The sequence below is a fragment of the Girardinichthys multiradiatus genome, chromosome 10 (genome assembly GCF_021462225.1).
Source record: "Girardinichthys multiradiatus isolate DD_20200921_A chromosome 10, DD_fGirMul_XY1, whole genome shotgun sequence".
NCBI lineage: Eukaryota > Metazoa > Chordata > Actinopteri > Cyprinodontiformes > Goodeidae > Girardinichthys > Girardinichthys multiradiatus.
The window spans coordinates 4675901-4781688 of record NC_061803.1 but is presented as its reverse complement, the minus strand read 5'-3'; the positions used below and the strand labels follow the sequence as shown (position 1 = coordinate 4781688).

At 40.1% G+C, this 105788-nt stretch overlaps 7 protein-coding genes across 13 annotated transcripts; 3 read left to right on the top strand and 4 right to left on the bottom strand.

The window, feature by feature from the left end:
- Nucleotides 1-1895: 1895 nt before the first annotated feature.
- Nucleotides 1896-8140, top strand: tbx6 (T-box transcription factor 6). Its single transcript, XM_047377516.1, has 7 exons — nucleotides 1896-2134; nucleotides 2530-2797; nucleotides 2881-3117; nucleotides 3294-3364; nucleotides 3449-3507; nucleotides 3595-3853; nucleotides 6060-8140. Exons 1-7 carry the CDS (start codon nucleotides 1938-1940, stop codon nucleotides 7111-7113), a joined length of 2145 nt encoding a protein of 714 aa, XP_047233472.1. The 5' UTR covers nucleotides 1896-1937; the 3' UTR covers nucleotides 7114-8140.
- A 2584-nt stretch (nucleotides 8141-10724) lies between these two features.
- Nucleotides 10725-18799, top strand: prodh2 (proline dehydrogenase 2). The gene is made up of 11 exons (XM_047376323.1): nucleotides 10725-10976; nucleotides 11306-11679; nucleotides 11810-12000; nucleotides 13318-13444; nucleotides 13817-13888; nucleotides 13979-14059; nucleotides 15877-16020; nucleotides 16125-16291; nucleotides 16797-16907; nucleotides 16986-17074; nucleotides 17392-18799. The coding sequence occupies exons 2-11, from the start codon at nucleotides 11452-11454 to the stop codon at nucleotides 17571-17573; spliced, it is 1392 nt and encodes a 463-aa protein (XP_047232279.1). The 5' UTR covers nucleotides 10725-10976; nucleotides 11306-11451; the 3' UTR covers nucleotides 17574-18799.
- A 1508-nt stretch (nucleotides 18800-20307) lies between these two features.
- Nucleotides 20308-29747, bottom strand: eif3c (eukaryotic translation initiation factor 3, subunit C). 2 transcript variants are annotated; one of them, XM_047376041.1, is made up of 23 exons: nucleotides 29591-29747; nucleotides 27574-27691; nucleotides 27421-27486; nucleotides 27143-27332; nucleotides 26935-27060; nucleotides 26805-26856; nucleotides 26340-26461; nucleotides 26101-26237; nucleotides 25816-25966; nucleotides 25590-25693; nucleotides 24879-25020; nucleotides 24568-24693; nucleotides 24362-24458; nucleotides 24087-24274; nucleotides 23773-23997; nucleotides 23483-23674; nucleotides 22555-22726; nucleotides 22294-22453; nucleotides 22109-22174; nucleotides 21386-21473; nucleotides 21096-21261; nucleotides 20787-20828; nucleotides 20308-20645 (listed from the first exon to the last, which is right to left on the bottom strand). In XM_047376041.1, the coding sequence occupies exons 2-23, from the start codon at nucleotides 27669-27671 to the stop codon at nucleotides 20566-20568; spliced, it is 2790 nt and encodes a 929-aa protein (XP_047231997.1). In that variant the 5' UTR covers nucleotides 27672-27691; nucleotides 29591-29747; the 3' UTR covers nucleotides 20308-20565. The 2 variants fall into 2 exon arrangements, with proteins under 2 accessions (XP_047231997.1, XP_047231998.1); XM_047376042.1 differs by having other exon boundaries at nucleotides 24362-24455.
- Nucleotides 29748-31255: 1508 nt separating this feature from the next.
- Nucleotides 31256-41892, bottom strand: LOC124875691. Of its 2 annotated transcripts, none has more exons than XM_047377996.1 (9): nucleotides 41728-41892; nucleotides 37541-40272; nucleotides 37384-37423; nucleotides 36371-36484; nucleotides 35676-35765; nucleotides 34437-34559; nucleotides 34231-34344; nucleotides 31900-31971; nucleotides 31256-31764 (listed from the first exon to the last, which is right to left on the bottom strand). In XM_047377996.1, the coding sequence occupies exons 2-9, from the start codon at nucleotides 40133-40135 to the stop codon at nucleotides 31730-31732; spliced, it is 3183 nt and encodes a 1060-aa protein (XP_047233952.1). In that variant the 5' UTR covers nucleotides 40136-40272; nucleotides 41728-41892; the 3' UTR covers nucleotides 31256-31729. The 2 variants fall into 2 exon arrangements, with proteins under 2 accessions (XP_047233952.1, XP_047233951.1); XM_047377995.1 differs by having other exon boundaries at nucleotides 36344-36484; nucleotides 41728-41891.
- Nucleotides 41893-43050: 1158 nt separating this feature from the next.
- On the bottom strand, nucleotides 43051-52866 carry si:ch211-136m16.8. The gene is made up of 6 exons (XM_047376255.1): nucleotides 51523-52866; nucleotides 43999-47901; nucleotides 43720-43915; nucleotides 43532-43611; nucleotides 43358-43455; nucleotides 43051-43253 (listed from the first exon to the last, which is right to left on the bottom strand). Exons 1-6 carry the CDS (start codon nucleotides 51580-51582, stop codon nucleotides 43193-43195), a joined length of 4398 nt encoding a protein of 1465 aa, XP_047232211.1. The 5' UTR covers nucleotides 51583-52866; the 3' UTR covers nucleotides 43051-43192.
- Nucleotides 52867-54843: 1977 nt separating this feature from the next.
- On the bottom strand, nucleotides 54844-71198 carry si:ch211-180a12.2. 5 transcript variants are annotated; one of them, XM_047376992.1, is made up of 14 exons: nucleotides 70968-71193; nucleotides 69269-69489; nucleotides 67486-67800; nucleotides 67089-67382; nucleotides 66688-66993; nucleotides 65462-65572; nucleotides 60368-60529; nucleotides 59772-60086; nucleotides 59639-59689; nucleotides 58016-58270; nucleotides 57578-57925; nucleotides 57212-57487; nucleotides 55548-55826; nucleotides 54844-55090 (listed from the first exon to the last, which is right to left on the bottom strand). In XM_047376992.1, exons 3-14 carry the CDS (start codon nucleotides 67721-67723, stop codon nucleotides 55059-55061), a joined length of 2667 nt encoding a protein of 888 aa, XP_047232948.1. In that variant the 5' UTR covers nucleotides 67724-67800; nucleotides 69269-69489; nucleotides 70968-71193; the 3' UTR covers nucleotides 54844-55058. The 5 variants fall into 5 exon arrangements, with proteins under 5 accessions (XP_047232948.1, XP_047232946.1, XP_047232947.1 ...); XM_047376990.1 differs by lacking the exon at nucleotides 69269-69489 and having other exon boundaries at nucleotides 70968-71194; XM_047376991.1 differs by lacking the exon at nucleotides 69269-69489 and having other exon boundaries at nucleotides 59772-60002; nucleotides 70968-71191.
- Nucleotides 71199-74334: 3136 nt separating this feature from the next.
- zgc:123217 (uncharacterized protein LOC641414 homolog) lies at nucleotides 74335-85552 on the top strand. Its single transcript, XM_047376995.1, has 6 exons — nucleotides 74335-74465; nucleotides 74866-74880; nucleotides 74984-75146; nucleotides 82473-82741; nucleotides 82836-82981; nucleotides 84282-85552. The coding sequence occupies exons 1-6, from the start codon at nucleotides 74411-74413 to the stop codon at nucleotides 84591-84593; spliced, it is 960 nt and encodes a 319-aa protein (XP_047232951.1). The 5' UTR covers nucleotides 74335-74410; the 3' UTR covers nucleotides 84594-85552.
- Nucleotides 85553-105788: the final 20236 nt, after the last annotated feature.

Below are 105788 nucleotides of genomic sequence, written 5' to 3'. Positions count from 1 at the left end.
CCTTAAATTAACAGATAGATGGTTCAAATCTGGAAAGAGTTGATTGTTGCTTCAGCATAATGGTCCCAAAATCAGATCTGAAGGAAGAGTGACAATAAGCTTCTGGAACAGCGGAACCATCTGCCATATTGGCAAGGTAAGTTCCTGCATTTTCATTGGTTGGGGGTGGCAGAAGAAGGTGCTTGCCCAGGGCACCATTAACTTCTACTGTTCGTGCCCATGGGGTTGTAAGTAAAACTCCTTTCTGGAACTGAATGTGCATGCATAGGAGCTTTGCATCTTATCCTGCAGAAGGGCTGGTGCCTATCTCCAACGGTCATTGGGCAAGAGACGTGGTACACCCTGAACAGTTCGCCAGTCCATCACATGACAACACAGAGACAAACAGGACAAACAACCATGCACACTTTCACCTAAGGGCAATTAAACTAATAGATCATGTTCTTGGACTGTTAGAGGAAGCTGAAGTACCTGGAGGGAACCCATGCATGCAACAATAAAACATACAAACTCCATGCAGAAAGAAACCCTGGCCAGGATTTGAACCCCGGACCTTCTTGCTGCAAGCTAAGGGCCCTAGCAACTGTTATGATGTACAGCCCTTTAAATCAACATCTCTAAAATCTGTACTTTAGTATTTCTAAAAGGTCATTTTTTAATATTTTGTGTATTGCAACTTGGAATAAATAGAAGGAACAAAATTATGTACGCAAATCAATAATTCACAGATTTCAGTAGAAAACTTTACAAATGTGTGAAAATCCATAAAACAACAAGTAAAATGATCACGAGTGGGTTATGTTTGCACACCTTGTCCCATCTGGATTCTGGTGCCTCTAAAAGGTGATCTCATCTGAGTTGGATCATGCTCCACTTTAAGTAAAAGGCATTTATTTATACCAAGCTTTCAAAAATCCTTCTAAAAGTGCTGACTTTATCATTCAGCAACCTTCTCGATGTGGGTAAAAATGTCAGAGTGGTCATAAAGTTAATCCTTTTTTTCAAATCACATTAGTTTGACCAATTAACACTTAAGAAAACCCAGATTTTTCCAGTCATATCCACGATGGCCCGTAATGTTTGTGTTTGTTGAGCAGAGGTAGAAGTTTAGAGGACAGGGAGGAGGATCTGGGAGGCAAATGAGGAGCAAAGTGAAAATAGGACCATTTGGCCCAAGGTGTGAAGTCCCACACACCTATTTAACAGAGCCGGCCGAGGCTGGGGGCTCTTACAGCACAAGACGGCGAGAGGAACACAGACTGAGGACAAGCACGAAGCACAATTAACAAAAGAGCAACTTTTGGCCTTTGACACATTGTACAGAGAAGGAGGCAAAGCAAGGAGAAGAAATAAACACTGGTTTGCAGCAGATGAGGACAGTGCTGAATGCTGAATGTGGAGATGTACCCTGGTTTGACTGTGGGACCTCAAAGGATGGGAGACTGCTTTTACAGAGGTGAGAAGGTCCTCACACATTTAAAAGCCATTTAAAAATAGGACAATGCATGATCTGAAGGCAGTTTTTGAGCTAAAGTCAGTGATTGTTTCTGTTACATAATGCTGCTCATTGCATATCTCCAAGACATTCACCATTTTATTCTAAAATAACATGAATAGATTTATATCAGTGCATAAAATGTCAAGTTAATCTATGTGTTTTGGATTAGTAATCCATGTTTTCCTGGGGTTTAAATATGATGTGACCCATTTCTCTTAGCATCTCTACAAAAGCAGAAAGATAAAAGAACATCCTATTGATGCAAGGCAGATATATGGAGGTTCATAAAACTGCCCATATCTACATTTAGAGTAATAATTTAAAAGTTTAGAAGAACTGAGAACGTGACAAACACAGCTAGACGACCAGCATTTGCTTTCTTTTTTTTTTTGCTTTATTTGAAAATATTTAAAGCCCTGATTGGTCTGTTTCCACAGACATGGAGGCCCCTGTACGGATCCCACGGTTTCCCTCTGCTTGTGATGTGGCCCCCAGGCTTCTGGGCCCCTCTCCTGGCACTGGTGATCCTTCCTCCAAACCCCAAAAAGATGAGGTGAAGATGGAGCTGGAGAACTCGTCATTATGGAAGCAGTTCAGCTCAGTTGGCACCGAGATGATCATCACCAAGAAGGGCAGGTCAGGCACTTCTGCACAGAGCAGAAGTATTCATACCTCCTGAACTCTTTCACATTTTCTCACATTAAAACCACAAACTCTAATGTGTTTTATTGGAATGTTACGTGACGAACCTGTTTCTGATCTGTTTGTTCTATAATGTTCTCAAACAAACATCTGAGGCCTTCACAGAACTGCATTTACACTGAGATTACATTACAAACAACTCTATTAAATAGAGTTTGTTGCACTGGATTTGATTTTGTGGGATCATACTTTTATATTGAAATATATTAAAGGTTGTGGTTTTAACATCAATAAAGAGGTATGAACCTCCGCCTGTGTTTCATCTTATACCCAAACTGCCTGAAGCTCTAAAAGATGCCAAACATTTTCTGAATTTCTCCTCCTCCCAGGCGGATGTTCCCAGGGCTCAGACTGAAACTCTCGGGTTTAAACCCATCTCTCCGCTACATCCTCCTCCTCGACATCGTGCCGGCCGACAACTCCCGCTACCGCTTCCAAGGGGGCGGCTGGCAAGCTGTCGGAGGGGCAGAGGCAAGATTACCCGACCGGGTCTTCATCCACCCGGACTCACCTGCCACAGGCGCACACTGGCAGAGCCGCACGATCTCCTTCCACTACGCCAAGCTTACCAACAACACCCTGGACACACAGGGGCATGTGAGTGCATGCAGCAGCAGTTTATGCAACATTCATTAGCAGCTTTTGACATTTTAAGTGAATCGTTCTGGTTCTGCTTCAAGATAATCCTGCACTCGCTGCATCGCTACCAGCCCAGAGTCCATGTGATTGAAGCCAGAGATATGTTGAGATGGGGCGGAGGACAGCACAACTTTGTTTTCCCCGAGACCCAGTTTATCACAGTCACAGCTTACCAGAACAACAAGGTATGGCTTAATTTGACCCAAAACAATCTTCGACTTTCTATCAAACGTCTGACAGCCATTGTTTGCACTAGATTTTATTCAAGGGTATCGGGGTAAATAGGGCTGAACATAAACACATATTTTCCTTCTATCGTTTTTTGTTGGTCTGTCAGGAAGTCTCAGGAAAATCCAGTAAAGTTTGTAGTTTTAATGAAAATGCAAGGAACTGCAAAATATGTGTTATAAAGTAGGAGTAAAAATAGTAATCAGTCTTTGCTGTTTGTTTTTAGATCACAGAGCTGAAGATTAACTCCAACCCCTTTGCTAAAGGCTTTCGAGAGGATGGCATGAACAGCAAAAAGTAATTAACTAAACTAGCTATCTAAACTACTTTAAATATAAGCTTCATGGTAAATGATATAAACGTCACTTCTTTCTTCTGCAGACAAAGAGATGCAAGACAGAAACGCAAGATAGCCACCCTGACTGAAACCTTGGATATTGGTGAGAGAAATGACAAGAAGTATACTTTTAATTTAGTTTTCCATATGGTTTAAATGATTTTTATATCCACTCCTCTTTCTACTTCAGTGAACTGTGATCCATGTGAAGCCTCCGAGCCCACAGCCGCCAGCTCAGACCTGCAGGCTCTCACTCTCACCTCCCTGCCTCCACTGCCCGACTCTTCCTGCGGGTTCAGACCTGAGGAGGCATCCTATCCAGTCCCAGAACACTCACTAGACCTCAGCCTGACGTTCATGACCTCCCAGATGTCTGATATCAGCGTCACAATGGCGAACGGGATGCAGGAAAAACAGGAAAATGAAGCGGCACTCAGCATGATTGAAGGGTGAGGAAATACACTGATGAAAGAATGCTGCTGGTTGTAGTTTCTTATATCTTTGGAACAATATCTGCAAAAGCATGCAGACATTGAGGTATGTGTTTAATGTCTGAAGCCTTTTATATGTTTTAAAAGTGTTTTGAACCTTTAGCAGACAAACAAACCAAGCTACTAGTTCCCTAAAGTCCACACACTGACTGCTGTAGTAAAGTCTTGTTTAAGAAAACTGGAGAATGTTTGGCTCTGGTTTCTATTGTGGCCATATCAAAACCTTCGCCCAGTTCTGAGCTGTGAGGAACTTTGTGCCAATTTTATTTTTCTCATGCATCTGCAGAACCCTTGCTGCTCTGCTAATGCTTCCAGATATTAGTTTCTGGTTGCACCTTTGTTCAAATTGTTTTACCAAAGTAGGCTTCATGTTTACCTCTATGCTTTGAGAAGATCAACTTACTTTCACTCTCTAGCTTATTCAGTGATAGTAAAATACGTCTCTGGTATGGACACCCAAACCTTTAAATAACAATACATTTTCTAAGCCAGGAAGAGGATACGAGGAAATGTTTTATCTGATTTTTAAAACAAACATCCAGTAGTATTTTCGAAGTGAGGTTCTGTTGAAAGGCTTTAAGCAGATAATATCTTACCTGCAGCAGATAACTCTCCTAGTGTCTTTAATTAGTATAAATCCTGATTAGTTGGTGCTGAAGGCTAAAGCTAACGGCTAACGTCTTAAAACAATGCCAATTTTAAAAAATGTCGTAGTGGTTTACGTGATTGCTGTTTAACGAACCTTTGAACCATCATCGTGTTTGTATTGGATGATTTTTTTACCCAGAAGCCAGTGATTCTATACAGGAGAAATGGATATAGGAGGCACCGCACCACCACTGGTCTTCCTGTATGAAACACGTACTGTAATCAGAACATGTAAAGTCTGACATAAAAGCAAACTGGTGTAAAAAGCAAAAATATTTGGTTTATGTGGATGTTTGTTTACCTGATGTTTTTACTGCCTTGTTTTGAGGTTAGGCAGTTACTCTGTTCAGAAATGCTATGTTCTGCACTCATTCTGTGTTTCACACAGGAAGATCATTGGAGACGCACCACCTCCAATCTAAATTTTCCAGTCAATACAATTCAATGCAAATGTGACGACAGATTGAAGATTCACAAAACAGTGTCTACATAATGACGTTTTTGAGATTAACGTTGTTTTAAGACGGTAGAGATGTGAATTGGTTTTAGCCTTCTATGATTGGCTGTTACCCTCAGCTTCAACAGACCAGCTAATCTGGATTTACTCTGATTAAAGACGCCAGCAGAGTTATCTACTGTGGCTCAAATACTTACTGCCTCTTGACTGAACTATCCCTTTAAATCATCTAAATCTCTATTTAGACAATATATCTGCATTACAATTTTAATACTGAATGTGAGTATATTATATTTTTTGGCAATAGATTTTTCAACATTGAATAAATATCAAGGTTTTATTTGTGTAATTGATTGTTTACTTCTTATGATAATCTTCTGTCTCCATGCCAAACCCAGCAGATTAACCATTGGGCGAGCTTCAGGTGCAATGTTACATATTTATTTGTATCCTGTGAACCACTGTAAAACAAGTGGTTATTGTTTAAATTCTGTTTGGCTTTAAAAGCTACTAATTTTTTCATTTGACCTAAGCAGATTGCACTGTGCTCCATATCTCTTCATTTTATTGAAGCTAAATAGATGATTTTTACCTAATGCTATGTTCCTATACACCCAAAATCACCCAGTTCAGATTTGTTATTAGTTTTTAGGGAACGTTAAACTAAAATAACAGGAATGCCAGGAATGTGGGAAAAACAGTTCTCAAAATCCTCGATCAACTAGAAAACGTTCCCTTTGAAGGGATTCGATTATTTAAATGGCGCCAAGTTCTTACTAATCTTTCCCTGCAGAAACAGGTTCAGTTCATGTACATTCATCCAACTTCAGTTCACTTATTTCATTACAATCTAATCTAATCATATAGCTCCATTCAAATCCACTTACACATTTATTTTAATACAGAACAATCAGTTCATGTAATCCCAGGAGGTAGAAAGTTGAGATACTTTCCAAAAAAATAACAAAACAAGACTTTTTTTCTTAAATAAAAGCTTTTACTTCAATAATTCTCGTAAAGTGGATGATAAACAAGAACAATGAACTAAAACGTTTATTTTCTCTTCCACAGCTCAGATGCTATGGTTGAACCAACCTATGAGCCCAACTTCTCTACTGCTCAGTCCTCCTCTTTCTCCTCCAGAACATCCCATCCTCAACCATCCTTCCGTCCTGTGGAATACCCTTCCCCCATGCTCCCTGCCACCCCTTCACTGCAGCAGACCTCCTTCAACTTCCCCACGCCACCACCTTCAGACTCCTCCTCCCCCTCTTCTGGCACCTTCCACACGGTCCCAGGGATGGTCAGCCCCCACACTCCAGCTGCTTTTGGTGCCACATCTAACACGTGTCCGTCAGATCTGCAGGACCAAACATCTCCTCACTCTCAGGGGCAGCAGGGGGACCCTGATACTGATGGAAGTACTGGGCCTATGGTTCAGACCTCAGGAGCTTTTACTTATCCAAATGTCCTTCCTATGAACACAGATACTGAATACAAGCCTTTAGCTGCTAGTCTGCCCTGCTCCCTCCCTTCTAATTGTGCCGGCACCTCGTTTGCTTTGCCATCCCTTCCCCAACAAATGCAAACTGTCTCATTTCCAACTTTGACGCCTAGCCCTACTCTGAGCTTCCCCAACCTGAGCCACCAAACTGCAGCCCCTTTCCTTCCTCCTTCCTCTTTCCCCCACTCTTCATCCTCCCTTCCTCACCATTCGTTCCCGCCCTCCTCTTGCCTGGCTGTGTCCTCCTCATTCCAGCAGCCCCTCACGTCTGCAGCCCTTCCTCAGACCCAACCCCACCCCTCATCTTCCTCCTACACCTGCTCATACCCCTCAGCTGGGGTGAGTACCATCCCTCAGTTCACTCCTGCTCCCCCCTATCGCCCGGAGATGGTACTGCACCGCCAGGCTCTTCTTCCTCAGCTGGATGCATCACTGTCTTCCTCCACACCTCCACAAGCCCTTTACCCCGCCTTCCCATCATACCCTCTCCGCCTGCACCAGGACCCTCACTCCTCCCTCCCTGCACCCTTCAGGCACCTTTACAGACAGCACCAGCAGAGCTATCCTCACTCCCAGGGGTCCTACATTAGTGCGAGAGCAGTGTTTTAAATATATGTTACTGAATGTTTGATTTCAAGGCGCTTTCAGGGAAATTAGCAATATTTAGAATTAGGAGCAGTAGTAAACCTTTTGTGAATGACCATAAATAGTGGGGAAAATAATGATGATTTGTACATACTTTGAAGATTTATGTTTTAAGTATTCATTGCAGTGTGAGAAATAAAAGTTTCCCGCTGAAGGAATTTTGTGCTTTTTTTCTCTTTCTCCTAAAATAATAAGCGACACTACGTATGAAATAGAAAATCTAACCATCTCTTCACTTTCATTAGTTAATGATGGTTATATATGGACTGAGAGAGGAACACATTAGGAACCCAACCATGACTAAACAGTGAACTGCTGATCAAATGTCATCAAATAATATATTATTAGTTAAGGATTAATTAATGGGCTGTTCAATAGAAGATGAGTGGGAACAAATAGTGAATTACCTGCTGTCTCACCATTACTTAGTAATTTTCTTCATAACAATTTCCACAACTGATTAATCTGTTATTAATTACACATAAATTATGGATAAATATAAATAGGTGAGAAAGAACTTAAAGTCATTAATTTATGATAACTGATCATGCTTACATAATTAGTTATGGTGGTTAGATTTGGATTGATTGAGGAACAAATAAGGAACTGTTTGCAAAGCAGTCACACCTGTAGGGTGAACCACTGATCAAATGTTAGCAAATTACTAATTATTAGAAAATGGTTTATTATTGCACTCTGAAAAAAGACATGAATAAGGAATAGCTCAGGAACGGTTTGCTAACTAACCATTATTTAACTTCATATCAAATTTAATGCCTAATTATTAATTAATTAGTTGTGACATATTAGTTTTCAGGCCATCACAGAGCTCAAATAGGACTGAACTGGAAATGAAATAATGATAACTTCTTGATCCAGTTATAAAAAATAAACACTGGTTATTAAAAGATCAGATTATTATGAGGTATGAGAGAAAAGTTGAAAAAAAACTCTACTCATGGTTTTCAGGTTTTCTAAGTTTGGTCTAAAAATAAAAACACAGCAGACCTTGGCTAACACCACTTAAGGTATTCAAACATTAAAAAGTGAAATAAACAAGAACAAAATAAATACATTTAATTAAAATAATAACTTTTACATTGTAAATTGAGAGCTTCGCTTTTCGGCTCAGCTCTCTCTTCACCACCGGTCGGCCTACGTTCCTACCCTCAACCTATGGTCATGAACTTTGGGTCATGACTGAAAGAACGAGATCACGGATACAAGCGGCTGAAATGAGCTTCCTCTGTAGGGTGGCCGGGCACTCCCTTAGAGATAGGGTGAGGGGCTCGGAGTAGAGCCGCTGCTCCTCCACATCGAGAGGAGCCAGTTGAGGTGGCTCGGGCATCTCTACCCTCCTGGACGCCTTCCTCGGGAGGTGTTCCAGGCACGTCCCACTAGGAGGAGGTCCAGGGGACGGCCCAGGACACGCTGGAGGGACTATGTCTCTCGGCTGGCCTGGGAACGCCTTGGGCTCCCCTTGGAGGAGCTGGAGGAGGTGTCTGGGGAGAGGGACGTCTGGGTGTCTCTGCTGAGTCTGCTGCCCCCGCGACCCGGTCCCGGATAAGTGCAAGACGACGAGTACGAGTACGAGTACTTTTACATTGTCTAAATATATTTGTATCTACCATTTATTTGACAGTCCTTGGAACCCCTGGTAAAGATCTTCATAAAGTCTAAAACAATGAATTCATCTTTTATTGCTGTAGCACAACCTCCCTGTACAAATCCAGTCCTTTTTGAGAACATTAAAAATAATCTCAGGTATAGAAATGTTTTTCTCTTCCTATTTTATCCCTTTCAAGTACAAACAGATAAAAACAGGTGCAAGACAACAATTAATCTACTGAATTTGGACATATTTTGAAACGACTGAAACGGTTACAAATAAGGCTGCAGGACGACCAACATTTCTCTTGTCACTACAGACACACAGGAAGATGGTGTCCAGAGATCAGTTCAGATTTTTATTACCTGGATATCCTCTCAAGATCTCTCCCAGCAGGAGTCCTCGCTTTTTGTGCAACTGCCCTGAATGACTCAATCTCCTGTAAATTAATTCTGCAGAGTGACAAATTAAAAGATCATCTAATAAAAAACAGCTCAAGTAGGGGGGAAAATTAAATAGTTGGACGAACTAAACTGAGAAGGGCTTAAAAGGAGGCCCATCTTTCTGCAGCAACGTTCCACCAACCACAACCCTGATCTGGTTATCCTGACCAAACCCTGTTAATGTTAATTGAATGAGATCTATATAATGTAAAATATGTTGCTCCTGCACCTTAAATGGATTAATGTCTTCATTTGCTGGTTTTCAGTGAGTCTTAATTATTTAGAACAACTGTGCAGGAGTAAATTGTTTATTAAATCTTTTAAAAATACTAACAAGCATATTTGTGGGTCAAAACGTTAATAATAAAACAAGACATGGAAACTGTGTCTCTGATCCCATGAGAGGTTGAGGAAACCTCACATGAAAACCACCTGGCTGCACACGAACACTCCAGGATCAGATTGGTTGTTGCTCTGCTGTCCTGCACCTCCCCTGTGTAGACCTATGAGGTGAAGAATAAACAGACCGGGTCAAAAACGAAGAGAAGCAGAAACAAACCAGAAAGGTCCGGCTCAGCTGTGCGTGACGTGTTCCACGTTCCCTGAAAGATCCCAGCTCAGCTCTGATAGCTGTCAGGTGGTCATGAAGGCAAAAGCATTTTTAGCTTTGCTTCAGCTGCGAGGAAGATCTACAAATTATGAGAGGTGCTATATTTTACCTCCTTGGTGAGAATTTCCAACACAGCAAAGATGAAATGGAAATGCCACCCTGGGCGAGCCCCGAACCACTCATGTCCCCTGCTGAACCTTTTTTTTTTTATCTTCAAACAGCTATGTTTTAAAGAATCTCTAATAATAAAGTCTAGGTTTAAATAGTCTATATATTGCAGTTTCATGTCTGTCTTAGTCTATGGTTGTCCTCATGCAAAAAAGGTTTTTGTTATTCCACAAAAAAAAACTATTAATTAATCTCAAACTGTTCCAATCCTTCAGAGATCAAGTTCAGGATTAACTTCTCTATTATTATTAGAATAAGAGATAATTAAATATAGCCAAAAATCCTTAAAATAAGTGAAATAGCCCTTTAATTTGGAAATCGAAGTAATAGAAGTCATTCTGGGCACCACTAATGGAAAACCTTTTCATTTATTTTCTTTTGGGCACTTATAGAGCCCCCATACAGAGGCCCCCCCGGGCAATAGTCATTTTACCCATTACAAAAATCACAACTGAGGGTAAATGTTTTTCAAGTGTGCAGTGTTTATATATGAACTATATATTTGTGGTTATAATAAATACATATACAATAAAAGCCTAAAGTATCAATCAGGATCCAAAAATTTAGAAAAAAGGCAAATTCAAACAAAGTGCTTTTCAAAAATCTGACTTCTATGACAAATATTTTTCGAATCAGGTTTTAAAGATATAAAATACATTTAGAAAAAGTTCCAAGTTTTTTATTGTAAAGGAACAAGCACTTACCTACACATTACTTTGTATTTAAAGCAGAAGTATTAAAATCTCCTGGTGTGGAAGACTTCTGCAGCTTGATCTCTACAATACAATGAAACTCACTTCACATGTATGCACATCTTAGCATCTCTTGAATGCAAACCAAGTGAAGATCTATGAGGCGATGCTAAGGGTCAGCATGATGTTTACTTAAATTTTCCAACAGTCACTCATTAACCCATAAGTCGTGCAGTTGGACCCTCAAACTACAGCTACCTGCTTTCATCACTGAGATGTTCTGGGTGGCATTTATGGGACGGAGGGTAAGAGTTTATTTTTCTTTTCTCCGTGAGTTTTTATTTTTCTTGCACTTGTAGTTATATTTCCCTGTCAAAACTGTTTCACGGATGATTTTTGTTGCTCTTTTACAAAAATAGGAGAGCAGCAAAAACCTAGTGGGTCAAAATTTGGTACCGATCCAATAATCTCCTATACATTTCCAAAATTAGGGTTGTTTTGCTGACATTTTATCTGTGAGGCTCTCTTGCTCTCTCATATGGATGATACTATCAATACTGTATAATTTGTAAACTTTTATAAATGATTTATTGTGCAATAAAAACTCCTGCAGATGTTTTTCTTGTCCATATAGGCTTTCAGCTTGGAAGGAGAACAACTGTCTGACCCTGTGGATCCTTGTAATTAATATTCAGCACTTCAATGTGTATCTACACAATCCAAAGACATTAAACATTTCTATAAACTGGTTCCCAGCATAACCTGACAAACCTAAACACGATGCTGTGGTCTCACCTCCGTCCGTCCCTCACTCACCTCTTGTCTCTGAGGCTTCTGGGTACTGCCTCCTCCAGGATGGTGGTGGTCAAGCAGCCGGAGCTTCTCTCAGCGAGCCTGACCTTTGATGATCCCAGTGCCTTCAGGGTGAAGAGTCTAGGAGAGCTTCTCCGTGCTCTTGGTGTCTTCCAGCTGTGCTCCTTCCCTCTGCTGGTCAACAACTGTGGAAAGGTGGGACTAAAGTTTATGATGCATACTCTAAAACTGGCCAGAAGCTCAATCTTTGATGTCTTTTTGTGTATCGACTCAGCTCCATAGCTGCTTATCACTTCTTTAACCCGCTTCTTCTTGTCCATTTCAGCTGATGACAGGAACACGCACCCTTCTGGGGAGAAGGGGGTTCTCTTTGCTGCTGCGGCCCACCGTGTACGCCCAGTTTGTGGCTGGAGAAAACGAGAGGGAGATCTCCCAATCTATGGGGAAGATGAGCTTACTGGGACTGAGGCCCATGTTGGCGGTTCCCATTGAGGAAGACCTTGGAGAGAGCACCGGGTGCGGCTTTAATTCCTGCGGTGCTTTTTCACATTTTGTCACATTACAATCACAAATTTCAATATATATTTCACTGTGATTTACTTTATAAACCAAAATAAAGTGGTGCATGATTGTAGAGTGGAAAGAAAAGGATAATGGTTTTCCTGTTTTCCTCTGAAGCCCACCCACAGCATGATGCTGCCACCACCATGCTTTTCTCAGGAGAGGTAGTGTGTTGCAGTATCCATGTTACATAAAAAGATTAATTTTGATTTCTTTAGACAAAATACCTTCAGCTTTATAAACATATGCTCCTTTGGTTTGGTTTATCACATAAAATCTCAGTTAAATACAGTGAAGGTAGCAGTATTGTGGTTTGCAAAATTCTCCCAATTCTGAAGCATTGATGAACACAATATAAAAGGCTGCTATAAAAACACATGCAACTTTATCTCCAACAGTCCCTAAAAAGCATCTGCAACTGAAAACAATATTTTGAACCCTTAGCCTCACCTTTAGCACATTAAAACCCTGTCATATGATTTCTCTAATTCTGCTGCGAAAATCTTCCATTTGATTTTGAACGCCAAGTTGTTTTTCTACCAAACGTTTGGAACATGTCTAAAAAACATGATTAAATGATAAAACTATAATTAATCTGTGCGTAAGATGCAATGAGATGTAAACTTCATGTACTGTTACACCAACACAGAAATGAACAGTCTCTACTATTTTGTGAAGAGACAGAATATGATAAAATATCCAAAAAATTAACACTTACAGGTTAAACACTGTATTTCATTGAGCAAAATTTGAAACCCCCCCCCCCCCCCCCCCCCTCCAACAGATCAATTAATTAAGCTGCTCTTCCATTTTAACCTCTCCACCTGGCCTGTCAAATTATATCAGGGACAACATAATATTTTCAGTATGTTTATTTGATTTTTTATAGATTATTTTAGTTTTTTCCTCTTAACTGACACGTCTTCAATCAAATCCCTCTCTCAGAGGTGTTTGTTTGTGTGGGTTATGGGCCTAAAAAGGCTGTGGCACCTTGGGCATTGCCAAACCTGTCAGAGGGCCTGTTGACTTCCATTTATTTTAGAAACTACATTAATGCAAACCCTAAAACTTACCCTAACCATTACCACTATATTTCTAAACCCAACCTTAAGCAGAACTTAATTCACCTCTAAACCTAACCCCTAAAAAAGGGTGTCTGCCAGCTTATGACCAGACTTTGGTCCTCATAAGGACCATCGATCTTTAGAAGGTTGGTGAATATGCCACAAAAGGACCTTAATACGTAACATAAATAAGCTTTATCCCCACCAGAGAAAAGAGATACGATGACAACATGGAGGCCATGCTAGAATGTGTGCGGATGTCCCACAGCAACGCTTGGAGCAAAGACCCGATGATGCAGTTGAAGATCACAGCTCTGCTCAGCCCGGAGCTGTGTGTAAGGATCCTTTCTCCAAAGCCAAAAAATATTATTTAAAACATTTACTTTTTCTTTCTTTCTTTCTTTGCATCAAAATGACATTTAACATAGTATTTTGGTTTTTAAGATGTATGTGCTTACTTTATTTTAGCACCAGCACAATGATAGCCTTGAATGCCTTTACGCATGGGGAGGGGAAAAAAGATAAGGATGCACATTTCAGTGTTTGCATTGTCAACAGATGTTCTGTTTCTGCCAACTCAACACTAATTGCGGGCCACCTGCCCTCTGTTTCCCCCAGTCTCTCTCTCTCTTCCTCTGTAATGTTCGATCCATTGCTGAAAATGTGTTTTACCTCTTTCTGATGAGTATAAACTGCTTGTGTCAAAGGTCAAACTGACAACCCTGATTACACGACAACCATACGATTTGAGCCTGCTTGTCCGTGCAATGGATGGAGAAGTAAGCCATCTGCTTATATACAGATAATACAGAGTATTTTATTATTTTTACCGTATGACTGGCATTTTAAATGACTTATGCTGTTTGTAGGCAATAACCTTGCCTGGATTAGAGGAAACAGAAACGGCTCATTTCCTGTGTGGTCTGCAGAGATTGAACAAAATAGCAGAGGTAACCCTTCCAAGTGTTGTCCATTTGTAATGGCTATATTTACAGAAAGCGAGTACAGTTAGTGACAGTTTTATGCAAGGCAAGGGCAATACGGCACACTGCCCAGGGTGGCACTGCCTAGGGGGCACCACAAGCATCAGTTATCTCAGGAGTTTTCTGTTGCATAAATATATTGCTGTACATCATGGCTGGCTAATTATGCTAAAGTTGATATCTAATTTGCTGCTTCCAGTATGAATTATACGTTTTTATAAGTTGGCTCTGCTTTTTATCATCTTTAGGTTAAAATCCAAAATACCAAAATACCCTGACCAAATGGTTTTCTGTTTCTGAAAGACTATGGCTGTGGAATCTGTCTCGGTGGCCATTTCTGCCCGGTCTTTTATTTTTGAATCATGAATGTTGACCTTAGTTGAGCCAAGTGAGGCCTGCAGTACTTTAGATGTGATTCTGGGTTCTTTTGTGACCTCCTGGATGACCTGTCAATGCACTCTTGGATTAATTTGGTTTGACCGGCCACTCCTGGAAAGGTTTTTACTGTTCAACATTTTCTCAATTTATAAATAATGACTCTCACGTTGCTTCTCTAAAGCTCTGATGCCTAAAAAATGTCTTTGCAACCCCTTTCAGACTGATAGATGTAATTAACTTTAATTTATTTAGATCAGAGCATGATGTGTTGCTTTCTGAGATCTTTTCATCTACTTCATGTTGTCAGACAGGTTCGGTTCAAGTGGTTTATTGATTGTAGAAATCTGGCAGTAGTCAAGCCTGGATGGGCTTTGTAAAATTTGAATAAATCTAGTTAATCAAATTTAATTAATAATTTCACAACAGGGGTCATAATATTTTCACAAAGGGCCAGGTTGGTTTGGATTGTTGATAATTGAATTTATCTTTTTTAGAACATCATTTTATATTTATTCAGGTTTTTTGTCTGATGTCAAAAATGTCAAATGTCTCAAACATTTAAATGTGAAAAGAAGCAATAACTGAAAAAATCTGCAATCGGGGAAACAGATTATTTACCACAGTCTGAGATGTATGACCTTTTTCACTTAGAAAAATGTCAAAAAACAGCTTTTTATGTATTTTTTTGACATTAGGAACACCAGAGTGAGGGCTGTGTAAATAGGACAGTAAAAAGCACATGTAAATATAATAAATATATGCTTATTAATAGTTTTTTTAAAATCACAATTCAATTCATTGTCATTCTAATTCAAGTCAATAGTATACATTAAGAAAATAAAATCAAGAAATTGTTTCAAAGATGAAAAATAATATAATTCATTAGAAAAATGTAAAACGTAAAACTCCTTGTCCTTTGAAGTGTATTATTGTGAAAAGGTGTCAAAAATCTAGCTGTAGGAGTTCACATTAAATCAAATTTAATCTAATTCATTTAACAAATATTTCAGTCGAAGTCATTTTTATGCTAAAATTAATGCAGCTCTATTCAAGCCATCAAGGTACATTTTAGCCATTTTCCCTTCCCTAACGACTCAATTGACACTAACGAGTGTGAATGGGGAGCAGGTGTGTAATTTGATGACACATTTTAACTTAGGGGTGTATTTACTTTTGTTGCCAGTGGTTTAAACAATAATGGCTGTGTGTATAATTATTTTATTATGTTTATTTACTTGTTAGTTGTCAATGATTCGTCTATATTCACATTCTATTTTTCCACAGATTTAGTTGACTGTATAATGAAATAAATAACATTTATGTGAAATACTCCACATTAAAAGTTACATTGTGAGCGTATTTTAATATGGGGCAGATTTACAGTAAAATGTTGATTATTTTTTCAGGCGAGTGTTAACAAAGTGAGAGTGCTGGTTGATGCAGAGTACACCTACATGAACCCTGCTCTCACTCTGGTCACGATGGCGCTGATGAAGAAGTTTAACAAAGATGGTGCCTGGATCTGGAACACATATCAGTGTTATCTAAAGGCAGCTGTCGTTATCTATGGTTCCAACACTTCTACAATTATCTGGACATTTCTACTGTTTGCACACAGTGACGATAATTGACAGGTATCTCATCTGTCCATCAGGAGGCCATGTCTCTGCTGTTGGAAGCTCTGAATGTGTCACAGGCTGAAGGCTTCTGTCTGGGAGTCAAGCTGGTACGAGGTGCCTACATGGACAAAGAACGAAAGCTGTCTGAGAAGGAGGGTCGGGTTGACCCCATTCACCCGAGCTGGGAGGAGACCAACAAGAGGTTGGAAGCACAGCAAATAACAACACAGCTACACAATATATTACATTATAATTGTCATCTCAGTATCAATATGTGACATGCATTAACAGCCTGCATGCAAACAACATTTGACCAGCAGGATGGACCAGACTGGCCTTGAGGCACAACATGATGTAGACTCAGTTGACTGAAAAAATGAGTGAATAAGCTCTTGAAATTAAAATATGTAAAAGAAACTCTAGCACAGTGGGAAGAGTGGAGCCCTGACAACTCAATCCAGCTTCCTCCTGTCACATGTTGATGTGTCTCTGGGCAAGGCACCAATCTGCGTATCAGTGTAGGAATGTCTGCGTGTTAATGGGTGCGAATATGTGAATGTGGCTCTAGTGAAAAGCACTTTAAGTGGTCGAAATGGCTAGAAAAGTGCTAAATAAATTCAGTCCATTTACCATGTACGCTTCATTAATCAAAAGGCTTTTTCAGCAGAGTGCAAACCATTACATTTCATGTATTATTGTGACAACAGTTATAACAGCTGCCTGGATGTGATGCTGGACGCCATATCACAGAAACCTGAACGCAACAGGATCATCGTGGCCACTCACAATGAAGAATCTGTGAGACGAGCTGCTAAAAGGTGAGAAAAGTTGAGTGTTTAATGTCCTTTAATATAAAGATATAAAGTATCTGCAAATATTGGGTATTTGTTCTCCAGGGTGGAGGAGATGGGAATAGACAAAGATGGAGGCTCAGTGTGTTTCGGCCAGCTGCTGGGGATGTGTGATCACGTCTCCCTCACACTGGGTGAGATGAACTCTCATATTTCCTGCAAGAAGCCCCGTGTTGTTTAGACATGGCAGAGGGGCATTACAGCAGTGATCCCTAACCCTGGTTCTCAGGGTTCTGCATGGCTCAGATGTGTCCTGTTCCAGCACACCTGATTCAGATGATTGCACTACCTCCTCAGCATGCACCTAAACATGCAGGACAGTCAGTCCTGAGGACCAGGGTTGGGGAGCCTCTTCGCAAAAGCAGATCAATGGTCTTGTTTAACCTTTATATGCAGTTACAATATCTAATGTCAATCACGTTTTGACAATTTTTTCTTCTCCTTCGCCCAGCAAATGAGGGTTATCCTGTTTACAAGTCGGTGCCGTACGGCTCGGTGGACGACACACTTCCCTACTTGGTGCGCCGGGCCCAGGAGAACCGCACCGTCTTACAGGGCATTCGTAAAGAAAGAGACCTGCTGAGGCAGGAGCTGAGATACAGAATAAGGCTGGGACTGAGGGGTGGCAGCTAATAGCAGATAGTCAGAATGGAGACTGAAGACATGGAAGATCAGAACAAGTGAGCTGGTAAACACTGCAGCTGGACCGCCCAACACTCGGAAACTAGCAACACGATCAAAGACGTGTAACCAGTATTTGTCTGGATAAAGAATCACTTTAACGTCTTAAAAACTATTCAAGACCTTCTAAGTAATGTACGCCTTTTGCCTTAAATATCGTAGGAAAATATCTGCGCTCAGCTCGAGGTTTTTTATTAAAACATGTTTTATTTGTGGTGTCACTTTAAAACTTTTGACATATAAGAGTAGGTAGTATGAGGTTAAGGTAGTATCATAGGGTGCTTGATTAAAATATGAGACCATATGTAAAAATTACGAAAGCTGAAGCAGAACTAGACCCTGCAACATCACATGACCCAAAACACACCATTAAATCCACCAATGACTGGCTGAGAAGTAATAATTGGAAAGTCCTGGAATGGCTTAGTCAAAGCCCAGATCTTGATCTGTTGAGATGCTGTGAAGGTGACTTGAAATGGACTGAACATGCAAAAAATCTCTCAAACATCTAACAGCTGCAAGTGAGGAGTGGGTTCAGGTTTCCTCAGACTGATGTGACAGACGGTAGATGAATACAGGAGGCGCCTCAATGCTGTTCGGTAGTAGGGTGTCCTAACTTCTCCCTATGTTAGTAGAAATATTTCTGATGATCCTTTGAATAATAGGTTAAAAAAATGATTGTTATTGTTTACATGTAATTAAGTTACCTTCTAAAAATAAACCAGAGATGAATAAAACTCCCGACCTCATGATGTAAATAACACTTTTGAAACAACTAAATGTTGATTGGGGGTGTCCTAATTTTTTACATGACTGTGCTTTGTACAGTCAGTAGCACAAAGTCTTAAATATCAACAAAGTGACTCATCTGTAAAAGTCAGTGCAACATATGTACTAGCAACAGCATTTGTAACAGAAGTGGCTGAAGTTGTTGTCGTGTTTAAATCCTCACGAGGCTGTGATAATTATGGAGTGGAGATTAAATCCACATATGTTAAAGATTCTTTACCAGTTCTTTGAAGTCTGTTGTTTTCATCACAACAATGAAAGATGGCGAGCCTTTTTGTCTTGTAACCAAAGACCAGCTAGTTTCTTACCAATAATGTCAAAGGAATAGGAAAAACCTGCTTTTCAGAAGAGTGAACATCTTAAAATAAACACATTTTTGCTGAACCAAAGCTGTTTGTTTTTTAGAGCCAACAATGCTGCAGAAACAGCTACATCATTTCTTAGAAAATGAAAGGTTTACTTGATAATGGTGGAACTATCAGGGAAGCATTTAATGCAATTAATCAAAACATTCTCCTGGACTTCAATTTTTTGTAGACTTTGTCTAAATGTTTTACATTTTTATAACTGGGGTCCCACAGGGCTGTGTACTAGGTCCAATGTATGAGTATGTACATGAATGACTTAACCTTGTCATATGGTATTTTAATGTATGGAGATGATCGTTATGATCGTTTATTCTTACCTATGGTAAAAACAGAAGTTGTTGTAGGCAGGTTGACATGTAATGGCAGCAGTTACTAGCTTAGCAGATGTTCACAGCTGAGTATCTGAAAAAACAAAACGTTCTTCCCTGAAGAGATAGCACTGATCAGTTTTATTTCACGACCAAAAGCGACTGAAATTGTAAACATGTAGGGTTTTATTTAGATTCGAATGTTAATGTCAGGTCTTAAAGTGTGCCTGGAGGTTTAACTTTAGATTGATCACAGATTTATCTCAAAGCCAGGAGGCTAATATCTAATTGTATTGTTTGATAAGCTGGTCTAACACAAACCATACAACTTTTAAATCATTATAGAAACCAGCTCAACATTTCAGATAAATCCTTTTGTTTCCATTTCCACATTTAAAAAAGGAACATACTCAACTTAGTTGAGAAAATTTTAAAAGCTACTAATGGTTGCTTCTTCCTGTCAGAGGAGACTGTATAATCCCACTTGGAAAAACATTTGGTCAGTTTTTCTTTTCAAAGCATCACACCAGCAGAAATACTGACCACCATCTTTCAGGCGCTTTTCATCCTTTACATTAAAACACAACATATAATCATTTTATGATTAGATTTTTCTGCAGATCATGTATTTGGCTAAGTGTAATGTTTATATCTTTCCACATTTAAATGTTTAGTTTACGCGCTGGATGCCTCTTTTAAAACTCTGATGCATTATACTTATTCATGTGCGCTGTCCCATTTATAATAAAGATCTTTAAGGGGAAAAAGAACAAGCAGCGCTGATGCAGGTCGGCGCTCCTCAGTCACAATGTAGTCAGAACCGCAGGGGAAACCGACCCCACCCCAATATGGACAAAACTTCTTCATTGTGATGAGTTCAACACAGCTCCTAAACATCTGACTTTCTCCTAACCCAACCAATCAGCATACAAGATAAATCTTTGCCTTATGAGTTAAAAATTTAGCTGGAGAACTTTAGCCCCAGGTGGTCATATTGTTTTGCATCAAAGCCAGAGTTTTTGGTTCCATCATTAATCTTCGGGAACTTTTGGATTGCATTTTGGAGATGGCTTGAAATAATGTGAAATATTTATTCCAAAGTTTAATCTCTGGTTAGTTCATGCCATGCTTCCAGTTTCTATAAAAATAAAAACAATAATATGTCGTTGAACATTTCCATATTTTAGCGGCAAGATTCAACAAATAAACTCAAGGCAAAAATGTTTTCTTCTGTTTATTATTATTTCAGTTTTCTTAAGTAAATAATAGTTAACATGTTCTTGCTGAAGAGGTGAAAGTCTCCAGGGTTTGGTACTGAATGTAGAAACCTTTCATAGCCGTGATGAAGGAGGTTTCAGCAGACGCGGGATCAGCTGAAAGCATTTCTTCGGTGGACAGCGGGACGCGGCTGACCTCAGGTTGCTGTCGGCGTTATGGAAGGAAAACAACTCCAAGCAGAAAGAGTGAAAAACACTAAGTTCAGTAGTTGCTTTGGTTTTGATTTCTGTAGCCTCCTCGCTGGTAGCCCCCCTGCTTCTGCTGGTAACCACCTTTCTGATCTGTTGCCATGTACAAAAAAAGATCAAAATTAGCATTTAACCAAATATTAGCATGTTAGACTTCTAAACAGCTGACAGGCAAACTGTAATTTCATATTTAAGAGGAAGCGGACAAAATAAAAAGTGATTTGTTTAACATACCTCTCTGGTATGGCTGCTTCTGCTGATATCCACCCTTCTGATCTGTAAATCCAAAAGAAGCAACTTTAGCAACTTTTTTCTGCCATATTAAACCTTTCCTGGACCCTCCTGATAAAATAAGATCTAAAGTTAGAAGGTTCTCAGCGGGAGAACAACTTCTAGTTATAAATACTTCAAAACCTTTCATTAGAGATGGACATATTGGACACTGCAGGACAATTCTTTCTTATCAGCAGGTATCAGAGTCCTTCCAGTTTCAAAAACAAACGGCAACAAATAAAAATCGTCTTGGACGTGGTCCCGGCCCACCTCTGTTGAAGTAGCCCCCGTAGACGCCCTGTTTCAGGTCGAAGATGCGCTCGTTGTTCTCCACCAAGCTGCCCAGTTTCTCTGCCAGCTGCAGAGCCATGTTCTGCAGGGAGGTGGGCTCGGTGCGGTGCATCACCACGGTCTGTGTGGGCTGGTCGAGTGATGCCTGTTGGGAACGGTGCGAACGTGCATTTAATAATGACACAACGTGAAAAATATACATCTAAATTAAAAGGTAAGCATTTATTGTACAAATATTTCTTTATGTTTATAGAAAGTCTAAAGCTTACCATCAGTTCCTCGTTGATGATCATCTTGCTGATAATACTATGAACTGTTGGGATCTCCAGCTCAAACATCTCAGACAGCGTCTCCATGCTGTAGGTCACAGACAAACAATTAGGTTAGTTCCTCCAGATAAAAATAAGCATTTTAAAATGAAAATATATGTATATTTTTTTTTACAAATCTTAACTAAAAGGTACTACTATACCACGAACATTGTTTTATGGAGACAACCAATCAAGCTGCTTTCCCAGAGAATGATTTACCAGACTAAAAACATTTAATATTAACTCACCAGTGAGTCTGAATTAACTAACCAGCTAAAATCAGCGTGACGTTTATATTTTGTGCAACAAGTTCTTAAAAACCACAGCTGCTAATTGTGTATTTTCTATAGGTCCAGGTATCAAAATAATTATTGCTACAGATATAAGTGTAATAATATGTAGGAATAACTGTTAAATAAAAGCAGTTAGATCATCTTAGGTTTTTATTTTTTGTGTAAATGAACTGCAGTTCTGCAGAAGTGCAAGCGGTCCACAGTTTTTAAAGTTAGCAAAAATGCTAATCCGCTAAATGAAACATTTGTTCCGAAGTTGGCTGGTAGCAGAACAGTGACCGCCACTCACCACTCTCAGGTTGGTTTACTAAATTTAAATGTAACCAAATAATTATTGATATAATACTATGTAATACTAGTGCTGTTAAAACACATGGTGTGTGTTCACCTGATGGAGTCGTAGACACTGCTGTAGGTGAACAGATACGTCCTCAGGGACTCCTCCTGGATCTTTCTGGAAAAGGGAACAAGGTCGTGGCAAAACGTTTTAAGACAAATGTTGAAACCACAGATCAAAACAGACATTTAGTGAACACGTCACTCCTTACTCCGGCAGGTGAGGGTAAAGGTTACCTGACGAGCATCTTGCGTACTCGCTGGGTCTCAGGAAACAGGTCCCACACTTTACTGTTCATCTTCTCGTTGATGATGAATGAGTGGCAGGTGCGCCAGTCGCCCATCTTCATGGCCTTGCTGGCTGCTACCACGTGTTCCCTCATGCTCTCTGGGGGTCCTGGCAGTTAAAAAAAAAAAAAAAAAAAAAGAGAACATGCATCTCTGTCTCCACGGTGAGATAAATCTCTGGCTCTGAGAGTTTACAGGATTGTGTTGTACCCAGCAGCGGCTGTCTCTCTCCCACTCGGAGCTGGTGATGGAACTGCTTGCTGATCATCCTGCGGCGGGCGTCGAACTCGTGGGCAGCCATGTAGGGGATTTCCAGCAGCATGGCTGAAACCAGGTAGACGCACTCCAGCAGCTCCAGGTTGATGTGCATGTGGAATGGAACCTACAACCAAACCATGCCATCTTGGAGTCACATTTCATGTAACCAAAGAGCAAGTCTGTTATTCTATAACTTCCTCCATATTTAACGGTTCAAAATTACATACTTTCCAAGAAACTCGATTCAACATGCTTTACATCTGTTTTCATCCATCTCTGGACATTTGTCAACAAAACATTTTTATTTTGTAAGTGTTTTTGAACACAAGGGGCCTTTATTGAACTGCAATTCGACAGGAAAGAGGGTGGACACAGAAGGGGAAGACGAGCAGCAAACGACCGCAACAACAATACTAATATCGGCCCAAACCTTCTTATCGGTGCATCCTTACAGATTCGTTCCATTTCAAAACCTATAAAAACACTCGGACTATTCAAATCTGCTTTGTAAAAGACATGACTTGTAATGAACGTTTTGATGTGTCTTATTAAAAATAAAATGGTGGAACAGTGGCAGAGCAGGCACATCATGTACGGAGGGTCCAGTCGATTCCCAAACCCGGGCCCGTTTACTCCACGTCTTCCCCTCCTCTCTATTCCCTTCTTCCTGTTAATCTACTAATAAATAAAGGCCACTTGTGCCACAAAATCTAGAAAAACAGACAAAAGATTTTATTTAAACATAATTAAATGATCACAGGTGAAAGCAATCACATGTTTGGATTTGGACTTGTTCTAAAAAGAAAAGCTAAAAACTCAGTTTCAGTTTGTGACAAACATATTACACTGGATTAGTTTTTATTGTCACATGAAGACTCACTTGTCTTCTCTTTTCGATCTTCTCCTGCTCAGCATTCCTCTCCTGCATGTTCCTCATCAGCAGACCCTGACCCAGGAGCTCCTTGGCGCGGCCTGATGACTGGATATCTAACAGAGCATTGTGGGCGTCTTTAATCATGCCCTGTCTGAAAGCACAGATGCCAAGCTGGACCATGGTTCTGTTGTACAGGATCTTTAGGAGAAAAGGAAGAAAAAGCAAAATTCTAATTATTTCCGTTCATATTTGAAGTTCAAGAATGTTTATTTTAGTTTAGTCCTAAGCTGATCAACCTGCACGGGTGGGTCAGCGTGCTGGATGTTGTCCTGCAGGTGGCTCATGAGCATCAGGTCTCGGGCCTGGTACCAGCGAGAGTGGAGAGCGTGATGGTAGATGTGGCACAGGATGGCACAGGTACGGATGCGGTCGGTGCGATCCTTGGCATAGATGAACTTGCAGAGACGGTCCATGATTACAGCACTGTCGTCCCCCTCGCTCTCCTCCTGGTCCTGCTCTGACTACATAAGGGACAATTCAGGCAAAGATGTTTATTCATTCAAGTTATTCTGGTCACAAGACGTTCCTTTCACACATGAGCTTCTCTCACCTTAGTTTCTCCCTGGAGGCCTAAGCTGCGACGATGGGCTTTGTAGTCAAACTTGTAGTAGGTGTGCATGATCCTCCGCAGGTAGACACGGCAGACCTCCTCGGTGGAGCCTTTGTTCTCCAAGTAGGTGAGCAGCCGATCGATGATGCCACAAACCCGGCCTTCGTCTTTAAGGTTATCGACATACTCTGCAGCGAGAAACAGGCATTTATAAGGAACCCTTGGTTTTACTTTGTCGTAGTGATTCTTTAGAAGCACAGCAGCCGGTTTTGTACCTTGTGAATGAGGGTCGGTGTTCTGCATGATCTTGGTAAACTCTTCATCCATCCTCTCTATCAGCGTCAGGACGCACCCGCGCACCCTGAAAGGCTGCTAAACGTACACGGAAAGCAATTTGGTTTTTATGCATCCCTCTCGCTGACTCTACATGCACAAACAGTCACGCTGCAACAACATATATACTAAATATTAAACAGGTCACCTGGTCTGAGAGGTTTAGACTCTCACTGTCCTCAGCAATGTTCTCCCCAATGAAGATGTTGTTGTTCTCGAACAGAATGTCCAGCAGCTCATCAATACAATCCAGGCACTTCTTCCACATGTCGGCCTAAAGATCAACACCAAAACACATTTTCATCCTCAACCTTACAAGAACCTGAAATGAATCTATCTAATTTAAAGCAATGACCTCACAGCTTATTTTAAACTGAATTCATGTTTTTTTAGCTTCTATATAAAACGGCATTCCCGTTTATTATTTAGTAACGTGAAATAGAAAGCAGCGACTCTCACCTTCATGAAGGCTGCCAGGTTGGGGTTGTAATCATACAGAGAGGCGATTATGTTGAACTTGATCTTGACCAGGATACCTTGGCCCAGGTTATTCTCAGCAGCAATGGCTGCCAGAGCATGAAGCAGCTCAATCTGAGCAGCCCTGTCCAAGGAAATCATTTGAGTTGAGCTCCACTGTTACTGTATTTGTTAGTGCACTTCACAATACAGAGAAAAGTAAAGTAAACAAGAAAAAACTTTGGTTAAACAATAAGATTTCTAGCACAAACTCCTAAATACATCCATGAAGTGTGGAATGGCCTCATACGTAATTTTTTTTGTTACTTGAGGCAACATCATGCGTCCGTTTTTATCGTAACCTGTGGGGTCTCACAGCTTTTGAGAATCAGCTGAAAATGTGAAAGTCCTGCCGCGTAAACCAGGCATACCTAGATAATATACTCCCTCTGTTGCCACAAGGGGGAGCTGAAAGCAAAGCTGCACAATTTAAAATCTATTTGAACCGAAGAACAGAAAATACAAAATGTGGAGGAGTTTAAAATATAAAGACTGATACATAGTGGTCAATAGGAAGTATGTAGCCCTCTCCCCACTCTGAATGTTCAGGGTAAACATAGAAATACATCCCTGGTAGATAGTGTGGAAACAAAGGGGAGGGTACAGTAATGTTTCCTGCTTCATAGAAATGGTTTGTACTGGAGCTGCTCTTACCTGTCTGTGCCCTTTTTGCCTCTTGCTTGGAGGATCTCATTGAGCTTCTTCACCACCACAGGCACGTTGATCTCAGTGCCTTTGGCGAACATCTTGGGCTTCTCCTGGTGGACAGGCAACACCAGAACGCAGCATTAGACCTCGGTTATTTCCATCTTGCTCTTCCTGTGGTTTAGGGGCACACCTCTGTCTTGTTTATGAATTAAATGAACACATGTTGCTTTACCTTGACCAGAGGGACGCCTCCTTTAACCTTTACCCAGCGTCCTTCGCCATCTTCGTCTCCCTCGCCCTCCTGCAGCTCCCCAGCTCGCTCTTTTTTTTGCTTCTTCTTCTTCTCGATCTTCTTAATGCTGGCTTTGTCGATCCCAGCCACCCTGAGGACAGCAATCGTTCATGTAAATGACTATTTGGCCTTTTTTTAATCCAGCTTCCTGGGCTGCAGAGATTCATATTTGCTCCAGAACTACAGAAAGCTGCTGTGAGGTGGACCTACAGATAGTAGACTTACTTCTTGAGGAAGACTGTGGCCAGAGACTTGCCCTTCCCATCCTCATCATCTGAGCTCTCACTGCCGCTCTCCTCAGTGTCTCCACCCCAGTCCTCATCATCATCATCATCATCTTCTTCGCTAGAAGAGGACTCGTCCTGTTGGACAACGCCCCTTTGCATGTTAGCTCAAGCCTCCCAATCACTGTCAGAACCACGCCATCTGATCACAGAGTAATAAACACTCTCCAGGCCTCTTACCCCAGAACCCTTGGCAGTCTTGAGGAACTTGCTTGCTTCTGAAGCACCTTCAGGCTTTTTCTTCAGGAAGGACTTGGCTGAACCCTCCTCTCCTGCATCATCTTCGCTTTCATAAGAGGAACCTTGTGAAGCAAAAACAGCACAGAGTTTCTGAGATGATCTTTGCACTTTCTGAGGATTAAAATGTTAAATCTCACAGAGTGATCTCACAAAACAGGATATTTCCAAATCGGTTTATTATAAACTGAAATGTTGCTCGACAGTAAACAGTAAAACGCAGAAATCTAACTTTCTAGAGAGAAAGTTAGATTTCTACAGACTTATCCTCTTGTTTTACCTTAAATGTATGTCGTTTAGACTTTTATCACATATATAATATAATGAATAATCAACAGCTTGTCCACAGTCTTGAAGCTTCTTGACAACTTGAGAGAAACGTAACCTTTCAAGAACAGAAAAGCTTACCAGAGTCCTCTTGCTCCTTCTCCTCCTCTTCATCTGCAGACTCCTGTGGGTTCTGAAAAGTGAAAACACTTGCTCTTTACTTCTGTTCCAGTCTTTCTTAACTTACCTACTGATCTCATTTCTAACTTGCCTCCTTGTAAGAAGCTATTTCCGTTTCAAAATCTCTGTTGTACTTGCGGATCTTCTGACGCAGGGTGCTCAGAGCCTTTGCATTGTTTTTGTTCATCTTCTTCTTGCCCTCTTTATCCTCCCAAAGCTTTAAGAAAGAAAAAAAACACAGCTTATGAAATATTAGAAGAGGTGCAGTAAAAAGTGCAGTAAAAAGCCTGACCCCAAACCTGGTTGAGATAGTCCTCCAAGTCAGCCAGAAGACGGATGTAGAACTGAGGGACCCCTTCTTTGTCCACTATGTTCTTGCTTTTCAGGAAGGCTCGACATAACTGTTCGAACTCCTCCAGACATTTGGACATGTCACGGATCTTCATGGCATTACGAATTGTCTTGATAAGGTTGGTCAACTCTTCAAACCTAAATTTTTATGGAAATGATTTTTAATGACAAACTTGACGGTCAGTCGCTGCAATTCTGAGGCTGTTTAAAACCCCTAAACACTCACCTTTTGTCTTTGGCGCTACGCACCACTCTCTTAGTATCCTCCTCATCATCACTCAGAAGCAACGACCTGTAAAATAAAGAATATTCTCTCAGACCTTAACACAACTAATAATTCAGGCTGTGGTGATGATGACAATCTGGCAGATGGACTGACTGCTTCAAGGTTGTCCCGGGTGCTTTAGGGGTGATCTCATCAGCGGATGAGGACTCCTCTGACTCGCTGTCAGACCCGGTGGCAAAGAAACGAGACATCACTGATGGGGGCTGTCAATCTGAAATGATACAAATTACACATCTGAGCGGTCAGCTGACATACTGCCCAGTCAATATTTCCCATTAATAATACTAAGCACTAGGTCTATGCCGTGTCATAAAGTCCAGGATCACATTTCACGTCACCTAGAGGGCACATAATTCCTGTTGACGTTAAAGTCCAAATCAGTTGATGAACTTTTTCCGGTGGTTCGGTTTCTTTTTAAATAGAAAACTCCAAGCGAACAAAAACCTGTCACTACAAACCATGTGAGTATGTTCTGTTCGGTCCGGGAGAACCAAATGTGAATACAGGAAGCAGATGCTGTGCTCTGAGTTGGTAGAAAACAAGGAGAATGTAATCATATCATTAGTGTGTTTCTTGGTGCTATTTAAGTCAAAATTATCTGAGAAGTATACTGAATGATTTTTAGAAGATGTCTTACATGATGCAGAGGGCTTTATGATTTACAAAAAAACCACACCGCTCCTTTACAAGTTTGTCTACTTTACTGCATCCCACAATGCAACACATACCTGGCTACAGGAAGGTGTTTGGCTCAGGTTTGCAGCAAACACCTTGCAGCTGTGTCGGATCACATTCACACCATAAATGAATCGTTCTAGAGCTCGTTTGGAAACATACCGAAACCTTTTGGAGGAGATGGTCTCGGTACGGTTGTTTTGTTCTGCACCCAGGTGTGATTGCTGTGTTCACATCTACTCAAACGGACCGCACCAAAAGGGGGAAATCAAAAAGTTCGTTTTTAAAGGGACTAAACACATCAGAGTGTTTCATAGCAGCTATGGTTTAACAGCAAAGTATAGTAACTCCAAACAATATGAAAGCCAGGATTTTTAAGAACAAAATCAAAACCAAAGACTACATCACATCAGTAACACTTTACGACATATGTAGATTCACTCCAAACCTTTGGATTGTAAGGAATGTGGGAAGAAGAAGGAGGGCGAGCTTGGTTCAGCTGCAGAGTATCATTTGAATCTGTAAATAATCCTAAAACGTCGAGACAGTCTTAATTTGTTCCTTGGAGAATAAATGCTTTAAAACACTAACAATACAAGTTAAAATTCTTAAGAAATGGTTCTGATGAGACCATAACTTCCTCAACCTCCATAGACTACTGTAAGGAGAAGTCAGGCAATCATTTCATTAATAGTTCAATTGATATTTTAACTAAGTTTAGATGATATTAATATATTTGAATGTAAACACTTCAAAATACTAATATTCAACTAGAGTGGCTGGGTTTGAATGTTGTGTTCGCAAACAAAAATAGAAATCAGTCCTGTTCAATAATTTAACCAACAATATAAACTGTACAGGAGTTCAAACTGGGCGTTAAAAACGTGCCATGAATATTTAACAGCTAAAAAGATGTCTAAATTTCCCCCCATTGTTTAGGGTTCATGCCAAAAGTTCAACCTCCCTATCAATTTTTTTTTTTGACACTTTTGTTATAAAGGCTCCATTACCGTAAACACACGATTTAGATGCTAAATCGTTCATTTTAGTAATGAAGCGGGTTCCCAGACAACATCGGCAAGGCAGCACCAACGTTAGCAACCTGCGCCAACATGCTAACTGTCTCTCGGCTGATGTAACGTACTCTTTCACATATGGAGTAAAAACAGCTATTTTATCCTAACCTACGTTGAAATTCTACGTATGTGGTTTATTTTATCCCAAGGAACCTCTAGCCGACGAACACCACACCTAATTACCCAGCAAAGAGCATTGTTTCGGAAATTGAAGCTCACCGTTAATGTGGCACGACCATCAAGCTAATGCTAGCATGAATTACGGAGAGAGCATCGGGCCTGCTGAGTTTCCAGTGAGTTAACAGCCTGCTTTAAACGGGTAAACAAACCACTTTTATTGCATTCATCACCGAACTTACCTATGTCGTTGTGGAAATGCTAGTGTCGTGAGTTTGTTCTCGCTGAATGGTTAAAAAATCCAGTTTTGCTGAAGAGAGGCCACGGAAAACGCGTGCGGGAACCGCGCCGGGTGCTTGCGTCAGGGAAAGGGAAGCGTACTGTAGATCAACACCGCATAGGGATGGGGCACCAGCAGATCTACATTCTCACTGACAGGGGGCTTCTGGGTTATGCTGCCACCAAGCGGTAGAAGTCTTTATTGGTTTGTCCGAAATAAGTCCGAAAGATAAACACGGTCAGCAAATTATCACTACATTCATTTTGATCTTGTCTTTTCGCGTCTTCCTTGAAATGGTTGCAACAAATGATCGATAAGTACAACTTTTAGTTGTGCGCTCTACAAATCTGGATTTATAGAGTGGGAAGAAAACCAAAATAATTCATGTTTGCAGTTTTTTACAAGCCATCTTAGGGACACAGCAACACGTTGAAGGAGCTCTGGTCAGATAAGACCAAAACTGAACTTTTACATGCAAAATGCTATGTTTGGAGAAAAACTAGCATCTCTACAATGAAACCTGGAGGTTGTAGCTTTATACTGTGGGGAAGCTTTTTAGCAGTGACAGAAAAACTGTTCAGAGTAACTTGAAGATTGAGAAGCCAAATACAGGAAATACCTGAAACAAATCTACAACAAAAGATTTGAGACTGGTTCAGTTTCAGCAGGAAAATGACTAAACATAAATATAATGTTGGAGCTACAATGAAATTCATTAGACAAAAACACATTCTTGTGTTAGAATGGCCCAAAGTCCAGATCTTTAGCCATGGTGCAAAAAAAATGGATAAAGATTTCAGTCTGTAGATGTGGATAAAACACTTGGAGCTGTATTTGCAGCCAAAGATGGTTCTACAAAGTATTGATGCAGGATCTGAATGGAAACACACTACACTTTTCAGATTGTTGTGAGAAAATTACTGAAACTCCTGTAAGTTTCTATTCTGCTTCACAGCTTTGCACTTCATCAAAGCTTGTGGTTGTGGCATGACAAAATGTAAGAAGTTCAAGGAGTATTTCTGTTTTTGTTTGGCCTTGAACCTTCATTTACCATCTTCTTCCCCCTTTCTGCCATCTCTTCTTCACTTGTGTCTGGTACTGCCTGATGGTTTAGACAGTTGAGCTCAATTCAGTGTATTTAGTGCCAATTCATAAAAAATGTAATTTTAAAGCACTTTACAAGACAAATACCAAATCCAACCACATTAAAACAATCCTATAGACAGATATAACGTAACATCCAATCATAGTTTGTATACAACAATTAAACTCAGTTGATCATATAATGCCAATTGGTAAAAAGTTTGTATTTTAGTAAAATTCAACTGATTGCATATTGAGCTGTTTTTGCAGATACTCTCACATGACCACAGTAAGAAAGAACAAGGTCCAGCAGAAAATGGATCAGTAGGAGTTCTGCTGGGTTTTAAAAATACAATTAAGATACCCAGGGTCTACCAACTGTGCTCCCTACTCTCCCCTCAGACACATTCTCCCCTTTAACTTAAATTTCACCAGCTTGGACAAAGGACCCAACAGGAGATTATGACTGAAAAAAAAAAAAAAATGTATACCTTTTCATTCAACTTGAAATAAAATGTGACAAATATATACACCTCTTTCAGTATTTCAGTGTTGGCAATACATGCAGCTCCATGGAAGATTTTATTTTGAGTTTTCAAAACATATAAAGATTAACAGCACAATATTACAGATAAATACCCAGTTTGAAAGGTCAAAGTTGCTGATTGACACACTACACTTACAAGAAAAGTTCAAATGTTGGCAGTCCTTTAAAAGCAAACAGATTAAAAGCCAAAAAGCATTGTGTCCTTCAGTTAATCATGAAACTTTAATCTTGTCATGCATTTCAGCTGTTTTACCTGTAGACGAGAGTCCATGCTACACTGAAAAGCTGAAAACATTCAGCACAGATGTGCCGTTAAAGACAAACATGCTATGGAGTAAACCTGCATTACACTCATGTTCCAAAAATAAAATATCTTTACTGTAGGTTTTTTAAAGTAAAATTATAACACTCTCCGTAATTTGTTCTTTAAGTATTTACACAACATTTAGTATCTTAAAATTATGGGAGTCTTCAGCAGTCCACTGGAGTTTTATACTTAAGAAGCTCTGGAGAAAGAAAAAACAGGAAGAGATCTTTGTGTCAATAATAAAACATAAAAAAACCTATAATTTATGACTCCGATGATTAAAATCTCACATAAGGCAAAAAATACAATGCAGAATAAAATAACCACACGATACCTTCCTTCAGCCTCTGTATTTCTTCTGATTGCAGTCTGATTTTCTCCCCAAGCACACTACATTTGGCGCAACCTGCAATCAAGTTAAAAGGAACGAAGGAAAAATGTGTTTCTGGCAGAACTTTAGGCCATGTACTGATTTATTTGGGAACATAAGAGTTCTCTGTGCTTTACTATTTTTATATTTCAAAATAAACAAAGTGTGAATTTATGGCAGATCTTTGTACAGTTAACAGACTTTAAATATGAAACTAAAAGAAAGAAGGAAAAGACACAAGCAAGGAAGGAAGCACAGAAGAAGCAAGGAAAGAAGGACAAAATGTTGGAAAGGACACAAGTATGTAAGATATGAAGAATACATGAAAAAACAAGGAAGGAAATACGAAGCACACCATGAAGGAAGTGATGCAGGGCAGCAGGAAGGAAAGTAGAAAAAAAAGGAACAAAAGGACAAAACATTCAGATAAAGGAATAGGAAAGTCTGAAAATACAAATTTGTTCAGAATTTTATTTTGTTTTTCTTTTCCTTTCCAAAACTACAAATACCCTGGCAGCGTGGTCAATACTCCAGACTGAATAGTTTCTTATACTATTTGGGTGATGTATCTCCCCCCTCAGCTCTCAAATAGATATTTGTATTATAATATAGTTATTAATCCTATATGAAAAGGTTTCTAGAAGCACTGTATGGAGGAAAGTGTATAAAATATCCTGGCTTTCTATACTAACTGCCTAGAAGTGGCAGTGGAAATCTCATCATCGTAATTAAAAAGAAATCCATTCATCCACACTTGCCTGTGCTTCAAAATGTTAGGACAGGTCCCTTATTGAAGTTTTTGCAGAGTGGGACAGCTTTGTTTGGGTGATGCTGAGTTCAGAGGCTTTGGTCTTTAACATTACACACTTCTCTGATGGATCTACAAGTTTAACAGCTTCACCCAGCAGCAAGTTTCTAGATAAACAGCTTAAAAGCAGAGAGAAAGAGCATACATGTAGCAGCAGCACATCACAGCCAGGGTTACGCAGTATTAGGGCCGCCCCCCAAAAACCTCAGAAATTTCTAGAATTATTTCACATATTTACAAGAACAAAAACATGGTCATTCTCTGATGGCGAAAGTCATACATTCGCAAGAAAAAAAAGGAGAACTTTAAATGATTAAAGGCGAAAATTTATATTAAAATTAGGATATTCTCTGACACTGTCATCTAAGAAATTTGTAAGAAATAAAACTCAGGTTTACTGAGATTATAAAGTCAAACATCTGTGACTAAAAATGTCAGAAGTCCTCTTAGGTGTGCAAGTGTAAGCGTTGAATCCAGGCTCTTTTCCGGAATGACCTCTCCTGGGTGCAGGCTCGATGCAGCCATGTTGCATCGCCGTCTCAGGTGAGTATTCCTGACCCGTGCAAGGCGTTCATGGCGAGTGTGAACCCGGGAGAGGTCGTTCTGACACAGGAAGAGCTCAGATTCACTGCTTACACTTTGGAAAATATCCAGATATGCATCCCCTGATTTTACCACTTCGATCTTAGAGGATTTCTGGCTATTTTTGTCGCAAATGTTTGACTTTACAATCTCAGTAAACCTCTGAGTTATTTTGTCATGCAAATTTCTAACTTCACAATGTCAGAATGTCTTGGTTTTAATATCGTAAATTTATACGTCTTTAATCATGGACAACAGGATATCCAATTTTTTTTTATAGTAAGTACCGTATGTGATAATCAGAAATTTCTGAGTTTTTTGGCTGAAATGTACTCCTCCATGGCCACATTTTTCTTTGATCTACAATGGCCATAGGACTCCGTTGTAGAACTCCAGTAGCAATATGGCAGGCGTGAGAGCCCTGCAGAGGATAGTGAGGGGAGCTGAGAAGGTCATTGGAATGTCCCTACCCTCTGTCTCAGTCCTGCTGCTGCAACATTGTCAGAGACTTTTCTAACTGCTGCAACTGGACAAAGGGCCCTGCGACCTCAAAAGTAAAACCGCACAGCTACACAGCTTTCTGTCGAGCTGTTAAAATGCATCAAGCATGATATATTATTGCACTTCTTTAATCTTCCTGGTGTTTTTATCCATTTCATTTCTTTCACCAATCCATAGAATTATTTGAGAAAAATATCTTGTGTTTTGTTCAGCATTTGCTTCCCCATGGAATGGCAATAAAGTGATTTAATATTTGATATTAAAGACCTGATCTACAGAAATCTACAGAAGAGGCAATGACAACAAAACAGAAATGTTTACAGTAGAGGTGTGGATGGAGGAACTGGTTTTAGTTATTCTCATGAGGTCTATGCAGCGGCCTGAAGTATAGCTGGCCATCTTACCGTGGATTTGGGGTTTAGCTAGATGAGCTCTCTGGTTTGCTCCAGGAGGTCTCAGGCTTCTCCCTCTGCTGCTCGCGTCACAAGATGTTACGGTTTTAGCCGTGCTTGCTGGCACTGCAGCATCAGAAAGTTAGTGCAGAGAAACACATCAAAAAAGACTAAATCTACGTGATGCATCAGAACCACGTGACACAGTTGTTACAGACCAGTTTTGGAGGTTCTATCAGGTGCAGCTCTTTGGCTGGTTATTGGCTGTTTGGACATTTTGACCCCGGTTGCAGAATCACAGGCAGATGCTGGAGCTTCAGTGTTGCTGGATGGAAGTGTATCTAAAAGGATTAGAGATAACAGGGGGATGAAGCTTTAACTTATAAGTCTCAGTTGTTTAGAGGATGTAAAACATGCTGCTGAATTCTGTTTATAGGATTTTCACAGAACTTTTGTTGACTACTAGCTAGCCAGTTTTTTCTCTAAGCTACAGTATCTTATCACTAGGTAAAGACTGGTTGGCTGCATCAAGGTGTTAGAAAACGTAATGTTTTAAAACACCAACGATTTTGACCCATTTACCAGCTATAAGCAGCAGAATCCAGGGTTTCTACAAATAAACTAGTTGGGCTTTATCTGTTTTGTTCTACAAATTATAAAACATTGTTGAATATTTCACTGTTTTTTGTCATTTGAACAAATATGGATCAGTTCTGAACTAAAATATTTAGACACATCTGGATGGGATTATCCTGGATGCAATACAGATCATTTTAATCCCAGTTTTCAGAAAAAAAAACAAACGTACAAAAGGTAAAAAAATTAGGAATCCTAAATGTTTGTTTGTCATCCAAACCAAACTCAGTTAAAGAACCTTGTGTCTAGTTTAAACCTCAACAGTAAATGATTTAACAGACAAAAGGAAGCAGTACAACAGCCCTTTGTACATTTTTCGACGAGTTTCTTTGTGTTATTATCTCAAAGATCAATATTAATCATCCAAGTCAGGAATGGGGAAACTTAAAATGATCAAATTTTTTATATAAATTCAATGCAAAAAGTGCTTCTTTTATTCAGATTTTTAGCTTTCAGATAATGGAATAAAATAAATTGGGTTTATTTCCATATTTAGAGTTGGAAAATGATCAAACTACACATTTAAAGATTCTGTAGACCCTGAGAATGACAAAAAGGAATAAGGTTGTCTGGAATAAGCACATTAAATCTACTGAATTAGGTTAATATTCTATATTTCTGCTTAAGAATCAGAATAAATAAATGTCATAAATATCATTATTATAGCTGCAGTAATGAACTTGTCAGAAGATCTTTGCTGTTCTGTTTAAAATGACACATTTTTTATTTATGCCCTCAAACTGTAGCATTTCTACTCAAGGTTGTCATACCAGCCCCTTCATAAATATTAGAACATGCTGTTGCTTCACTTCCATATTTACCAGTCCTCTTCCTCTTCGACACAGGCAAAGCTTCTCCCTTAGTTAGAGGATGCTTTTTTCCTTGAGCATGCTTTGTGACGGCGCTGGGAGCTAGACGAAGAACACAGAACAGACTGTAATTAGTGAGGAAGAACGCGGGTAAATTCATCAGTCATTTCTAAGGACAGCCGCTTCTCAATGATTATTATATTCAGAGGATAGAGATTTTAAAACAGTTAACATGTAAATAAAGCCCATTTTAGCATGCTTAGGCTGACAGTTGGTTATAATCAAACTATTTTTGGTTAAATGTGAGATTTTAATGAAACAAGGAGCAAAAACTTTGATGAAAACCTCAGGTTTTAGTTTAGATGTATTTAACACTAGTTGACCTGGAGATTACTAGTCTGATCAAGTCAGAAAAACATCGTCCAGTTTTGATAAGTAGCTAATCCACTGGTGCATCTCATTGAAATTGACCTAGCAGCAGGGTTTTAGTGTAAAAAATCCACACAACTGTACTCTGCGAGCTGGTTGTGTCAGAGGAAGCAATCTTTGAAATATCAGAAGGTCATTAGAGAGTCTGGCTGTTCCCCTTCCCTTTTTTGGTTGCTATCAAACTTTAGTGTGTTTGTTTGGTTTCTAAGCAGAACACAGGAAGCATGCAGCCTGACTACGTTTGACCAAACCTGTAGCTCCGCTGAGTTTTTCCGTACTTGAAGAGGCAGCTGTATTGATCCGTGGTCTTAGACCCAGTGAAGCTCCGGGGAGGCCAACAGGAAGACCACTCGGCTGAGGTCTCTGCAAGCCAGAGATGGGCAGCTTGGAGGCTGAAAGCGTCACAGGGAAACATTGAACTGAAAAGTGTTTATTGAACGTTTCCACATTTTGTCACATTACAACAAACATCAGCGTAATTTATTGGGAGGTTATAGACCAACGTAACGTAATGTATGACTGTTAAGCAGCAGCATAAGAATGCATGGTTTTTACAAATAAAAAATCCTAAAAAGGGCAGTGTGCATTTGTATTCACTCCCCTTTACTCTGGTAGCCATAAATAAAAGGCAGAGCAACTACTGCCTTCAGAGCTTACATAATTAGTGAATGGTCCACCTGCGTCTACTTTACTCTCAGCATGAATCCAACAGGGTTAGATGCTAAAACAATATCCCAAGCTTTAAAACATCTCCCAGTGCTCCGTTCAATCCGGCATCTGAACATGGAGAGAGGATGGACCAACTGGAGGCCTACCTAGACCTAAACTGGCCAAGCAGACCATCAATCAGCCAAGGAACCAAGGTAGCTCTGGAGGAGTTGCAGAGATCCACAGCATAAGTGGGAGAATCTTAATAATGCCTGTTAGGCCACATGTACCACATGTCTGTCTTATTAACCCTACTAGACTGTCTTTATCATTGTTGTTGACATTTTCTGTATCTCCATAAATTATTTAAATTGTTTTACTGCCCAGCTCTACTCCCAACACACTTTTCCCGCTTTTTATTCGTGAAACATTTGGAAAAACATAAATCATTTCCTGTACATTTCACAATTACGCCATATTTTGTGATGGTCTTTCACATAAATACTATTATAGCATTAGACTGCACATAACCGGAAATAAAAATAGAAAAAACTTCCCGCAGGGAAACTAAATGAATAGTTTTGTTGAATAAAAGTTTTAATCTGTGGAAGATTTTCTGAAAACAAGAACCATCCCAGCTCACCTAAAGATCGCAGATTGTAACAGCTTGATGTTGAGGCTTTCTAAAAACACAAGAACACAGGATGTTACCATCCAGATGTATATACAACAGACAAATCCATAAAAACAACTCAGTTTATGTGATTACATTTGACCAAATCACCCTCCCATGTTCTTACCGCCTGTTGCTCCTCTGAAGCAGCAGCACTTCTCACTGGTTCTCCTTCGGTTCTGTGACTTCTCACAGGCAGGCCCGTCGCCACTGCTGCTGGATTGCCCTTCAGCAGATGGGAGGCGGCGGTTTTAGAAGGAAGGTAAATGTATTTAGCAGCAGACTGCTTGAAGAAAGTTTTACGATCACAGATGATGTTTGATGGCATTGTGTGAGATGGCCTATTAGGAGGTTCTCCATACAGTTTTTTCTGCACCGTCAGGACTTTGCCCGCCTCTTGCTTGTTTTCAAAGTTGAAGACTTTACCGCTTGGCATGGGCGTAGACGTGGTCAAGCACTCGGCTCTTAAATCTAAAGTCTCATCTAAATCAAATGAGCGAGCTTTGATGGTTATTGTATCGGAGCTTTGATGGTTGGAGAGGTCAGAAAGGCTGTCAGTCACAGGCAGTCCTGCTTGTAAAAGATCTTTGCTTTCACATCCACCGCTTCCATTAGCTGGCTCTACAGCAGGATTGCCTTCAAATGTCCTGTTTGGGCTTCCATCCTTCTTTGCATCTGGCTCTGCACTCTCATTTTTTTGGACCTTTGATGAGTGGTCTTTAGAACAGTCCTCTTTAAGTGTAGTGGTTGAATTTGATGCTGTGGGAGCAGAGGCATTACCCAAGGTGCTTTGGTGACTGTCACTTAAGATCATTTCTGACAAAGTTATTGTGCTGTTTTGCTGTGAGGCAGGTTTACAATCAAACGTATCGTTCCCATGACCAAGGGAAGCAGGAGTTCTCTCAAAGGAACCGATTTGGGTTTTGGATTGTTGAAGAGGATCCTTGTCAAAAGTGGCATTCTGCCCTTTGGAGCATGTCCTTTCCTTTTCACCTGAGCAGCTTTGATTTATGACAGAACTTTGCTGATCGCTGCTCTCTCCTACATCTTTTGGGTTGCTTTCATTAGCTGTTGGAAGATCCAGAGTCTCATTATTATGGCAGGAAACTGGGCCGGGGATGTTAATGTCAGAGGGAACACTCGCAACAGAGGGCTGCTCGACAGTAAACGTGCCGTTTGTAGACACGTCTGATTTTAGGCTTTGTTGTGACTCCTCGCTGGTTGACTTGGTGTCACAGCTGGTCGGCAGCTCTTCAGTCTTTGCTTCTACAGAATCAGGCTTTTCTTTGGGTTCAGGCTGCAACTCAGGGAAGGATTTGTCCGTGTCAGAGGAAGACAAGTGTGCAGTCTGAGCAGAAACGTCGCTACAGGGGTTTATTTCACGTGTAATATTAATAGCTTGGGAACAGAGTGCGTCCTCATCTGAATCCTGACATTGCTCCACTTTTTGTCCACCGGTCTCTGATTCTGGGCTTTGTTGTGACCCCTTGTTGGATACCTTTGTGTCACAGCTGGCCTGCAGCCCATCCATGTCAGCGTCTACAGAATCAGGCTTTTCTCTGGGTTCGGGATAAAACTCAGGGATGGACCTGTCTATGCTGGAGGAAGAGATGCCGGCACCCTGAGCACAGGTGTCACCAGATGAGTTTAGGTCATGAGTAACATTTATAACTCGGGTGCCATTGTCTGAATTTTGAGATTTCTCCACTTTTTGATCACTCGTCTCTGATGTACACCTGCTGTTTTCCAAAGTGCTACCCATGGTAACATCTTGGGTTACGTCTAAGGATGCTTTGATTAAGCTTTGCCTTGCACACTGGACAGAATCCACACTTGTGCTGGACACTTCGTCATTTGTGACTGTGGCTGCCATAATTTGCTCGCTATGGTCAGAAGCAGCTCGGCTGGCTTTCATATGACCGGCAGGTGCAACAACTGGTGTGATGTCCATAGAGGACTTTTGGCTAACTGGAGAGAGCCCCGAGTCTTGTGAAATATCTAGGAGAGTAATTTCTTGAAAGTAATTATCAATAATCTCTCGGGATGAAAGAGCACTCTCAAAGGATTCAGCTGCCGTGAAACGAGGGTCTGTGGCCGGCGGTGGCAATTCAGGAGAGCTTTTTTTGTGATCTCCAGCACTTGTCTGGATGTGTGTCTTTTTACCATACAGCTGAGGTGTTGCAGGTGGGCATTCAGGAAGGACAGAATCATTCGTGGTCAGCTGCATCATTGAATCTGCAGTAAGTTCAGAAAGAGTCATTTCCGGAAAGCATTCATCATTGATCATAGAGAAATCCTCACCACCAATAAGTTTCCTTGATTCTCCCGTTGATTTTTGACACTTTGCAGCAGGAAAACTAAAAGGAACTGTGAAATTTGGACTATTCTGATGTTTAAAAGGCTCTGGAGACGAAATTCTATTCCCAATATTTAGGTATTGTAAGATTGGGCTTAGAGCAGACTGGACACCAGACAACCGTGTCTTTGCCTGGCCCTCACTGTTTTTCTTTGGAGCAGGAGTGGAAAAGACATGGACGTCAAAAACATTCACATTATATTCTCCTAACTCTGAGGTGAAAATCTCTGATTCATTCAGTGCTGCATTTTCTAGCTTTGAAGAGTCAACTACATTAGGACCTCTAGGTGGAATATTTTCACAGCATTCATCTGTCTGTGGATCCTCTTGGATGTATGAAGCCTGAGTTGTTGTGTTATTGGCCATGAGAGAATGACTCTTGTTTTGCTTTGATGAAAACTAAAAACAGGACTCTTCTTCTTCTTCTTAAATAACAGGATCTGATACTAGAAACGCCTTAAGAACATCTTCAAAGTTTTCTCAAGACTTTTAAAGCAGGCAGTCTGGGGATAAGAAGAAAATCAATAAAAAAAACAAGTTTTTAGTTCACAATTCCCAAATAACATTTAATCACACAATTCCACACCTTTAATGAATAAAAGAAATTACTGATTCTTCTGTTTGTTAAGCTGCTTTAATTTCTTATCCTCTGTTTCATCTGAATTAAGACCAGTCAGTATTTATATATTTACAATAAAAGGTCATGGCAAGCAGGTCTCAGCTGAACGGTCAGCAAAAAAAGCTGCTTAGAAGATGTGCTTGATAGGCTAGAATATTTCAGGCGCCATGCATTCAAATTCAGCTTGCTAATGAAATATTTGGCCACACGTATGGACTTCCATTGTCCTTTTATGCCAGTACATGAGAGAGCTTAGTAGGCAAAATCATAAGTCCAGGGAGGGTTGTGATAAAAGAGAAGAGAGCAAAATATGGAACAGTCGCAATCAATTTTAACATCTCAGTATTACAACATCATGGTTCCCTAACATTGTGAGAACATTTAGTCAGTTTTAGCCAAGTGAGAAATGACTTCTGACCAGCAACAACTTTCAGAGCAAGACGCTCCGTAGTCAACATTTAGTACTTTAGGTGTCTTTGTTCTTCAGAGGTGGTGCTCCTGGTGGAGCAGAGCTATAAACGCCATGGATGCAAGTCACATGCAATGCCTCCAGCAACTTAGGCCTACTAGAACATGCTTGCCCCCCCCCCCCCCCCCCCCCAAAAAAAAAATAACAATCAAACTTCAGATCCCACATAAAAAAATTGGCAGACTTAAAAAATGTACTTATCTCAGCCCAATAATATAAAAATAAGGGCTGTGGAAAATCTGCCATGAGATGCCCTGGTTTTTAAATATCAGTGTCAGCCATGGAAAAACACAAAGTTTAACCCCCTCCAAGGGTCATATTATGCTGGGGGTGTGGTATGAACACCAAACTTTAAACTTTGTGGGCCAACCAGTTGACCAGCATAGCTACAGACATGGGTCCGTTCTCATTGCATGTGGTCTCAAATAAAACGTTTTGTTTAATTGATTTTATTTAATGTCCTGTAGGACTAGTCTGTAAACAGGCTTTTGTTTTCTTTTTCCCACATATTTAACTAGATCTGGTGAAAAATGAGATTCCAAACGCTTTCTAAAAAAACAAGGACAATGAAATATTTAGCTTTTGATCATTTAAAGTTACACGAGATGGTGTGGCAGAAAGAGTACAATCCCGAAAACCAGTAGCCTTCATGAGATTTACAGCACCATCAAAATAACACGACGCTTTTAAACCGATGACCAGACTGAACTGTGAACTCTATAAAAGTATGACAGTACGATAAAAAAAAGTACAATATTAGCTTCAATGCAGCGAAAACGCTGAAAAGTAACTAAACGTATACAGTTACGCAGTTGCTAATGCTTGGTTACTGCGACTAGATGAACGAAAAATGTGCTTAAGAGAGCTTACCTTGGAGAAGTAAGGTCTAATTTATGTTTCAGGAAGTATTTTAACAAACCCTCTTTAGTTTTAGGGCAATAACGGAAACATTAGACCACTTTGTTGTCAGAAAGAATGACACAATCTATTAAATCAACACAAGCGTTGCAGCGCCAGCCTAATTTAAAACTGTCCGTTTCATCATTGGATAATACCGACCAATCACAGCCCGAGGCTTCTTCTTCGTGAGTTTATTATTCGACAGAGCACTTTATCGCCATCTACCAACGGAATAGTTTTATAAAGAGGAGATTGACATGAACGTTTCCAAAGCCAAAATTAATAAATATATAAAAGAGCAGATACAGAACAAGCACCCCTATTTTACGTCAACGCTGCCGCCATATTGTGAGTGGCATGTTTGGTTAAAACATAATTAAGTACACTTGCTAAGCCTTGAACCCTAACCCCCTAAGTAGTAAGCAGTGTCAAGACCTTCAGCAATGATCATACATCCTCAAAATATTAACACAAGTAACCCATACAATAATTTAAATTATTAGATACAGCTTTTAATTTCCTTGAACAATTTTGCTTCAGAGATTAATAAAAATAACTATCTTTCTTTGTTATGCCTTGTTCCATACAAGCCTGAGCCACCCCTTACTGTTACTAATATTATTGCTACTAGTACAGATAATAATAATAACAATTATTATTGCAAATCTTATACTTACAACAACCAGAGTACTAACCTTAAGACCAAAATTTAGGGGCGTTACATTTGCCTCTTGTAAATACATTAATATATGTTACTAAAACTAAATTATATGAAGTGGTTCAGTATGTTTTTCAGAAGTAAATTAAGGCAACTTCAAGTGCTTTTTCTTATTTTGATCTGCATATTTTGTTAATTTGCTTCCTCTGTGATCACCATTTGTACTATAATGAATTTATATTCTTAATTCATTGAAAGAAATTATATTTTATTATTTCTTTTATTTGAAAAACAATGTTTTTCAAAGTTATTTGTATTGATTCCCAACTCAAATCTTCTCCCGACATGGCGGACACTTGTCGAATTGTTCCATTATCTACCAATGGCTAACCCTCTCTTAATAAAGATGCGTATTCCATCAGCAGAGTCAGCACTTCCACAGAATAACAAGGTGTGTCAGATTCTGTGACCTGTGAACTTGCATTTAATGTTTTTTTTATAGGTGCAAAAATTCACTCTCCCATTCCTAATTCAGTTTTTTAGACTCGTGAGAGTCTAAAAAACTAGGACAGTCTAAACAACAAAAGTAGCGAAGAGCAGAAAATGACAGTTTGCATGAAAGAAACTACACCTCCTTGTTCAGTTATGCTTTATTATAAAAGCTAAATACCAGAAAAATTGATAGGATAAAAATCTCATCACTGCTTTTAGTTTGACAAAAGACAAAAACAGAGCAATAATTATATTAAGGGATTCACAGAAAGCATTCATATTTTTTCACTCTTTGGGAGTTTTCTTCAGCTTGGTCCTGAGTTCAGACATAAGTGGATTTCCAAATCTGTGGAGACAAGAAAGAATAGAATATGAAACGTTCCTGATGTTTTAAGGTTGCTGAAAACAAGTGTTGGATTTTGTTGGAAAATTTTGTCGCTTTTGTTTTACCCTGGTTGTCCCGGGGGCATCCATTTAGGTCTCTGTGGTGCTTCATCCTTTTTGCCAGCCTCACTTTTCCCATCCTCTTCCTTTTTCTCCTGAGCCTCCTTTTGATTTAGTGTAAAACTGGATTTAACTTAACCAACATAAAGATAAATAGTAATGTATGGATTAATCCAATACCTGTGATTGTGTTTCCGGGTTATCTTCATCTTTTATGGGTCGTTGTGTCTTCTTTAACACAGGAAAACCAGCTCCAAGCCCTGAATCCAAACATTTATATACACATATATATATATATATAAATATATTTAAATGATTCAAAAATGACTGAAAAAGGGTACTGATGTGCTGCAGAGAAACAGACCTACCAGGGAGTTTGATCCCCATCCCCAAGCCGCCTAAAGGCACACCTAAAGGAACTTTTCCAGGCACATGTGATGGAGGAGTTGGATCCACAGACGGCTTATTAATTAAGGAGCGGGGGTCTGCGGGTGGTCTAGCACGAGGGTTCTTCACAGCAATGCGAGACCTTTGCATTGCAAAATCAAACATGGGGCCATCGACCTGCAAGAACAAAATCATTTTACTCTGTACTTCATCTACACTTCAGAAAACTGTGATGTTTTTGGTTTGATCTGAAACAATACCTCACTCTGATCTTCTTCCAACTCAGTCCTGCTTGGGGCTGGAAATGATTTGGTGAGTTCTTCTGAGGATCTTTGCTCTGGTGCAATCAGGGAGAATTTCTGCTTCTCACATTCAGTCTGAGGTTCTCCTCCAGAAGGTGATTCACTTCCCTCCTCTGAAAAAGCCTCTAAGTCCTCCTTGTGTTGTCCTGATTCAGAAGGTTGGATCTGATCTGAGAAGTCGGACACTGCTGCTTTGAGAAGCTCATCATGAGCTTCTGTTGTCAGTGACGTAACATCTGCTTTTTCACACAATGTGTCTGTCTCAGCTTCTTCTTCTGGTTTTTCTTCATCTGGCTCTTCTTGAGATGTTCCACCTGTTTGTCTTGATTCTGGTGATGAAGCCACTGAATCAGGGCAGGACCTAATTTCACTGGATGCTCCATCCTCTCTCAGGTAAGACTGAACAGTTTCAACTGTTTCCTCAAACAATGCAGATTTAGAGTTAGGTGTTGAAAATTCACAGATATCTTCTGAATTCGATCCAGCACTAAGTATGCCATTTATTTCAGCGAGTAATCCAGGGTCTGCTGATTTAAGTAGCGGAGTCTCACTGAAAGGTTGGTCCAAATACTCCAGGGTTGTTAAGGAAGTTTCTGTCTCACTTGCTGATGCAGGTTCTTCTGAATTTGCCTCCATTAGTTCCTCTTTCTTCTTCTCTGATGATGTCTTGCCTGATTCTTCATTTGGTTGGTCCTTTTGCAGCAATGGCTCAGATAGGTCTTCTTCTCTAATCCTATCAGTGTCCTTTGACATAGCTGTCTCTATCCACAAATCAAGGATTTCTTCATCAATCACATCCTGATGTTCTCCTGCTGGATCTTCTGAGTATCTCTCTGCTGGTTGGGGCTCATGTTTTGTTTCCTCCACTGAGATCACAGAAAGACCTTCAAGTGTGGTCATATTTGATTCATCAGCTGTTTCTGTGTCCGCTGTTATCTCTGCCTCAGTCATCTGAGGTGCTCTGAGTGGAGCCTGATTGTTTGTCTCAAGATGTTGAGATAATTCAGATTGTCCTGTCAGATCAGCTGCCGTTCCCACTAGCTGGAGAGGTGTAATCTCATTTAAATCCAGAATTTCATGGTCCAGTTCCCCTTCATGAGTGCACCCTTGTTCTTCAGTGTCAAACCCCATCTCTAGAAGTTCAGCAGCACTTTCATCAAATAATTCAGGTTTGATATCTTCTGAGTGTTTTAAGTTTCCACAATCATCCTGTAAACTAAACATTTCTACAAGTTCTGGACCAAGGCTCATCTCTATGATCCTTTCTTCTTCACCCTTGAGGGATTCATCTGCAAAATCAACGCCCTCATCAGCTGCAGGAACTTCTCGTCTTTCACAGCCATCTTCGGCAGCTTCTTCAGACAGCCTGGTCATTTTGAATTCAACTGTTTCATCCCCATCCTGCAGCTCAGTTTCATCTGCTGAGTATGTCTCAAATTCGTCGTCCGGTTTTTTAATCTCCGTCTTCATTGAGGTATCAAGTAATTCAACCTCTTCTACCTCAGAAAAATTTTCTAACTCCAGATTTATGTTGTCACTTTTTGGCTTCTCTGGATCTTCTACAAATTGCAGTGCTCCAGTCTGTTGCTCCACAACCAAATCCAACTCGTCCTTGTTTTCCTCTGCGCTGCCTTGTCCTGTCAGGAAATATTCACCTCCTCCAGTGCCGCTGCTTTTAAAGCCCTCCACCTCTTCTGGTAAGTGAATGGTCTGAATTTCCTCTGAATTTCCCTCCTCTAAGAACCTTTGTAAGGTATTTTCATCTGACTCAAGTTCATTGTTGTGCTCAGGAACTGTCTCTGGAATTACCTTGTACACTTCAGTGCTGAGCTCGTGAGACAGGGCAGTCTGGCCTTCGATTAACCCCAGTGGAATATTGTTAAAGTCTCTGTTTATTTCCTGTGCAGACTCGCCTTCAGCTTTTACAGTAACTGGAGCGGTCGAACAAACTCTTTTCATGCAGCTCTCTTTGTCTGTGACTTCATTGAAAAGTCTCTCCTCCTCTGCCACCTCATAATCATCATCTGCTGACATTTCTTCCATGCTCACCTCTTTTTCTGTGGCAGTTTGCACATTCTCTTCTTTAAATGTAAACTCGGTTGTATCTGGCTCTGTTTTTTGCACATCCTTGTCGTTGTTTGTGACACTTTCAGTTGAAACATTTTCCTCTTGCCAAACATCTTCAATTGTCCTGCTCTGGTCCTGTTCTGACTCTTCTTCCATTGTCTGATAGTTTGAAGGTGTATTTAGATCTTCTTCAACGACCTTCATCTGGACGTTCTCATTAGTTAGCTCATCTTCTAACAACTCTTTGGAGACAGGGAGCTGAGTTTCTACATCTTTTGTTTCCTCATTTGAAGAGTTTTCATTGTCAGGGCTCAACTGTGATGCATCTTCACAGATGTTTGCATCGTCCAGCATCAATGCAACAGCTTCACCTTCACTTTGCTCTCCTGTCTTCCCGATAATGTCCACCACTTCACTAATGGTGAACTGTTTTATCTTACTTTCTTCCTCAGAGTCTTCTTCATTTTCTTCTCCAGTGTCTTCCTGGATTTCATTGCTGTCTTCATCCAAGTCTTCATTGGCTACATCAACTTTTGGAAAATCATCTATGCTCACTATGCTCACAGGCTCTTCCCCAGCACCAGCTTCTCCACCTCTTTTCTCCATCTCTTCACATATTGCCTCATTTTCTGAATTTTTTGATCCAGCATTACCTTGGTCTTCTACATTTTCAACCCCTTCTCTTCCTACACAGGTGTGCAACCTTTGAATTTCAGTTTTCTCAAGTCCAAGTTGATGTTCTGTCATGTCTTCAGTGATTAGGTGCTCTGCAAGGTCGCTTCCTGTTAAGCCAAACTGTTCCTCTCCTGTGCCATGATGCTCCTCGCTGCTTATAACACTTTGGGTTAAAACATCTTCCTCTTGGGTGGCATCTTTGACTACTCTGCTGCTCTTTTCCTGCTCTGGCTTTTCATGTGTCGCAGACCCTCTAGGTTCTTCCTCCTCAATGACAGCAACCTGGACCCTCTCATCCTCGGCCACACCTGACAGCTCTTTGCACACAAGGGGCTGAGTTTCTACTTGCTGTGTTCTTTCCTCTGAGTTTTCATTCGCAGAGCTCAGCTGTGAGGCATCTTCACAGATGTTTGCATCTCCCAGCATCACTGCTTTCATGTTTCTTTGTTCTTTCGTCTCTGTATCACTTTCCTCCTCCTCTTTTGGGATGCACTCTTTTATCTTGCTCTCTTCCTCCAAGCCTTCTTTGTTTTCCTCTCCATTATCTTCCTGAGTTGGCGTTGAGGTTTTTTCCACTTTTTGATGATCATCTAGTCTCCATGTGCTCACATACCCCTCTTCTTTAACACTTGAATCCATTTCATCAATCGCTCGCTCCTTTAACTGCATATGTCCTGATCCGCCAGTTGTACGTTGTGAGTCGTTTTCAGGCATCTCACCTTCCTCATATGTGTCACGCTTTTTGATCTCAGTTTTCTCTTGCCTGTCTTGAGCTGGCTTTGCATCTTCTGTGACCAGCTGCCCTGCATGGTCATTTCCTGCAAGACCGAACTGTTCCTCTGTCATGTCCTCTTTGCTCTCACGGTCTTCTCTAGGCTTCACATCAAAATCTGCGGTGCAACGCTCCCAGGCAACAACCGGTGAGGACGAGCTAAGAAGAGAAACAGTCGGAAGAGACAGTTCCTCGCTAGCTTCTTCTCCACAAATATCGATTCCCGTTTGGCCACAGTCAGGAGGCTCGCTGTCGACTCTGGATTCATGTAAGGAGTTTGGGTCATTGTTGGCTGTTTCAACTGGTTGTGGCCTCAGGAATCTGCTCACAGCTTCAGTTATGTAACACTGGGGAAGAGATGGGGAGAGTGTTATTTGTCTGAATGAGTCTGTTGTGCATGATTTGATGAAGTTAAATCATGAGCTGTCATAGTTAAACAGAGATAAAAGGGCACTTGGTTCCACTTGTGTAATTTTAGTATTACAGTGCACAAGGATGTTTACACAATACTGTTCCTGCAGCTTTACAGGCAGATTATTAAAGGCCCTTTCCTGTTTTAGAACCACAATACCTCCAACAATACCTGAAGAGGCCTTCTCTGATTACTGATTTAATAACTCTGGGAAAAACTCATCTTACTCACGTGAGATTAAGGATGTGTTGTAAAAATATATGCATACTGTCATGATGGGATTGCAAAACACAATATTTACAGTACTGTGCGAAAGTCAATCCTCATTCTTTCAAAATTTGCTCCCAAACAAGGCAGATTCCTTTCTTTCTTTCTTTGAAGTTGTCTTGAGGTATATTTCTCCAGACTTTCTAAAGATCTTTCTAAGCTTTTCTTTGGACCATGGCAGATTTTTTTTGTGCAGATTTTCAGGCCAGTATCTTAATGTGTTGTCTGTTAGGCCACTTTACTCTGACCTACGAATCAATTAGGCATAGTAAGACTCCTAAACCCAGAGGATGAACCACTGTAAAGTCCACAATAAACCACTTAAAGAATCAGGTTTAAATTGGATCTTTAGGCATTTTAACTACAGGAGTGAGCCACCTTATTGCATCTTTTGGTGAATCAAGGCATCGACTGTTACCAGTTTCAATGCGCTTCAAGATTTGAAAAGGTTTTGGTTAAAAAACAACTCTAAAAACTCCCATTTTGTGCCTATGGTTAGAGGTTCTTTTAATAAGGCAGAGAAAATACCGGACTGACTAGTTTTCTTTGGCTGCATGGAGCATAGAGTAGTGCAGGGCTCCCCCTCTACCCCCAACATATTGCTGTTCACTGCCACCAGCAGTCTGAAGATAGGCTACCACACTTTTTCATCACAATAAAGAAAATGTCTATTTGGAAATATTTCCAGTTGATAAAAACACAAGCAGTTAAGGTGCAGAAAGACTTATTAAAATAAGGCTATTTTAAACTACAGTTAGCAAGCTACAAGAGGCATGTCTGTTAAGCAGCAGACTGCAGGCTGGGTACCTGGGCAGACAACCAGGCTGGTTAACCAACTCATATCAGCTTGTTATATTCACACAGCTACTCTATAAAGAGCAGAAAAGCAAAAAGGTTAAATGCTCAACAATAATAAACAACAATAAATGTCATAGAAAACTGCATAGTTGCAATAATGAATAAGATTGATTATTTAATTAAATTCAATTAAATTCAGTTTTATTTATATAGCGCCGATTCACAACACACTTTGCAAAGTCAGTTCAATCGAATCATACAGATTTCAAGTCAGGTACATATATTCTGATTAATGCTAACTATCAAACAGTTCAGTCAGATTCATTTATTATTCAAATTGGTCAAAAAGTTTTCTATCTGAGGAAACCTAGCAGATTGCATCCAGTCAGTGACTTGCAGCATTCACTCCTCCTGGATGAGCATGTAGAGACAGTGGACAGTCACTTGCATTGACTTTGCAGCAATCAGCTTATCCAATAGTACTTCTATAGGAAAGAAAAGTGAAACATTAATGGTTATAGCTGCTTTATAGGCTTCATCTAGGAGAGAAAGACAGCTAAGCAAATTACCTCTGCGCCAGTTTTCAAGTCTAGAATATGAAAGAGAGCACATATAGTTAGTCACAGTAGAAGCTCAGCCAGTAGCTATGTCTAGGGTTAAACACTGAAAGACAGGGCCAAGTGGACCATCTGTTGAAGGTGAGCATTAAGTTGTTGGTAGCAGCAGCTTGGCCAATGTCCCCCTCCAGGAGGGTGCCACAGCTAAACACAGAGCCAGGCCAGATGTAGCTTCTGTTTAAGATGCAGGGATAACAATAGCTGCTTCTCCGTTTAAAACAAAAGCAATTAGATTATTTGTAATGCATTTTTGTGTAAGAATTCTTATCATAAATACCATGAAAGCATGATCATTTTTATTCAGTTAGCATACTGTCAGAGTCACATATCAATCCTTTCCAAGTTAAATCTGAAAATCTGAATTAAAAAAAACTAATCTAAATAATACTAAAGATAACTCGGTTTAATTTGTATAAAAAAGTATTTTAGCAATAAGGTGATCTATAAAGAACTAGCAGTTTAAATCTTACAGTGGAGAGTAGTAGGTTTACAGTGGATTATCGAGTGAAGAATGGTCACCTCAATTATGTGTTCAGTGGCGCCACCAAGTGGGGCACCGGGGAAAGCAATGGACACGGCTTTAAATGTTTATTTCAAGATTTTTTCCAAACCAGTAAGAAACAGATGCAAAAAAACAAGTATAGTGTACTACAAAATAAAACAAAAATTCCTAACTATACTAATGATGAATTGGAAAGGGGTGACTCAGTAGGAAGAGTAGTCGTCTTGCAATCAGAAGGTTGTGGGTTCAATTTCAGCTTCCTCGTGCCATATGTCGATCTGCCCCTGGGCAAGGCACTTAACCTCTAGTTGCCTACCAATCCGTGTATCGGTGTATGGATGTGTGAGCGTTAGTGAGTGCGTCTGGGTGAATGTGGCTCTAGTGTAAAGCACTTTGAGTGGTCTGACTGGTAAGGCGCTAAACAAGTTCACACCATTTACTCCCACTCCACATTTCCATTCGTTAAAAAAATTATATGATTGCTGCCAGTTACAGCTTAGTAACTAAATCTTCACTGTCATATCAACATAGCATCGCACATCAATAATAATATACATTAAAAAAGAATCAACATATTCTGGTTATTATAACCACATTATACAAATATACATTACAGTCAGACTGTCAATAACCATGTATTATGAACCATGTATTGCCAGAAACTATTTCTTTATATCTTGATTTAAACTGATGAATATTTGGACATTGCTTAAGCTGCGATCCCAATCGTTTGGGATCCTAATCGATCCCAAGTGTGACGAAACAAGGAATGGACTGAAAATGTTGATGTTTATGAATAGACGTGACACTGGTTCATGCCTTGAGCTTATCTGCCATTTTATCCCTGAATCCTCCATAGGTCAGAGTTTATTGGCTTAAGAAACAAGGAAGCAATCTTAGAAAAATGTTCAGAAAAAAGCTGCCAAAAGCCAAAGAAAAAGGCTGAAAGACCTTTAGGAGAAGCATTTTTATCACAGTGGCAGAAACGTGCTTCCATGTTTTTTCTCCCATCATACTTTACAACTATAGGCTGCACCTTTACCCCAGTTTTGTATCCCCTTAAAGTTTGAACAGAGCAAGTGTGTGGAGAAACTTAAAGGCACAGAACAAATCATTAATTTTGAAATAAAAGAAAAAATGGGGAAAGTGTGCGAGGATGTAAGGTAATGACCAAATATAATCGCACAGACGAGGAGAGGAGGGGAGGAGTAGAAAACAGGGGGGCCATGCATGTAGGATGAATGTGTGTCACTGAGTATGACAAATAGATAACAGGAAGAGAATGCTGAAACGTTTATGCTCATGTCGCAACTCTAAACTTTAAAGTTAAAGTTCTGTAAAAAGTAAAGCTTAAAATGATTCAGCTGCTCACCCAGACTGACACCAGGGTCCTCTCCACCCGGGCAAAGGGATTGTCGGGGTCCGGGTCCATCTTTGCCCTCCTTCCTTGTTTAACACTTTACCATTTAAATGAGCGAACCAGAACAGCGCATCAGTTTAAATCCTCCTCAGTGTGGTGACCAGAAGCTTCATCAGAAAGCTGCGTCCAGACGCTCCTGGCTCTGCACGGATCTCTTCTCTCTCCTGGTGTTTGTCCGACCTTATGATCAGGAAGAGTCTGATCCCAGCCCAGCGGCGCGTCTAGCCGATGCGCTGCGGAGTTTGCGGATGTAAACAGCGCGTCTTTGACAGGTCAGACCACTAAAATGTCTGTGATGAGTTGCTGAGCTGCAGTGAGAAATGCAGTTTTAAAATAACGTTAAACCTGGGCAGTCATGGTGAGGAAACACCCACAGGACCAGTGCATGAATTAAAGTGCTCTGTTGTTGCAGTGTTTCAGAGAAGCGCACTTGTTTTATTATATGTTTAGGCTAAATTTTTCAACTTGAAAAGAAGCTTGTAAAAGTTAGGAATTAGAGAAGTGGCTCAAGGCAATGATTGCACAGGCTTTATCAGCAACAGGTTATTCTCTAACCGCAGCCTAAAACACATTTCCTTTACTTCTACTTCTGTTTCTGTCACTGCATGACGAGAAGTGACTAAAACAGAAGTTAAGAATCTTATTTCAAATACAGAGCGATGAAAAGTTAGTTGCCCCCTTAAAGATGTCTTCTGTTTTTGCTTTATTGTGAATGTTAAATGTTTCAGTTCAGCGAAACAAATTTTAGTTTTACACAAAAGATAACATGAATATGATTTCATTTGTGAAGGAAAACGTCAAACAAACCAACCAACCCAGCACCTAATCCCAAACACCTCCCTCTCACTACCCCTGGCAGCAACACCTTACATCACTGGTTTACTTTGCAGAATTGTTTTAATTCAGTCCTTCCTGAGGGTTTTTCAAGAATGAATGGCCTGTTTAAGGTCATGCCACAGTATCTCAAATAAATTTAGGTCTGTACTTTGACTAGGACTCTCCAAAACCTTAATTTTGCTGTTTTAGTTGAGTAATTTAGAGGTTGTCGTGATGGTGTGCTTCAAATCATTGTCCTGCTATAAAACCTAACAGTGCTGAAGCTTCAGGTTGAGAACTGATGGCTGGACATACACCCAGGAGAGAGCAGAATTCATGGTCATGAAAGTTCAAAGCAGCCCCACAGCATCACTCACCACCACCGTGTTTGACTGTTGTTATGATAATCTTTGTCTGAACAGCTTTGCTAGTTTATTGCCCGATGTGATGGGATGCACACCTTCCAAAAAGTTCCACTTTTGTCTCATCTTTCCACAGAAAATTTTCCTAAGCATCAAGAATTGTTTTTTGGGTTTGTGTTCTGCTTTTTTTTTTGCAGTGTTTTGTTCTCAGAACCCACCCCAATGGATGCCCTTTCGGATACCCAGTCTCTCCTTATTTTTCAAACATAAACTTTGACATTAAGGGAGCCAAGTGATGGCTTTGGTGCTTTAGATGTTGTTTTGGATTCTCTGTTGACCTCCAGGATGAGTCATTGGTGTGCTCTTGGAGGAATTTTGGTAGGTCAGCCACTCCGGTTCCATGTTTTCTCCATGTGGATAATGAATCTCCTCACTGTGGTTCTCTGGAACCCCAAAGCCTTAAAATGCCTTGCAACCTTTTCCAGGCTGATAGATGTCAGTGACTTTGTTTTCTCATCACTTTTACACTTCCTTAGATCGAGGCATGAAGTGTTGCTTTTAGAAATCATTTAGCTTACGTCATGTTGTCAGATTTCTTGATTGTATAGGTCTGGAAGTATCATTTAATTATCCTGTGTCTGGCAAATAGCTTCAGCAAGTCAAACAGCTAAAAGGGTTAAGGAGAACTGCCATTAGTGTTTTTTTGTTTTCTCAAAGCCGTGGGCTGCTGAAACCACTGGTAGCGTGACCTGTTTCCACTAAAGCTTAGCTGATTATATGAAAGAAAAACAGAATTTATGTTGCATCAGCACTGATTTCCTTGAGAATGTGCTTTATTTTCACAGTGACCTTGAATAAAATCAACAGTTTCACAGTATAACAGTATTTACACTAAAATTTAAAACCACAGCCTGAAATATTTCCAGAAAACCCAATTTTTAATTCCTTTAACTGATGGAAGAATGCAGAAACCGTCTTTCAGCCAGCTGATGGTCGCGTGCAGCAAAAAAGAGGGAGGGTCAGCTCTGCATTAGTCTATGCTACAAAAAGACATGAAAAAACTCCACCCAAAGAACAGTATGATATAAAATATAACTGGTTTTGAAAATGTAACGCTTTATTGGTTGCCATTATTTAGTCTGTCCTGTGTTCGTCCATCACTGTGAACAGGACAGGTCCAATCTACAATGAACAGTTAGGTCTGCAGAGAGGATGTGACCTTCTCTTCATCCAGGACTAGGGTCAGGAAAAGGGCAGCTAACATCTCTGCAGACCCCGACATATTCCTGGACACAGACTATTTACTGTAGACTTTTACCTTCAGGTCGGCGTTACAGATCGCTGCTGGCAAGAATCAGCCACCACAGAGACAATTTTATTCCCCAGGCTGTCTCTGATGAACTTTTAACAGTCAGAGTGCCCAGAACCATACCAGGTATATCCACACTAATTAAATCTTGTCTTTCTGTTTTGTAAAAACACTCAATATATACATTTAGAAAGCAAACAACATTTTATTTTCCAACTATTTTTATATATTTAAACTTAAAAAGTCTTCATTGAGAGCAAAGTGGAACCGAAGTAAAATTCCTTGTTTGTGTGCTGATTGTGATTAAAACCTTGGTGTTCCCTGATACTGGTAACCAGTCCATACCTCGCTGACAGCAAAGCCCCGATTCTCACATTTCAACTCCACAGCGTCATCATTTATTGCTTCATTGCCTGCAGTTTTCCAGTTTAAATTGCAAAAGGGCAACTCACAACAAGATGATGTAATCAATATTTTTAGACATATTCCCGTCACATTCAGTGGCATTTAATAAAATAATAAAATAAGGGATTCATATGACATAGGTGTTTGTGGTTTTGGTGTGTCTTTGTGCGGATCCTTCTAGTAAATAAAGACACTGCAACTAGTACCAATGCACAGAGCAACGAGCTGTTCCTCGTGTGGTCAATGCCCAAAAAATACAGAAGTATATTTCAAAACAAGAACTAATTTTGTCAGTTCACAATAACAGCTTTGAGTTTTGCACATTATTTTAAATGGTACAGAGCTGCTGTAACTTTGGGTGTTTGAATAAAATCATCAGCATTAACATGATTTAGTGTGTATTTTATTGTCAGCTTATTCATTCAAAAACAGAAAAACACACAGATTTTGGAAAAAGACAAGATTAAAAATATAAATAGACCCCAACAACAGAAACAGATGAGATGCAGCTGAATGTTTCATTTATGTTAAGTTTTAGAGATAAATATTAGATACATTAGAGGAGATGTGAAAGAAGTAGGCAGTCTTGTGCATCTTCATGCGGAGGATAACATTTCCTCATTGGGCTCTGAAATAGAATGGCACATAGATGATTAAACTTCCTGCTGACCGGGAGACTTTCTTATATCGTGAGCAACACAAGAACAGTGGCTAATCTTTTACTGAACCAGCAACATTTCCTGTTCTAAGATGTTTAAAACTATTGTCATTTAAAATGATCTTGTGGTGGAAATGTTTCATTTATGGTTTAGTCAACATCCACGGCCTTCCTGATTATATTGGAATGATGAATACATTTTTTTCTGTATGTGTCATTTAACAATACAGCCAACTAACTCAAGCTGAGAGATAATAAAATGATTCATCTTAATAAAGGACAGGTTCAAAGTAGCTATTTCCTGATTTTTCAATGAAGGTAAATGAAGCTTATTAAGGACTTGAAACTTTGTGCTGTTTGGTGTTACTACATCTTATCCTTTATAACTTTAAATAAGCTGCATTTTATTTCCAGGTTTCAGTCTCACCTGTCCACGTTCGATAAACAGGAATCTGGAGCGCAGGGTGTGTGATCTCCACACACACTCTCAAACGTGCCCTTTCATTCTCTTTGAGACCCGTCCTCAGGTTAACTTTGTTGATGTGAAGCGCGCCGGTGTTGTCCTCTGTTTCCTTGTTGCCGTCCTCCTCCTCTGACTCAAATTTAGTTTCCTCATATCTGTCCATGTCTCTATCCTCGCTGTCCACCTTCTCATCAATGTATTTTATCCCTTCAGTGTCGGGATCTGTAACAGCTGATTTTGTTTCTGAAAGAGGAATTTAATGCCAGATAAAAATTTCAGATCTTTTACTACAGTAGCTGAAGTTGCACCAGTGAATGAATGCTTATTTGTATTAGTTACTGCATCATTCATAGTTCTGTTCCTCATTTTAGGGACATAGATCTCCAGAACTCTATATTGTTCCTGTAAAAAATACCTCTCAAAAGTATTTGTACCATTTTCTACACTTTTTGTCATGTCAAAACCACAAACCTTAATGTATTTTATTGGGATTCTATGTGATATACCACAGCGAAGGAGTCCATCCATCCATCCATCCATCCATCCACATATATGTCTCTACAATCTTTACACATCTAGGGACCAAGTTTTTCTGAATGGATGGGGTGTATCTGTGAACATCAATTTTGAGGCCTTGCTACTGATTCTCAAGATACTAGATGTTGACAAGGCCATTCTAAAACAATGAAATGCTTTCATATAAACCACTTTATTGTAGCTCTGGCTTTTTGTTTAAGGTTGTCCTGCTGGAGGGTGAACCTCCATCTCAGTCTCAAGTCTCCATCAATCTTCCATCAACTCTGACCAGCTTCCCTGTCCCTGACTGAGGAATAGCATTCCCACAGCATAATGCAGTCATCAACATGTGGGATAGCATGTTCAGGATGGTGTGCAATAATTCGTCATACTTTTTGCATGAGGGTCAAAATGGCTTTCTTCTTCCTTTGCTTCCATAAAGACCGGATTTGCAGAGTGCACAACTAATACATTGTTTAGTTCAGAAATTGTCCCACCTGAGCTGCAGATCTTTGCAGCTTCTCCAGAGTCACTCTGTCCCTCTTGGCTGTTTCACTGAACAATGCTGTCATTTTCCAGATTGTAAGTATAGGTGAACAGCAATAGTGGGATTTCTGAAGATGGATTTAACAGTGGACTGGCGCAGTTGATAGTATTGTTGCCTTACAACAAAACAGTTTATGTCGTCATGATGATGTTTGTTGACAAAAAAACCCTCTGAAGCCTTCACAGAACAGCTGAAATCTGTTGAATGCAGTGTAAAAATACATTATAATCCCAAAGTGCACTTAAATCTAAGTTAAATTTACACTGAGATTAAATTACATACAGGTGGACACCATTTTCGGACCTCAAAGTAGTTGCGCTGGATTTTTATTAAAGTAAAGAGGGCCGAATATAATAGAGTACCAAACATTTGGCTTTTTCATATAGACAAAATGTATAAAACCATGTGTCATTTTCCCTCCTTCACAGTTTATGCACAACTTTGTGTTGAGATATCTCATAAAATCCAAATAAAATACATTGAAGTTTGTGGTTGCAATGTGGCAAAATGTGGGGAAAGTTCAAGGCAGCAATAAACACTGTTAAATATACTGTATGTATATTACCTGAAAGATATGTAGTTGTTGCTTGTCTCTCCAACTGCTTGTCTGGTGGACTTGGCAGGTTCGTGGACTTCTCCAGAGCGCAGACACTTCTAAGCTCTCGCTGTCCGTCATCTCCGATCTCCTCTGTCTCACTGGACACTAACGGTGAGAAGGTAGGTCCACCTGCTGCCCAGAGTAATTTCGCCTTAGGATGACCTCCTTTCAGCAGGATGGAGAACACGCCGACGCCTAGGCTGCTCCAACAAACTAAAACCGATGGAGGAATGGTTGGAGCAGCTTAAGGAGAGGAAGGGGAAAGAAAAGGTTAACGCTGATCCTTAATAAGGATTTTTTTTTAACAGTAAATGCTAAAATAATGCTTCACACCATTGTCCCCGTTTCTCCAGTGCCTCTCTATTGGCTCTTTGAGGGAGCAGTGCTGGACTCTGCAGGTAAAACCGCCCCCGCTGTCCTTTTTCTCCTGACGGATTGGCTTTCTTTCTAGGGTGGCTGTTGCCCTGAAGAGTCTGGAGTGAGTTTGTATGGGGCCCCAAATCTCTCCTCCCTCTATCAGCTCCTCTTCCCTGTCATCCTTCTCCCCGTCTCCAAGCTTCAGCCAATTGACTGAAATATTCGGGGGGAAGAAATCTGTGATCTCACATCCCAGAGTGAAGGTCTGATCTGATGCATGAGTGAAGCTGACGATGTTGGACACGTGTGGTCTCTTGATGAATCCTAAAAGTAAAGAATGATTTCAGAAATGTTCACCTTTTCTACACATGTGACCTTCACATAAAGTTTCTTTTTATTATCTCTTATGGGTACCTCTAGTTTCACGGGTGATTGGCTGCTTCAGGGCGATGTGGTGCACGCTCACCCACACCTTGGTGGCGCCCTTTTCCACCTCACTCCGGGGAAGTTTGCACTGACTGAAGGCGGAGAAGAAACCCTCAGAATTTGGCCGAGGCGACGAAGAAGCCTTGGAAGCCACGGGGCTGAGCTCACCTCCCTTACAGAACCAGCGGAAGGTGATGACATCCGGATGGAAATGTGTCGCTTGGACAGTCATGCTGATGACATCTGAAAGCCAGTGGTGGCGAGGATATAGCTTTGTAAAAAGGGAAGACTAATACAGGGCGTGTCACATTAAATCCATAAACCTGAATGTATTTTATTAGCATAGACCAGGGGTCTGCAATCTTCACAATCCAAAGCAACGTTTTTCTTCAGTCCAGCTGAATAAAACCCATTTAGAGCTTCAAATGTCACATGACTTTTTGAAAAAAGATATCTTACAAGTTCAGATAAACATCCGCTAAAGGAAATTTGTTGACATTTTTAAAGAATCACTCTTTCATTTCTATTTTTAAGCTTCAAAATAAAGGAAAACAAATCAAAATGTATACAAAAAGAAGGTGGATATAGTATTTTATTCTATAGGAAAATGATTTGAACCCAAGCACAGTTTCCAACCTAATGACAAAAAAATATTACTGATACTTTCAGTGTCATTCTATTATGAAAATTCAATGCAATTATTTAATGAAAAACTGCTAAAACCTGCATTTGTCATTAAATCTCTATTTAAAAGCATTAGTTGGTTCTGTATCATTTTAGGCCTTATTAAGAGCCACCCTGGAAGGTCCACAGTGTCACTTGCGACCCCTGGAGCCACAGGTTGCACAACCCTGGTATAGACCAACACAAAGTGGCACATAGTTGTAAGGCTAGGTTTTTTTAATTCAATTTTGCACAGTAGCTCAGGCTCAGTCCTTGGAATGAACCTATAAACCTGTTACTTCCAACCATTTTTAGAAATGAAGAAACATTTTGGATGAGAAGTGAAATGATCCTCAAGGAACAGGAGAAGAAGTCGCATTTCCTTCCCCTTAGGATCAACCTTAGGAGCAACACAAGCTAATATCAGTGTGGGTGTCTGTGTCTCAAACTGTAGCACATTCATAAAAATGTTGTACATTTATTAAAGTGTGTGAAAGATTTATTAACACACAAACTGCCAAAAGTACAAAAAAAAACCCCCAAACAAACTGTTGATTGCTCCAGCTTTAACCACTAAAGTTTAAACACATAGAAGCCATTTTACATTTTGGGGTCAGGGTTGGTGGGAAATATCTTTCTTTACTACCTGAAATTCTGACTTCAGGAGGTCTTCCTATTTCTTTCTTTCTTACTGATTTTTCCAACGTGGAAACCTATTGGGTATTGTTGTTTGAGAATGTATTGACACCATAGTGGTAACTGAAAACCTTGTTATTTACTGCGGTTGTAATCATACAAATTTAGAAAACCCCTTATCAGTTCTGGCTCTATGGTTAGTGTGGTTATTCTGTTGGAAGATGGCTCTCCACCACACTCGCTAATCTTTTGTTGTCTTTAATAGATTTTAATAGATTTTTTTTAGCTCTATCCGTCCATCTTTGTATTTACCTGGATTATTTTCTGTCTCTGCCAGCTGTATCTCGGACACCTCTGGAGGAGCTGTGGAAAAAGACACATTAATGCTACAGACAGATTATGATGAGAAATGAAAAATATTTAGGAGGGAAGAAGGTTTTCTTACAGAGAACAGTAAACCTCTCCGACACTCTTTCCTCCACAATCTTGTCCTTGCCCACATAGAACACCTGACACTTAAAGACAGCTCCCTTGTGCAAAGTGATCCGTGGGACGAAGGTGAGAGCAGAGATCAGCTGCTGGGTCCCCATCCCAGAGGAGTGGAGCGGCCTCTGAGTGTGCAGCTTGTAGTACCCCATCTCCCCTCTGGAGGTCAGGAGAGGTCCTTTCTCTGAAGCTGGGGAGGTGAGAGTTAGACCCCAGGGCAGATGGATGGTGGTTAGGGGAGTGTAAAGGCAGTTAAAGTTAGACTTGGAAGTTCCTATTTGCATGTAATGTTGTATGGAGAGAGGATTATGGGGCCGTTAATGAGAAAACACTGTAAGTTAGATGTGCAGCTGCAACATAATTTAAATATTTTACCGTTACTCCTTCTTATTCCTAAAATAAACAAGACTTTGCCGCTTTCTGTGGTTTTTCCTGAATTTATACAAAAATGTCTTAAAGCAACTCTATTCCTGTAATTCAGTACGATTTAGCACAATTTAAAACCTGCTACAGAACTTTATAAACCACCAGAAATTAGATTCGTAGTGTTCCAACCTGTGAGCGAGGTGTCATTGATGGGGGTGTCATTGAGAAACCATGCGGTCTGCACCCGGTCCACCCGCCTGCCTTCGATGCTCACACTCACCCTCCCCTTTTGGCCTACGATGACACGGGGCGGCAGGATGATTCCTGACACAGTGAGCGACTTCTTTTTCTCTAAATGACGTGAGAGGGAGGAAATAAGAGTGTTAGAGACATAAAACAGAGACAAAGGCGAAGAAATGTAAAAAAGACTGTTCCTTTATTTAAGCTTACTCTAACGTAATCAGATATGTACAAAATGTCACGTCGATGTGGTGGTGGACCCCAGAATACAGGCAGAAGGCAGAGTTGTGATGAGTTAGGTTTTTTAAGAAACAAAACTCACTTTAGCAGGTGGTGGCAAGCAGGCATGAAACGTAGGCAAAAAGACAAGGACAGGTTTAGGAGGACAGACTTGGCATGATCAGATGAACCATTAAACTATGACAAGTTAAAGTTAATGTGTCCACGAGGAACGAACAGAACAGCTGAGTATATATGGGGCATGGTGCAAGTGGACCGAATAAAGCTGACTGCTATGTTATACTGTAGCAAGGAGTAAACACAAAACATGGCCGGAACTAAATACTACAAGGACATAATAAAACCTAAGGAACATAACAATAACAGAACATACTCCAAAAAGCACCATGAACAGAGTGCAACAATCAGAAGAAACCAAAGCTAAGCAAACAACTAAAGCAGCCCCTGGAAAATCATAATCAGAAACAAGATCCAAAACACAACAACTTGGTAAACATAATCATAAGAGAAAAACCCAAAACAAAACCCAAACACCTTCAAAGCATGACACAAAATCTGAGAAAATACCAGGTTTTTGTGATGTTAGAGATGAAACCATGATAAATACTTCCATAATGTACAATTCAACCAACAAAGGGGAAAAATACAAAAAGATTCCCCTAAACAGCTTGCAGATGTGTGCAGACCCTTAAATGAAACTGAAACATGAAAGGGTACAATGTGTCTCGGTATGCTGCAGGATTAAGAGTTCCTTTCACTGGAACCAAAGGGCCACGCCTAATTCCTGAAAAACAGCCTCACACCGTAATCCCCTCTGCATCAAACTTAATACTTGACACACTGCAGTCTGACACATGTTGTTCTCCTGGCAACTGCCAAACCCAGACTCATTAAAGCTGGAAAAAGTTTAATGTTGGGGCGGTTCGCAGCTGAGTGTGAAGCGGCTGGGATGAGGAGCTCCTCCAAGTCCGAGGCCATGGTTCTTGATTGGAAAAGGATGATTTGCCATCTTCAGGTTGGTGGGGAGTTCTTGCCTTAAGTGGAAGAGTTCAAGTTTCTTGGGGTCTTGTTCACAAGTGTGGGGAGGATGGAGCGGAAGATTGACAGATGGTGCAGGTGTCACAGAGATGATGACGGTTTGTTTGAGAAAAGAAAGCTTAGCTGAAAAGTGAAGCTCTTGATTAAACGGTTGGTCTACATTCCTACCCTCCCCTATGGGCATATTTGGTCATGACCGAAAGAACCAGATCCCGGATACAAGCGTCTGAAATGAGCTTCCCTTAGAGATACATGTGGATTCTTTTGGCCATGTCAGTCAGATTCATAACACTGGCAAGTTTTTAATTGTCGTTTTGTCACTTAGTTTAATTAAGATGCAGAGAAGAAAAAGGCAAGAGAAGAGTGATAACATTTTCAAGAGAAATCCTGTGAGTGATATTACTGTAAAAAGCTAAAAGCCTTTTTAAAATGAAAAACTAACAATTTAATTTTTTTGGATTAAACTTTTTTGTGTAAAATGAGCCATAAATATTTTAATCATTCTGAGCCCAATCTTTACCACTGCACCCTTCTGGTTTAGGATAGGCAGCTGCGGCAGCTATTTCAGAGAGGGCACACGAAAGGTCAGAGGTCAGCAATTAAATACATATAGGTTTAAACCAACTATCTTGTAGGTACAGTTTGTGAAAGAAGTCAATTAAAGCAGACTGTGTGCGTGTGATGCTTATTTTATCCCAGATGTAACGTTCATAAACACACAAACAAACTACTCCCCCCACACTTTTTAGATGACTCTACTGTTGGCTCTACTGTGTTCTCCTGGTCCTCATGTACCCCTGTCTCTGATGTTAAGGTATTACTAAAAAAGATTAAACCTTCTTCATGTGTGCTAGATGATGTACCCACATCACTGTTTCTAAAGGTGTTTGATATTGTTGGCCCACATGTTGTCAAACTGATTAATATTTCTCTTTCTACTGGGTCAGTTCCAAGCTTTTTAAAACAAGCTGTTTTAAGTCGTATTTTCAAAAAACCCTGTTTGGATTTCCAAAGTTACACCCTTGTTGCATGGTGATCCTCAGGGTTCAGCCCTGGACCCAATTTTGTTCCTTTTATACATCAGCCCCCTTGGTAAGATTATCATTAGTTTTAAAAAGTTGTCTTAACATTTGTATGCTGATGGCATCCAACTATATTGTTCTTTCAATGACTAAGAAATAGACAGGTTAGCTGACTTAGATTATGTTGTGTCTCTTGTATTAAGGACTGGCTAGCTAAAAACTGCCTTCAGTTAAATTCTACTAAGACTGAAACCCTGTTCATTGCTCCTGAACAGAAAGGTCCTTGGATTGAACAACACCTTGGTTCTCTGGGCTCTTCTTCCCAGCCCAGCCTCAGAAACCTTGCTGTCCTATTTGACCGGTCTGGACATTCAAGAATTCTCGTAAAAAGTGGCTTTTATCACCTGAGAAATATTTCTAAATTGAGTGCAATGATATCCAAATGTGTTCTGGAGAGGATTATTCATGCTTTTATTTCTTCTTGTTTACATTATTGTAATTCTCTTTTTATCGTTTTAGCAAATCTCCTGTCTCTCATCTCCAGTTGGTCCAGAACGCTGCAGCGAGGCTTTTAACAGGAACTAATAGAAGGGCACACATCACACTGGTTTTATCCTCTCTAAATTGGCTGTCAAATTTAGAATTGATTTTAAAATTTTGGTCCTGATCTTTAGAGCGTTTAATGGACAGACCCCCCAATACATCAATGAAATCTTGATCCCTTATTCTTCAGGTCGCACTCTTTGGTCCTCTGCCCAGAACCTCCTGAAGGTCCCTAAGACCCAGTTCAGAACTTGGGGAGACCTTTCCTTCCAGGCAGTACCCCTCTGGTTGTGGAATGTCTTGTCCCTGTCTCTCTGTGTGGCTGACTCTGTTGACTCCTTTAAAAACAAGCTTAAGACACTTTTATTTAATCAAGCTTTTAGTTAAATGTTCTACTTATTGTTTAGCAGCTTTTCTTACTGTCTCTGTTTTATAATAAGCCACTGGGCAAAAGTAAGTCTTACATACAGAAATATCTTGTTATCACTGGGCAGAAGTTATCTAAGTCAAACACACACAGGGGCCTGTTAGCAGACCTCCTCTAAATTACACAATACATTTTATTTCACACATTATTAAACATACTTAAGCATAGCCATAACAATCCTATAACCATAGCATTAATATTTTCCAACAATTTGTATCTATTTTATTTGCACTCTGTAAAGAACTTTGTGATTTTATCTGTGAAGGGTGCTAAATAAATAATGTTTACTTATTTACAAAATAGCTCAACCTCAGTCAGATGAAATGGAAAAGGCCCATGAACATACATTTTCAAGTCTTGCCACAGATTTTCAGCTGGATTTAGGTCTGAACTTTGAGATGCATAATTGGAACCTCACATTGTGGCTCTAGCTGTATGTTTAGGGTTGATATCCTGCTGGAAGGTGAACATCCAGCTCATTCTCAAGTCCTGTTACAGTCTGCAGCCTGTGACAGGATTTCCTCCAGCATTTCTATGGATGGAGCTCCATCCATCTTGCTATAGACTCTGATTAGCTTCTGGTTTTGCTGAAGGATCCCCATAACAGCATGCTAGAAAAGGGGCTTCAATGGCTTTGTTTTTTTCACTTTTCCATATAGGTCAGATTTGTGGTGAGCATGTCTAATAAATGGTAAATGGACTGAACTTATATAGCGCTTTTCCAGTCATACAAAGCGCTCAAAGCGCTTTACACTAGAGCCACATTCACCCAATCGCACACACTAACGCTCACACATTCATACACCGATACACAGATCAGTAGACAACTTGAGGTTATGTGCCTTGCCCAGGGACACATCAACATATGGCAGGAGGAAGCTGGAATCAAACCCACAACCTTCTGATTGCAAGACGACTAAGCTTTCTACTGAGCCACAGTCGACTAATAGTAGGCCTAACCAGTGATTTTCCCACCTGAGCTGTCGATCTCTGCAGCTCCTTCAGAGTCACCATTCGCCTCTTGGCTGCTTCTCTGATTAATGCTCTCCATGCCCAGGATTTCAGTTTAGGTGGACCACCATGTAGACCTGCTACTCATTCTATATTCAGATGATGGATTGAACAGAGCTCTGTGAGATGTTGAAAACTTGGGATATCGTTTTAGAACCTAACCCTGCTTTAAACTTTTCCACAAGTTCCTTCCTTCAATACAATGAAATACACTTTCAGAGCAAGTAAATTCAGTTTCAAACCACTGAATTATGTTTCAGTTTAGTGAAATTCATTTTAAAATCAATGCATTTAATTTCAAATTACGCAAATACAGATTCAGTCTGAGCAATTCAAATTCAGTTTCTGATGGCACAAGTTTCTGCCCACACTCTCTGACCTATCTGCTGCCCTCCTTGGTCTTCATGGTGCTGTTTGTCTTCTAACCGTCTGAGGCCTTAACAGAACAGCTGGATTCATACTGAGATTAAAATAAACTGAGGTGGACTCTTTTCACTAACGAGGTGACTTTTGAAGGTGACTGCACTGGATTTGAGTAAAAGGGATTAAATATAAACACAACCCACTCTATTTTATAGAGATTTTTACTTGCAAAAGATCTTGGAAACCATGGATCACCTCCATTCTAAGATCCTAATAAAATAAATAGAATCAAGGGTTGGGAATACTTTTGTAAGAAGCTAAACCATGCAGTTCAGTTTTATTTCACTTGGCTCTCTCGGGAGCCACAAAAGTGCCTCTGTGTCGCACGTTCAGACTCACCATCTCTCCTTCTCCAGGAAAAGCCAAAGCAAAGCAGGAAGACCAACACAATAGAGATACACATCATAGCCACGGATGCCTTGGCTGACTTTGTTAACACTGGAGCCTCGTCTAACAGGAAACAGAATGGAAAAACTTCATGAGGAAGAGATATAAGTGCAAGAGTATACAGAACAGGATGAGCATGTTTACAATGACTAGAATGCATAGAACCTCAATTCCAACAGTTTTTGCAAATATTCACTTTGCACTGATAACAATCTGGATAACCCTTTTCCTCTTTGGCCTGGAGGACCCGACATCTATCATTTTCAAAATTTGAAACGTGGTCTTGTTTCCACTTTGCATTAGTTTGTCTCAGATGAGCTCGGGCCCAGAGAAACCGGAGCCGTTTCTTAGTGTTGTTGATGTCTGGGTGTGGCTTAGAGTTTTAACTTGGACTCATAGATGTAGCGATGAACTTTCTTAACTGACAATGGTTTTCTGAAGTGTTCCTGAGCCCACATGGACATTACAGAATGATGTTGGTTTTAATGCAGTGCCTCCTGGGGGGTCGAAGGTCACCAGCATTTGATGTTGGTTTTCGGCCTTGCTGCTTACATGGACACATTTCTGAAGATTCTCTGAATCTTTTGATGATAGTATGGACTCTAGACAATGAAATCCCTAAATTCCTTGCAGTTGTACATTGAGAAATGCTCTTAAACTGTTGGATCTTTGCTCACACAGTTGTTCACAAAGTGGTGAATCTCACCCCATCCTGGCTTGTGAATGACTGAGCCTTCTGGGACGCTTCTTTCATACCCAATCATGACACTCACCTGTTGTCAGTTAACCTGTTCACCTGTGGAAGGATCCAAACAGGTGTTTTTTGAGCATTCCTCAACTTTCCCAGTATATTGTTGCCACTTTTGCTGTTTTGCAAGCATCAAATTTAAAATGACTAAAACAAAGTTTGAACATATCTTGTTTTTGCAGTGTATTCAATTGCATGTGGCTGGAACAGGATTTGCAAATCATGGTATTCTGTTTTACATGGTGTCCCAACCTCGTTAGAACTAGGGTTGTATAAAATTGTTCACGTTTTAAACAGGTTAAGCTACAAAAGATATTTTATCTAGTCTGGATGCCATGGATATGAGTAAGCACAGACAAAAGAAGTTTCCAAATGATGAGTCACAACTCTTTGAGATGTTGTGTTCAAGAATGGAGAGGAGAACATTTACCCTGCGGATCCAGTTTGTCCAGGTCTGCTGATGTGCTGACTGGATCTGCCACCTCTGGTTGATTCACTACACACTCGACCTTACCTCGTTTCAGCCTCTGCTCTGGGCTCAAAGTGAAATACCGCCTGGTTGTGTAGGTGTGATCTGTGTTCTGATCTGTTGCTGGAGGGTCAGGGAGCGCTGTGCCGTTCTGAAACCAGGACACCGACATGTCCTCTGGGTAGAAGCTCTCTACATCGCAGTACAGGGTAAGAGGAGTGTTGCTAAAGCGAGTCTTTATGACAGACAGTCTAACAGAAGGGAGATCTAAGAAGAGAAAGAAATATCTTCAGATTCAAATCAAATTATTGGGTCAGAACAAGTTTTTCATAACATCTCTATGTGGTAAAACACATACTCACAGGTGACATTGAGCTGGATGTCAACCTCTTGACTGTTGCCTCTATGCAACACTTTGCAGCCAAAGGTCACATTCTGGTCCTCTCTGGAAGTGTAGAAGGTCAGGTTGTTCACAGCTGTGTAGTATCCATCTGGACTGAGCTCACCTTCCACCTGAAAAGGAGGCTGAATGACTTGTTCTTCTCTGGTCCAGGAAAAATATACAGTTGGGGGGTAGAAGCCCCTTGCATGGCACTCAAGCTGGTTCTCTTTTTCTAACAGAACCCACTTCTGAGGCACAAAGACTGAAGGGGGCGCTAACGAACGGAAACAATGAAAAAACGAAGAGGACAGTAAACTTGGGCATTTTTTTCAGCAATAAAGTGCAAATCCATGCGACACAAGTAAACTTAAACATACCTAGAATACTAAATGTAACATTACTAGAGGGCAGATCTGTGAAGTTGTAGCTAACTCTGCATTCATAAACTCCCTGGAGACCGAGACTGGCTTGGAGGACGGTGAGTGAAAAGTCCCCGTCAGTGAAATCAGTGGGATCCCAGCTGAATCCGTCCTTTACTTGCTCTTCTGCTCCTCCAAATGTGGCAACACTCGAGTCACCTCTCGTCCAGTTGACTCTGATTAGAGACACGTCCATTTTGTCTTCTTGTATGGAAATCTTGCAAGGGAGGGTTGCATTTGTGTTCGGGTAGGCCTGGATTTCATTAGAAGACACTATAAGTAGAACAAACACAGGTGCATTTCAATAAAGTTAATTCAAAAGGTTTGACTCATAGATCATTTCACACAGAGTGATTTCAAGATGTCAGCTTTGATGATTTTAGTGTAGAGATAATAAAAAAACAATATTCAGCTTAAATATTACATAGAACCAATAAACAAATAGAGTAAACCATAAAAGATCATTGCTGAAGAGGCCAGCTGCTGTATCTGAGCATGTTAATGGAACGTTGAGTGGAAGGAAAAAGGAAAGTCCTAGAAAGTTAGAATATTACATAAGACCAATAAAAAATTTATTTAAACACAGAACAGTAGAACTGACAACTGAACTGAACAGTATAAACAATCAGTGCTGTAAAGACTCTAAAACCTCCTGGTAGACCCACATGGAACTTAATGTAAAACAGTGGACAAACACCAGCAGATGACATGGCTCCCAGAATCATCGCTGACTATGAAACTTCACCCTGGACCTCAAGCAACTTCTGCACCTCTCCACTCCACTTTCAGTTAAAAGGAGGACTTTGGTCCTTTTTCTTCTTACCCCAGGTAAGAAGCATCTGACATTGGCTCTGAGTCAGGAGGGGTTTAACACAAGGAATGTGGCAGTTGCAGCTCATGTCCTGGATATATCCGTGTGTGGTGGCTCTTGCAGCACCGACTAAAGCTGCGGTTCACAGCTTGTAAAATCTCCCCACATTCCCCACAAGGCTGCAATTATCCATTATAAGCCATAACCTTATAAAACTAACAGAATAAAAGAGTCTGCATAATAAATGAGTTTCATGTTTCGATTTTTTAAGGAATTCCTTTTCTCAGCAACAAAAACAAGACGGAAGGCAACTACAAGATAGACTATGAAACACATAATTTCCTCTTTATAAAAGAGGAAATTATACAATTTTCTATCTGCAATAAAAATAAAACATATGTTAATTTGAAACTAATGGGTGGGGCTCAAGTAATAAAAAGACTAACCCTTGACATTTTATAGTTAGATTAAACTAAAGTTAAAGAAAACCTCTGTGCTTTTTAACCAAGTCAATCTTGCTTTAAGAACAATGGTGAAATTCAACACAAACATTGATCTCAGGCTGGAAAAAAAAGGACATGGTTCCATATTTGTTTTGTTTTTTGGTAACCTGTCTAGTCAGAACCTTGAGTGAAGAGAGCCCGATAATCCAAACTAAAATGTTTAGTTTCTTTTCATCTCTAAAGGTAAATCAGTAATCGCAGTATGACTCACTCTCAAAGATTTGGTTTAAATATATAGTCTCCTAATCAGCTTAATTAGTAACTAGCGCAATAAATACTTGCTTGCAGATATGGCATCAGAGTAACACAAAACTTTACACAGTGAATGTTTATGTTTCACTTCTTGCAACATGTGATAGATGAGTTCTTAGGACCAAAATACACATTTCTTTACTTCTAAGTACAAATAATATGAAGTAGTTCCCACCTTAGCTTCAATTGACCAAGTCGAGAAAGTTATTTTCCACACGGTGGCCCAGCTGGCAACAGCTAGACTGGTTAAAGTCACAGCACCCTCCATAATTAGGCAATCATGTAAGCATACTGCCACAATCTTCAGCAGACCCCCTAATGTTTTCTAGTTGCAGGAGTCTAGGCTCTAGGGGTTGATATCGACGTGGAAGTAGGGTAGTTTTGCTTCTGATGACCCTGTTGAATGATCCAGCGATATTTAAAAGTGTTAGTGATGCTGAACACTCTAACAAGACCTTTGGAGGAGAAACAGCCCTCAGCATCACATATCCTCCATTGTACTTTACAGTGGCCATGAGGTGTTTTTCCACATATTCCTCTTTTGCTTCACACCAAACCCACCTGGACAGCTTTGCAGCTGAGAAGGTCAATCTTAGTCTCACTTGACTTAAGCACACAGTTCCAGTTAAAGTCCAAATAGCGTTTAGCAACTCTACATGTTAATCTTAGTGATGGTAGGAAAGAAAAAACATAACTTCAAAACAACTGCTTGGTGTGTAGGTATGGTCTAATGCTAGGTATGGAGACTCTAAGATGCCACACTTTGCTTCGGAGATTGTCAACTTCCTGTTGACCATGTGTGGTGGTGGTCCACATCCGGTCTTATTAGTCTCAGTTCCGGTTGTTTTAAACTCTCTAATTAACACTGTGACTGTAGAGATAGGCAAGTTTAGATGAGTAGCTGTTTTTATTTAGCCATTTCCTGATTAATGCAGATACAACAGCACGTATTTGATTGGCATATTCACCTGTCTTTCCCATTTATAAGAGTGGCTGAAACAAATCACGTCACATTTATAGTTTAATATATTATATAAAAACTGCCAGGGTTAAAAAAAACCCATGTACAATTATTGCTTAACGTAGAATTTCTTTCTTTAAATATTTCTCAATTGAGGTAAAATATAAATTTATTTTAAGGTTTTTTACACACCTTTACCAGGGGTGCCAATAAGTGTGAAGGGCACTTTACCATAGAGCAGTTTTGTTGTATTATGTAGTATTTTAATTGAGAAGAAAAAAAAACTAAATTTTTTTATTCTTAAAATAATTGAATTTTTACTTATTCTGTGACAGAAAAACCAGGCCAAACTAGACAATCATTTCATAAAAACACACAGAACACATTATGTTCTGTGTGTAGACTTTATCAGTAGAAAGTGTAGATGAAAATTAACATAAACTCCTATAATACAACATTACAGTGTATTCTGTTCTCTCAATAGTAGCTCTGTGTGTTTTTTGCCATTTTTCACACATTCTTGTTTTATTTTTATCAGAATAATCAAAAGTTGAATAGAGTTATTGCAAAAACTGCAATATCATTGCTGTTCTGGATATCTAGTGATTTTAATATAATATATATCCTGCTCTATCATCATTACATGAGCCATGCTTGAATACACACAACTTTAATATGCACTTTCAACAATTACAACAATACAATATTAAGACTTTGAGACTGCCAAGCAGTGAACCACTCTGAGCTCTATGAAACCTGTGAACTTACACTGAGTGTTGTAACTTGCAAATATCCCTCATAAATCCTTACAAACTTCCAGTTTGAGCTGGTCGGGTCAAAGCCGGTGATTAAGAGCAGGAATATCAATGCAGCCTTTGTCATCGAACTGTGAGTGCAATAACCCAATACTCACCATGCTTTATGAGAGCCAGGAGCACAATAAAGGAGAGGACTTTACACCGCATGGTCAGGTTTGTCTTGACACCAGGTTCTTATTAACAGGTTTGTTCTACTGTGTTATATATAGAGAAAGATCCAAGGTGACAGTGGGCGGGATCGTCCTGAAGGAATAAGAAATATTGTTCCTGGGCCTCACAGCGAGTGAAGGAGTGTATGTTTCTCCAAATAAGCCCCAACAGAGTTACAGAGTGAGAAAAGAGGGGAAAGATGTGCGGGGAAGCACAAGTGGAGAAAACGGGCCACTTAAAATTCACACGGGCCTGGGTCCAAGGTTTCTGGGGGCTACTTTACATTGGTGCAGCATCGCCACGAACAAACGGAGAGTAATACCCACTGAGCTGGTGTGGGCACACACTCAGACAAGACTACAGCTCTTTTCTGTGAGGGTAAAAGTTAGTGCGTTTTGGCCAGAAAAGGAGGTTTTGTTCTCCTATTCTGTCTATAGTTTAGTCCCTGCTATGATGAATTCCTCACAGGGTTATATCTATACAGCTGTACAGAATCTGTATAGATCATCAAACAAATGTTAATATCAAAGAGCAGTTTTATATTGATGATTTCATTTATTAAGGGAAAAAAGAGATCCAGACACACCTGGCTCTAAATGAAAAAGTAATAATCTGTTGTGTTACCCTTGGCAGGAACAACTAGCTTCAAGTGTTTGGCATAACTGGCGGTGAGTCTTTAATATCACCGTGGAGGAATTTTGTCCTACACTATTTGGAAGAAGTTTTGAGGTAGCCTCATCAGAGGGTTTTTGAACAATAGCAGCTTGTCATGCAAAAGTACCCCGATTGGAAATAAGGTCAGACTTTGACTAGGCCCTTCCAAAACATTCAGACCTGGACATGCTGGTGTCCTTCGGAACATTGTCCTGCTGCACATCCGAAGTGAGGTTGATCCGAAGGTCACAAACTGATTCAGAATATTCTGCTAACAGCAGAATTCACGGTTACATCAATTAAGTCCAGTAGGTCAAGGTCCAGCAGCAAACCTGCCCCAAACCATCACACTACCACCATCATGTCAATATGATGTTTTTCTTCTGAAATGCTATGTAGGTTTTGCCCAGATGTAGCAGGACGCACACCTTCCAAAACGTCTTGAAGATCATCAAGATGTCTTTTGGCAAGTGGTTTTGGCAAGTAGTTTTGGGCTTGGAAATCTCCAATGGAGGCATACACTGAATTTAACTGACAAACACAAGGCCTGAAGAGATTTAGATGTTGTTCTGGGGTCTCTTATGACCTCCTGGATGAGTCATTGATGCGCTTTTGATGTAATTTTGGTAGGCCGATCCTTCAGGGGGAATGTTCACCACTGTTCCATGTTTTCTCAGTTTGTGGATACCGGTTCTCACTGTGGTTCAGTGGAGCCCAGAAGCCTTAGAAATGGCTTCATATCAATTTCCAGAGTAATTGATGTGAGTGATTTGTTTCTCAACTGTTTTTTAATTTCAATGTGTTGTTTTTTGACATCTTTGGCCTTCTTCATGTAGTCAGACGGGTTCTGTTTATGTGATTTCTTGTTTTGACAGACCTGGCTGGACCTATCCTCAGTTTGTGGACAATTTGATTAATCTCTGTAAACTGGGCATGTGGTAATTTCTCTCAAAGTGTCAGGTTGGTTTGGGCAGATGACATGAAATGGCGTTTTGTAGTTATTCAGGTTATGTTTATCTGATATTAAAATATATTTCATGGTCTGAAACAGAAGAAATCTGTAAGGGGTCAAATAGTTTTTTGCAGCATTCAGATAAAACAGGGTACCTGTGTCACCGAGTTGAAATGTTGTCTCAGTTTTACTCTCTCACTGCCTCTCTGTGTGTAGAAACAAACACCAGGCTTCAAGGTCTTCAAAATGTGATTAACATGTTTAATTGACTTGTTTGAATTCTGTGTTTAAGCACAGATATTCTCATCCGATAAAAGAGTTTATCTTTCTTTATCTGACACCGACTGCTTTTACTAGCATGAAAGATTGTGTGGACATTTATAAAATATGATTAAGAGGAGAGGAGGGAGAGGACCTTACTCTCTTATCTGCATGGTGATTTTGTGCTTCTACTTCAGTTTAATGTATGAACATGACATCAACTAAATTTTTGTTTAAAATATGACAGTTTATTTTTCCTACATACTAATTTGACAGACAGAAAATAAATAATTATAACAAAAGTCTTTGAGAGACCAGTCCTTGAACTGCCACCTTAATGTGGTGGAGGGGTTTGAGTGCTCGAATGATCTTAGAGGCTATGTTGTCTAGGGCTTAAATGCCCCTGGTAGGGTCTCTTATAGCAAACAGGCCAAGGTGACGGGTCAGAAAAAGAGTGGTTCAAGACACCTTCATGAGAACCACACAATCACGGCACTTGGCGTTGCCCCTAGCGCCACCGTAGGGTGTCCGGGCACTCCCTTAGAGATAGGGTGAGGAGCTCGGCCATCCGGGAGGAGCTCAGAGTAGAGCCGCTGCTCCTCCACATCGAGAGGAGCCAGTTGAGGTGGTTCAGGCATCTATACCGGATGCTTCCTGGACACCTCCCTCGGGAGGTGTTCCAGGCACGTCCCACCGGGAAGAGGCCCAGGGGACAGTCCAGGACACGCTGGAGGAACTATGTCTCTCGGCTGGCCTGGGAACGCCTTGGGCTCCCCCCGGAGGAGCTGGAAGAGGTGTCTGGGAAGAGGGACCCGGTCCTGAATGAAGCTGAAGACGACGAGTATGAGTACGAGTACGAGTATGAGTCTTTGAGAGATAAATGTACTCATGATGGCTGGTGCTACTTTAACTAACTGCTGCATCAGCTTGATTTCCGTTTAATCATAGTCATACTGAACACTCAGAGCACTTTTCACCACCACATTCACCCATTCGCACTCACATTCATATACCAAAGCTCAGATTGATAGGCAGCTTGGGGCCTTGGCGACATGTGGGAAAAACCCACAACTTTCAGAATGCAAGACAAACTACTCTTTCCTCTGAGCCACAGTTATCACATGGACATGACTGCATCATCTAGTTGGAAAATTACGTTACTGTAAATACACCACAGGTTTCTTGGAATGCAGTGTACAATTTTTCTTGAGAACAGATTGAGGAAATTGCATTGGTATACACTTTCCAGAAACCAAATTCCTGTTAGTCTGATAGAGCATGTTCGAGTTTTAGATTACAGTTATCATTTGCACACACACGTTAACATGGCATACATGAAAAAAGAAAATAAAAAAAGGTGGCCCACAGACAAACCCGTGTGCATAATGCATACTGTAGAAAACCGGTTTGGGGAGGGAGCGGTTGCTTTGTTATGAGACATGTAAGCAATTAAGAGATGTTCAACAAAAACTTACAGATGGTTTGCAGTCACAGAAGGCAGGAGGTTTGGCAGCGAACAGCATGGCGACTTCGACTCTATGGGTACTCTGGATGTGTACAGTCCTCTTTGGGCAAGGTGGGGTTTTTACTATTTATAATTACTGTTACTGTTTATCTGTTACAAAGCAATTAATCTAAACTACTTATGTTCAGTTTTAGTTTCTGTGTACTGTGTGATTTAAACTGTGAAAATGATTTTCTGCTCTTAAAGAGATCATACTAAAAAGGTTTTATCTTATTTTTAATTATTTGTCAAGTAATTATTTAGAATGTGTTCATGATTGACTGTTTATTATAATAAAAAAATTGGCTATTACTGTGAAATAGATTCTAAATATAAGACATTAACAAAGTGCAGTACGAAGTTCACTGTAATAAAAAAGAAAGTGGCTCAAACTGTAGCGCCCCCTGTGCTCACTTTGACACACTAATCATCACCAAAATGTCATTAACTTCTATATCTCCTTTTCCTGCAGGAGTGAAGGCTCAGGGTAAGTGTAGACTCACTTTTTCTGCTCTTTTAAATTGTAAAAAATGCTAATTATTCTAATAATTATTATTTAACTGACTGATATATAATCATCTGTTTGTCAGACTGCGGTGTCGCACCTCTGAACACAAAGATAGTCGGTGGTGATGGCGCCACTGCTGGGTCTTGGCCCTGGCAGGTCAGCGTACACTATAAGGGGAACCACATCTGTGGAGGGACCCTCATCGACAACCAGTGGGTTCTCACAGCAGCCCATTGCATTATAACGTAAGACCCTTTCATCAAGATCTGTGATCCCTGTGGGAATACTTCTGAAAAAAGGGAAACATTTTTACAAAAAGGACCAGAACCACCTAGCAAAAAGATAAAGAAAAGAATAAAGCAAAGAAGCACATAGACAAAAAAAAAGATGAAAAAGAAATGGATGTGATAAAATGTGATAAAAGATTAGCAACATGATGTCGCGTTCTGTAGTTTAGAGTGACCAACGTGCAGACAAGAGCTAGGCAGCAGCATGTTTAAAGGAGTCTTCAGCTTTATTTCCAAGGTTCTTCCAAAACGAAGCAAAACATTGCAGGTACTTAACAAAGACGAAAAGTCCACAACGTACAACATTGACTTAGCAGGAACATGGTACAAAAAGCACATAGACATGGGTGGAGAACGGAAGGAACAAGCGAAGAACAAACAAAAACAGAGAGCTTATGAACAGAGGGAAGTGGAGTATGGACCAATGAGAAACTGAGGCAGGTAATCAGATGAGATGGAATTTAGGTGTGGACCAGGTAGTAGAGAACTGAGGGAATGTGAACAGTTGATAAGGTGACAAGGCTAGAACTAAGAACTAAGCAAAACTATGGACGAAGATAATAAACCAGTAAAGACATAAGAACCTAGAATAATCATTAACTAAAGTAAACCGAGAAACTAGAGGGAATAAAAGAAACACCAAAACCTAATAATTAACAAAGAACCCATAAAGAAACCCAGACCGTGAATAAAACCTAAACCACAGAAAGGGAACCAGGATGAGGAGGAACAGAGAAAATAAACTAGTAAACAGAGAGCATAGGTGAACAAATATTTAAACATAAGTAAACACAGATATACTAAAAGGGAAACTAAACTAGAAACTACAAGAAAGACAAGGGAACTAGAATACAACGAATATAATAATAGTCATAAGAAAACCATAACAAATAATAGAAAATAAACTACTAAAAGAACTTAGAGAAATTCCAAACTAATAGAAAACACAAGATCACAACAAAACCAAAGATGTCGCTTCACGACACACGATGCTCGAAATCAGTTATCAAAAAGGAGGCTTCATAACAAAATAACAAAAGAAGCAAAATGACCAACACCATGTTAGGCTTCTGGTTAATTACCTCTTTCACCAATTAATTCCCACATGCTGCTATTTCATCCCAACCTAATACCATGTCATACCCTTGCAATTAACCATTTTCCATCAGTTTATTCCTATAGGTAGTTAAGTTGGCTGCAGACGACTCTGAAATGGCTAACCTCTTCCAGGACAAGGAGGTTGGACATGGTCCAGTTTTAGACCAACCCATTCAATGGTGCAACTACTCACACCTGCAGCTAAATGATTTGGAAACATAAGAGATACTGATTGATTTTTGAAGAAATCTATTAGGATTGTACAAAAGCTCATTAATAGTACAGTGGTGCAGATTGTCAGCTGGTATAAATATTTAGGCACCATTTTAGACAATAAGGTAACTTTTAAGGCTATCACTGATGTCATCTAAGAAGGCCAACCAGAGGCTGTTCTTTTAAATAGTGTTATGTGGAACTAAACCCATGTAAAAAAATAAACCCGCCCCCCCCACAGATTTAGAAAAATGCCATCTAAGTGGGCGGTGCCAATGTGTGGATTATCGAGGGGATTAAGCAGGGGTGTGGTCAGGAAGACAAGGGAAAGTGGCAGCACCCTCCTCATCATCGGAGGTTAAGAGAGGCTTTACGGAGCCCAGTGGGTCTTAGTTTTATCAGTTCAAGCCGGTGGCTCAAGGCGCTGACTCGGCGATGCCTGAAGCCAGCTATGCTGAAGCAGTGGAGGAACAATTCCTGATTCCTACGGTAGCATGTCGGAGTGAAATGGTTTTATACCCGAAGGCGGGACCCATGACTTAAGTATGTACCAAGCTGTACTGTTTTAACCAAAGAGGGCAGCACTAGGATGGTTTTAGGACAAATATTGCAGAATTAAAACAGGTTTTCAAAAAACTAAGTAAAATAGCACATTAGGTAGCAAACTTAAGGCCCAGTTTATGCAGTTTATCTTCAAAAACAATTTTGATTTGGGGCTTAGTTCCTCTTTAAATGGTGATCAATTGCCAGATGCGGTGTAGCGGAGGACCCCAGAATGCAGACGAGCAGGAAGCATTGTAATGTAAAAGAAGAGTTAATAAATTAAACTCACTTAAGCAGGTGGTGGCAGAAACAGTCATGGACAGGGAGGCAAGACGGCTTGGCATAAACAGCATGAACTGAAAAGTTTCCGCAAAAAATGAACAGAATGATGGTGTATATATGGAGTGTCGTACAGGTGAAACAAGTGTTAACATGATGCAGGTGGATCGAATGAAGCTGACTGCAGGTTGACAGATGCAGGGTTAACAAAATGTGACTAGGGCAAACAGAAATCCAACAGTACAAACCATTCTGGAAAACATAACGTACAGAACATAAACAATACTAAGAAACTTAAGCACAGCCAGGAAAACAGAAGTAAGATCCAAAAACGTAAACTGGAAATAAGAATAACTAAAACACAAACAAAAACCAAAATACCCTTAAATCATGACATCAATCTCATTTAATGTTCTTAGTTTTCATTTATAGAATCTGTTTTAACAATTTGTAATGCTGAACTGGTTTAGTAACCTCATTGTGGAAAATAAAACAGGTTACTGAGTATTGTTAAGGTCTGTACAAAGATTGCTGGTGCTGATTTGAGAGCCTATAATCAAGTTTTCAGAACAAGGGTCACTAAGAAAGCAACATCAACCCTTACAGACCCTCTGCATCTTCTGCCCACTAAGTTCAGGCTGCTAACATCAAGAAAAAGGTTTAATTATGCCCAAAGGTCAAGATTTAACCGGTACCGGAGATCTTTCATTCCTTTAGCTGTTGGCTTTTTAAAGTATTCTAGATGAACTACGCTGCCTGGAGTCCTGACATGATTTTGCAAATGTTTCTGATTTATTTATTTATTGTTCTATTGTGTGTAGACACAATAGAACAATAAATAAATAAATCTTCTAAAGCTTCTAGCTTTGTTCTCTCTACTTTCTCTTCCTAGAAGCTACACCTGGCCTGACTCTGTGTCTACCTGTGACACCTTTCTGGAGAGGGGCATCATCCGAGCTTCTGCTGACAGCAACTTAATGCTCACCCTCTACCGATGATCCACATGGCCCTGTCTTTCAGTGTTTAACCCTTTCTCTCTCCTAGACATGGCTGCTGACTGAGCTTTTACTGTGATTAACTCTATGAGCTCTCTTTCAGACTCTATCCTTGAAAACTGGCTCAGAGTTTATCTGTTCTTTCTTTCTAGGTGAAACGACTAAAGGAGCTACATCCATTAACATTTACTTTTCCTTCCCATAGAAAGTACTCCTGGATCAGTGCTTCTTTGTTCTCTTTGTGTCTCTGCTCTGTTCTCTCAAACCCCCAGTTGGTTGCTATATAAATACCATCCTAATACCATCGTCTTACTGGGCTGGTATTCACAGGACAACGCTTAACAGACCGGAATATTATTTGATAAAATATAAAATTATTAATATTAAATGGTCAGTCAGTCATTTTCTACCGCTTATTCCATAGTGGGTCGCGGGGGAGCTGGTGCCTATCTCCAGCAGTCTATGGGCGAGAGGCAGGGTACACCCTGGACAAGTCACCTGTCCATCGCAGGGCAACACACAAACAACCATGCACACACTCATTCATCTAAGGGCAATTTAGAGTGACCAATTAACCTAACAGGCATGTCTTTGGACTGTGGGAGGAAGCCGGAGTACCCGGTGAGAACCCACGCATGCACGGGGAGAACATGCAAACTCCATGCATCAAACCCAGGACCTTCTTGCTGCAAGGCAACAGTGCTACCAACTGCGCCACCGTGCAGCCCTATATTAAATTATTGTGACTATGAATCTGAAAATATTATTTATTATATTAAATAATAAATAATATTTTCAGATTCATAGTCACAATAATGTGAAGATATAAACACTGAGCAGTAATCCTAACCTCCAAGGAAATACGACGAATATTACTGGATGACTTTTACAGGATAACTTTTATCCTGAACAAAAACATTGAGGTCCGTTGAAACTCAGTGTCAACCCCCAACTGAGTCGCTGTGGCGTCAGCAGAGCTGGGTGTCTGGGCAAATGAGGAACATGTATTGCATTTCCTGCAGGTGTTTCTGGACATATTGTGAGGTCAGCAGCGTGCTTAGTAGTTTCACCAATTTCAGGCCAAAAATACACCATGTCTGAACAAAACTCCATATATTCATACAGCTCAATTTAGGTTCTTTCGAGTGAAATCTAATGTCTCGTTTTTGCACTAGTTAAAAGGGTTATGTGGAGTTAATTCTGTGATTTTTTTAAAGATTCGGTTTTTTGTCCTTTTGCCCTTGTAGGGTAGTCGAATACATGAAGGCTGAGCAGGAAGGATTGGTGAGGCGTGACGCTTTAAACTCCTACCTGATTCCCTCTGTCTACCATGTCATATACACACTCTGCTCAAAATCTACCCAGGGCTGCTTTTTTTGGTTTACATTTAGTGGAGGAAGTGAAACACTATGATTCATTAGGACCGTTTTTGTGGCTCAAATGGGGAAGTGATTATTAGAAAACTATTGTTTCTTCTCCAAGGACACATTTCAGTGTCTTAAAATAATCTCATTGCATCAATGCTTTCAATGCAAGTATAAATTACATGGAAAGGTCCAACAATCACACCATTTTGGAAAGGAAATGAGCACTGTGTCCTAAAGAGGAAGGAATATATATTTGGTGAAAAATGTGTGCATCAACTACAGAACAGAAGCAAAAGAGCCTCTGAAAAGCTAGTAAGGGAGAGTCATTAGTCATGCACTGGCATGGTCTTAAAGCCCACTTAGCAAGGAAGAAGCCATTACTCCAAAAGCAACATGAAAAGACAGATTATAGTTTGTTAGTACAGTCAGGGAAAAAAAAAATACCATAATTATTGAGACATGTCCTACGGTCTGATGAAACTACTATTGAAATGTTTGGCAATAATAATAATTGCACGGCAGAGAAGTATGTGGGTGGCAGCATCATGCTGTGCGAGTGTTTAACAGTAGGAGGTACTGGTGCATCATGAAGAAAGATTATTCTTTACAGGTCAAACACTGAAGCAGCATCTCAACACATCAGCCAGGAGGGGACAGCTTGAGTTGGACAGTTACCCTAAGCATATTACCAAATTTGTTATATACTTATGCATGATTTCAACTGTATCTGGTTTCTTTTTTAAGCAAAAGGTCAAATAAATACTTGCATACAGCTAAACAGAGGGTTCCACTGAGGGCCTTGAATTTCCTTTTTTTGCATCTTCTGCCCTGGTTGTGTAATAGCTAAATGTTGGTCAACAGAGTTGTAAGATTTAATCAACGTTAAACATTTGTGCATCTCCTGACTCATTTCCCTGTCTCATGTTGCACGATAAGTTCAATTCTTGTTCTACGTGACAATTGAGGCGTTTGATAGGGACGCCTTTCAGTGTCTTGTTTTGTCCAAATAAGTCCAAGTTCAGTGTCTCTGGTTTATGGTAACCTTCGTACCACATGGATGTTGCGCTACAGAAAACAACAGATTAGAACACGTTTTTTCAAGCTTCATGTTCAGAGGTGGAAATCTGATTTTTGGATAAGATCATAAGCCTCTTATCACAAGATTTTCTTGTGATAAGAAAATCTATTTTATTATACCTGCTTGCTACTTACAAACAAAATAAATAGCATTTAATGTTTGAAAAAGATCATAAGAATTCAGATTGCTACTTAAGCTTGATTACCCTAATTATATTTCTTGCCTAGACAAATACAGTTGCTTTCTTTACACACAAATATGAATGAAATAAACAACAATATCTAAAAAATATTATCTAAACATATATTTGCAGTAAAATCATGGGGAGTTCTGCATAAAAGTAATCAATTTGTAGTCACACTATATTGCATGGCCTGTAATATTATTAGGATTGTGTTCTAATTAATAATTTTTCCAATTATGAGGTTCAGGATTTTTTGAGACAGCAACTACTATTTTATCATCCACTTCCATATTACACATTAATAAGGTATCAAACCTAATTAAATGAAAAGACAAGTCATGTATATGAATATATGATCACTAAGAAACCTAAAATGGGGTAAGAGATATAGTACATCTACAAATAATAATTTTTAAAGGGCTATCTGACACACGGCTACAAAAGGTCTTCTGTAATCTGATGAGCTGATAAGGATCTTTGCGCAAGGAGTTGTTAGCTGAGAAGCTAGGCTAGCATTAGCTTGTTTCCTCTCTGGTTCACAAATTCGGCCCAAAACCTCCAATCATATGTGTGTCGACAAAACCTACTGGCAGAGTTGATCTCCCGCTTCATGAGACACACGTTGCATTGAACAGAATTATTAATGAACAGTGCTACAGCAGCATGCAGGGCTGTGGTCAGGCCTTTACACATGGCTATTTGTTGAACCTCAGCTGAGTCACATAGCGCAGACAGACAGGTAGAGGCTGTGACAAATATTTCTTTTTTACTGTAAATGTCAATGTAAAGGGTGTGCTGACAGTTAGGTTGTTGGAAAACCCAAGATTTGTTTGAGCAAATCCACGAAATTACTAATCTTACAGAAGATTCTGTTCAACTTGGTGTTTCCTGATAGGTTTTCTGCAGCAATCATAGGGCGCTAAAAATAATGTGTGCTGGGTCCGGATTGACTTCCCGTTGGCTCGTGATCTGGATTAGAGTCTGGGCTTTAAAAGCTGCTGGACTAGAGATATGTTGCCATCTTATAGTTCCTTTTTGGGAAGTGGGAATGGGCAGGATTTTGTCTGGTGGGACTGAGTCTTTACAAAAAGCAATGTTCATTTTGCTCTCACATCAACCAGAAACCTACTTGTACAGAACCCTCTGGAGGTGTTTAGGGGTGCGAATCGGGAGCAGGAAGGAATGTTGTCTGGTTAAAGAAAAAAACACCAGCAAATAACTTTATAAAGTTTTCAGGTTGATCATCTTTGTCTAAATTATTTATATTTCAGCAAGAAGAACAGGATATGGTTCACTCTTGAATTGTAATTGACGGCTGCCTAAAATTGTTCCGAAGGCCGCAAACAGCCCCCGGGGGGTCCCTGTTTTGAAATCTTAAAACCTTTGGGATATCAGGCAGAGTTGGTTTGAAAAGATACACAGAAAGCAGTTTTAAAATAAAGAAAACAACAAATTAATGTCAAATCATAAGACAATGACCATACTTTTCCTCTTCTTTAATTGCATGAATTGTTTCTTTAAATGCAGAAAAACCGTGAGTGATTGGACCCTCTACCTCGGAAGAGAGACTCAGGCTGGTCCAAATGCTAACGAGGTTTTACGCAGTGTGTCCCAGGTCATCGTCCACCCAAACTTCAACAACACCCTGTTTAACAACGACATCGCCTTGATGAAGCTCGGGAGGGTGGTCGATTTCACCGACTTCATACGACCTATCTGCCTCGCGGGTAGCGGCAGTCAGTTCTTCAATGCCACTTCATGCTGGAGTACCGGCTGGGGAAAACTTTTGAGCAATCGTGAGGATCCTGCTTAGAATCTTGTTTGTAAAATAGGACAGTAGAATTTATTAATTGGATTACATAAAACTGATTTTCACACTGTCACTCTCAGAGACCTTGCCAGCGACCGAGAAACTACAGCAGGTCCAGATTCCTGTCATTGGAAACAAACAGTGCGCCTGCAGTTACATACCAACAGACGCAACCATCACAAGCCAAATGATTTGCGCCGGCGAAAAGAACAAAGGAACATGTCAGGTAAAAGCAGTAATAAGGTGTTAGAACATTTCAAGTAGCAGTAATTAGCATTAATTAGCTTATCCACAGGTACACCCTCAGCTCATAAGTGATCATACCTCAAGAACATTTTCACATTTTGTCACATTACAACCCGCATTATTGGGATTTTCTTTGATAAACACAAAGCTGTAGTGAACCAGACAAAGGATCAGAAAATTCAGCCAGGCAGGGCTTGTTTTACAATAATTATTGTAAATCTGAAACTGGTTCAGACAGGAGACCTCAGCAAGAGCACACCGGAAACTCTGTAAGGGAAGAGGACAGTTTAGTGGCTGTTACAGCAGGGAATCTGGAAGGAGTCAAAATGAAAACCATTAACCTTTTCAGGATCAGTATGAGAGGTTTAATCCAGATGGAACGCTCACCTAGGTATTCATCTGTTCTGGGAATCCAAAAGGATGTGACCGTCTGTCTCTAGACAGTTCCTCTTCATCCTGCTAACTGTGGAGTTACTCTTACTTCTCCAGAAACCAGAGAACGGCAAGCGAGTGTGATGATGTCACAATAAATAATGGGCAGGCTTGATTCGATACAAAAATCTGAGAATCTGTCAGTAATGAATCCAGAATCCAGAGGGTGAGACATTGGACAGGGGAGGATCATACACAAAGAGGCACAGATCAGACTAGTTATCCGAGGACTTGGCAAAACTCGTAGGTTGGAGCACAGAAACAAGGTTGATGTCCAGAGTTTAGAAGCTTGGCAGAAATCAGATGAGAGGAAGACAAGGCAGGAGAATCCAGTCAATGCCATGACTGTGGGACTATCTATCTCCCCCATCAGCTCTGACCAGCTACCTTGTACCTGCTGAAGGAAAACATCACCACGGCATGATGTCGCCACCGCCATGTTTCGGTACAGGGGTGACGTGTAAAGAATGATATGTGGTGTTTTTTTCAGCTTCCCAGGGAAATGAAAATATGTTCAGGTCTCAACATGCTGAAAGTGTCCCTGACATGGATTGCTAATAAGACTTCTTAATTTTATTCCAACATTGGCTTTTTTAACCACTCTCTCATGGAGGCCATATTTGTGGAGTGTAAGAGAAGCACATTCTCCCACCTGAGCTGTGGATCTCTCTAGCTCCTCCAGAGTAACTGTATAGGGTTCTAGGCAACTTCTCTAATTAATGCTGTTCTTGCCCAGCCTTTCAGTCTAGCTGATATTTTTTGTTGTAACATGACAAAATGTGCAAAGGTTTATGGGTACAAAGTCACTGTGTTAATGAACTCTTATGTGTTTTGTCCGGCTGTATTAGGGAGACTCAGGCGGACCTCTGCAATGCAAGCAGAACTCAAAGTGGATCCAGGCTGGCATCACAAGTTTTGGGATACCTTGTGCTACTGCTGGGTTTCCGGAAGTCTACGCTCGGGTCTCTGACTTTCAGACGTGGATCACGGGTCAGATCATTGGGACCACAGCTGGCTTCGTGACATTCACTTCTACTGGAACTGATGCAGACAGCAGCTTTACATGTCCCAACGCATCCACTGGAAACTCAGGCAAACTTTCTGCTGAGTTATTTGTCATCTCTGTGACAGTGATGCTGCATCCATTTATTACTCAGTAGAAGTCTATTTTTTGAGATTTTTGCTGCTCTTTAAATCATTTTATGAAGTAATTATATTTTAAAATAAATAATGCATGTCAAAGTCAACTTTGTATGAATACAAGTTCAGTACTATTGTCATATTCTAGTGGTTTTGCAAGGAACCAAATGTTGCATTTAGGTAGGATTTAACAGGAGGATCTGACAAAGGATGGGTGAAAACAGGGGATGTGTACAAGCTGGGGAGGGGATTACTAGTACAAGCAACAGGTGAGATTATTACTGAGTGGAAGCAGCTGATGGGGGACAGCTATGGGCAATGACTGAACAGAGTAAACACAAGGAAAACACTTGAGAAAATGAAATTGAATATGACCAAACGCAAAGTAACTGGAAACTACAAAGGTAATTGAAACGACCCAGAACTGATCACCAAAGGAATGGATGTGAACCAAAGGCCCAGGATCATGACAACTATGAAATGTTGATAAAAGATAGACTTAGCTAAAAACATAAAAATAACATTGGATCCAAAAGATTAAAATTAAAGAAGTATCATCAGGCTTTCTCACCAGTGTTACGTAGTCCTTCAGAAAATATTTCAATAATAAAATCAAAATCAAACTTTTGTCCTCACAGGTATTAATATACCTGCCACTTTTAGGTTCAAAGAGATAATTCCACACACGTTTCTTCAGACTGGAAGTAATTTTAACATTTTAGAGCAGCCCAGCCAGAGTCACTACTTGGTACTGATGCAAAGTGCTTTTAGAAAGCTAAAGATTAGGGTGATGGTAAGGTGGATTTCAAACCTCAAAGACTTAAAATACCAAAGGGAACATGTAAAAAGCTGATTAGCAATTATAAGAAGGGTTTAATTGCTATGATGTGCTATGCCAATAAAGATTTTTCTATTGTATATTGAGAAGCATATACATTATTGTTAATTCAAGTATAATTAAAAACATTTTTTGTTCAGATTTGATTTTCTTTTTACATTGTTTCCTGTCAGAAACAAACTTCTTGGTTGCATTAAATTAAATTTTAATCATAAATATGCCAGGGGTATGAATAATTTTGGGCTTACCTTTCCCTTTGTTGCATTTGCTCTATTCTCAGAAGTCAGAATTTCTGGGTTCTAAGTCAAAATAAAATGTACCAAAGTGAAATCCAACATGGAAAGTTGATGGTCCCCAAGCCACCCAGATTTGTAGATCCACAGAGTATGACTCTTCATTTAGTGTTACGCTGCTGCTAAATTGGTAGTGGTGTCACACCAGGGTTCTTCTGGTGTACTTCATGTCATGTTTAGTATTTGATTTGTAACCTTGTATCATAACCAGATGTAGTGTGACATGCTTTTGAGGAACCTTGATTTTGGGCGTCTACCGCCTCTTCCCCCGTCACGTGCAAGGCAATGTGGTCAAAAACAACATTTTATCAGGATCTGTGCTTTGTGTGTCTGTTGGTGCTTTTGCTGTGCTCAGCCCCTAGATGGCGTGGAATCTGGAGGAGAGGTGACAGGTGTTCGCTATTCCCATGATTATTCTGCAGAGGACTATTTAAGGAGGAGGCTGCCAGCAACTCACTGCCAGAGTGTTGCCCTTAGTGGTACTACTCAGCCACATTGCCTTTGCCTTTGACCTTGCCTTGTACACCAAGTAACTTTGTCTTTGTATCCTGAAGGTTTCCTGAACCTGATTTTGCCTTGCATTGAATCCTGCCTGGATAAACCGTCTTCTGGAAGGAAGCAATCCAGTTCCATGAACAAAGACTCAAGTCTCTCATGACTTCATTGGATCACGCCGGCTGCCACCCTCCTGATTCCTGCGTACCTCGGACCACCATCTGCGAAACCCTATTTTAATGTCTTCCTTATAAAGGCCTTCTATTCATATTTTGTGCCTCCACAGTATAGTGCAGTGAAATGTTTTACCTGGACTAAGAGCTCCCTCATAGTAAGCATTTAGATCTATTTAGAACATCTGAATAGCTGTTTTCACAACAACAAATGCATGATAACCCTTAATACATTTTTCACAGCGTTGAGTGTATTAAAAACCTTATGTTTTTCATGAGACATAAAACCAAATTTGATCCTGCACATACATTTATTCACTTATAAAAACAATAGATGGTGATGGCTAGATACCAAGAGGTTTCTGAGTAGCTTAAGAGTTTGACAAAAACATTTGAGTATTTTCTGGTTATGTTCAAACAAGTTTTATTTGTGGTTTTCAAGGATAAACAATGGGACACTCAAGCTCTGAAACTAACATAGCTACAAATGATTAGTCCTGTGAACTACTGCCCTAAAACATGCATTCTTAACAGAAAAACCACTCCAAAAATAAAAAAGGAGGGGGAACGGGAGGCAACCCTTTGGTAACCTTTGGATATGAGATTAGATGATCAATATTTTACCAGACCTTCATGATGGCTTCATGTAAAGTTTCAGTACTTCTCTGCTCAACTTGAAACCCGGCCTGTGTATCATCAGTTGATTGCAATGCACCACATCACTGCAAAGCAATGCAGAAGATTTTTTTTCCTGAACTTTGCAGCCTAGTTTGCAGGGCGCATCACATTATTTGTAACATGGCAAAATGTTTTATGTGGTTGTGTAAATACAGTTTGCATCATATAAAAAAAAGGACTGCCCTATTGAATGAAAACATTAATTTATAATCCAGTCCGCAGTACAGACTTGAAAACAAAAATGAAAAACAAACAAAAGAAACCAACTTTTCATTTCAACATCAGAAATGCCAGTCAAGAGCACATTTACACAATTACATTTACATTTTTCTTCCATGAAATGCTCTGTTGACAGGGAGGTTACAGAATCTCAGGATACACTCGCAGAGGTTGCTGTATTGGCAGCATCATTTGTTTTATCTGAGAAAGCAGTGTCTTGTTGTGTTGCTTGTGGTGACTCACTTTCGAGGGCCCGAGTCAATATTTGAGGCAGTAGCATCAAGTGTTTCACTCATGTCTCTTTCATTTTTTTTTACATGACAAATACAATCGTAACATTCAAACTTTTCGCTTCTTGTACTGCTGAGCCAAGCTGGTCACTGGATCCAGCTCTTCCTCTGTAAAATCACACATAGTGTAATTAAATTCACTAACATATCCAAGCTTACTTTTTCCATTTGGAAAAAAACAAAATCCCATATTTCCCAGTCTCTAACAGCTGTGGCATTGTGGTAGTCTTTGGTGCTTTCAAATGTCTGGTACCCCCTCTTCTTCTCTCTTTTACCTGAATAAGATGGCCACTGACTTCTTCAAAAAGACCCATTTAAAAAGCATGCTCAGTTTTTACAGCATTTGAGTTACCAGACAGCTTTTCTGTACGCTGATCTCTGTGACCTCTTTTGCATTCAACCTGTGGTTTAGCTTTGACAGGAAACAGATGTGGCCCCTTCCAGAACAGCCACTTCTTCTACAGTACTGCTGTATTGCCATTCGATAACTGATTTTAAGCACATATTTCATTAATTGTTCTTCTGTCATCTCATTGACAGCATTGCAGTCAATCTGGAAAAGAAATAAATTAAAATTATGGTTATCTTTTTCCCCAAAATCCTGACCAACAATTACAGGGTATCACAAGAAGATATTTTCCCAAAACATTATCAACAAGCTGGGTGGTGTTCTTTGTTCAGGAAGTCAGAACGAATAATAATAATAATAATAATCATCTTTATTGGTCATTGCAACAAAATTTGTCCTGTGCATTTAACCCATCCCTTACAGGGAGCAGTGGGCTGCTATTGTGTGGTACATTCTGGGGCTAAGGGTCTTGTTCAGGGACCCAGAGTGGTAATCTGTGGGATATGAACCTGACCCCTTGTGTCCCCTCTGGAACAAAAACCTCCTGTTCTAACCACTAGGCAACCACTCCTAGAGGCAACACATACCTCAAAATACAGTGTGCTGAAGTGTGCAGATGGAAACATGGCAGTGCCTTAAGTTTATATATGCCAACAGATCTTATGACCTTACCTCGCAGGTGTGGGTTGAGCGTCCAAACCCTGGACAGATGTCACTGAGTAATCTGTGCACATGCATTGCAAATTGAAGCGCACAGTTTAGCGTGAGCACGGATTTGCATCGGTATAGTTTTTTTTTTTACGCGCTGACGCTCGCCGGGCTCTGTATGAAACGTATGGTGTTGCATACATGCAGAAATAACTGAATTGAATTAAGAAAGGATTTTACACTTCTAAACCAACATTTTACAACTTGATAACCGACCAATAAAACTGAAGGATATGATAATTGCACATCCCTAGTCCCTGGTCCATAGCTCAGTTTGTCAGAGAACTACTACTTACCTAATTATTTGATTCAGCTCTGTTGAAACCAAGAATATTGCCAAAGTTGTCAGTAACCGGCCCTTGAGGTCTGGATTTAAAACCCTTGCCATAAAGTGTAACACCAACTACTTTATAGAGGTCAAACACCTACAGACAGAATAAAAAGCATAAAAGATCAAACTAATTAAGCAAACAGACAAACAAAACAAAAAACATAAATATTAATAAGACAATAAACATAAATAAATCAATCACCTATAGATGATGTAGACAGTGTATATAACGGACTAGGCACATAAATAGCATCTCCTGATTGTTTTGACAACTTAGTAATCACAAGATGTCACTCTTTGATGTTTTACTACCATCCTGCTCACCTGTTTTGTAGTGAGTCCTCCTTCTTCCTAGTGGACAGCGGCTAATAGAAATCCGCTTCTGTCACGCCACGTTGATACCCCAAGGAAGCAAAACATTGAGGATTATTAGAAGTACCTAGAAACTGTGAACCTAAATTACACAATGCTTCACATTTATTTGTTTTAAATGGACTGTTGGAGCTACTGATAAGACATAAGACACATCTTCAGCTGGGGCGCCAACAGATTAGAGGCAGGTCTACGTGAATTCAAGGTTAGAGAATAAAGTATGACAGCTATGCCACTGTGGTGCAGCTGTCTGTGACCATGTCTGCAAGGGATTGGGAGGCCCAGCGTTAATACGTGTTTTAGACCGAGACGATATTCGGGCCTAAGATAATATGAAACAGAAGAAGTAATCCATCAATTACTTCAACGATTCACATCTGGCAATTAGAAATATCCTGTCCAGGAGAGATGCTGAAAAACTAGTCCATGCATTTGTTACTTCAAGGCTGGACTATTGTAATTCTTTACTATCAGGATGTCCACAAAATGCAGTTAAAAGCCTTCAGCTGATTCAAAATGCTGCAGCAAGAGTTCTGATGAAAATTAAAAAGAGAGATCAAATTTCTCCTATTTTAGCTTCCTTTCATTGGCTCCCTGTTAAATCCAGAATAGAATATAAAGCCATTAATGATCTAGCTCCATCATACATCAGAGATCTGATTGTGCCATATGTTTTTAACAGGGCACTTCGTTCTCAGACTGCAGGTTTACTGGTGGTTCCTAGAGTCTCTAAAAGTAGAATGGGAGGCAGATCCTTTAGTTATCAGGCTCCTCTCCTGTGGAACCAGCTCCCAGTTTTAGTCCGTGAGGCAGACACCCTGTCTACTTTTAAGGCTAGGCTTAAAACTTTCCTTTTTGATAAAGCTTATAGTTAAGAGTGGCTTAGGTTATCCTGAGCTATCTCTGTAGTTATGCTGCTATAGGCTTAGACTGCTGGAGTCATACTCTGTGGATCTACAAATCTGGGTGGCTTGGGGACCATCAACTTTCCATGTTGGATTTCACTTTGGTACATGCATCCATCTTGCTATAGACTCTGATTAGCTTCTGGTTTTGCTGAAGAATCCCCATAACAGCATGCTAGAAAAGGGGCTTCAATGGCTTTGTTTTTTTCACTTTTCCATATAGGTCAGATTTGTGGTGAGCATGTCTAATAAATGGTAAATGGACTGAACTTATATAGCGCTTTTCCAGTCATACAAACCGCTCAAAGCGCTTTACACTAGAGCCACATTCACCCAATAGCACTCACTAACGCTCACACATTCATACACCGATACACAGATCAGTAGGCAACTTGAGGTTAAGTGCCTTGCCCAGGGGCACATTGACATATGGCAGGAGGAAGCTAGAATCAAACCCACAACCTTGTGATTGCAAGACGACTACTACTTCCTACTGAGCCACAGTCGGCTCAATCATTTTTACGTTTACTGTTACTTTTGGCAGTCTGTTTAAAGATTTCACAGTTTCTATTTGTGGGTGATGTGAAAAAGATAAGTACTTCAACAAATCACATCTGGCAAAATACATAAAAAAGCTGTCATATTACAAATGAGGGTGTGACATTCATAGTCATCTTTATCATAAAGAGGCAGATACTGCAAGCATGAAACTGGTGGTGACCTCACCAGGGGTAATTGCCATTCTCTCACTCTGCAGCAACAAAATAAAAGGAACTCATAAAATGTCACGTAAATTAATGAAGAAATATCGCAGATAACCCATGAGAACAGAGTTTTGTCAAGTGTGAAATGAGCAAATATTGTGTAAAGATGACAGAAAATGTGAAATTATGGCTCTGAGTGATGTGGTATTTATTACTGTCATGCATGGCAAGAGGCAGTCCAACATAAAGGTCTCTGAGCAGCAATGTGATGCACTCTGTATAAAGAAACTACATTTACATGTAGAAACTAGCTTTAAGAAGGTCAAGAGAAAAGGAACAAAAAACAGCGGAACAACAAAGTTGTAACAGTGCAGGATTTCACCAGAACTGCACAATGTTCTTGTTAGGAGATTCAATTTATGTACTCATGTTAATGCCAAGGTGTATGAAGAGTATTATTACCAAGTGAGGTGTAGTACCTAATTTTCACTGCTGTGAGGCATAAGTTTAAAAGATCAGGGACACGTGTTATCAAGTTCTTTTTTTTGTTTTGTTGAGATTTTATTCAAGAGAGAAGATGTTCACTGTTAATGTAACTGAATAAATATGAGAGAATTTAAGTGCACCCTTTCATCAAACATTTTGACAGGTGGGTGGGACTTCCGGTGAGGGCGGGACTTCCGGTGAGGGCCATGTGGGCGCCATGTGGTTGCCATGTGGGCAGGGGTGTGTGTCCAAGGGGCGTAACAGTGGATGCTGATTGGTTGTCGTCATTAGGGGCAATACCTTCAATGAGTCAATTAAAACACAGGGGTGTGTTTAAGGGTGTTATTAATAATCTGTATGTTTTTTCAGGCGTTAATACATCTAAAAAACAAAACAAAAAAAAGACATGCATCCTTTTATATTTTAAAGGTATAATCAACTTAATGTTGACCTATCACATGAAATCCTAATAAAGGAACTGTGTAACCTGACAGAATTGTAAGTTAATTTTGCTTTACAGCAGGACCTATTTGTTGAATATATGAGCCAGTCTAAATCCGTTCAAAATAGAAAAGACCTAAAAAAGTAAATAAAAAAAAATTGTGCTTCACTACATCGATGGAACGAGAAAAACCTTCAGCTTCTGCGTCAACATACTGGAAAAGCAGCTGAAATAGGTAAGACGAATATCAGATTAACAGAAAAAAAAAGAACATCAGTATACTGTTTCCAAGTTACAAATTGACTAGCAATGATGTGTTTGTTTTTGAATCATGAGAGACTCCATTTTAGGAAAAAGGAATGATAATTTTAGTTACCTGTAGCTTTTCTAAAACATTTTACTTTTTCATCTTAGAGTTACAGGGTTACAGTTATTCTATATCCAAATGTTAGGGGCGATGTCAGGAAGGGGCAGTTACATCTGTTTCTTAGATAACATATCACCTTTGAACTCAAGAAGGGTTTTGGTCTTAAAAACATAGTCTTTGCAGTTGAGATAACACTGTCATGTTCTGGTATAAATACTGTGTGTAAATGTTGGGGCTCTGTTTCATTGGTTAACCTCAGTGTCAGGGTCTTCAAATGCTGAATGTCTTTGAACCATAACACTTGTTACATTGAAAAATACCAGTACTGACAAGAAAAAATGTCGGTAAATATTTCAGGAAACCCGGAAATTGTGGCTTCTACTTCTGATAATTCACAAAAGCACAATGACATCTTTAAACGTAAGTAAGTAAGTAAGTATTCATTTTTAAGAAATCATTAAATGCATGTGAATGTTCTCAAATTTTGTTTATATATATTGTTTATATATATATATATATATATATTTGTTTCTTTGTCATAGAACCCACCGCTGATGACCTTGATGATTTCATCTTGACACAATCAGATTATGGTAAGTAAATGTTAAATGCAATAATATATATATATATATATATATATTATAGTTAACCCTTGACAATGTTTCAATTTATAGATTTGATGAGAGAGGTAAACCCGAATGATCAAGTTGGAGGGTTCAGCGGCTGGAATCGACAGTCAAAATTAAGAAGGCGAATTATCTCCAAACAAGAAAAAACCGCAACAACTGAACTTTCTTTTAACACAGAAATTAAAACTGATTCTTTGAATACTCCTCCGTCAATTATCATCATTTCCCCTGAAGACACACCGGACAAGTTACTGGCACCACCAGAAAGTAAGTCCTAAGAACTATCTATTTTTTCTTTGAGAGTGAATGTATTTTAAACCTCAGATAAAAAACTGTTTACAGATTCAACTGAGAGATCTGTGGCAGACATAGTTGTCGAGCAGGAGCAAGGTAAGGAAATAAAAATAAAAACAATATATATATATATATATGTATTTTAAGCATAGTTCAATAAAATGTCATATAAACCTGTTTAGAGATACATCCAAAGATGCCACATTGAATCCGCCCACCAGAAGGTCGCTTTTCAAAGATCAAGACAGCTTTCAGCAGAGAGGCACCGTTTCAGTCCAACAAGAAGTGAAATCTGGAGATTTTACCGCAAAGAATCGGAGTAAGATAAAAAAAAAAAAAAAAAAACCTGTGTATTTTAAAAACTATTTTTCGTTTTATTTATGAACGCTGTGCTGCGCAGCGTAAGATAACTTTTATTGTCTTCTGTTTTTACAGAATATTTAACCCCGGCCAAAAGACAGCGACTCTCTGCGCTACAAAGCAGAGCAACACTAGTGAGTGGATTAATGAACGGTACGTTTTAATTCATACATACATACTGAATTAATTTGAATTCCTTTATTTTTTTTTTTCAGCTTTAATGTGATTATTTCAATATATATATATATATATTTATTATCTATTTATTTATTTTTTGTTCATTCTCCTTACAGAGGTAACGTTGATGGTAGGACAGATTGGTCACAGAAACGGACAGCGCAGGAAGACAGTCTCTACAGCCTCACGGGATCTTCGTAATAAGGCCTCATCGTTAACGCTTCTGGCAGCATGTCAGATTCTGTTAAAGAAGCATTTTGGTGACATCAAGGTGATTTTAAACTGAACTGATCACTGTGTTTTGTTTTTTGTTTTTTTTTTGTTTTTTCTGTAGGTTAGTTTTATTTTTATTTTGTTTCTTATGTTCATAGAAAATGGATAACCGAATCAGACTTGCCCTGGATGAAATAAGAAATTTAGTTAATGAACTTAACGAAATTCCCGTTAATGCAGAAGTAAATAGCGCACCGTCTCCACACAGCATTGAGCAAAATTATCATAATCCTTCTACGTCACACTCCGCAGATCGGCACGGGGGTCATTTTAATACGGACGTAGCAGTTAGTTCTGATCAAGTAATCAGACTTGCCCTGGATGAAATAAGAAATTTAGTTAATGAACTTAACGAAATCCCCGTTAATGCAGAAGTAGCAGATAACATCGTTTTAAATGCATCTCCTGCTAACAGTGAAAATGTAATAACTGAACATCAGCACGGTGACGTTTTAAACGTAATCAATCAGGCTCTTTCCGATTTGAACAGCGCACCGTCTCCACACAGCAGCATTGAGGAAAATGATCAGAATCTTTCTACGTCACACGCCGCAGATCGGCACGGTGACGTTTTAAACGTAATCAATCAGGCTCTTTCCGATTTGAACAGCGCACCGTCTCCACACAGCAGCATTGAGGAAAATGATCAGAATCTTTCTACGTCACACGCCGCAGATCGGCACGGTGACGTTTTAAACGTAATCAATCAGGCTCTTTCCGATTTGAACAGCGCACCGTCTCCACACAGCAGCATTGAGGAAAATGATTCACCTGACACTCATCAGAATCCTTCTACGTCACACGCCGCTGATCAGCACGGGGGTCATTTCAATACGGACGTAGCAGTTAGTTCTGATCAAATAGAGCGAGATCCTCCAGCTGTGGTTGAACGTGAACATTTTAATAACCATGAAATAAGGAGACCTTTTACCATACCGCCGCCCTGTCCAAGTAACGTTCCAGATTTAGCAGCATTCTATACAGACATCATGCGTATTATCATTGAATTAGCCGACGCTGCGAGATCGTTAACCAGACGTAACGACGTTGTGCAGCTGGAATTAGTGGGTGAAAATCTCAATCGTCACATCACATTTACTGTTACAGATGATGGAAATATGATCCTGCCTGCTTTCGAAAACTTCCTCGACGATTTAGTACAATCGAATGCAAATATACCTGTAGATAATAACATGGAATTTGTTCTTCAGGTTGTTAATGACCCAGCAGGAGGTTCTAAGCGTAAAGCTGCAGGAACGTTAGACTGTGAACTGTTTAATAAGAAAATGCGTCATTTGTATATTATAAACAATACCAGTAATCAGTTATGTTTTGCAATCAGCCTCGCACACGTCTCTGATCCTGAGCTCACGGATCACCGTGCTGTAGAACTGGGGAGGAGATGGCAGCATCAGGCAGGCCTCGACGAGCAAACAGCAGTTACTTTTAGTGATATTGGTAAATTTGAAACCATTCTGAAGAGAAAAATTGTAGTGTTTCACAGAACCACGGGCTCTACTGCTCTGTGTAAATTTGAGACCAGTTTCCCTGATCGTTCAAACCCTCTGTTTTTGCTGTTATTTCAAGGTCATTACTATGGGATAAAAAATCTCAAAGGTTTTATGGGGTGCAGATATATTTGTAATTACTGTTACGCCAGCTATCAGAATGCCAATACACACCATTGTGAAGGTTATTGTCCAGTGTGTCGAACATATACATGTATGCAAGAGATTAGCAATCCTGTAAGCTGTGCAGGCTGTCAAAGAATCTGTCGTAATTCTTCATGTTTCAGCAGACACAGAGAACCGCGCATCAGAAATAGTGCTGAAAGGCCTATGAGTGACTGTGAGTTGGTAAAACTGTGTAAAGTATGCAAACGGATATACGTTATTCCAATCAGTAAACCGAATAAACCACACGTGTGTAATGTAAAATGCAGTATTTGCAGTGAAAATGTACCCCCCAGCCTAGACATTACATGCGATGATCATAAGTGTTACATTCTGCCTTGCAGTGCAATTAATCAGCTTGATGATAAACTGATTTTTTATGATTTCGAATGCCTCGTCAATGAGAGCGGCGTGCATACCCCCTTTCTGGTCTGTGCTAAAACGTTGAAAGGTGATGAATGGTACGCTTATGGACTGAATTGCACCCAAAAATTTCTCCTGCATTTCAGGAGGCCAATGTACAAAGGTTACACCTTAATAGCGCACAATGCGCGGGGGTACGATGGTTACCTGATTCTCACAGCAATGCTGCAGTTAGGCATTAAACCTCATATCGTCATGGTAGGGAGTAAAGTTCTCTGTTTAACCGACCCTGATTACAGGTTAAAATACATTGATAGCCTGTCCTTCATGTGCATGAAGCTTAGTGCCATGCCGAAAGCGTTAGGCTTTACCGATCAAAGCAAGGGTTTTTTTCCCCACCTATTTTCCTCTGAACAACATCTCCAGTATGTGGGGGCTTTTCCTCCTCCATCCTGCTACGCTGTAGAACGCATGAGTCTTCAAGAACAACAGGTGTTTAGCAGCTGGTACAGAGAAGCGAGCAAAGAGGTCTTTGACTTTAAGAAAGAAGCTATTCGTTATTGTAAAAATGACGTTGAAATTCTTTTTCAAAGATGCTTAAAATTCAGAGACGAGTTCTTTAAGGAGACAAGTGTGGATCCGTTTAAAAGTATCACAATAGCATCAGCCTGCATGAAGGTTTTTGTAACCAATTTCCTTCCTCCTCAAACCTTAGCCATTCCATCATCTCTGGACTACAGACGTAGCAGTAAAACGTTCTCCAGCGCGTCCATTCAATGGCTCGGCTGGATTGCAGACAGCAGAGCCATATTTATCGAGCATGCATTAAATAGGGGTGAAAAGAAAATCAGGCCATATTCAGTGGATGGGTATGCAGAGATTAACGGTGTCAAAGTTGCGTTTGAATTTTATGGCTGTTTTTTCCACGGCTGTAAAAAGTGTTACATGCCTCATGACAAGTGTCCGTTGAGAGGGGTCGCATTTGAACAGTTTTACGCAGCCACTGTTGAGAGAAGCAAGGTGTTACAAACTGTGTACGGCCTTCGTCTCGAAGTCATATGGGAGCATGAGTGGATTGAAATGAAAAAATCAGACCCAGGGGTGATCAGCTTTCTTGAGAAAGTTAATGCACCCGAACCGCTATCCCCCCGGGATGCGCTGTATGGTGGACGCACCTGTCCTATGAAGTTGAGGTACACAGCGGAACCGGATGAAACTGTACACTATGTGGATTACACATCTCTGTACACTTATGTAAACGCCAACTGCGTTTTTCCCCTCGGACACCCCACCATCATTTACAAAGATTTTGATGACCCCAGCAGCTACTTCGGTATAATCAAAGCTGTGCTCTACCCACCACGTAACCTGTTGTTCCCTGTTTTACCTTACAGAACATCCCAAGGTAAACTTGTGTTCACTCTCTGCCACTCATGCGCTGAATTAAATAACCAGTCAGGTCCCTGCATGCATAATGATCAAGAAAGAGCTTTGATGGGAGTGTGGGCGAGTGTAGAACTCTGTAAAGCGTCGGAGTGTAGTTATCGTCTTGCTAAAATCACAGAGGTGTGGCATTTTGAAAAGAGAAGTGATACAATCTTTAAAGGTTACATTCATTGCTTTTTAAAGGGTAAGCAGGAGGCTTCAGGCTATCCGTCTGAAGCAGTGGATCAGGAGAGTAAGTCAAAGTATATAAGCGACTACAAACTGCATCAGGGCATCCAATTAGACCCTGAGAAAATCGAGATGAATCCTGCCAAAAGGCAGGTTGCAAAATTGTGTTTAAACAGTTTTTGGGGGAAATTTGCGCAAAGAAGTGATCTGTCTCAGACCACAGTCATCACTAACCCTGAAGACTTTTTCAGCTTCATGTTCTCGAGTAAATACAGGGTTAACTATTTTCATTTTTTCAACCCTGAAATGTGTGTAGTGCAGTGGAACTACAGCAAACGTGTCATATATCCACCAAGTAAGACAAATAATGTGTTTATAGCAGCATTCACCACCGCTTATGCACGTTTAAAACTTCTCAGCAGCATGGAGAAGTTACAGGACAGATTGATTTATATTGACACGGACAGTTTGATTTATGTGACAAAAAGTGGTGAAACTCCTCTGGAATTGGGGAATTATCTGGGTGATCTTACTGACGAGTTAGATGGTGACAGCATTTCGGAGTTTGCATCGACAGGACCCAAGAGTTATGCATACCAAACTAAAAACCGTAAAAAAGTAGTGATACGTGCTAAAGGTATCACTCAGACGCATGAATGCAGCGAGAGGGTCAATTTTGACAGCATCAAAGGGCTGGTCGAGGGCTACTTACAGAGGTCAAGTGAGGGTGTCATTGAAATCCCTCAACACACGATCAGGAGGGATAAAAAGAGATTCCGTTTGACAAACGCGACATTTCTTAAAAAGTTTCGACTGGTGTATGATAAGAGACGTCTTTTTTCTGACGGGACAACTCTGCCTTTCGGTTATTAGAGTTGAAGAAGAAATAAAATAAAAAGTCACATGGATTTACAGGAGATTGATTTTGATCCTAGATTTAGAGCACCTTTCTCATGTATGATAGTTGGACCCAGCGGCTGTGGGAAAACTTTCTTTGTAAAAAGTATTTTACAAAACTGTAATCATGTCATGGATATTGTTCCAGAAAATATTGTATGGATTTACACATCTTTTCAACCCATGTATGCTGAATTGCAGAAGATGAATAAAAATATTACCTTTGTGGAAGGATTGCCTCATTCTTTTGAAGATGAAAACCTGTTTCCTCCTGATCAGAATCATCTGATTATTCTAGACGATGTTATTGCTCAAGCCTCAGATGATGAAAACGTGATGAAGGTCTTTACCCAGTTTCGTCACCATCGTAATATGAGTGTTATGATGTTGACTCAGAATGTTTTTCATCAGGGAAAGTTCAGTCGCACTATTAGTTTGAACTGTAATTATATGGTGTTGTTTAAGAACCCGAGAGATAAACTCCAGCTGAATATACTGGCCCGCCAAATGTTTCCATCTCAAAAGGGTCTCTTCTTGGAGAGTTTTGAAGACGCAACGAGAGAAGCTCATGGATATTTAATCATCGATTTTACGCCTACCTGCCCTGAACATTTCAGACTGAGAACGGGGATACTTCCTCAGCAGTGGCCTGCTGTGTACGTACCCAGAACAAAGTAAGTCATCATGTCAGCGCGTATAAAAAGGAATTTACCATTATTCAGAGCTTTGTACCAGGCCTGTCCACAGAAACGTAAAGATATTCTCGCACACTGCTCTCCCGACTTTATTCAGGCTCTGTGCGAGATTGCACTGAATATCCTAAAAGGTAACATTAAACTATCACCCTCTCAACACCGACAATTGAAGAAACAAAGAAATATCATCAGATTGTTGGGTGATAAAAGAACCGGGATAAAAACTAAACAGTTGGCTCTCAAAAAGCAACGAGGTGGTTTTATTCTCCCCATCTTAATGGCTCTTGCACCCTTGATCGGTGATCTAGTGGGTGGAATCATCAGGAGAAAATGTCTCTCAGAACATCGCAGAAGATGTTTCTCATTTCACCTCATCAATTCAAGCGTCTGACCCAGTCAGACACGTCCATCAGACAGACGGCGGAGGAGAATTTGGATGCTGAAATGAGAGCGATATTAAATGAGCCGGGTTTGACTTCTTATGAAAAAATCAAGAGATACGATGCTCTTCTCCAGAGGTATCTGACTTTACTTAAGCAAGGTGTCAAAGAAGAAAAACAGCGAGTCAGTTTAATGCTGCAGCGTGACACAGAGGTTCCTGAACATGAGCGGTCCCAAGAAAAACAAGGCCCAGGGCAGGACGAGGCCCCTAAGGATCAGGTTCTTACGGAAGTACTGAAAAGCCTTCCTAAACACAATCGTAAAAATGCCGAGTACATTTTGAAGAAATTATCCGAAAGAAGTGAGAGTTGGACTTCGCGAGGTGAATTTGTATTTAACGGAAATATTATAAAAGGGTCCCACATAATTGATTTGTTGAAAAATCTCATGCTTCCGTTTAAAAAATCTGGAGCATCACAAACCCGAGGATGGTCTGATTTTCTACACTCCATGTCAGAAGTAAACATCCCTATATCTTCAGTCATTAACCCTTATGCTCGTGAAGAATATAGACGTTTCAAAACAGAGGGTACATCGATTGAAAATGGGGGTACACCCCCCAGCGTTAAGCAGAGAAGAAAAAGAAGAAGAAGGCAGATAACTCATTCTCCCTACTGGTCGAGATCTGAGCTGGAAGATCCAAAAAATGCTGATGGGAGATCAAAAAGGTCTCTTCGTAAGACGACACTACCACCCCGATGGATTACATTTTCACCATAAACCGTTATAAGAAAAATGAAACATGTAGTCTATTTCTTTTATTCAATAAAATATTTATTGATTATATTTTTCAAGTCTAACTTCGTTCTCTACTTCACACACTAACATATGATATCATTACACAAATATTAAATCATAAGAAGAAAAAAAAAACAAACAATGAAAAAAAAAATAAGACATTTTAAATTCCATAACAATCCAGAAACATCTCCAAAGAGCATGTTCCGTGAGTATAAAATGTACAACTTTGATTAATGACACATTTCTGATATTTTTTCACAAAGTTAGATACCATTAAATCATTCTTAATCACATCTCCGTTGTATTTCGACAACACTTGCTGCATTGATAATCCGCACGCTCTATGACATAGATAAAAAATGCAATGGTGACCGCACACAGTGGACAGAGTGTTTTGAAGCTGATTATTATGATACAATATTTTTGAGGATCTGTCTTCTAAAAATGTTACGATGCTTGACGGGTAGAACTCGAAATCCGGAGAGAATCCATAAGAGTCAAAAAAGCTGGATTGACCATTCTCATCCAATGTCAGAGCTAGCCAGTGTTCCCCCGGCATGTGTGAAGGATGTGTATTCACGATAAAGTAGGCCGGCCCTGGGAATTTGTCAGCTAGCAGCGGCAGCTGGTCGCACGGCCACACACCGCAAAACAAATCTCCCAGCAGATGACGCATCAGGCTCTCAATTTCATGATTATTCATGCCTGATTAGATTAATAATAATCCACCAGCACACGCCTCTTTGAATCAATCTCTAAAATAGAATCATAACAAGCGTAGATGATCAGCGTGGTGGTATGAGGCAACGGGTTTCTGAAGCGCATTTCCAATCTTAAATTCCCACTGGAAACTGGAGATAGAGCATCTGTGTCCTCACCCGGGTTAAGATTAAATGTGAATAGAGAGTATCCTTGATTAAATTCCTGACGTGTTATACTCAGTGGAAGATCTTTTAGATGTCGTCCTGTAGCCGTAAACAAGTTGTAATACTCTCTCACTGAATGACCTTGGTTAAAATTTGGCTGGAAGGCTTTAGCAGGAATTTGTCTGCCATCCTTACACAAAGCTAAATATTCCATATCAAAATGATTAAAGTCAAACGGATTGAGATTGCGTGTTCCTGTAAAAGCGTCATGATCCAGTAACGCAATCACCACATACTTGGGAAAGATGCCTAAGAAAAGATTCTCTTGGTTGCATACCCTTGAATTTTCAGGGATGGAATATGTTTTTACATTCACACGTGAAAGTGGATACAGAGCATTTGCTTTCATTAAAGCTGAAGCGTGCCCCAGTCGTACAGCTGGAGAGACGGTAACTTTTTTGATAAAAAGAGATGCTCCTAATATCCTGAGTTTATAAGTGGAGTCTCTTGCGGCCATGAGACAAAAGGCATCGTTGGCTCTTGTAAGTTTAATTTTAAGGTCAACCGAGTTTAAAAGAAGTCTCTCGCAGAAAAATATGTCTGCATGCAAGGGGCCTAGGAGATGTACCTCCCTGGAATTTGCCGTAAAGCCTGCTCTGCTGTTAAGACCTTGGTTAGGGCCGTTAGTTGTAACAATAGAGTTCAGAGCACCTGCAGTGTCTTTATAAAAAAGACCAGAGCTAAACTGGGTTTTTAAAGAATCCTCAGAAAAGTTTAACAATGTCTCAATCATGGCTCTATATGGATGTGTAGCGCTGGATTGTGAAATCATTCGATCTCCGAGAGTGACGTCACACTGACTGAAGATGGTGTTTAACGGGTAGTTGATGAGCCCTACAGGTGCATCATCTGGCAGGTTTGTTCCATTCTCGTTAGTAATTTTCACTCTGAGATGCAACAGCGTATCGTTGAGATCCAGATACTTTTCTCCGTCTCCCGGAATGAAAAACTCGATCGGCCCTCCATCAGTGATTGCTGATAAAGGCTGGATCTCGGTGTAAATTTTATCTTCGATCGATAGCTGCGTCATCGGGGCAAAAAATAAGTCCAACTCTGCCAGCGTGCACTCTGATGATTTGTTATGTAAAAGAGCCATTATTTAAATATATCAAAACTTGCGGATGACTTCCTTCCTCTTCGTTTGTCAGCTGCGACTGATCTCCTTTTTCGCGTTTGTCGTTGTTTTTTAACCGTCCTTAAACGATCACCAGGGGGTCTTGTTCTGGGTCTTTTGGATAAAACCATAATTCCTGAACCTTCTTGACCGTCGATGTGTGTAGAACCATTCATTTTACTCACGGCTCTACCGATGACATCCGAAGCGATATTTGATGCAGCCGTTTTAAGATGGGGTTTTGCAATTGCAAATCCTTTTTTAACCAGAGGGAATACGAAGCGGAATAATTTTGAAAATAATGATCCAATTCCGCGTCCGTACATGACCGGGGCCCCATAAAACCCTGGCAGATTACCGCCTGATTGACTTTCATAGTAATTTACAAAGCGATTTGGATCACGTCTCAGACTTAGATGTGCCATGTTCTCTCTTGCCTGCTTGATGCAGTGTTGAATGACCAGCGTAATATGAATGATAACCAATCAATCTTAGAGGTTATATACATATCTCTGGAATAGTTTATACAAATAAAATTTATCTCAGGCTACGTTGTGATATCACCGGTCTGAAGTGTAGTCTTATGACGGTCTTTCCATAGACGAAATTTACAGGAACGTTTTGGTCCGATTTAATTTCTATATTGATATTTTCAATATGTCTTCTGGAGACTGGAAGGTAGTGGGCGGGGTTAAACGTCTGAGTAATCATATCACTGAATGTGCCTTGTACTTTGACGGTCCGCAGTAAAGGTGCAAAAGTGTCGCCTACTATTTGAGGGCTGACCACGTCGCTGTAACAGTATAGGTGATAGAAACCAGCCTTTATATCCGCCGGAAAAGGAGCCAGTTTTGGTTCAGAAACATGAATCCATTCCCCTGGTTTCACGCCCATCATATAAGCTAGAGTGCTGAAGAAGCGTATTTCATACGGACTATTTGCTTGAAATGCAAATCTCTTTTGAACTTTGCTGAATTTAATGCGTAAACCCGATTTCAATTTTTTGAAAAACATTTCCATCTCTGTCTCGAGTTGAATAACGCTGTTATAGTAGCCACTTCTGATCCTTTGCGTATTGATCTCCACATCACCAACCTTCCTCCATTCAAAGTAGGCATCATAATCCGGTAAGTTATGCCATGTATGAGGGTATGAAATCTCGGCTAATGCAACCATCCATTGGCCTTCTAAATCAATATGTTGAGCTAAATTTACACGGAAACTTGAACTGGTATTATTTTTAAACACTTCCATGCTAGCATTAGATAGAAGAGTAACGTAAAAGCCATCATCCTCTACCTGACGGTTCATGATGCTGTGTCAACTGTGAGGTTTAGTGCAAACCTTTTTTATACGTTTCGAAGTTCATCAAACTTGATCCAACTGTTGAATTTCTCAGGCCAGTTTTTCCAGCTTACAAAAACCTGTTTGACTCCCTTGACCGTACGTCGTTTTAATATTTTTTCCACTTGATACATCTTGTCGTTAAATATTTTTACTTTTTGAAGTTCCTCAGCGTAAAAGGAACCCTCGATAGGTTCTCCATCCAAATCTTTGAGTTTGTATACAGGAGGAGAACGGGGTATCCGGTCATAGACTGTAAACACTTCATCCGTAAAACTCTGTTCGTATTTTTTGTCAAACACTCCACGGACCTTGGATATTCTGACAAGATCCCCTTGTTTAAACGTTGTCACTGAGTCCTTGCAATATCTGTTGGACTTGACATCATACAGATTCTGAAACACTTGAAAGGCATTTTCTGGGGTCACTTCCATAGGGCTCATTTTAATGCTGGAGTGGTAGGAATGGTTGTAGCTTCTAGCTAGGTTTTGCAGTACATTGACGTACCGCCGGGTATTGTTAGCTGTAAAATATCTCCACATCCTTGTTTTTAATGTGCGGTTAAATCTCTCGACCACTGAAGCTTTTGCTTCACTCGCTGTGGCAAAATGTTCAATACCGTGTTTCTCCATTAAAACTTTAAATTTCTTGTTAAAAAATTCTTTACCGGCATCAGTCTGAAGTTTTTTGGGGATCTGACTTTCTGTAAAAACTGATTCAAATGCCTTTACCACCTCAGCGGCTGTTTTCCTCTTCAAAACTCGTACATACGCCCTTTTTGAAAAGATGTCAATGACTGTTAATAAATAATTATAACCATCATTTTCCATGGCCAGAGCTTGCATGTCACAGAGATCAGCCTGGAACTGCCTCAATGGTCTGGTGACAAAAACTCTGTTTCTCGGGAACTTTATTCTTGCAGGTTTATGTAGAGTATAGGTATCTTCTCCTGATAAAAAATCTTTAACTTTTTCAACCGCAACCTTCTTTCCCGTTTCATCTTGCATAACCCTCCTCAGCCTATCTACACCCCCAAAACTTCCCGGATTTGAAGGGCTATAATATACTTTCTTCATCAGCCGTCTTCCTGCCATCTCTGCCTTATGCTCACTCTGCCGATTACTTGTTAAATAATGAGAAAAAACACACAGGAGGGTAGATTTATCCTTATTTAAAAAAAATTTTTTTTTGTATTTAATATAAACAAAAAACAACCAGAAAACAAAATCAGATAAAATGCAGATGAATTCAAACACTACTAGCTTTTAAACAACACTTTTGGGAAAAGGTTACTATGTTCCTACTTTAATTGTATTTAATAGTAAAAAGAAAAAAGAAGAAAAAATCATATAATGCAGATTAACTAAAGTACTGGAATACTAAAAAAAAGAAATGATACAACAAGTCATCAAACATGTGAGATCAGTTTGTCAGTCCATAGCACTCTGAAACAGAGTTAAGTTGTTTGAGATGTTTCTCATCGACCATGCGATCATAAACGTGCGCTATTGCACTGTGGATGCCTTGTACCGATTTCAGTTCATATAAAACCGTCTTGGCAATCGTCTTCACTCTGAAGTCATCCGCTTGTATGCTTCGAAGTACCAGAAGATTCTGAATAGCAGGAATGAGTTTGGGGGTTACGAGTCGTCGTACGATGCGTTGAAAGTTGACTTGGTAATAATCCTCCCCCAGTACCTCCAGGCAATGGTGTTGACGCTGGCTTGGGTGGTTCGTTATACATCCATAGCAGGTTTCTCTGAGATAGTTCAAAGAGGTTATGTTGAATAAATGAAGTATCGCTGTTTTCACCGTATTGATGAGGGTGGTTGAGAACCAACCGTCAATTTCGTCCTCCTGGTTACTCTCATCCTCTGCTGAAGGCTGAGGGTCCTCCATCGGTTCCAGGGTTTGTGTAGGGGCTTCGGTAGAGGGTGAGTAGCCGGTGGCTACCTCCTCCTCCACGACCACCTTCATGTCTTCAGGCAGGACATTCGCGTCTACAGACTCAGCCATGAATAGCG

Bases quoted from the DNA above. Each gene is read 5' to 3' on its own strand.
- tbx6 (XM_047377516.1), top strand. From the start codon at position 1,938: ATGGAGGCCCCTGTACGGATCCCACGGTTTCCCTCTGCTTGTGATGTG. The intron at 2,135-2,529 runs GTCAGGCACTTC...TCCTCCTCCCAG, and splicing joins ATCATCACCAAGAAGGGCAG to GCGGATGTTCCCAGGGCTCA. The intron at 3,854-6,059 runs GTGAGGAAATAC...AAACGTTTATTT, and splicing joins GCACTCAGCATGATTGAAGG to TCTCTTCCACAGCTCAGATG.
- LOC124875691 (XM_047377995.1), bottom strand. From the start codon at position 40,135: ATGGCCAATAACACAACAACTCAGGCTTCATACATCCAAGAGGATCCA. The intron at 37,424-37,540 runs GTAAGAACATGG...TTGTGTTTTTAG, and splicing joins CTTCAGAGGAGCAACAGGCG to AAAGCCTCAACATCAAGCTG. The intron at 34,560-35,675 runs GTAAATATGGAA...TAATCCTTTTAG, and splicing joins GTCGAAGAGGAAGAGGACTG to ATACACTTCCATCCAGCAAC.
- si:ch211-136m16.8 (XM_047376255.1), bottom strand. From the start codon at position 51,582: ATGGACCCGGACCCCGACAATCCCTTTGCCCGGGTGGAGAGGACCCTG. The intron at 47,902-51,522 runs GTGAGCAGCTGA...TCTCTTCCCCAG, and splicing joins GGACCCTGGTGTCAGTCTGG to TGTTACATAACTGAAGCTGT. The intron at 43,612-43,719 runs GTAGGTCTGTTT...GTTTGGATTCAG, and splicing joins GATGGGGATCAAACTCCCTG to GGCTTGGAGCTGGTTTTCCT.
- zgc:123217 (XM_047376995.1), top strand. From the start codon at position 74,411: ATGGCGACTTCGACTCTATGGGTACTCTGGATGTGTACAGTCCTCTTT. The intron at 75,147-82,472 runs GTAAGACCCTTT...CTTTAAATGCAG, and splicing joins GCAGCCCATTGCATTATAAC to AAAAACCGTGAGTGATTGGA. The intron at 82,742-82,835 runs GTGAGGATCCTG...TGTCACTCTCAG, and splicing joins GGGAAAACTTTTGAGCAATC to AGACCTTGCCAGCGACCGAG.
- si:ch211-180a12.2 (XM_047376990.1), bottom strand. From the start codon at position 71,019: ATGCGGTGTAAAGTCCTCTCCTTTATTGTGCTCCTGGCTCTCATAAAG. The intron at 55,827-57,211 runs GTAATATACATA...TTCCTCTTTCAG, and splicing joins AACAACTACATATCTTTCAG to AAACAAAATCAGCTGTTACA. The intron at 55,091-55,547 runs GTGAGACTGAAA...ATTCTATTTCAG, and splicing joins TGTTTATCGAACGTGGACAG to AGCCCAATGAGGAAATGTTA.
- eif3c (XM_047376041.1), bottom strand. From the start codon at position 27,671: ATGTCTCGTTTCTTTGCCACCGGGTCTGACAGCGAGTCAGAGGAGTCC. The intron at 27,487-27,573 runs GTCAGTCCATCT...TTTATTTTACAG, and splicing joins CCCGGGACAACCTTGAAGCA to GTCGTTGCTTCTGAGTGATG. The intron at 20,829-21,095 runs GTGGGCCGGGAC...TTGGATTTACAG, and splicing joins CGGGGGCTACTTCAACAGAG to ATCAGAAGGGTGGATATCAG.
- prodh2 (XM_047376323.1), top strand. From the start codon at position 11,452: ATGCTGTGGTCTCACCTCCGTCCGTCCCTCACTCACCTCTTGTCTCTG. The intron at 12,001-13,317 runs GTGCGGCTTTAA...TATCCCCACCAG, and splicing joins GACCTTGGAGAGAGCACCGG to AGAAAAGAGATACGATGACA. The intron at 16,292-16,796 runs GTTGGAAGCACA...TTGTGACAACAG, and splicing joins TGGGAGGAGACCAACAAGAG to TTATAACAGCTGCCTGGATG.